Genomic DNA, 114,664 nt, shown 5'->3' with positions numbered 1-114,664 from the left:
GCTCAAGTTGTCTCTCTCAGTCCACTTTGCTGAAGGAGTGAAGGAAGGTCAGAATATTGGTTTGGACAGGGAAGAAGCAGAAGCACAGATGGCATCAGCTGAACAAATCCAGTCAGTTGGAATATTAATATGTCTATACTGAAACTAAAGAATTTAAGAAATTTCTTTTGTAATGTTGGGTCAATGTTAAAAGCTTATGAAAGACAAGTGAACACAAGCCACTGAATTGTACTCTAACTTTACATTAACATATATAAAAAATCCACACAGCACACACACATGCCCCATGTAAAACATTGCTTTGAGTTTTAATGTTTATTTCCCCAAGATAGCCTAGCCTGCACTCTACTTGGATAAATTTTACAAGCTAGTTTTCTGCTGCTTCTAGTTTTAAACTTTAACCATGTTTCTGATGACAAGGAATGCTGCAAAAATACTCTAGTTCAACAAAGAGTTATGATCACAAAATAATTTTTATCCATTCTACAGTGTTTCAGAATTACCAGTTGATTTTTAAACACAAAGTAGATATAGATGCTAATGGTGGCTAATCTGGTATGTTTCTTATAGCAAACTGTTGTTCATGCAACACTTGTGCTCAAAGGGGAAGGCACAGGATTTCCTACAATGAGCCACCTTATAAAGAGTTCTTTTTGTACAAATTAATTTATGTCACATTTAATTTAGTGTGCATAACCTCAAAACTGAGGTATTATTCCAATTTATAAAAACCACTTGCATAACTTTTATGCAAGTTTTAAAAATACAAAGTTTTCTCCCTAAAGTGGCTCAAAATAGATTGTTCATGGCTGCCTACATCTAAGATAAAAAGATTCTAAAACAATTGAACAGATTAGGCATATTATTAAAGGTGTTCAAACCATTACTTGATTTGTACATCTACTCAAACCTCTTCATCGGTCTTTATTCAGCAGTACATATGCACCAAATTCCATTTTAGAAGTTTCCATATCATTTTCATAGAAAACAAAGTTTGAAAACAAGTAACATTTAAACACAGCACGGTATTCTACCACAACTGAAACTTTTTTCTTCTTCTTCTTTACAGGACTCAACAAAATCTAAAAGTGAACTAGGCTGCAGATTCGCCTCATGCAAAGATCTTTATGCTATCTCTGAAAATGAAAAGGACGGCTTCTAAAAGCACGTTTTACTGCTTTATACTGTTATGGCAACTTGTGGACTGCAACACAGTCTATTTTGAGGGAAATTTATGATTTTTTTTTTTCATGCAAAAATCTACACAAATTAGTTTTGATGATATGGAAAGCTTTTCATAGCATCAAACATTCATCTGGTGCAAATGCACAGGGAAACCTTCCTGAAAGTTTTCTGACTTGAGAAGCAACTAAAAAGCCATACTAGGTAAAGTAAATAAAAACTAAAAACAAAACAAAAAACTCCCACAAAAAAAAAAAACAAAAAAAAAAAAACCTAAAAAAGAAAAAAAAAAAAAAAAAAAAGGAGGGGTGGGAAGAGGGGGGACGGGAAGGAGGAAACACAGGCTGCAGAGTACACACCGTCTGCTGCTGAGCTGGTCTCTGTTGGCAGGTCCAGTGTACGGCAACACGCACGATCTCACTGATGATTCTACTAGTTTGTTATCAGCCCCCTGAAGGCAAATCAAGCTTGCATGCGTTCACATACGCACCACAACCATACTCTCGTTCACAGTCACTCCAGGACTAGGAGTCTGCTTCATGAATGAAGAGCCCTAGATTTGAAAGATGAACCTGGCTCTCCATCACTGAGCCAGACATTCATTCAACATTGTCCACTCACACACTGCTTCATAGCAAGGCCTGGGCTCGTTTTCCTTTGACTTTTATGGGCATCCTATCTCTTTTATGCTTACAAGGCTTGAAGATGACAGTACTGCACTTTCCCCTCAATTGATACAAAGTCAATGTTCCTTCTCAGGCACTGAAGATCTGTGACCTGTAGCCCTTTTTACTTTGAACAACCTAAATAAGCATCCATGTAGAGTTTTCATTACATTTTGCCACTCATTCTCACTCGCACCCACTCGCCATCTTGACCTCATTTGGGCATTTTCTGTGATTCCAAATGAAATCTTCACATTTTCTTTCCCGATTTAATGCAGCAGCAGATCCCATGAGCCAAGCTTGATGGATCAAACCTTTTTATATATATGTATATATATATATATCCCAGTGCTGCATTGTACCTAACTTCCACAGCATCTTTCTAAAACTGGAACCCTTCTGTTGGTACATTGGCAGATGAATTGAAACCAAATGTTCCACCTTGTATTGCCTCTGGAACAAGGCTAGGATCTTCATCAATCTAAGGGGGAGGGAAAAAAAGAAGGTGATGGTTAGTTTTAAATTATAAAACAGTATTGTAGTTAACACTTCTATTTAAAAAGTATCAGAGATTATATGGGTGGCCAACACTGTCCTACCATCCCTTGAGAACCCTGAAACACTTCATAAAGGGGTTTTTTCCTTAAGGGATGCCAAAAGGGAAGAAACTGAAGAGAATATGCAAAATGGGTCTCTTCTGAAAGAATGAAAGAGATTGGAGATGGTACTATGACTCAAATTCAGAGTATACTCATCCTAATGCTACCACTTTTGGAGAGTAAGTGTATTCTTCAGTTAATATTTTAATAGCAACTGGAGACAACTTTTGAGCTTAAAGTAGTAAGATAATAGCCGTATTAAAATGGATAACTGATGTTCTTTCTATATGCTTTATATCTAACGGTTGAAATACCACAAAATTATGTGCCTATGGGGTAGTTCATTAAGGCTTTGTGTATACCTAACTATCAATTAGGACTTCTAAAAATATCCAACTTTAATACATGATAAAAGCTACTTTTAAAAAAAGCATGCTTTTTAACAAGTATTATATTCTAAATAGGACTTAGCTTGATAATCTGTAGGTATAAATAGTCTAGTTCTTTTTTAGTATTGTCATGGTCAAGTTAATCTACAAACCATATATGCTTAACAAAATATTTAATAATACTCCATTTTCTTTTTTAAAAATTTGAGAAAATCAATCCAGAAATCCACTGCTGGCTATATCTGATCACTATAATTTTAGATTTAACATTCCCAAAGAGATAATACTAAAAATAATTCTTTAATTTCAACTACCATATACTGACAATCTGAAAACATTCTTCTATAATATATATTATACAGTAACTTATGTTTCTTGGTAATTTTTTTCACTGTATTTGTTTATGGTCACAAACTAAAATTAACGGTGGCAAAATATTCAAATACAGATTAACTGATTATTGTCATAATGGATTTATTATAGGATATACTAACTTCACTATTTTGTTTATAAACACATTAGGCTATTAGCAATATAAAATATGGTAACTATAGAGAGACATCAAGGGAAAATAAAGCCTAATTTATTCACTGTCAAGAAAATTCTCATCTTTTTTTGCCATTTGAGCTAATACTACTTTTTAATAACCCAAAGGACTTTAAAATACTGAAATATTATGTATCTATTTCAATTCCATTCCTCTAAAATACAAACATATATGTCCTAGCTTAAATTTCATTCAGACTTATACTTATTAAGTAAAACTAAGAAAATGATAAGATTATTAAATACATCATCTGAAGAGAAGAACTGATCAATGATCTCATAGGCCAATTTGTAGATGTCTTCATTTTCATGATTTTGAAGCTGTTCAATTTTCTCCAGTCCTGTAAGAAATTTTATGAAGTGAAATAACAATAATATTAAAACAACAACAACAACAACAACACAGTGGCAAAAAGGTTACAATAATCTTGGGAACACATAATTGAATTTTGGGGTATCTATTCTAAAGGTGAATCTTAAAAACAGTAAGGTTTTATTCACAACATAAACATAGCATATTTATCTTAAAAAATTATCTGAGGGACTTCCCTGGTAGTTAAAACTCCACACGTGCAATGCAAGCAGCACCGATTCAATTCCTGGTCAGGGAACTAAAATTCTATATGCCACGTGGCACACTACAGTCAAAAAATAAAAAAATTTAAAAAAGCCCAAACACCTGAGTGTTTAACTACATATAAATTAAGCAACAGGACATCTGTCTATTCTGAAGAAAATGACGTATCATACGTCAGTGTCTGTAAGGAGTAACAGTATGTGAAACTGCCCTGTTAAAGCTGGGGATCCCTGGCGGCGCAGTGGCTAGGATTTTGGGCTTTCACTGTCATGTGGCTCGGTTTCAATCCTGGTTGAAACCGAGGATCCCATGAGCCATGCGGCATGGCTAAAGAAAAGAACCCAAAATACCCCAAAACAAACAGTAAAAACCCAAATGGGCAAGAAAAGTAAAAAAAGTTAAAAGAAAGTTCTTTCTATTTTGTAGCATTTGCCAAATTTTTCTAGTGAGAATGTAAGAAAAAACTTTTAAGTACTCATGATTAACAAATATGAATGTTAAGATAGCTATTAAGTATAATGAAAAATGATCATGATCAACAACTGTATTTCAGGGGAAAGAGGATTTTCCCCTGTAAATACTAACAAATGTATTAAATCATAAGCAAAATATGTAAACAATCTATTGATATAAAAATTGAATACTGTTTTGCTCTGTAGTGGTTTAGTCACTAAGTCATGTCTGATTCTTGCAACCCCATGGACTGTAGCCCACCAGGCTCCTCTGTCCATGGGATTCTCCAGGCAGGAATACTGGAGTGGATTGCCATTCCATTCTCCAGGAGATCTTCCTGACCCAGGGATCGAACCCTTGTCTCCCGGAGGTGGTCTCCTGCATTGCAGGCAGACTCTTCACCAACTGAGACACCAGGGAAGCCTAATAGGAGTAATAATTAATTTTAAAATCTCTGAATTAAAGTGAAATTGCCCCTTCATGAGTATTTGTCCTCTATTTCTTAAGTGGAGGAAATTGTTTTGGGCATATTTCTCACTTTACACACTCTCCTTATGGGGCCTTTCCATGAAAAGGTTTAACTAACTATTTACATATAGGTTGAAGACTTGTACTCATCTATGGCTTCATTTTTCTGAGCTTCAGATGCTTAAAACTTTAAACCTGCTTGATAATTCCATGAGGACATTTTATAAGTACCTAAAGTTCAAGCTGTTCAAACACAATGTTATCTGCCATTCTTCATTTACACTGTTTATTCTACTGTATTCTTACTGGTGATAATCAACAACAGTTTGAAATCTGAGAGAAAGACTAACTATTAAAGTTCCCCTTTCCCTCAATACTCTATAACAAAATCTCAAAAACCTCAAAGCCTATCCTATCCATTTCTTGAATCTTGTCATTTCCCCTTGTCTCTATTATCACTGCCTTCATTTATTGTGGTGTGATCGCTATATACTTTCCTAGGTGGTTTCCCGCCAGGCTCTACCAGGGTTCCATTCCCCTCATATCCATGCTCGATTTAAACATACCAATTCCCTTGGTAAAATCTTCCAATGACTTGTCGTACCCTATGGCAGAGGATCCTTTGGGAAATTTGTAAGCTAGGTTTTACTTCCAGTGAAACAGGCAATGCTCAAGATCTATATTTTTATATTAATATTTTAAAAAGATTTTAATTAAAAACAAACACTTCTATTAATTTTCAAGTCTCCAAATTCTATTAAATAAGTTGAAGATACTGGTTCTCCTATTCTTAGCTACCTCTCCTTTCACTTCTATCAGCAACAGCTTTACTTTTATGCTCGCCTAGGTTGGTAACATTTTGTTCCACACCCACATCAGAAACTCCCATGTTCTGTGTAGATGTTCATCTTAAGAGCTGAAGCTACGGCATGCTGTGTACTGTCCTGGAGGCTCTGGTACACCGCCAGATTTGAGACCCACTGCCTTAAAGTATCTGCTGTGCTGCAAAGCTTCTAAGACTAGGGGCCTGATCAACGGCTAACCCATAGTCTCATCGTTTGGTGGTTTCTACCTCATACTTTGTGATTTAGCAACACTGAACTACTTTTAATTTGCTGAATGCTATTTCTCACCTCAGACTTTGCTCATGGTGTTATCTCTGCCTGGAACACCTTTCATCCCTTTTCACTTTATTAATCCTTATTCATCTCTCAAAATCCAGCTCAGGTCACTTCCTACTTCTTCCAGGACAGATTAGGTATTTCACTTTGGTGCACATTTCTATTAGGGTAATCAGCACAGTAGATCAGTTCATGTTTATCTCCGTGATCAGACTACACGCCTTGAGGGCAAGGACTGTCTTGTTTGCCACTGTCTTCCCAGTACCTTTAGCACAGTGCCTGTTAAATGTGGCAGCAATTCAGTTACCTAACCATATGCAGGAAGCTGAGCAGGACTGTACATATAGAATATAGTATTTACTTGATTCTATTACTTGATTAAGACAGAAAAATATAGAAGTGTTGCATTTGAAAATAAAAGTAGTTACAAAAAGAACATTAAAATGTGGAATAACAGCATATAATAAACTTACCTCCACATTCTTCTATAAGATTGGCTATGGTTTCTGCCTCATCTTCAGCCATTTTTAATATATTACTTAGTCCATCGAGTACTACCTGCACAACTTGTGCATCTTTTACAGTCAGCAAGTTGCAAAAAGGTGGGATAACATTTTGTTGGATTAGGTAGGCCACCTGAAGAGGAAAAACAACATGATATAATAAATGTTCATTGAATTTCACTTGTGCACCCTGTTCTCTCACTGGAATAATTTTGACTTTATAATCTTGAATTTGGAAACATGACCTTATTTCTCACAAGTTAAGTCAGCCTACATTAAACTAAACTTCTTTTCTTTTTAATGCAGTATGTTTATTTTTCATGAACTTAGAGAAAAGAAAAACTAAAGTGAAAATGAAGGAATCACTCAATTTCATATGACACATTTCTTTGCCATAAGGAGTACTTCCCCTTCAGAGATCCTTTCTCCTTTAATATTAAATTATGAAGTCAGTTAAGAGGTCAGATAATTTTTTTTTTTTTTTAACTATAATTGTTCAATGTGACAGCATCCTCTCTTGGCTTTAACATTTAGCACTTTCATATACCTGGCCACCTCTCAATCTGCTATTCTATGGTTCCATAAAATTTGCAAATTTTCTATCTTCTTTATTTTTTATCTTTTTATCTATCTTTTTATGTCTATCTTTTTATCTTTTATTTAGTTATTGCCATGCAATATATTTATATTCTGCTCTATATTCATATTTGAGTGGATTCAGTCTATGGCTTATCTGTGAAAATTATGTGCTCCAAATTTGCCCCTTTTTACTTGTCTGTGAAACATATCTGGGACTGGGACTTTCCTGGTAGTCTAGAGGTTAAGACTCCGTGCTGTCAATGCAGGAGGCAAGGGTGTACAGTCTCTGGTCCAGGAACTGGGATCCCACATGCTGCGCAGTGTGGCCAGAAGATAAAAAATAAATAAAACTCATTTTCTTTTGTCAGTTGGCACAATGTTAAGCTCTGTTACCTGCACAACTCTGAGAGTGACTGTTTCTTTAAATTTTATGCCCGAGGCCTCTCACATTGTTCACCCTAGTTTCTAGTCCCAGCTTTTAAGTTGAATTTAGTTCCTTGCTTGGCTTACTGTCAGATAATTTTTGTTGTTGTTCATTTGTTAGGAGAATGTGTGAGGCAGTTTCATTCTGCTCTATTAACCTAAAAAGTCTTGTTTTTTCCTTAACATTAAAAAATCAAAAACAACCCTGACGATATAAGTGCTTCATCTTACCCTATATTAGAAAAATTCTTATAGGCCAAGAAGCTGGAAAGAGAACACTTCACATCTACAAAATATAACTAAAGGAAGTCAAGGTGACACTTTTATATACCACAGGATGTCTATTATCTTGCTATTATCTTAAATTATGATTTACTGAAATACAAATCTTAGAATTATTAGTACTGTTACTTAGCAGTTTTGAGAAATATATAAGAGCTGAACTTACTTGATCTTTTCTTCCACTAATTGTTAAGTTACTTATGGCCCACGCAGCTTCTTTCTGAGTGCCAAAATCTCCCTATAAAAGCAAAGTAAAGGATATAAACTGTAATATAAGATAAACTGGAAAAGGTGTTTCCTGAAATGATTTTTCAACTGCATACTCCCCCTGGTTTTCTTCTAGTCTTTATGAATTCATATAATAAAGATAAGGCTTTGAACCCAATTTAACCTAACCAAATGGAGATTCTATTTTGTGAACTTTCCCAACAACAAGCTAACTTGATATCGCTGTTCATAATATCAAATGAAGTCAATGATAAAATACAATAAAATCAGTTAATAAAAAATAAGGAAGTTACAATTTTACTTTAGTCAAAGTAATGTCAAAGTAAAAAAAAGTATCTTTTAAACACATAGTTTTAAAAATAAAAATACCCATCATTAATGAGACTGTGAGAAAGACTACTCTTATAAAGGTTACTTTCATACAAATTAAAAAATAAATTTAAAAATCATTTAAAAAGTCATATATTTGATTTAATAATCTCACCTTTTGAGAGTTAACCAAGAAAATTTAAAAACTGCAATGGATTAATACTAAACACTGTAAATCAATCATACTTCAAAAAAAAAAAAAAGCTGCAGTAGGATATCTACTTTTACTTATCAGATTGAGAAAATCCAAGTATCTGTCAGTAAGACTGGTAGAAGTGTAAAACAGTACACAACCTTTCTAGCAATAAATGAGCATTATATAGCAAATTTATACCTATGTCTATTTGTGGATCCAGTGACCCTAAATATAACCTGGCATGTGGAAAAAACTTTACATAGACATTTGCTTATATTTAAGGAAGAAACAATAGAAGAATAACCTACAAATTAAGGGAAAGAATAGGGAAGAACAGACAGAAACAAAGTTAGACCTTTGTGTATTACCCTGAAAACAAGGTACTTATTTTCACTTGGAAACTCTAAATGCTCCACATAACCAAAAACAAAATAAACAAGGGAATTTCCCGGTAGTCCAATGGTTAGGCCTCTACACTCTCACTGCTGAGGGTCTGACTGGGGAACTGAGAAACCATAAGCCTCTTGGCATGGGCAAAAATAAGGAAAAATAAAACCCCCAAACTGAAGCAATTCCCCCAAATAAAAAACACACAGAAACAAAAAACTGTATATGAAGCTGGTGGCTTAACTTCACATATAGAAATTATTTCAAGTGACATTATTTTTAAGTACATCATTGATAGAATATATCCTAAAGACAAAAAAATCCTCAAGGAAATCCTAAAAGTGGAGTAGTTATGTTGTTTGCATCAATGTGGTCTTGTTATTTTGACAGATTTTATATTACATACCTCAATATATATCAAGTAATATGTCTACAGAAAGATTTCCAGCATAGATGAGATAAAAATACAAAATCAAAGAAGTGAAAATAAAATAGTTATCTTACTCAGTGAAATCTGATAGCTTTCTTTCATTTATGATTTGTTTTTATGAATTTTCATGTTTACAAAAATTACAATAAGTATATCTTTAATTTTCTTAAAAAAAGAAAAAATTACCTATTTTATTCATTCAAGCCTCGATACCATGACAATCTTGTAGCAATGATCATTCTTAGTATCTGAACTATGACCTTTAAATACCACTTGCTACAAAAAGGAACCAAGACACCCTGAAAATAGTTAATTCTAGGTCTAGGTCAGAAAATATACCAAAAAAATTGTAAAGTAATTAGCCTCCAACTAATAAAAATAAATGAAAAAAGAAAAAAAAAAAAGAGAAAATATACCAAAAAAAAAAAGAAAAAAAAGCCCAGGAATCATGTCCTATTCAAAAGGTAGGAAGCTCTCAAAAAATACTCGGGTGATGTTAAAAAGACAGGCACGAAACTTAAAAGAGATTCTCATTGGTCAGGGACAACCTGAGTGTCAGAAAGAATAACTACAAAGGACTGAAACTTATAATAAAAACAGATAAATGTAAATCCATAATTTCCTAATGACACTGAAAACTTTGCACTAGTCTCCTTTTGAGGTTGTTACGGAACAATGTCATTCTAAAAACTGAGTGATAATAAGCAGGAATCAAACATTTATCTTGCTTTTCCTATATGAAATGTATTTAAGAGTAAACAGCTGATAAGGAAATGGTCTTTAATCTTCTTTACTGAAGAATCAGCCTAATACATAAAGAATGACAGAATTACAAACTCATCATTTTGCAGTTTCTAGTAAAATAAGGGATCTAGGTAATGTTCATCTTGATTGCTTAAAAACCACTATGTGAAAGAATGGTGAATAACATTAAAATAATGGGTGGAATGGTCTGGTAACACCTGAGCTCACTTATCAATCTATATTATCACTAAATGTAGCAGAAACAGAATGTATCTCCCCATGTGAATCATTAGAGCATTAAATATTTTTCCCTCAACACTGAACCCAATCTAGCAGTTTGTAAGAAACATGGAGGAAAAGAGGATAGAGATAACTTCTCTTTAACGAACAGATCATTGGTCAGGAAAAAACCCATTTGCTGTGATTGTGACATATTATTTTTTGATTGTGACATTTTAAACTGTGTCTTTCCCAAACGTTAATGTAAGCATGTGATGACATGGCATATGACTAAATAGCACAATTACTTGCTGTTTGATCTTGGGCAGTTAATTTTTAATAAATTCCAAGATAATGGTAATTTTGATAAAAGAATGATAAGAAAAAGGGCCAGTGGTTTCTAAAAAGAAAAGTTTCATGTATATAAAAATTGCTTGAAAGTTTTATTAATACTACTTTACTACACTACTTATGCCACTGTATCGATTCTAATTAAACAGAAAAATATATATTCACATAATTAGTTATATTAAGTTCTTTTCCTCTTACACAGATACTAACAAGATGACTTTCTTACCTTATCCAAAAGGTGTATTATCATTGGTACAAGATTGGCATCAATTACTGCCTGAACTTGCTGCTGATTTCCTGCAGTGATGTTAGAGAGGAACCACACTGCTTCCTGTAGGAAAAAACTCCTTTAATATTTCTTACTAAAAAATAAAATCTGCAGCTGAACTAGGAAAAAGCATTCACTACCATGACTAAATGATTTTTACTATGGAATGAGTCCCATAATAAAAAATTTTAGAATCTGTATTTCCCTGGACAAACTGCTAATGAAATAAACTAACTCTCTAAAAACTTCTTGAAAACGTTCTAAGCACTAAGACTATAAAGAAGCTTGGCTGAACAAATTCTAAGGAATTGATGAACTGTAACAACCCAGCGGAGGTGATGGAACTCCAGTTGAGCTATTTCAAATCCTAAAAGATGATGCTGTGAAAGTGCTGCACTCAACATGCCAGCAAATTTGGAAAACTCAGCAGCGGCCACAGGACTGGAAAAAGTCAGTTTTCATTCCAATCCCAAAGAGAGGCAATGCCGCCAAAGAATGCTCAAACTACTGCACAATTGCAGTCATCTCATACTCTAGTAATGTAATGCTCAAAATTCTCCAGGCCAGGCTTCATCAGTACGTGAACCGTGAACTTCCAGATGTTCAAGTTGGTTTTAGAAAAGGCAGAGGAACCAGAGATCAAATTGCCAACATCCGTTGGATCACGGAAAAAGCAAGAGAGTTCCAGAAAAACCACCCACTTCTGCTTTATTGACTATGCGAAAGCCTTTGACTGTGTGGGTCAAAACAAACTGGAAAATCCATCAAGAGATGGGAATACCAGGCCACCTGACCTGCCTCCTGAGAAATCTGTATGCAGGTCAAGAAGCAACTAGACGTGGAACAACTGACTGATTTCAAATTGGGAGAGGAGTACAACAAGGCTGTATATTGTCACCCTGCTTATTTAACTTATATGCAGAGTACATCATGAGAAACGCTGGGCTGGAAGAAGCACAAACTGGAATCAAGATTGCCGGGAGAAATATCAATAACCTCAGATATGCAGATGATACCACCCTTATGGCAGAAAGTGAAGAAGAACCAAAGAGTCTCTTGATGAAAGTAAAAGAGGAGAGTGAAAAAGTTGTCTTAAAACTCAACATTTAGAAAACTGGTCCCTTCACTTCATGGCAAACAGCTGGGGAAACAGTGACAGACTTCTTTTTTGGGGCTCTAAAAGCACTACAGATGGTGAATGCAGCCATGAAATTAAAGGACACTTGCTCCTTGGAAGAAAAGTTATGACCAACCTAGACAGTATATTAAAAAGCAGAGACACTACTTTGCCGACAAAGGTCTGTCTAGTCAAAGCTATGGTTTTTCCAGTGGTCATGTACAGATGTGAGAGTTGGACTATAAAGAAAGCTGAGTGCTGAAGAATTGATGCTTTTGAACTGGTGTTGGAGAAGACTCTTGAGAGTCCATTGGATTGCAAAGAGATCCAACCAGCCCATCCTAAAGGAAATCAGTCCTGAATATTCACTGGAAGGACTGATGCTGAAGCTGGAACTTCAATACTTTGGCCACCTGATGCGAAGAACTGACTCACTGGAAAAGACCCCGATGCTAGGAAAGATTGAAGGTGGGAGAAAAAGGGGGTGACAAATGATGAGATGGCTGGATGGCATCACCAACTCAATGGACGAGTTTGAGTAGACTCTAGGAGTTGATGATGGACAGGGAGGCCTGGCATGCTGCAGTTAATGGGGTCGCAAAGAGTCAGACATGAAGGAGCAACTGAACTGAATACAAACACAAATCTTGTTTATTCCCTTTTCTATTCTGATCAAGAGTCCTAGCCAAAACAGATGAGTATCTCAATTATTCATGATGATGGAAACACACAAAAATGAAACAATGGATTGTTTTTGTATACTTATTTGTAATATTCATTCACTGCACCATCTCTCGCAAAGATAAAACAGAATCAGATGTTCAACCGCTTTACTGGTCTACCTCAATGACCTTTTTATGCTACCCTTTATACCACAATGGTGCTACTGCTACCAAGGTGATTAGAAGTCGCTTTTCCCTACAGAAAATAAAAGTCACTTGAAAACACAGAATGAAATGAGACAAAATATCTGCCTAGTGTCCTATGTAGGATATTAGTATAATTTACGAACTTAATAAATTTATTAAACATATGAATTTACTAAAGGAAACATTTACTCTCTTTTAAAAAACAAGTAAACAAGTTTTACTCCTAATGTGCAGAAGGCTCTTTTGGATCAGATCACAGGATCACGTTCAATGAACCTGTCAGAGATTTCAGGGTGTCAGGCTACTTAGGTGAGCTGCTCCCGGGCTATAATCATCGGCAGTGTTGTAATCAACAACCCATGTGCTTCTACAACAGCCTCAGATGCACTCCAGTATCAGCATCACCAGTCAGCGCCCCCTCTTCATAGCCTCCACAAGCACACACACACACACGCACATGCACACACACACTATCAGACAGTTAAAAAATATTAAACTTAAGATTACTTAACTTAGATATTAAAATTCTTGAATCATACATTTAACACCCAATTATCTCTATTTCATCATTTCCAGGAGAGCCAAGTTTGCACTGTTTGCAACTGGTTTATTGTAAAAATGGAAAATCATGTACCAGTACATATCCTAAAGAGTAAAATATCTTACTTTCTCTTAATGTCTAAATGACAACTTATATTAACAATAAATATTAAAGATACTCAACCCCCTAATTTCATAAATGAAAATGGTTTCTTCACATGCTATTAAACAGTATTTAAAAATACTTACTTTATTAATTTTCTCTTTGGGATGTGTCAGAAGTGCAGGGAAGTGTGAAAGAGCATCACAGTTTAAAACTACTTGTGTTTGCTCATCAGTTCCAGTAACAATATTGCCTACAGCTCGAAGTGCTGCTGTCTGAAACATAAAAATATTTAATGAGATGTTGTTCTATAGGAATCACTCCTTATACACAAAGGTGTATTAGGCAGGCTATGAGAAATATCTTCATTCATTCATGGCAACCTGTATTTTTGAACAAGTTGTGTCAGACACTGATTTAGAAACAGAGGAGTGAATAGGACAGATACAACCTCAGTTCTTGGGGAGCCTCCATTACTGTAAGAGGAAATGGTCAATAAACAAGTAAGTATGAAGGATAACTTTAGATAACAATTATGACTATAAAGAAAATAAGATAACACAAAAGTTTTTGTGTGAACACATGTTTTCAGTTTTCTTGGGTATACACCTGGGTGTGGAATTTCTGGGTCATATAATATATCTAACTCTTAACTTTTCCAGGTACTGTCAAATTATATTCCAAAGAGGCATACCATGAGGATCATACTTTCTTTACTTTCTTGTCAACACGTTACTGTCTTTTTGATTATAGCCATCCTTGTATGTATAAAGTGGTACTTCACTGTGGCTTTGATTTACACTGCCTTAGTGACTAATGATGCTGAACATCTTACGTGCTTACTGACCATCTGTATATCTTCTTTGGAAAACATCAATTTTTAAAAACCATTTAGAATTGGGTTGCCATTTTTTGTTGGGTTTTAAGAGTTCTTTATGTATTCTGGACACAAATCCTATTTCATATATGATTTGTGAATATCCCCTTCCATTGTGTGGGTTGTCTTTTCACTTTCTTGATGGTCTCTTTAGAAGTTTCAAATTTTGGAAGTCCAATTTTTTTTTTGGCCATTTTTTCTTTGGCTTCTTGCAGTGTCAAATCTAAGAAACTACTAATGCAAGGTTATGAAGATTTATGCCTTCTAAGAGGTTTATACTTCCAGATGTTTCATAATAGCTGTTTGACTCATTTTTGAGTTTATTTTTAAAAAATATGGTGTGAAATAGGGATCCAACTCCATTCCTTTATATACAGATATCCAGTAGCCTCAGCACCACTTGCTGAAAAGACTGTTCTTGCTCATTGAATTTTCTTGGCACCCTTGCTGAAAATCAATTGATCACAAATATATGAGTTTCTTTCTGGACTCTTGATTCTATTTCATTGATCTGTATGTCTATCCTTATAATAGAATCACAAAATTTTGTTTTCTCTAGCTTTGTAGTCAGGTTTTGAAGTGAGAAGTCCTCAAACTTGATTCCTTTTTCAAGACTGTTTCGGCTATTTCTGAGTCCACTGTATTTTCAATATGGATTTTAACAGGAACTGCATTTCATCTGTAGATAATTTTGGGAACCACTGCCATCCTAATACTGAATCTTCCAATCCACAAACATAGGTATCTTTCTACTTATTTAGGTCTTATTTAATTTCTTTCAAAAATGTTTTATAGTGAGCCAGTTTCTTCAACAAATAAATTGAATAAGCGAAAGAAATAAGGAAGAGTAACAGAAACATAAGGACATAACTACTAAATGTAATGTGCTGACCTTGTTTGAAGACCTACTGATTTTGTCAAGTTGTGAAAAAAAATGAGGCAAAAAGCAAAATTCAGATATTGATTGGATTTTAATGATTATTTCTAAAGTGCTCTGGGTACTGTGAATGTTAAAAAAAAATAGGCTTACTTCTTACAGATGCAAGCTGGATGAAATTATACAATATCTGGGATTTGTGTCAAAGTAATCTGGAGGCAAAGTAGAAATATACAGGAAACCTACATAGTTCATTATTCTTTCTACATTCCAAAGTTATGGCATGAAAAATTTTAAAAGTTTAAAAAAAATCTATATTAGTTATCAGGTAAGGTACAGAACATTAAATTTCTTTGAGAGCTGGCTAAAGTAAGTCTCAGCCCTCTTTTCTCAAAGTCCAGTATTAAAAGTGAAGATGCATTCAGAAAAAACAAAAACAAAATGCAAGCCAAAAACCTATACCAAGACTTAAGTACCACACTTAAGAAATGCAAACTTCATGCTAAGAATTTAGTAGGAATATTTAAAATAGACTACAAATACCCCTAAATGACAAAGTATTCTATTAATCAATTATTTCTGAATTTAGCTAAGTGTTCCTTCTTTTCTTTCAAGTGCTTTCAATTTTAGAGATGGGTTTTCATTTTGACAGCATAGTAATAATCTAAAGAGCTTTTTAAAGCCCAGATTTCTAGGAAATATAGCAGATTTACTGAAATAAATTCTAAAAGCTGGGCAAGGGAAGCCAATTTTTTTCTTTAAACTTCACACACCTAATTTTATCATATAGCCAAGGTTGATAAAGTGAATCTGGTTAACAGTTTCCTTATGCTATTATTGTAGTTTACAGGTTCTTTGTCATTCAATGATTAAAGCACGCTATTTACCTAAGAAGGACAGGGAGAACTTGCTGCACCTCCCTTTACCACCATAGTTTGACAGTTATTGCTTATAACTGTGTGAAATTTTCACCTGCTCTTTATTTGCTCTTTCTAGATGTAGGTTCTCTGGGATACTTCTACAGAAGGATTTTAAAATAATACAATAAAACAAAAATCAAAGAAAACGATTTTAAATAACTGGAAGAATACAAGTCAGGAAGTCCCTAAGCAGTACATTTCAGTACAAAGTTTTTATCACAGTGCCAGTGATGCTGAGCAACTAAACTTGCCAGGTGCAGTGAAGAAGAGTAAGAAAGGACAGCTGTAGAGGAAAAAAAGAGTAGGAGAGTGAAAGAAGAAGAATAGGGAAAGTAGGAAAAATAAAACCATCAATACTTGTTTCAGATGCTACCTAAGTTGCTTTAAGAAGTGCCCTGCTCTATGTTAGAGATCAATAATTTACAAAGAAGTCAACTTGGCTTTTTTTTCTGACGGAAAAGGAATATTCTTGTAGTAATCATACCTCATTTTCTCCTTCTTTAAAATGGGGATATAACTCACTCTTTTCCATCACAGATATGTTTTATTAGACTAAAAAATACTTTAAACTATTGATATTATCCATATTTGAATGTCATGTTTAAAGCAGACAGTAGCATGTTTTTATTAATAAAAAACTCACCTGCACTTTAACTTCCTGGTGACTGAGAAGAGGAACCAAATGAGGGACTATTCCAGAGTCTATTACCATCTGTATCTGTTCGTTGCCAGCATCAGTAAGGTAAGAGAGGGCCCAGACCGTATCTACCAATATCTAATGAATAAAAAAAATTCAAATAATCCTTGAATACTTTCTCATTTCAAAAATTGTTAACCGTATGGACTAACTTGTGATTGTTCTACCATCTTCTTTCTTCTGTTTGCTCTCACTTAAAATCACTGGAATGTTAGTCTTCTCTGTGATACTAAGCATAATCAACTATGAATGTCTGTATCAAGTATGTTCATGTTCCAGTCATATTTAGGATATTGAGGTTACCTATGATCCCAATCACAGATTGATAGCCACTCCTCAATCTCAAAGATGCAAACATACAAATATTTTATATAGCACATAACATATGAGAAAAGGACATTCTCTTTCCCAAATGCTCAGATTGAGGGATAATAGGCCCAAGGATATTGTGATAAATGCATTTAGTTGGAAAGAGTGTATGTATCCAACATTATATGTATATGCATCCACAATAAAAACATCTGGGGTAGGTGAATATACTCAAGGTGTTCTCACATCAGTACCATGTTGGCTGGTCTAAAGCCAACAGTCCAGTATTAGGATTATAGTACTTTCATCTTTTCCAACCAGTTTGTTTTGCTCTGTAAAACTAGAGGCAACTACCCAAACAGCAGAAGTCTCCCAGAGCTACAGATAAAGACATTAAAAGCAACCACAGGTCAATCTGTGAGATCTATAATCAAAAGACATGTTCTAGTCTAAAAAAACAAAACAATGAACCAACCAACCAAACTACAATTTACATCAGCTGCCAAAACCACTTTTTCAAAAAAGCTCATGTAATTAACTTACTATGATTATATTTCAAAGTACAACAGGCCATTGTGTTTCATCTTTGTATGTTAAGTCCTAATTAGAAGTTATGGCAAAACAAAGTATGACAGACAACTGTTAAGTTGCTAAATAATGCAATTATTGACAAAGACACAGCAATAAATAATTATGCCTGAAACTTTACTTTCAAAGCCTTTCTAGAATATGAACTCTATGTCAAAAGACAAGCCAAACAAGTTTGAAATCTTTAAGTTCTAAATCAATGGTATATTTATAACATCCAAGAAGCCCCTAGAAGAAAACAGCACTTTGTCATTTTTCCTTTCAGAAATTCAATAAAGCACTATGGATATTTTTTAATGTAAAAAGAAGACATTGAATGAAAAAATTCACACATATAATGAAGTATCAAAACATGTGAGACAACTAAATTTCAACTTACAAAAGTAACTTCATATGCACTTTTTGTGTCAGCAAAGTTAAGTCTAGGGATAAGTTTACTAATTACAACTCTAGTGTAATTTCAATATTTCATTTATGGTTTGTGGAAACAGTTTCGTTATTTTAGTTATTTTTACTTCTTTGATGGCCTGATTTATAAGTGTTAACCTAAGAAGATTTTATTTTTAGTAAACACTATTATTTAGCGAACAATATTACTAATGCTAGTAAAAAAACAATGCAAACTGGCTTGGGAAATTCAAGATAACATCAAGAGCAAGAAAAATGGAGTTACAATCTCAAATGGATTGGAGTAAACAAGTGGAAAGAACACAATACAGCTCTGAATAAGGTCAACCAAGATGTCTGGTTTTCCAGTAGACTTACACACATAATATAATTCTAACTTAATGTAGTATAATTTGAAGTTTAAGTTGTTCCATATCTTTAGAGAGATCATGGCAAAAGGGTATTTCTACCTAAGAAACTGAAGAAATGAAGCAGTGTGTCACACACTGATCACACCAAACTGCTTTTGAAGAACTGCACAAGCTTCTGACGGATGCTATGCGTTGTGTCCATGTGATTTCCTTTCACCCATAACATTTCTAGCTCCTCTAACACAGGAAGGCTAGACTGACTTTATAAGCAGTTAGAGCTGTTTCCCACTCATTCATTCTTCCTGAGTTGCTTTTTCCTTTGCTCTCTGTGTTAGAAAGAATGAGTAGGATATATTTATTATGTTTATTTTTAATTTTTTTTTTTTATTATGTTTAAAATCTGGTTTACACCTATTTTTTCCCCCTGTTGTTTGGATACTCAAGAATTATCTTTATACCAAGTGAGACCATTAGCAAAGTCACTATAAATGAATTAATAGAGTAATAATGAAATTAAAGAGCAACTGATGTTTATGGTTCGGTGTGAGAATGGTGTATGAATGCAAACGCACGCATAAAGGCACACACGCTTTTTTTTTACCTTTCAAAAAATAACACCACTAGGTGTATGTGTTCTCTCACTGGCCAGCTGTCAAAATGAGCTTTCATAAAACAATTATGAACAGTCAAATATATAATCTTGGTGAGAGCTTACTAACTGGCAACTTTAACAACTTCCAATGTCAGTTTTTGCAACACAAATACATAATATATGCACATACATTACTGCCCAGACCAAATTAACAGGCTTGATTTCACTTGAAATTTACATTTTGTGATATGGGTAAACACAGAGTAAATACAAAAATACCAAACTATGTGTAACAGCTCTTGAACTAGGGTGAAGCCTTAAATATACATACACATAAAAATATATGATGAGAAGCATTTACTCACATTTACGTCAGTGTGATGAATTAAAACACAAAGAGCTGGAAGAATCTAAAGAGGGAGAAATACATAGATTTTTAAATATACATAGATAAAAATATACACATAATAATATCTATTTTAGTTTAAAAAAAACAAAACAAAAAACACTTGTTACCTCCTGAATGGTTTCCATTGGGGGTGGCGGGTCTTTGTGGCGACATAAGTTGACCATAACCCAAGTAACATTTCTTAAGAATGTTATAGGAATAGATGGACTTATGAAGGAAAGTAAAGGTTTCACAACTCCAAGACTTATGACATAATCTCTACACTGTGGCCCATCACCTGTAGGAAGGAAGATTGATTAATACAATAAGTAATTCAGAAAACATAAAGCACTGGGTTCAATATGCTGCTTATTGTACTTGAACCATATACACTATTTTGATATATGCAACAGTTTAAGACAATAATAACCTAGCTCACATTTTAGGTCTTTGAGTCAAGAGATGTAACGTAAGGTACTGAGACTTCCTTTGTACATTATTCATGTATTCAGGTTTATATGCTGCTCATCTATAAAATGTTTTTTTTGCCATCTAAATGCCAGAAGCCTAAATGAGGTTTTCAAGTACTTTGTGAATAGAGAATTGTAACTTTTTGTCTTCTCTCTCAATGGTACTCTAAGTTTAAGAAAACTTCATATTATAAAAAGAAATACATGGGAATACCATTACAGAGAAAAATATCTAGAATTCATACTGATGACCTGATGTCAAAGCAGAGAGAGTATTAACTATAAATTACTCTAGAGACTTATAAACTATGTCTACAGTATTTGAAGATAAAATGTTTGTTCTTTTTGTATCCATTTATTCTACAGTGTCACTGGAATTAAAACCAAAGATGTGGTATTTTATATAAATATATATATATTTATATATATGTTATATCTAAAATTTGATATAAAGTAAGGGACTCTGGATATACAAATGACAGCATTCCTAACAGCAATATACTGGACACCAAGAACAGTTTATAGGGAACTCTGTCCGTTTGAAAACTCACAACTCTGGGGCACTGACCATACTCCACCTTCCATCTTGGCCCCCAAAAGGGGAATAAAGAGCTTTATCAGAGCAAGGCTGATTACTTCCATGCAAAAAAAATCTGTGGCAAAAATAACTTTTAATATAATGGTACACAATACAGTTCAGACCCCAGATTTTTTCCATTCTCCAGGTTTTTGAATTTTTGAGTTTGGGTAAACTTAAGGTTGTAGTTAAAAAACAAATTCCTGAAATATTGCAGCTGTCTTTAATTATTCTTCTTGCAATTACTTATCAGAGAAAACCAAAAAGGTACGGTAATCACGGTGGTCAACATTTAACAAGACTGTCTACATGATAGTCTATATATAGACACCTGTATGATGATGACCTCTGATAATAGTGGACAACATTACCATATTTTACTGTACTAAAATCTGTAAGAGATATAAAAAATTTCAACTTAAGATTCCTCTCAGAACTGCTATTGTAGAGAAAAAGTTTGGTTTAAGTTTTACTACCTCCTTTTTCCTTAATATTTCCTAGGACAGTTAAGAGAGTTGAGGAATAAAACGGACCTGACCGTAATAAAGGAGGATGAGGAAAATACCTAAATCATACACATATTTTGTAAATATTCAAATAACTAAGAGCTGACTATATACAAAGAGATATAATGGCATAAGCAACAAAATGTTCCTTCTGTTTACTATGCGTTTACACTTAAACACCTATTAATTTCTGTAAAATAGTTCATAAAAACTAGAACTGAAACGGCAAGCTGCTTCTCTTTTTCAACTCCTAGTAGGCATTTTGTATTACACAGAACATGATCGCAACAATTGCTGGACTAGTATTGAGTGCTAGACAAACCTATGATATTTCCCAGTGCCCACACTGCTTGCTCACAGACATTCTGATGGGGTGAATGGAGAAGCCTCAGGAAAAGTGGCACAGCATCTGAAGGAAGAAAACACATGCTATCATTTAAGTCTGAAGATATTGTTATATATCAGTTAGATTTTTTTAAAAATGGGAAAAAAAAAAGTTGAAAATACTGTAAACTGAAAACTGAACTTGTTTCTTTGCTGAAATTTCAAAAGAAACAAACCTATCAAAAAAATAAAATATATTCTCATTAAATGATTTTCATTAGATTAACAGTAGTACAAAATTTCTGAGTAGCAGACAAAACTGTCACCATCAAAATGACAGCTTCAACATACAGACAAACATCAAATTAAGTTGATAAAACTTTATTCACAATTAAACTGGATTTAAATTAAAAAAATTAATTTCTTATAGAGTAAGTATTATCTTCATATTTGAAAAAACCCTCCAATAGTTAAAATAACTTTTTTTTTTCAACACAGAAATGTAAAATGGTATCACAGGGGTCTTTAACCAGGCCATGTGAGACATTTTGAATCAGAAAATGCTTGTTGCTTAACAACAAGGAAATACAGAGAGACATTTAACAAAATAATACTGCACTGAATAAATGATTCTTTCATTTCTTTTCCTTCTGATATTGCTTTGAAAAATGCTATTTAAGTACACAGAGATCAATCAGGTATACTTATGTGCGTGTGTGTCATTCAGTTGAGTTTGACTCTGTGTGACCCTATGGACTGTAGCCCGCCAGGCTCCTCTGTCCATAGAATTCTCCAGGTATGAATACTGGAGTGGGTTGCCACTTCCTTTTCCAAGGGATCTTCCCAACTCAGGGATCGAACCTGCGTCTCTTGCATTGGCAGGTGGATTCTTTACCACTGAGCCACCTGGGAAGCCCTTAAACAAGAATACTGCTTATATATTTGAAGTGGATTTTCAAAGTACCTTCTTAAACTTATGAATTTCTTCGTTTAGTGTATGCTAAGTCACTTCAGTCATGTCCGACTATCTGCAACCCTATGGACTAGAGCCCATTAGGCTCCTCTGTCCATTGGTTCTCCAGGCAAGAATACTGGAGTGGGCTGTCATTCCCTTCTCCAGGGGATCTTCCCGACCCAGGGATCAAACCCGCGTCTCTACTGTCTCCTGCACTGGTAGGTGGGTTCTTTACCACTAGCACCACCTGGGAAGCAGAATCAAATAATACTCATGGAAATAACTCAAGTTACAATAACATAACGCAGTGATTATTTCCTACTTACATTTGTTGGAACATAAACAACCAATCCTATAATAACAATGAAAAAAAATTCAAGCCATTGTCTCAAATGGCTACTTTATAAAACAGAAAATGTCACTCACTGGGATAAGATGGTCCCAAAGTAACATACTTAAGTTGGCTTATTTCAACTGCCTTATGTGTTACTGAATTCAAAATAATTATTTTATAATTTAATAGCTCTATTCTTTCAGAAAAAGCACTGTTTTAAATAACCTGTTTTTGGAAAATTACAATTTTGTTTCTTAATAACCAACTTACTAGACTGAACTACTGCTTGAGTTTGTTCAGAGGTTCCAGATGCAATGTTTGTCAAAGCCCACGCCGCTTCAAACTGTAAAGAAGGACTACACGAAAACCAAATTGTTTTAGACAGCAGGAATTTCTACATTGGCCCAACATATCTACCAACCATTCCTCCCTTCCGGAATTTTGAAAGTATTAAATATTTTGATGCAAATGATCTATACACCCAGTATTTTTTAACTTCCAATGACTATTTAAAATATATCTTTGATATAAAATGGATTTTTTATTAAGAACTCTCTATTAAGATACCTGCACATTACTAACTAAACAGTTTTCTCAAGTAATTATCTGGATAAACTAGATCTTACTAATTTTCAAAGCTTAAAGGCTAACTAAATGTATCACTCGCAAATTCCCTTTTGATCTTTACCGTCTCTTGGTGTAAACATATCTTACATTGTTTTTCATGCTGGCTTTTAACTCCATCTTATAGCCCTTCTCTGTTTTCGTTGAAGATCAAACTAACTACTAAGAAAATGTTGTCTTCTGCAAAGGACACACCCTAAATTATTTCTTAAAATAATGTACTTACTTGTCATCTCTTTCAAGACAATGGACTAAAATAGGCAATATTCCAGATTTTATTAAGTCATCAATTGGTGGATTACGATCACTGGACAAAAGCTTCCTGTAAGAGATATACATATACCCCTTATGAAACTTAATGAAACATAATTAAATTCAAATTCACGTCTGATTACAATAAACTGAATATTTGGCACAAACACTCTTCCTGAAAGTTTCTTTTTAAATTTATATAATGCAATTTTCTCTTACAAAAAGATTAATTTATAAATTCACAGAAATTATTAATAATAGACATGAACCATTAGACATGGTTCTAACAACCATAAAGACATGAACACTTTACCACTTCTTTTAAGTTAGGACTAAAATGTGCAGGATGCTGGTACAAGTTTATAGCTGATACCAGTCTCCAATTCTTTATCCTACTCTATACACTAAATTAAAGACCATAAAAGCTCAACAATATTCTCAACAACTAAAGGAAATGTTATTCCCCTATATAAACCAAGTGATACCTGCTAATTTACTATCCTATCAATGTAAACTCCTTGACTGAGCTTTGTAACATTCCACAAACTGACTCCCATTTTATTTATCTAACTAATCCTCTGTAATTTAAGGGTCAGCTATCTCTCCCAGCATTTCAATCTAATTTGCAGGCCCTTCAAATCCTATTTCCCACCCTTGGAATGCTCTTTTTTGTGTCTATTCAAACTCTGTTTATACAACCTGTGTGTGTACGCTTAGTTGCTCAGTTGTGCCTGACTCTGCAACCCCATGGACTGTAGGCCACCAGGTTCCTCTGTCCGTGGGGAGTTCTCCAGGTAAGAATACTGGAGTGGGCTGCCATGCCCTCCTTCAGAGGATCTTTCCAGCCCAGGTCTCCTGCACTGCAGGCAGATTCTTGACTGTCTGACCTACTTTCTCTAAATTCCAAGAATATTTACATGGCATACAGCTACACTTACTGTTGAGCATCACTATTTTTTACATAGTTTGCCTTCCTAATTACTTTCTAAACTTCTTACAGAGCAACAATTATTCCACATGCTTCCTCATAGTATTTTTCATAATATATGGCACAATTCTTTACACAAAGGAGGAAATAAGCCAGTCTTTAACCCAGTCTTTGTTAATCAAGCTTTCAAATTTGATAAAAGAAAACTTCTTTTTTACTACTTCACTGAGGACATTCTTAAAGAGAAATGATGGTTTTTCTCCAATTGCAAAATGGTACATACCACATATACAATCGTTAGTTTGGTGACACTGTCTTGGTTTGTGTAAGGTGCAGTAATTTACCCAGCAATTTTGCAGTTAAAAAAAAAAAGGCAAATAAAAGTCTTATTCTTTTTTAGAATTATTGTGAAAATAACAGTCCCTAAAGTTATCTCAGAATCTCCTAGGGATCCACACACTGTATTTTCAGATACCCTGCCTTAGGACTTTCATTATCTTGCAGAACTCATGATGAGAAGAGCTGCTCCAGTATTATAATTAATACTGACAATGGTGAGCATAATGTATTCATTTCTTAACCATTCTTCCTATTAACATTAATTTGTTATTTGAGATATGAAAATTTCTGTGACTTTCTTCCTATATTATATTAACAAAGACCTTTCTAATAAGTTCTTTAACCTGTATAGGGCAACACTGTAATCTTATAATTTCCTTATCTGTTCTAAGCCATTTACACTGAATATACAAAAGTAGCAAAGTCTAATAAACATAAAAGGGACTCAAAGCACTGGATAAGATATTACATGAAGGTGTGAAGTCTTTTTCTACTTTAAAACTCTATAACGAGTTAATGTCTTGCTTAAGTGGCTCTTTCCTACTGATAATTAGAACATAGGGTATTATTCTTACATATATAAAAAAACAAAGAAACCACTATATTGTACTATGATACAACCATGTCTTCCCCAAGCTATTTATTAATACAAATGTCTCAGTGGTTAAGTTTCTCTGGCTTTTCCTTTGAAATACGAGTGCACAGGTTTTACAACAGAAATGTGTGAAATGATAAGTAGGAGTTTCTGTAGCCCTAAATCTTAACATCTTGCAGCCTGTACACTGCTGTAGTAAGCTTTAATTCAACTTATCGTTTGATCAATATGAAAACTGTGAGATGAATCAGCTACCCAAGCACAATCTGAAGAATCTCACTTTTAATAAAATTAAACCTATTATTCAGTAAAGAATGAAAAGTTTTACAATGTTTTTCTATTAGTCTATAGCAATAACATGTCAAATCAACTTTCTTCCAGTGTTTGCACATATTAAATGTACACTAAAGCTTCCAGGTATTAGTGAATTAGAAAATTGCTAATTTTAATTAGAGAATAATCTTACAGAATAATTTTTAAAATAAATTCTTTAGGTCTATGACTATTTTTTATTGTTTGTCATCAAAGTTAATATAATAGGACTACTATATAGTAAAAACCCAAAAGAGAACTCCTGTCTAAGTTACAAACGTTAAATATGTCCTTAACTTACCTAGCAGCTTGAACTGCACTTAATTGAATTCCTTGGTTATCACTTGAAGCATTCTATAAAAAACCAAACAATTTGTGATGCAGATACACAATAATTAGTAGACAAGTTTAAGAAATATGAATGAGGGTGGGGGAGGGGAAATCAACTTACTTGAACTATAGCTTCTAGAGAGGTATTTTGCTAGGAAAAAGTTAGAGAAAATCAAGTTAAAAATTCACCTTGTAATTCTGTATTTATGTAAAATCTTTCACAAAATTTTTAAATTACCAAAATAACAATAACTTACCACTCTATAATCGCCATCTATGTCAGAGTCTTCACAGACATCTTCATGTGGTACATTCCTCCTCTTTAAGAGATGTTCATCTCTTTTATTCTTAAAAAAAAAAACAGAAATTCAGTTAAATTTTAAAAAGCTAAGTAGTTTCACATAAAAATTAGACAATCCTGTGCCTACAAAAAAATACAAATTGACTTTTAAAAGTAAAATGCAAATGCAGACAATTAAACCAAGTTGTGAATTAAACACATAAGCAACACCTATTTGAGCCCCATCCAAACAGTACATTTTTAATGAACTGTGAACAATGTAAAAACAAACTAAAAATAAAAAAACTGATTAAAAAAGATAAGAGTATAGTTTAAGCCAGAACCAAACATATATATTTATTTAAAAGTATTGAACCATTTTATACATCATCTGGGAGCTTCTCTTTACCTAAAAGCAAAGTCAAAGCAAAAGTTGGGCAGTTCAAAAATCAGATGAAAATTAACAATGTCTTACAAAAATTAAGGGGCACTTGAATTTCACCAAAATGTTCAGGACAAATTTTCAAATACATTTTCAACTAACCTACTTTAATACTTGAGAAGTTGATAAAATTTTTAAATGCCAAGTTCCTTTTATGGAGTAATTATTGTAAATAGCAGAACTATTAAGTATAACTATGACATACACTTTTTATAAACCATTTAAAATTACAGAAGAAAAAACCATCAGATACTGTGTTTACCTCTATTTTAGATAGTCGACAAAATGAAAAAAAAAAAAAAAAAACAACAACAAAATGCACCTTATCAATTTCAACAGTTGTCAAACTTAGTCAATACCTCCATTTTCAAAGAAAAAAGAAACGCTCATTTAAGCACTTGACATTCATGTGCATTTGCTAATTTCTCTCTATATGGTTGCTGTAATTATACCTGAAAGTACACAATGTTAATCAGACTCACCTTTCTTAATTCAACTACAACTTCATTTCGTTGTCTTCTCATAGTCTACAAGAAATTAAACAAAATTGTTTAAAAAAAAAATCACCTCAAATTCCATCACCCAGAGAAAACTGCTATTAACATTTCGATGTACACCCCCTAATCTTTTCTTCTAGTCATATATATATATAAAGTCATATTCTACTCCTAATAAAGATTATAAAATGATTTCCTATCTTCATTTCATATTCACATTCTTAAATACTGAAAATCTCTTTGAAATTATTACTGGAACTATAATATTGAATATATCATAAAAATTTAAAACCAGAACACAGGAATTATTAAAAACACAAAGGTACGAAGAATAATCCATAATGTCACCCCCTGTAAGAATTCCCTATTTAAAAAGTAATATATGAATTGGCCTCCAACTAATAAAATAAAAAAAAAAAAAAAAAAAAAGTAATATATGTACAAGGTAATCTCACTCCCATATGAACCCCCTACTTAACAAGGAATATATGTACAAGGTTAGTAAACTGAAGTGCATTAAAAAAGGGGGGTGCGGGAGGGGGAGAAAACCTTCCTGACGATTCACAGCCTCTTTCTTTAAAGATAAACACAGATAGGTTTACTATGACTCTGATACACTTATTCTATTCTTTACCTTATTTTTATTTATTTTATTTAAAGATCTGGAAGATCTTTCATGATGGTATATGCAAATCTATCTTATTCTTCCTAAGGAGCACAAAATTATTCTACCACATACTGTAACCATTCTGTTTTTTAACCTGTTTTTCTCACTTTAAAGTTACCTAATACATGGATACATGTTCACGGTAAAACATTCAGAAACGATACCAGCTCACATTATGTATAGAACCACCTCATTCTTTCTAATAACTGCACATGCCAAGACATATTAAGTGGAGAGAGCAATTCATGAATACTTAGAATGTCTAATAAATACATCAAACATATCTGAAACCGAAACTTTTACAAACATATGTTCTACCCCATCTCACATGGTTCATATGAGGGTGAGATTATGAGTTTGTTTACCCTTAGTATTTTTGTATTTTTATAAGCCTTACGTTAGTCTTAAAAATTTGCAATATATCCAATATCCCAGGTCTATTAATAATTTCAAAGAGATTTTCAGCAAATGGCAACTCCATCCTTCCAGTTGCACAGATCAAATTATATCTTAAAGCCACCCCTAATTCTTCCTTTTCTCTCATATTATGTACTCAATTTGTTAGGAAATCATATTGGTTCAATCATCAAAACTTATCTGAAATACAACTACATATGATGATTTCCTCTGCCACTCTCTGATCCAACTCACCATTATCTCTCCTCTAGATAACTGCAAAAGCCTCCTAATTTGCATCCCTCTTTCTCTTCTTGCTCTCCATCTTTCTTCCAGTCCGTTATTATCACAGCAACCAGAGTAATCCTCACAGGGAGTCTTACTTTTTCTGTGCCACAGACTTCTTCGGCAGCCTGGGGCAAGCAACGGCCACCTTTTCGAACTGCTGCTGTTGCTCAGTTGCTAAGTCACGTCTGACTCTTTACGGCCCCATGAACTGCGCCAGGCTTTCTTGTCCTTCATTATCTCCTGGAGTTTGCTCAGATTCACGGCCACTGAATTGGTGATGCAATTCAACAAACTCATTCTCTGTTGCCCCCTTCTCCTCCTGCCCTCAATATTTCCCAGCATCAGGGGCTTTTCTTCTGAGTTGGATCTTGGCATCAGGTGGCCAAAGTACAAGAGTTTCAGCATCAGTACTTCCAATGGATATTCAGGACCGATTTCTTTTAGGATTGACTAGTCTGATCTCCTTGGCAGTCCAAGAGACTTTCAAGAGTCTTCTTCAGCACCACAATTAAAAAGCATCAATTCTTCAGTGCTCAGCCTTCTTTATGGTCTCTCACATCCATACACGACTACTGGAAAAACCACAGCTTTGACTATACAGACCTTCGCTGGCAAAGTGATGTCTTTGGTTTTTAACACACTGTCTAGGTTTATCATAGCTTTTCTTCCAAGAAGCATGTGTCTTTTAATTTCATGGCTGTAGTCACCAGTAATTTTGGAGCCCAAGAAAATAAAATCAGTCACTATTTTCATCGCTTCTTCATCTATTTGCCATGAAATGATGGGACCAGATGCCATGATCTTAGCTTTTTGAAATGTTGAGTTTTAAGCCAGTTATTTCACTCTCCTTTCACCCTTATCAAGAGGCTCTTTAGTTCCTCTTTGCTTCCTGCCATAAGGGTGGTGTCACCTGCCTATCTGAGGTTGTTGATATTTCTCCTGGCAATCTTGATACCAACTTGTGCTTCATCCAGCCCAGCATTTCACATGATGCACTCTGCATAGAAGTTAAATAAGCAGGGTGACAATATACTGCCTTGACGTACTCCTTCTCCAATTATGAACCAGTCTATTGTTCCATGTCCGGATCTAACTGTTGCTTCCTGACCTGCATACAGGTTTCGCAGGAGGCAGGTCAGGTGGTATGGTATTCCCATCTCACAGTTTGCTGTGATCCACACACTCAAAGGCTTTTGTGGAGTCAATGAAACAGAAGTAGATGTCTTTCTGAAATTCTCTTGCTTTTTCTATGACCCAACAGATGTTGGCAATTTGATCTCTAGTTCCTCTGCCTTTTCTAAACCCAGCTTGTTCATCTGGAAGGTCTTGATTCATGTACTGCTGAAGCCTAGCTTGAAAGATTTTGAGCATTATCTTGCTGACAAGTAAACTGAGTGCAATCATACAGTGTTGCCCTTCTCTGGGACTGGAATGAAAACTGGATGACATACCGAGCGCAGTATGTCATCAAATCATCCTTGAGGGTGTTAAAGTAGCTCAGCTGGAATTCCATCACCTCCACTAGCTTTGTTTGTAGTGATGCTTCCTAAGGCTCACTTGACCTCACACTCCAGGATGCCTGGCTCCAGATGAGTGACCACACCATTGTGGTTATCTGGGCCACTAAGACCTTTTTTTGTGTAGTTCTTCTGCGTATTCTTGCCACCTCTTCTTAATCTCTTCTTCTGTTAAGTCCTTGCCATTTCTGTCCTTTATTGTGCTCATCTTTGCATGAAAATGTTCCCTTGGTAACTCCAATTTTCTTGAAGAGATCTCTAGTCTTTCCTTTTCTATTGTTTTCCTCTATTTCTTTGCATTGTTCACTTAAGGCTTTCTTATCCCTCCCTGCTATTCTCTGGAACTCAGATAGTGGTTTTAAATACAGAAATGAAATATGACTATTACAAAAAAGCCAATTAAACTAATTGTTCCCAAAATATATAAAACATGAAACAACAAACTGTGATATACATGCTTCATTATCATATGAAATGGAACCTAGCAGTTCCATAATAATTACTATACTTTCAAAGTAATGCTGACCATGAATGGTATTTCAGGATATTGTGCAACAAAACTCTGATTTTTATAGGTGGGAACAAAAATCACAGGTAACTTTAATAAATATAGAGGTTTACTGGCTACATTCTGAAAGTTAGTGAAAAAAAGGATGCAATTATTTTTTTTTCTAAGTCTCCAGGTTCTTTTGAATGCTACCCATAGACTTTATGGGAAGAAACCCTTTTTAAAACCCTTTCAGTAAAGATACCCTTTCTAAAAAGTAAATCAGATCATTTTACTCCCCTCTTCAAAACCACCCAACGGCTTTCCACTTTGGAGTAAAGTGGCTTCAGTCTTGCCACCTCATTCCCTCCCTGGTTACCATCTCCTAACTATCCAGCAGCTATACATCGATATATCTGGGTACTGGGCTTCTCTGTCTTATTTTTCTCCATAGCACTTACAATATTTTAATATACTATGTAAAACTTTATTTGCTTATTGTCCCCTCCCTCCACTAGAATATAAGTTCTATATATAAGGAATAACATGAGAAATAAATATTATTCCTTCTCAAAATGTACTGATCTTAAATGTGTGGAGATCTTTACCTCAATTTTTGACCAAATCAATTTATCCCATCTTTGTTTAAGTGATCATTTGAGCTTTGGTAAAGCTATGGAATTTAAAAATATGACAACTGAAAATACTAACAAGTATTAGTATTGTATAGTATGCTGCAAATGAGTAAAAACAATTAGCCAAATATTATAATTAAGAGTTTCAATATTCACCATAGTTCAATCATTAGAGCCTTCAGAGGTTAGAAGAAGAAATCTTTCTTTCTTTTTGCAAATAAGGAAACTGAGGCTTAGAAAAGTTAAATAACTAGGCCAAGGCTATGGCTAGAAGTGTGACACCCAGTATTACAATTTAGAGCGTGTGTGCATGCTTAGTCACTCAATTGTGTCTGACTCTTTTTGACCCATGGGCTTTAGCTTGCCAGGCTCCTCTGTCTATGTGATTCTCCAGGCAAAAATACTGGAGTGGGTAGTCATTTCCTTCTCCAGGGGATCTTCCTGACCCAGGATAGAACCCATGTTTCCTGCGCTGCAGGCAGTAAAGGATCCTTTACTGTCTGAGCAACCAGGGAGACCCAGAATTCAGAGTTTCATACATAGTCAGTTAACCACTAAGCGATACTGTCTCCCACAAGTCAAATGGAGTTCAAGCCAGTTTTTAAAGCCAATGGTTCATTCTAAAGCAGAAGCACCACTATCAAGACAATGGGCTTTTCCCTGTATCACAATACTAAAACAATAAACAACTCAAGTAGACAGTAACAAAAACCAATGTCCTATGTCTCACACACAGAAAATAAAACCTGCATAATGTACTAAGGCTAGTCCAGTAAAAGGCAGACTTCTGAGGGACAGAGATTATTTCTAGTCTGGTTTCTCACCCCATTTAAAGAAGTGGGATTAAGGTATAATCAATGGGCTGTAACTTCTTTTTAATAAAGCAACTACTAATAAATCCTAAACAACTGCTATATATACACAAAATTTCCCCTCATTTTAATCTATCTTATTTATTAAATTTAGAGTTACTGATAATTTGAACCACTACTAAAGGATTTATCAAACTAATTTAGTACTATAGTTATGACATAAGCTTTGGGTTATTACTAGCCATAGAAACATACAAAATAAGAGAAGTCACCATCTTTTTTATAATGAAGCAAAAAAGATTTTTTTATTTAAGAGAAAGATTGAGGTAAAGAGACGACTGAATGAAATAGTAGAAAGACATCCTATGTGCCAGCTTGGTAGCATTTACTCTTTTTTTTTTTTTTTTTTTTTTAACTGCAAAAAACAAATGTCTTAAAAGTAGTATTAGATATTTAGACTTTTTCAAATCATAACCCCATCTCAAATCAAGGATTTTTTTCCCTGAGGTTTCATGAAAGGGATACATAAGGTTTCTTTTTCTAAATTTTAACTTATTCTAAAGAGCAGTTTTTTACACACTACACACAAACATAATAGTTATGGAGTCACATGATATACACTGATGCAGTAAGCTGTCAATCAGAATTCCAAAAGGCTGCCAAACTGGCCAAAGGCTTATTTATAGGCCAAAGACTATCTAAAGGACAAAGGCTGTAGAGGGTGCCTGCCTCCACTCCTCCTCCCCCAACAAAGAGTAGGGTTCAGGCTGGTCTGATCACCCAGAATTTCTGTATTTCTTTGCTTGTAATACAGCTTCAAAGTTCTAAATTCAGGCAAAAGGGGACAAGAAATTGCCAAAAAATTCAAACAAGTGAATCTTAAAGAACACAGAACTTCCATTTAGAAGGAATGTGGTTATTAAAATTAACAAATAATTACTGTATGTCCATCAGTGAGCTAGGCTCTAGGGATTAAATACTTTCTCTGCTCTAATGGGGTGTAGGGTATAATACTTTCTTCCTAATTTGTGGCTATTTAATTTCTAAGTCACCTTTATCAATGTACAGTTTTCTTTAAAAACTAGTAATCTAAGATAACGGTAATATAACAACATACTGTATGAAACTTAAATGTTTAAAGAAAATTCTAAAGTTAGTCATTCAAGAGATAAGGAATATAATACTTTGACTTTATGTCATCTAGCCTGTCATTTTTACCCTAGGAATATTGACAGGTAATAGCACAAAAAAGAAAAAGAATAAAAAAACTTATCAGCATAAGATATTTTGTGAAGAGATGAAATATATTTTAAAATGGGATTGTGGTAGTCAGCACAACTCTGAAAACTTGCTAAAAATAATTAAATTGTACACCTAAAATGGATGAGGTTTATGCAAAGTAAGCTATATCGCAATAGTTTTTAAAAAAAAGTTAAACACATACACATCCCTCCAACATGGATTCTACTGTTTTACCACTTTAAGCCTGCCAAAAAGCATACACTCAACCATCCAAATATTTATTAATCACCTATATGCCAAGCACTAGATGGACTGGACACAGAATATCCATGGCCTTATGAAGCTAGTACTCTTATGACAGAGAAATATAATTTAATAGTAATAAGGCCTAACATTTAGCAAACACTGGGTGCCAAACACCATTCCAAACAGGTTACTTGACTTTATTTATTTAAATATATGCAATGTGTTATAACATGCAAACTGATCTTAGCAGCAGGGAGACTATGTAATAACGATGAAATATAAGCTCAATCTTTAAGACTGAATGGAAATTTGACTAGAGACAAGCATTCCAGGTAGAAAATACAGCATATACAAAAACAGAGATGCATAAAAATGTCATGTGCAGGATCTGTTGAAGAACATGAGAAGCCAGGAACAGAAAGGTAGGCAAGAAATCAAATCAGTCATGACATGAAAAGCTGACCTACAAAACATTTCAAGGAAAAGTGAGTTACTTTTCAACTCAAAGTGAGGGGTTTTCAACCTCAATAACCACCACATCCTAAACATACTCGGTAAGGACAACAGCTCTTTAACCCAATAAATGCAGTAAATTGAATGTGAAAGATAAAAATAACTATAAAAAAATCTGTCTTCCATTCTTTACCTATTTCTCCTCCTCTCACCTCCACCTGTTGATCTCTGCAGCAGCAGCAATTATGGTCCTTATTTATTTGCCAGCAAATAAATTTCAACTTCACAATAAAAAGTTAAATGCTTAACACTAAATGCTTGCTCTAACGGTGGACTTACTTCTCAGTGATAAATAATAGCAGCAGTATGAGAGAAAAGTTCTAATTAGCACTACTAGTGATAGGCAAAAGTCTTCACAAGCAGAATCAAGTTCTAATCTCTGCCAAGTATAAAGATGAATGCAGATTCAGTACAAGAGAAGTTTATAAGTAAATGCACAGTAGGAGGCCAGATGAAACCTTGGCAAGCTTTACGAGCAGTTTTAAGAAACAATTCTAACCTACAGATACTAAGCTTTAAAATGATCCACATCTAAATTATAAGCATTGTAATTTATTAGTACATCAATGTAAATTTTTTAAAAAATTCACAAAAATGTAAGAAACCATTAACAGTTGCTAACTCTAAGGAAAGACATTAGAGTTTCATTATTTACTCAATATTCAAATAAGGAAATAGATTAAATTCAAAAGTTATATTTGGAAAAGTTAGAAAATCAAGGTAAGAAGAATACAAAAAAATTGAATTTCTATATTCACCTATCTTGTACAAGTGAATCAAATTCACTTGATCAAATTGCCAAAGTCTATTGGATCATTGAAAAAGCAAGAGAGTTCCAGAAAAACATCTACTTCTGCTTTATTGACTATGCCAAAGCCTCTGACTGTGTGGATCACAACAAACTGTGGAAAATTCTTCAAGAGATAGGAATAGCAGACCACCTGACCTGCCTCCTGAGAAATCTATATGCAGGTCAGGAAGCAACAGTTAGAACTGGACATGGAACAACAGACTGGTTCCAAATCGGGAAAGGAGTATACTATCATTATGCTTATTTAATTAATATGCAGAGTACATCATGAGAAATGCTGGATTGGATGAAGTACAAGCTGGAATCAAGATTGCTGGGAGAAATATCAATAACCTCAGATACACAGATGACACCACCCTTATGGCAGAAAGCAAAGAAGAACTAAAAAGCCTCTTGATGAAAGTGAAAGAAGAGAGTGAAAAAGTTGGATTAAAACTCAACATTCAGGAAACTAAGATCATGGCATCTGGTCCCATCACTTCATGACAAATAGATGGGGAAACAATGGAAACAGTGAGAGACTTCATTTTGGGGGGCTCCAAAATCACTGCAAGTGGTGACTGCAGCCATGAAATTAAAAGACGCTTGCTCCTTGGAAGAAAGCTATGACCAACCTAGACAGCATATTATAAAACAAAGACATACAAACAATAAATGCTGGAAAGGGTGTGGAGAAAAAGGGAACCCTCTTACACTGTTGGTGGGAATGCAAGCTAGTACAGCCGCTATGGAGAACAGTGTGGAGATTTCTTAAAAAACTGGAAATAGAACTGCCATATGACCCAGCAATACCACTCCTGGGCATACACACCGAGGAAACCAGATCTGAAAGAGACACGTGTACCCCAATGTTCATCGCAGCACTGTTTATAATAGCCAGGACATGGAAGCAACCTAGATGCCCATCAGCAGACGAATGGATAAGGAAGCTGTGGTACATATACATCATGGAATATTACTCAGCCATTAAAAAGAATTCATTTGAATCAGTTCTAATGAGATGGATGAAACTGGAGCCCATTATACAGAGTGAAGTAAGCCAGAGAGATAAAGACCAATACAGTATACTAACACATATATATGGAATTTAGAAAGATGGTAATGATAACCCTATATGCAAAACAGAAAAAGAGACACAGATGTAAAGAACAGACTTTTGGACTCTGTGGGAGAAGGTGAGGGTGGGATGTTTCGAGAGAACAGCATTGAAACATGTATATTATCTATGGTGAAACAGATCACCAGCCCAGATTGGGTGCATGAGACAAGTGCTCGGGCCTGGTGCACTGGGAGGACCCAGAGGGATCGAATAGACAGGGAGGTGGGAGGGGGGATCGGGATGGGGAATACATGTAAATCCATGGCTGATTCATGTCAATGTATGACAAAAACCACTACAATATTGTAAAGTAATTAGCCTCCAACTAATAGGAATAAATGAAAAAATAAAAAAATAAAAAACAAAGACATTACTATGTCAACAAAGGTCCGTTTAGTCAAGGCTATGGTTCTTCCAGTGGTCATGTATGGATGTGAGAGTTGGACTATAAAGAAAGCTGACACCAAAAAATTGATGCTTTTGAACTGTGGTGTTGGAGAAGACTCTTGACCCAGTCCCTCCTAACAGAAATCAGTTCTGAATATACATTGGAAGGACTGATGCTGAAGCTGAAACTCCAATACTTTGGCCACCTGATGTGAAGAACTGACTCACTGGAAAAGACCCTGATGCTGGGAAGATTGAAGGTGGGAGGAGAAGGGGACAACAGAGGATGAGATGGTTGGATGGCATCACTGACTCAATGGACAAGAGTTTGAGTGAGTTCAAGGAGTTGTTGATGGAAAGCGAAGCCTGGCATGCTGCAGTCCATGGGGTCACAAAAGAGTCAGACATGAATGAGTAACTGAACTGAACTGATCTTGTACAAGGGGCTTCCCTGGTGACTCAGATGGTAAAGAATCCGATTGCAATGAAGGAGACCTGGGTTCAATCCATGCGTTGGGAAGATTCCCTGGAGGATGGCATGGCAACTCCCTCCAATATTCCTGCCTGGAGAATCCCATGGACAGAGGAGACTGGTGGGTTACAGTCCACGGGGTCACAAAGAGTTGGACACAACTGAGCAACTAAGCACAACATCTTGTACAAGAGCTGTATGCACACACACACAGCAGAGGAGAAAACATACGAACACATACATGTCTTCTCCCAAGATGGGTTACTGTAATATGACTAAACTACTTTATTAGCATATGGCTGCTAGTCCCATGTTTGGTAGGGAAAGAAAAAAGGTTAAGAAATGACAAGTTTGGTGAGACACACAAAAACAACCCTCTCAAAAGATGGATAATACTGCAAGGCAAACTTTCAGAATCACACAGAAAGTGATGAAGGACAATGCAGAGAGAAACCTGTTATTATACCAAACAAATACATATTCAAATTTTACACGAGCGAAAGGGAAAGTACTCCCTTCTCTTTTATAATGAGACTGATCAAATCCTGGCAAGAATGATCATTTCTCTTCAAAGGTTTTGAGTACTTTATAGAAGAAATACAATTTCAGGAAGTGACTGACAGGCTGAAGAAAACTTAACATATGGCAAAGACATTGGAAAAAATTATGATGAACAGGAATCTAAACAAGATTCAACCAAGTTAAGGAAGTCAACAGAGCCCAAGCTTAACACACTGCTGAGTTAAATCTGCTCTCTCTGCTTATTTGTTGCATTCTCAGATGAGAAAACCAATTAGTTTTTTCCACTTACAAAACAGCATCTGATTAAAATAAAATATGAGCTATAAGAGATTAAGGAATATTTTTCTTGTATGTATAGCATATGAACATAATCAAAGTCATGGTTTTGTTACAGAAAAATCTACACAAAAGCATTACAGGATTTTGCAACTGGAAAAAATAGAAATCAACTAACTGTCTCATTTTATACAACGACTTGTCCAAGAACAGTGAGGCTCAGATAATCCTGGTCTCAGACCAACGTTCTTTATACTAGATCATACTACTTTTTCATTCTAGGTCTGCTTCTGTGGCATCTCTCTTCAAATAAGCTACTTTTCCTTCTTTTTCCTCAGTATTTTCAAAATAGTAATTTTTCTTTGTGAACTGAAGTTCAAAGATTCTCACACTGCCAACAGAAAAACTTCACTGAAAGGCAAATCACTGAATTACTCCATTAAAACATCATTTGAGAAACATTAACTCTAATTATGTTCACATACTAAACAGATGTGTACATCTACACAGAAAGCCAGTCATTCACTCAACAAATGTTTACTGATCACTATGTACCACACACTGTTTTCAGCGTTAAGGACACAGCAGGGAACAAAAGGACACAAATCCCATCTTCATGGAAACTAGTGTGGGGAAAGACAATAAATAAAACTATATAGTATGTTAGATAGTGAAAAATATTACAGAGAAAAAATATAAAGTCAAGAAGGGGGATATTTTTAAGTAAAGACCTTAAGATGAGTGAGCAAGCCATGTGGGTAATTTGGCAGAAAGTATTCAAGGCAGAGGAATAAGCAAGTAAAAAACGACCAGACATGAGAGGAAAGAAAAGTAAAGAGTCCAGCTGGCTGATATACAATGAATTAAGGAGCAGGAAATGGTGGCCACTGTAAAGATTTTGGCATTTACTTGGTGAGGCAGAAAGTCACTGATGGATTTTGAGCAAAGGGGAATAGAATCATTCCAGCTACTGCGTTGGGAATGCACCATAGCTGCAGAATTCCAGTAAAAGATGACAGTTTGGAGCAGAGCAGTGGAGAGCATGAGATGTGGGTTCTGATGACTGAACCTACAATATTTGCTAATTAATGGGATGGATAAGACTGGGAAGAGAGGAAGCAATAAGAGCTGGAAGGTTTCTGGTCCAAGTAAGTCAAAGATGGAACTACCATTTACTGAGGTGGGGTAGATTGAATGATGAGCAGGTTTAGAGGGTAATATCACTTTTGAAAATGCTAAGCTGAATATGCTTATGATGAATCAAAATGAGACATCAAGCAGTCAGTTGAGCCGAGGATTCAAGGAAGAAGTTAGGACTAAAAACATCAACTTAAAAAGCTGACTGTGTATAAACTGTATTTAAAACTAGGTGATCTGATAATTTTCTATGGAATGAACACAACTGCAGGCACTCTAAGGGATAGAAGACTAAGACTCAGTGAGACAGACGGCAATAGGAATCTGTGCAAACCTGGAATCAAGTAAAAAAAATGATTTTTTCAAGGACACATACACAATTAACTATGTCAAATGCTGGTTTTAGGGAAAGTAAGATGATGACTGAGAACCATCAGATTACTGTATATTTACTTTGTAATATTGCTCAACATCATAGAAGCAATACCTGCACCCCCCAAATCTACTATGAATTCTGGTCTGTTCCTGTTAAGCATTTATTGCCATTTCTGGGAACGTAAAAAGGTAAAAAACACTACCCAAGAATCAAAGCTTTAATCCACATCTCCTTTACTGTGCTATAGTACTGTATGTAAGTTACAGAACTTTTAAAGGGGAGCTCTGGTATCTACAAAACAGAGATTTCTTCAAATGAAAATAAACCTCATTCTCCAGCCCGTCCTTGTTCTCTCAAGTCACTCTGCAGGCATTCTCATTTCTGAGTAGGTCATAGTATTTCAAGAAAAGACTAAATTTGTGTAAATAAAGGTTCCTCCTCTATCAATGCAGCCAATGAAGTAGACTACATTTTAACATATATTCCCAAATTAGTCACTTCTATAAGAATGAAGTTATTAAAAAGTCAAATATACAAAAAAGAAAATTGTAAAACACTCATGTATCAATAAATGTCACTATTTTGCTCTATTTGCTTCGTTTTTTTAAAGAAACAAAAACTTCAGAGTGTTACAGATATTGCTAAAATCTCACTCCAACCTCAACCCTCTACTCTAACCTTCCCTTTTGCCTTGCCAGAAACAACCATTTTTTCTGAATTCTCATGGGTGTTTTGACTGTGTATCAACACATCTGTTAAAGTTTTATATACTTAACATTTTAATATGGATAACATCATGCCATACATACATTTTTAAAATATATTTTTGATGTGAATCTTTTAAACAATCTTTATTGAATGTTGCAATATTGCTTCTGTTTTATGTTTCGGTTTCTTGGTCTTCAGGCATGTGGGATCTTAGCTCCCAGACCAGGGATCAAACCCACACCCCCTGCACTGGAAGGCAAACTCCTAAACACTGAACTGTCAGGAAGTTCCTATATATACTTTTTGGAAAAATAAACATTAGAGCAGTTTCAGGTCCACAGAAAAAGAGAAAGTTCAGAGCTCTCACGCATTCCGAGCTCGTCTTCCACTGTTAACACCCTGAACCAGGCAGCTTTGTTACAAATGATGCCTCTAAGACACATCACTACCACCCAAAACTTAGAGTTGACATTCGGGCACATTCTACAAGTTTTGGCAAATGTAAAATAACATGTATCCACTCAGGTGGGGCTAGTGCCAAGAACCCGCTTGCCTATGCAGAAGAGAGACCCAGGTTTGATCCCTGGGTCGGGAAGATCCCCTGGAGAAGAAAATGCCAACTCACTCCAGTATTCTTACCTGGAGAATCCCACGGACACAGGGGCACAGTCAGAAATGTTTGTGACTGAGCATGCATGCATCATTATTACAGTACCATACAGATTAATTTCACTGTCCTAAAAATCCTCTCTACTCTGCCTATGATCTCTGGAAACACTCATCTTTTACTATCTCTACAGTTTTGCCTTTTCCAGAATGTAACATAGTTGGAATGATACAACAGGTGACCCTTTTAGACTGGCATCTTTCATTTAATAGTATATATTTAAGCTTCCTCCATGTTTTTTCATAGCTTGGTAGAACATTTTTTCTTAATGCTGAATAATATTCCACTGTCTGGATGTATCATAGTTACTTACCTTCATTTGTATAAATACCAGTGTGATTAATGAATTGTATGGCAAGAGTTATGTTCAGTTCTGTAAGACACCCTGCCAAACTGTCTTTCAATGTGACTGTACCAATTTGTATTCCCACCAGAAATAAATGAGAGTTCCCCCTGCTCAACATCCTAACATTTGTTGTCAAGTGTTTTTTCTTTTCTTCTTTTAAACTTACAATATACATGACATAAAATTTACTATCATACCCACTTTTCAATTAAAACTCCATATCTGGGTTGGGAAGTGCCCCTGGAGAACGGAAAGGCTACCCACTCCACTATTCTGGCCGGGAGAATTCCATGAACTGTACAACCCAAGGGGTCGCAGAGTCAAACATGACTGAGCTACTTTCATTTTCTTCTTTCCATACCTACTAAACAGCAATTCCCTATTTCCCCCTTTCCCCAGCAACCATTGTTACTTTCTGTTTCTATGAATTTTGCTATTACTCAGTTCAGTTCACTTCAGTCACTCAGCCGAGTCAGACTCTTTGTGACCCCATGAATTACAGCACGCCAGGACTCCCTGTCCATCACCAACTCCCGGAGTTTCCCCCAAACTCATGTCCATTGAGTTGGTGATGCCATCCAACCATCTCATCCTCTGTCGTCCTCTTCTCTTCTGTCTTCAATTTTTCCCATCATCAGGATCTTTTCAAATGAGTCAGTTCTTTACATCAGGTGGCCAAATTACTGGAGTTTCAGCTTCAACATCAGTCCTTCCAATGAATATCCAGGACTGATTTCCTTTAGGATGGAATGGTTGGATCTCCTTGCAGTCCAAGGGACTCTCAAGAGTCTCCTCCAACACCACAGTTCAAAAATATCAATTCTTCGGTGTTCAGCTATCTTTATACTCCAACTCTCACATCCATACATGACTACTGGAAAAACCATAGCTTTCACTAGACAGACCTTTTTGTTTTTGCAAAGTAGTGTCTCTGCTTTTTAATATGCTGTCTGGGTTGTCATGACTTTTCTTCCAAGGATCAAGTGTCTTTTAATTTCATGGCTGCAGTCACCATCTGAAGTGATTTTGGAGCCCCCAAAAATAAAATCTGGGAACTGTTTACAATGTTTCCCCATCTATCTGAAATGAAGTGATGGGACCAGATGCCATGATGTCAGTTTTCTGAATGCTGAGTTTTAAGCCACCTTTTTCATTCCCCTCTTTCCCTTTCATCAAGAGGCTCTTTAGTTCTTCTTTGCTTTCTGCCATAAGGGTGATATCATCTGCATATCTGAGGTTATTGGTATTTCTCCTGGCAATCTTGATTCCAGCTTCTGCTTCCTCCAGCCCAGCGTTTCTCATGATGTACTCTGCATATAAGTTAAACAAGCAGGGTGACAATATACAGCCTTGACTTACTCCTTTCACAATTTGGAACCAGTCTGTTGTTGCATGTCTAGTTCTAACTATTGCTTCCTGACCTGCATACAGGTTTCTCAAGAGGCAGGTCAGGTGGTCTGGTATTCCCATCTCTTAAAGAATTTTCCACAGTTTGTGGTGATGCACACAGTCAAAGGCTTTGGCACAGTCAATAAAGCAGAAGTAGATGTTTTTCTGGAACATGCTTGCTTTTCTGATGATCCAACGGATGCTGACAATTTGATCTCTGGTTCCTCTGCCTTTTCTAAAAGCAGCTTGAACATCTGGAAGTGCATAGTTCATGTATTGTTGAAGCCTGGTTTGCAGAATTTTGAGCATTACTTTACTAGTGTGTGAGATGAGTGCAATTATGAGATAGTTTGAACATTCTTTGGCATTGCCTTTCTTTGGGACTGGAATGAAAACAGACATTTTCCAGTTCTGTGGCCAGTGCTGACTTTTCCAAATTTGCTGGCATATAGAGTGCAACACTTTCACAGCATCATCTTTTAGGATATGAAATAGCTCAACTTGAATTCTATCACCTCCACTAGCTTCGTTTGTAGTGATGCTTCCTAAGGCCCACTTGACTTTGCATTCCAGGATGTCTGGCTCTAAGAGAATGATCACACCATCATGATTATCTGGGTCGTGAAGATCTTTTTTGTATTTTTGCCACCTCTTCCTAATATCTTTTGCTTCTGTTAGGTCCATACCATTTCTGTCCTTTATTGAGCCCATCTTTGCATGAAATGTTCCCTTGGTATCTCTCATTTTCTTGAAGAGATCTCTTAGTCTTTCCTTTTCTATTGTTTTCCTCTATTTCTTTGCACTGATCACTGAGGAAGGCTTCTTATCTCTCCTTGGTATTCTTTGGAACTCTGCATTCAAATGGGTGTATCTTTCCTTTTCTCCTTTGCTTTTCACTTCTCTTCTTTTCACAGCTATATGTAAGGCCTCCTCAGATAGCCATTTTGCCTTTTTTGCATTTCTTTTTCTTGGGGATGGTCTTGATCCCTGTGTCCTGTACAATGTCACGAACCTCCGTCCATAGTTCACCAGGCACTCTATCAGATCTAGTCCCTTCAATCTAGTCCCTTGAATCTATTTGTCACTTCCACTGTGTAATTGTGAGGGATTTGATTTAGGTCATGCCTGAATCGTCTAGTGGTTTTCCCTACTTTCTTCAATTTAAGTCTGAATTTGGCAATAAAGAGTTCATGATCTGAGCCAGTCAGCTCCCGGTCTTGTTTTTGCTGACTATATAGAGCTTCTCCACCTTTTACCTAATATAAGTGGAATTATATTAATATTTGCTCTTTGTGACTGAGCATAATGGCCTCAAGTTTTATCCACATTGTAACATGTGCCAGAATTTTCTTTCTTCTTAGGTCAGACTATTTCATTGTAGGCGTATACCACAGTTTATTTGTCCATTCACCCTCTGAAGAACACTTGGTTTGCTTCTATATTTTGATTACTATAAATAATGCTGCTACAGATATTTTAAGTGTACAGATATAGATATTAAGTGTTCAGATATCTCTTTCAAGTCTTTTTCAATTCTTTTGGGTATATTCCCAACCCAGAGGTGGAATTGCGAGGTCATATGGTCATCCTATTTTTAATTTTTTGAGGAAGCAGCATATCATTTTCCACAGTGGCTGAACCATTTTGCATTCTCACCAACAGTGTACCAGAGTACCAATTTCTCCACATCTTCATCAACGCTCGTTATTTTGTTTTTTAAGCAGTCATTTTAATGGACGTGAGATGGTCAACCCACTGTGATTTTGATCTGCACTTCCTCAACAACTAGTAATGCTGAGAATCTTCTCATGTGCTTGTTGTTCAGTTGCTAAGTCATGTCTGACTCTTTTTGTGACTCCACAGACTGCAGTCCACCAGACTTCTCTGTCCATGGGATCTCCCAGGCAAGAATACTGGAGTGGGTTGCCATTTTCTTCTCCAGAGGATCTTTGACCCAGGGAACAAACTCGAGTCTCCTGCATCGGCAGGCAGATTCTTTACTGCCATCTGTATCTATTTTCCTTGGAGAAATGTTTATTCAAATCCTTTGCCCATTTAAAAATAGCTTTTTTTTTTTGTTATTATTGAGTTGTAAGAATTCTTTATATATTCAAGATGTTAACCACATACTAGATATGCAAATATTTTCTCCCATTCTGCCAGCTGCCTTTTCACTATGTTGACCAGGTCCTTTAATGTACAGAAATCTTCAAGTTTTATGTAGTCCAATTTATCTATTTTCTCTTTTGTTACCTCTGCCTTTGGTGTCATATCCAAGAAATTATTGCTAAATCCATGTCACGAAGCCTTTGTCCTATGTTTTTTTCTAACAGTTTATGGTTTTGTCTTATATTTATGTCCTTGGTACATTTTGAGTTACTTTTTGTATATGGTGTTAGGCGACTGTCCCACTTCATTCTTTTGCTTGTGGATATCAGATTTTCTCAACACCATTTGTTGGAAAGACTGTCTTTTGAATGTCCACTGAATGATCTTGATACCCTCACCAAAAATCATGTGCCCATATGTGCAAGGGTTATTTTTGGGATCCCTATTCTATTCCACTAGTCTGTATGCCTGAGTTTGTGCAAGTACCACAGTTTTCATTACTGTAACACTGTATAATACTAAGTTTTAAAACCAAGAAGTATGACATCTCCAACTTTATCTCCTTTTTTTTCCAAGATTATTTTTGGGTATTTAGGCCCATTAGATTCCATATAAAAAATTAAGATGGCTTTTTCTACAAATAACACCATTGAGATTTTGCTAGAGATTGCATTAAATCTGTAGATCACTTTGGGTAGTACTGACATTTAACAATAGTAAGTCTTTTAATCCATGAATACAGTTATGTCTCTATTTGTGTCCTCTTTAATTTCTTTTAGCAACATTTTACAGTTTTCCATGTAAAAGTTTTGGTTCTCATTGGTTAGTTTTATTCCTAAGCAATATATTCCTTTCGATGCTATTGTAAATGGGTATGCCTCTCAATTTCCTTTCCAGGTTGCTCCTTCTTAGTGTTTTGTTAATTCTATACCCACAAGACTTCGTTCCAGTGGTTCTCACCCAGGGTGATTTTGTCACTCGTGGGACATTTGGCTATTTTTGGAGACAATTTTGAGTTTTACAAGTTGCAGGTAGAAGGGAACAGATGGATATGTTATTGGCATCAAATGGACAAAGGTAAGGGATACTGCTAAATATTCTACAATGGGAAGTTTCCCACAACAAAGAATTATCTGGCTGAAGATGCCAACTGTGCCAAGGCTGAAAAACTTTGCTATATTCCAACTACAAACTCAAGTTAAGGCCAAATATACTTGAAAAATGTACACAAGAAAAAGAAGACATTCCAGAAGATAATAGCAGCAAGTTTATAGAGGATTATTTTATTTTTCCTATTCCAATTTCTATGATTACCATGCCATTACCATTCCAAGAGAAAAAAATTAACTTGATTTGAAAAAAAAATTTTTTTCATTTAGTCACTAATTTTAACCTTCAGAGTCCACGGCTTTTTGTTTTTAAAGTTTCACTTGATTCTCAGAAATACTGTTTAAGTGCCAATTATATGCCAGGCTCTGTGATGAGAATTCAGAAGAGAGTGGTGTACAAAATAGACAAGGTACATATTCTCAGGGAGCTTACAGTCTGATGGGAGAAATGAACACTGAGTCAATACACTAACAAATTATGCTAAATATTCTTAAGGAAAACAACAGAGGGATTTAACTTTCAACCAGCTTGTTCAGGGATGGCCTCTTTAGGTAAACGATATTGAAGACTGAAAAGATGAAAAATAACCAAGCAGGTGAAGGAAAGGGGATGAAGGTAAAGGGAGTGAGGAGGGCGTTCTGACAACAGCACGTGTAAAAGGCCTGAAGGGAGGACTGTTACTGTGTTAGAGAAATCACAAGAAGTGAATGAGAACAGCAGGAGAGATAGTAAACTGGGAGAGGTGGAAGGAGACAGGCACCCAGTGTGGTGAGGCCTTTAGGTCTCAGTAAGGAGTCTGTAAGCCAAGTGTGGTGGGATGCAACTGAAGTAGGGGAGTGTGACTGGATTTATCTATTTTTAAAGAATCACTCTGGTTATATTATGAATTAGAAAAGAGCAATAGCAAAAATAAGGCAACCACTGTGAATATGAGATAATGACGAGCTAATAATGATTTGCCAAAGACTTTAACAGTGAGTAGAAAGTTAACAGAAGAGTAAGAATGAAGTGATATTAACTAGTGCCAAACTTAAAAACAAGATCTAAAAGAAACTTCTTTCCAGGGATGTTGCTGCAAAATCAGTAAAGGATGTTACTTATGTGACACCCACGTTCCCCGACCCCACACATGACAGGTGGGGAGGTGGAGGGGAAAAGCCAATTCATAAGCAGGCAAGCAGTAAAAACAACCTGCCTCAGTTTGGACACAGCTTATTAGTGTAAGCAGATTCTCTGAGCAATTCAACACAAAAGTTACATAAAGACTAAGAGAGTCGGAATCTAGGAAAAATACAATTTAGTAGCTGAATCAGTGGCTGGCAGAGCAGCAGAGCAAAGATCCAGGAATTCCTACCAACACACTCCTACCTGAAATAATCTTGGATAATGTGAAAACTGTTTCCTTAATTTTCCTAATGCCTCATGCTTATTTGACATAGCCTGAATAGGGTGTTCCTTGCTTTTTTTCTTTTTTATTTGGCTGTGCCTTTCGGCTTGTGTAATCATAATTCCCCAACCAAGGACTGAACCCGGACCCTCAGCAGCAAAAGCATCAAGTCCTAACCATCAGATTGCCAGGGAATTCCCTATTCCTTGCACTCTTAAAAGCTTAATCAAAGTTAAGTTTCCACTAAAGTGAGACTTTAATTTTACAGAATATGTTGTTCCGTTGCCTAGTCGTGTCCAACTCTTTGCCACCGCATGGACTGCAGAATGCCAGGCCCCCCTGTCCCTCACCATCTCCTGGAGTTTGCCCAAATACATGTTCACTGAATCGGTGATGTCATCCAGTTATTTCATCCTCTGTCACACTCTGCTCCTTCTGCCTTCAATCTTTCCCAGAATCAATTTTACATTAATTTCCCTCAATTTTAGAGAAATTGAGGCTAAAAAAAAAAATTATGAGAAAGCTTTCCTAATGGCATATAGCTAATGAGATGCAATCCTAGGTCTTTTCATTCTAAAAGTCAACCTTTTCCACAAGTCTCATGGGAAGAGTTACTGGAAGGCAAACATTTAGGATGTTCTTTCTCTTCAAATTTGAGGTATATTATTTATTATAAATTTGAGTTTAGGAAAGAAAAATAAGGAATCTACAACACTAGCTCACTGTGGCTAAATATCCCCACAGGGTCAGTTCAGAGCATGGCTCTGAGAAATCGTGACCTGCTAGAATGCAAAAACCATGAGAAGAGGAATTTAGCCTGTGTTACTCATTGCTCAAGCCTCACTTACAACAGAACCTCAGACAAAGAAACTAAATAAATATTTGCTCAACAAATGAATTCAATTCAGGGAAGAGTAGATGAAGAAGTAAGTGAAAAAGAGCTGCCAACAGTTCATCTGTGACCCTTAGGTAGTAGAAAGTTGCTGTAATTCCTACTTATTTCTCTTAATTAAGCTACAACTTTATTGAGATATAAACCACATATGACACAATTTACTATTCAAAATGTTAAAATTCAGTGGTTTTTAGTATATTCACAAAGTTCCACATCAATCACCACCATCTAATTCCAGATCATATTCTTCACCACAAAAAGCCCCATGCCTATTAGCAGCCATTCCCCATTTGCCTCTTATCCCAGGCCTTGGCAACTACTAATCAACTTGGTCTCTTTGGATTTCCCTATCCTGGACATTTCATATAATTGGAATTACAGAATATGTGATGCTTTCTAATTGGCTTCTTTCGGATACCATCATGTTTTCAAGGTTCATCCATGTAGTAATGTGCAGCAGTAGTTCAAATCTTTTTATGGTAGAATAATATTCCACTGTATGCATATACCACATTTTGTTTATCAATTCATCAGTTGATGGACATTTGGGTTGTTTCCATGTTTTGCCTATTTTAGATAATGCTACTACAAACATTCTTGGTCAAGTTTTCGTGCAGACACTTGTTTTCAATTCTCTTGGGTTTACACCTAGGAGTGGAACTGCTGGGTCACATGTTAACTGCTTAACTTTTAGAGGAAGTGCCAAATTGCATTCCAAAGTAGCTGAACCATTTTACATTCTCATTAGCTGTGTATGAGGGTTCTACTTTCTCTACATCATCACCAACGCTTGTTTATCTTTTTACTTACAGCTATACTAGTAGGTATGAAGTGGTATCTCATTATGGTTTTCAGCTTAATGATTAATGATGTTGATCATACACTGCATGTTTATTGGTCCTAAATAAGCTTTTTCATAATTTGAAGATAATACTGTTACTATTTTAAAGCTGGTCAACAAAAGGGAATTGAGAAAAATTATTCAAGATAACAAGAGAAAACAATGTGAACACTGATATAAGATGTTTAAGAAAATAGTTGATCAACAAATGAAGTCAAAATTATAGTGTATACTCTTTTTTGGTCTGGCTTATTTCATTCAGTATGATAGTTTTTAGATTCATGTTTTGCCTGTATCAATCATTTGTTTTTATTGATGAGCTAACCCATTGTATGTATATACCACACTAATCTGCTGATGAGCATTTAGATGTTTCCAATTTGAGGCTACAACAAATAGATTCTACAAACATCTATGTTAAAAAAAAAGATGAACTCAAATCTGTAGCTATACCTGTGAACATCTCTATATAAAAGTTAAAGGTAAAATAAGAAACCATTCTACACCTATACTGGATGGCAGTGCTTTATAATCTTGTCTTCAATAGGCTTTTTCTTCCTTTTTTCTTAAAACAGATAGGTCTCTCATTCTTCAGGGAAACCTGTGGTTTAACTGGGGCTTCCCTGGTGGCTCAGCAGTAAAAGAATGTGTCTGCAGTGCAGGAGATGCGGGTCTGCGGGTTTGATCCCTGAGTAGGGAAGATCCCCTGGAGAAGGAAATGGCAACTCACTCCAGTATTCTTGCCAAGAAATCCTACGGACAGAGGAGCCTGGCGGGCTACAGTCCATGGGGCTGCGGAGAGTCAGACACGACTTTAGTGACTAAACCACCACACCAACACCTTTCCCAGTCAATCCCCCCACCCCCCCAACACACACCCCTGGCCTGTGGCACATGACTTTGTACTGGCCAATCACAAAGCCATATTCCTCTGCCCACAGTCACTAAATTCAGGTACAAGCATGAACTAAACCACTACACCAACACCTTTCCCAGTCAATCCCCCCACCCCTCCAACACACACCCCTGGCCTGTGGCACATGACTTTGTACTGGCCAATCACAAAGCCATATTCCTCTGCCCACAGTCACTAAATTCAGGTACAAGCATGCAGTCAAATCTTGATCAGAGTCCTCCCCAGACTTTCATTAGAGCTCTTATAAAGTGAGCTACGGTTCTGAACTTACTGGTTTTGAAGGGCCAGATTCCCTCATTGTGCTTAAAGTAATTCAAGCTGGGCTCTGAATATTTAAAAAATCAGCCTTTTCAGTCTAAAGCTATCAGACCTAACTTTTAATATCGACATTATGGAAAAAGAGTTTATGGTATTTAAAGTCACTATTCTAAAAAAAGCCAGAAAATAAAGGGTCTCATAATTACTAGAGAACCTAGAGTAATGTAACAATTATTCAAAAATCTCGAAACTTTATTTTGCTTTTATCCCCCCCGGATCTGAAAAGCTCAAAGTGGCTAAAGAGGAACAGGAAAATAGGCAGGATGGGTGGCAAGAAGTGTAGGGTTATTTAATACAACCAGGTATACAAAACTACTGTAAGTAAATTTATGTAACATTTACTTTAAGGAACTACAAAGACATGCTGTATAAACTAAAACAAGGTGGTTCCCTGGTGGACCAGTGGTTAAGACTCTGAGCTTTCACTACAGGGTGCTCGAGTTCATTCCCTGGTGGGGGGACTAAGATTCCGCATGTGTGCAGCCATAAAAACACGAATCAAGTATTAAGAGTAGTTACCAGGCAACTAAAGCTTTCATTTAAAGAACTGGAAACTGAAGCAGAACATAATTTGCTTTCTAATATTAAAAATGTCTATCACCAAATTATGAAACACCACATTATCTTAGGATTCTGACTTTTATTAATTAAAAAGTTTCAGGTTTGCCAAGACACACCATTATTGAAAATGTTAATTTACATTAATTGAATGTAAATTGAGGGTAAAAGTGATAGTTAATCAAATTTTATCCTAATAATAAATAAACAGTAACAGAAAAGTTTAGCATTTTATTATTTTTTTAAGTTTAGCATTTTATAATCAAGCTAATCTTATAGTACCAGCAAATGTCTATGGCCTTAAGCCATTTTTCATTATGTGTACCAAATTGTGTGAATTTGAGCTATTTTCTGGTTCAATTTAGTTTTGTGGGCCATCAGTTAACAAAATCGACATAAGGTATTTACAAACCTACTTACAACACAGGATTAGAGAAATGAAGTCAGAAATTAGTAATTTTGTGACAATTTGGTTAAGCATGCAGGAGAAAGTAGGCTTTCACTTGAGTGCTAATGAAGGGAAAAAGAAGCCTTCTCCAATTCATGTGATGTGATTTGAATTATGGTGCACAGCGGCAGAAAGGAACTGCAAACAAAATGTTACTCTGACAGGGAACAAGTTGGGGGAGGGGGGTCATTTGGATGTAATGGATGATGAAGCAAGTTGGCAGAAATAGAGCCACCATTCACTCTGCCTGCAATATTAAGTGCTTAAATAGCTTAAAGATATTAAGTTAACTTCCGTAACTATTGAACAGAGGAAGAAGTAGAAGGGAAGTCGCTCAGTCGTGTCCGACTCTGCAACCCAGTGGACTACAGCCCAGCAGCCTCCTCCGTCCTAGGGATTCTCCAGGCAAGAATACTGGAGTGGGTTGCCATTTCCTTCTCATTGAACAGAGGAACTAGGATTCAAATCCAGGTGTGACTCCACGGTCCATGTTATTTAACTGTGATACTATAAAGTCTTTTAAGAGCCTTTTATCAATTAAAAGCGACAATCACCTATAACAGAACCTACAATAATACACAAAGACAATGATTCTCCGAGTGTGGTCAACAAGCCCCTGTGGGGACAGTGAGACCTTTTCAGAGGGTCCACAGGGCAAAACTGTTTTCTTAAATCACCACTAATACTTGTTTTTATTCAGTTAACATTTGAACTGTACTGCACTGCAGTGGGTAAAGCTGCTAGTGCTTTAGCATTTAAGGCAATGTCACTAAGCAGTATTAGCAGTCACTGTATTTCAGTTAAAAAGAAAAAAGGCTGCTCACTTGAGAATGTCCTTGATAAAACAGAAAAAAAAAATGTTACTTTTATGAAAAAATAAAAAAGCCTTTCCTTTCTAAAATTTTGTGATAAAATGGGGAACACACAAACCATTTCTACAGAATACTCCTGCAGCAGGATGACGGTCTCAGGAAAAAGTATTTGTGGGACCGTTTTGAGTTGCTAATTGAACTAGCCACTTTTTTCATGGAACATCATTTTTACTTGAAAGAACAACTGACAGACAAATTATGGCTATTCAGTATCTGGCAGATGTTTTCACAAAAATGAGCAAAGTGAGCTTACGGCTTCAAGAAAAACAACTTTCAGTATTCGTTGCTAATGATAAGTCTGAACTTTAAAGTGAAGATAAGAACTCTGGAAAACTATCTACCGCTGTGAGCTTGACAGACTTCCAATATTTAAGATTTTTCTGATGAACTTACGTGGTGATGCTAACCGTGAATTTTTACTGTATAATCAAGTGTGTCCGCATCTGGAAGATCTACATGACTCAGTGAACTAATATTTCCCAAATGACCAACACATGATGTTACAAAATCAGTAATGTCCAAGTGTAAGTCAGACCAGTGGATTTTAACGTAAGAGTAAGAGGTTTACTAACTGGTTTCAGATTCCATACTGCAACTAACTTTTTAAAGAAACTATTATTTCTGGAGCTTGGGCTTATATGATATGATATGGTATATCAAAGTAATTTTTATAATTATCTAAAAAGATTATTAAGTGTTCTTCCCTTTTTCAACTGCCTATTGTGTCAAACTGGCAATTCTTCATATACTTCAACCAAAAAAGTATACCACAAAGATTGAGAATTCAGCTATCCTTTCTAAAGCCAAATATTAAAGAGACTCAAGGAAAGTGTTAAACATGGCCATTCTTCTCACCAATTTTGGAGGGTTTTGAAAAATCAGTTCTCTTTGGCTGGAAATTTATGTTTATATAAAACTGCTCTATTATTACAATTTTATGAATTAATATTGTAAAAAATTTTTACTTGTTTAACTTCTAAAATGGTAAAAGTTGATATTGATAGATACCTGCAAATAAGGCTTCTTGAGGGTCCTTATTTTTAACTGCATACACAGGTCCTGAAACCCAATGCTCTGAAAATTTCTGAACTAAGGCCATTACAACGACATATATTTTGTTTTTATTTAGTATACAATAAAAAATACAAAGATTGTTTTCATTTGATCTGTAGAAGGGGGGAGTCTTCTTCATTACCTGTCTTACTAAACTTAGATGAAAAGGACAATAATAAATGGATTGTGCTCTGTAGTTTAAAGTCTACAAATGAAACACAATTTCCAAAAGTATCTCTGGTAAAAACAACAACAACAAAATACCCTTACTAAATGCCTATTATACCCCATGGACTATACTAGGTGCTTCCACATTTACCCTTTAATCAACTTTGAGATCTGTATTAAGGCTGAGAGAAGCTAAAGGGAGGTGCTAAACATAATACAAATAGTACAGATCTCACTTTGAAACACATGAGTTAAAGTCATTCCCTTGAATGTTATGCTATTATGTCATGTAACTCTAGAATTTTTTCTTTACATGATGAATAGTAATTCCTACTTCTATGATTGAGAGAAATGAGAATACAAGTAAAAGTATATATAAAGGAGATGCTGAAGAAGTTAGTTCCCTTTAATCAAACTTCTTCTCTGTTCCAAAACTAAACCTGTGAATACCACAATCATCATTCAAGGTTAGATTTGACAAGCTCTCATTTCATTATTATAGGCCTCAAGTAGATGAATGCTGTTTCAGCAACATTAAAAAATACCTTAAGGACACACAACCACTATCAGATACAAGAGATCAATGTTTAAAACTTACCTATGCATTTTTTTCTAAAGTATTTTCATTCTTTTAAAGCTAAATTACTCCTACAACTCTTCCCAATCTTGTTATATTAACATCTGACATACTAGGCTCTATGAAAAACAAAGATCTTGATATCTATAAGAAAATTATCAATGAAGCAATTCTGAAATTGGTTGCCTTATAAACTAGGAAAGCTGGCAGAAAGCACAAAAACAATTATTTAATTCCCAACTATATTTCTATCAGATATTTATATTGTCACATGCCTGGACTATTATATGAAAAATTAGACAGTGGTTATTTTAAGTATAGTAAATATGTTCCAAGATTTGTGATGAGAGAGGTCAGTCTCTAAAAGTTAACAAGACTTAATAGCTTAACAATGCCTTTCACTCTGTACAGTTTAACAAATCACCAAGGCCATTTCTAAACAACAAAACAGTTGATCAATTTATTAAACTCTTGCCAACCAAGTAACTATTTTTTCCTGAAGTTCAAGCTGACTTCATATTTTACGTTGGGTGGACAATTACAAGTTTCCAATTATATACTGTTTTAATATTCTTTTATTTTTAGGGTAAGCATTTTTCTCAAAGCAGTTTTTCTAAAATCTAATTATTTACCTAACAAAAACTTATGCCCTATTGAAACCTGGATAATCTCAGAACTTCTATAAAAAGTATGCAGGTTTATTAGAAAGTCTAACAGGAGAATTTCCCCTCTACCTCTCTACGTTTAAAACATAAGTTAGATGAACTCAGTCTGCTTTATTCTGACTCATTTTTTAATTTGAAATTTGGTCACTACCCATTTCCTGTGTTAAACTGTGCATACCCTCTCTATGGTTACTATCTCAAACTAATGATGATCCTCCATCACACTGCATAGAAGAAGCTACACCTTCAATACCATCTGACGGTCCCTATAAGTTATTTTAAACGAGTACTGACATACACCTTCTTTAATGCTGTTACCTCTTCAAGAAGTTAGCATGACCACATTTTGGAGGAGCCAGACAGTAGAATAAATGACAGGAATGAATATCAGATTGAAGGTCATATAATCAGTTTCAATTCTAACAGAAATTCTGACTTTAGAAGGGTCACTAATTCCTTGTTCCCAAACTGTCTTTCAATGGGCAATTCATATCTCAACATTAAATATGTTCCCATTAATTTTAAGTTCAACGTAAGATATATGCACATGGAGGAAAAAACAAGAAGCCAATTGCAAATAAGGAAGTAAGACAATCAATTCCACTAAATCCTATTAAATCCCCTTCTTCCCCCTAAAAAAGAAAAGCTGAAGGTGATAAAACACTCACAGAATTGCCAGGCACCTTTCTAACATTAAACCTATTAATCTTCACAACAGGAAGTAGATGTCAAATACCTCTAATTTTACAGATGAAAGAACCTTAAGATTAACTGACTCCCCCAAAGTCACACACAAAGTTAGATATTAAACTAAACTCCAGGATTTCATACCCATAATTTGGAACCAAACAATGTTAGATCTAACCAAAAATGCTAGTTACCTCACTCTACCTGCTATCCTCTATATCACTGCCGCCCAGTAAGGTAGTCACAGCTGCACCTGAAATGGAGCTAGTTCAAACTGAGATGTTCTGTTAAGTGTAAAAGGCCAGATTTTGAAGACTTGTATGAAAAGAACATGAAATATTTAATTAACCACATTTGAGGGGGAAGAAACGGGCATAATTAGTATTTTGAGGGACACAGGCATGTATGTAATTAATAAATACACACACTAGGGCTTCTAGGGCTTCCCTGGTGGCTCAGACAGTAAAGAAACCACCTGCAACGAAGGAGACCTGAGTTCCATCCCTGGGTTGGGAAGATCCCCTGGAGGAGGGCATGGCAACCCACTCTAGTATTCTTGCCTGGAGAATCCCATGGACAGAAGAGCCTTGCAGGCTACAGTCCATAGGGTCACAAAGAGTTGGACTGTTGCGACTAAGCACATACACACATAGGCCTTCTAATATTCTCCAAGGATACTAAAAGATGTTTTTATTTCACTGCAGGCACATGTGACAGAATAAATTACAAGCGAGGAGAAAGGATGACTTTCTCTTAAAATCATATTCCATTTCCTTAGGTGGAAACATGAAGATACTTATATTCCTAATGCATGCAGAGTTATCAAAGTCACCAAAGGATGCCCATAAGGCAAAATGAACTTCTCAAAACATTTTACTTAATATGTATTTACACCTATTTTTAAAAAACCACATAGCAAGTATGGTTCTAAGATAGAATCAGCCCTTAACCTTATTTTGACTAAAATAATAAGAGATACACAGTGAGGGGAGAACATCAATTTAAAAAATAAGGATCACCTAAAAATAGCTTGGCAATTCCACAGAAAGTTACCTTACGTATAAAACCAAAGAGAAATGAAAACACATAAAGTTACCATACGTGTAAAACCAAAGAGAAATGAAAACGCAGGTCTACACAAAAATGTGTAGCTGACTATTCAGAGCAGCATTATGCATAATCATTAAAAAGTGGAAACAATGCAAATATCCATCAAATGATGAATGAATGAACAAAAAGCAGTATATGCACACACTGGAATACTCAGCTATAAAAAGGAATAAAACACTAATACATTATTTTTACAGTATGTATAAACCTTGAAAACATTATGCTACGTAAAAGAAGCCAGTAACAAAAGATCACATACTGTATAACTCCATTTATATGAAATATTTAGAATAGGTAAATCTAAAAAGACAGAATGACTGCTAGTGAGTCTGGGTTTCTTTTGGAGGGTGATGACGACTGAGCGACTGAACTGAACTGAAAATGTTCTAAGATTGACTGTGCTGATGGCTGTACAGCTATGTGAAAACACCAAAAATCACTTCAAATGGGTGAACTGTATAGTATGTGAATTACATCTCAAAGAAATTGCTTAAAAAATTAAAAAAGCAGACAGAAAAGTAGAAGGGAAAGAGATTAGAAGGACTGTCAAAGCATTTAATTGCTATTTCTCTAGATTTTTCTAATTTTGCCATATTTAAGCTTTTAGGTTTTGTAATTTGTGATTTTCCCCCTCATTTTAAATATTCATAAGTCAAAATTTTTTCATCACATCATTACACTACTAGATAAACTTAATGAAAATCATAAATTCTACATTTAAATGTAAATTTCAATAGCATGCGAATCATCTCAATAAAGTTGTTAAAATTCTTTCATTAAAAAAAAAAGGTATTATAAAAATTATGCCTGATGTTAACCTTAAAAGAATCACAGAACTAACAAGATAGTATTTAAGTCCTTCAAACTAGGAAACCCACTGAGACAGCACTAACTGCCTTGGAGAGTAAATGGCTTTGTGGAAAGCCCCCCAAAATAGTCACCATCTCAATCAGGCAAAAGCTCAAAGTTCAGAAACAGATGACGGCAATTTGAAGATCTCAGTATAAAAAAGTACAAAAAAATAAAAAATACTACTAGACCACCTTCTTTTAAAAGCTAAACTCTTGATTCAGATGCAGAATGGAAATATTTAAAAATTAAAAAAAAAAAAAGCAAACAAAAGAACCCCTCTATTCACCTAGACTCCTAAAACTGAAGGAAAAAAGTCTTTTATCAAACATCTGTAGTAGGTGTTTAACTCACACACCTTATGTATCTTAAGAACCTCAAAAGCAGCTGTTATCTAAGATAATGAAGGATTTTTTTTTCCCACCCTTTTAGAATAATAAAATGTGATGGTGCCATTCCGCAGCCCACCCCATCCCCCATTACCACCACCATCGGCAGGTGGAGGGAAAGGACTGCAGGAAGGCAGCTAGTAACCCTTTGGACTTTACAGGTCAGAATGCAGCTGGAGATCTCTCAGGAAGGGGTAAAAAGATTTGCGAACAAATTGACAGAAGGGTTATCTTTTGCAGGAAGAGCGCACACCGTGAGCCACATCTTGCTCATCCACATCAGCTATATCCACAGTAAAACACAGGCCGCTGGAAGGCACTGTTAGCATCACCAGGAAGGCCTCTCACGCCGGGGGTGGTTTTTTATCAACGGAGAAGTTGACTCCTGTAGTTTGGATATTGGGGGGAGGCAGGGGTAAAGCGGGAGTCGGGAAGACCAGAGAAAGTGCCTTTAAGTGGAGACGACTCGGGCCTCGCTGAGGAAGTTTCGAGCCCCACTCGGTCGCCACACGCTAGTCCCTCCTCCCTCCCCACCCTCGGCCCCAGACGTCGTTGCGGGAGCCAGAGCCGGAATCTCCGCCGCCGCTCCTGGGCTGGGGGCGCAGGCGGGCCGGGGCGGCGCGGCACACGCACGCCTCCTCCACACTCGCCGCGCCCGGCCTCCCTGCCGCGAGGCCCAGCCCCTCGCAACCGCGCCGGGCCGGCTCCGCGGGGCAGGCCTAGGCCGCGCCGGCCGTACCCCGGCACCTCGCTCCCCGCGGAGGCGGACCAGGCCCGACACAAACTTCCCGGCGCGTTAGCACACGCGTCACGGACGGGCCGGCCCCCAGCGCCATTCCCCCGCGGCCCGGCGGCGGCGGCTCCCGCCCCTACTCCCCACACTCTGAGTCCCGGCGGAGATCGACCCGAGGCCCACGGCCCTCACCCCTCCGGCGCCCCCGAGTTTACCTCCAAGTCGCGGCCTTTGTTCTTGAAATTCTTGAGCCGTTGGTTGTCCAGTTTCTCGTTGTCCGCCATGGCCGGGCCGGTGACTCCTTCCCCCGCCCGGGCCCCGCGGGATCCGCCCCAACCACCACGCCGCACCGACACTCCCAGGAACCGGGCCGCTGCCTGAGCTGCTGTGCCCGCCGCGCCGCCGCTTCCTTCCTCCTCGCACCTGCCTCCGCCGCGGTCTTCTCCGCCTCTCCCCGCCCGTCCCCCCCCCGCCCTAACCCCAGCGCGACCGCAGCTCCAGCGAAGACAACTGCGGAGCCGGGCGGCGGCAACGGCGGCGGAATGTGCTGCCGGCTGCGAGGGGGAGGCAGCCTCGATCTGAGGGCCCCGGCGCCGCGGCCACGCCCATCGCCGCCAGTCCCGCTCGCCGATTGGCCAACCAGACTCCGGTGCGCGCGACCAATCAGAAAGAACGATGGAGAGCGGGGGCGGAAGAGAGAACGGAAAGGGGAAGCGGGAGACTCTGGGAGGAAGGGGCCGCGGGATGGGCCCGGAGAGGAGGGGGTGTGGCGAGGAAGAGCAGGGAGGGACCACGTGCCCCCGGAGCAGAAGGGGAGGACGCGAAAGAGAAGTAGGAGGCTTAAAGGAAGGCGGGAAGGGGAAGGGGGAAGGAGACGCCCGGGAACGAGTTGGTTTGCTCTGGTTGTAGGGCCCGCCCCAGACGTCTGGAGTCCCGGGGCCGAAGCTCAGTAAAAGTACGTTCTTTTCTTCTTCGGTGCTTCTTCTCTCCTAGGGCATTCTTTGCGCGCTCCTGGTGCTTTACAGGAGATCTGCGCCTCGGTTCCATTCCGGATCGGGACAACCCCCTATTCTCAACTGAGCTTCCTACCCTGGCAGGGGTCTCTGCTGTCTGGGGGCCTGGCCTTGGGGCCTGGACTGGAAAGAGTGACAAGCGTTCCGGAGTCGCAGCGAAAAGCGGGAGGGTCAGTGGCTGGAAAAGGAAAAGGACGCTTTAGAGGAATCTGATTCATCCCCTCTGACCAAGTCCCGCAACAGGTGGGAACTTGGGAAGCGCTGATTTATCCTGTGGTTATTCTTGTGTTGTTGGTTAGTTGCTAAGACCTAGCGGACTCTTTTAGGGGCTTTCCCTGGTGGCTCAGTGGTAAAGATATACGACTCTTGGCGACCCCATGGACTGTAGCCCGCCAGGCTCCTCTGTCCATGGGATTTCCCAGGCAAGAATGCTGTAGTGGGTTGCCTTTTCCGTCTTCAGGTGCTCTTTCCAATCCAGGGATCGAACCGGTGGCTCCTGCTTGGCAGGCGGATTCTTTACCACTGAGCCACCAGGGAAGTCCCCCATTCTCCTAGATACTTCGTCTTGCAAAGTTAAAGGAACTTCTCGGCCACACAGTACCAACTTCTGAAAGGCGGGAACCGTGGCACCTGACATAGGAAATGTGATATTCTGACTCTGTTGAGAAGGGAAAAGAGTTCCAAAGATACACATCTCTAACAGAAATGTTATTACCAGAGATAGAAATATGACAATCTACGAAAGAATGTACTAAAAGTGCTTCAGAAAACGGAAGACGGAAATGGTTTAAAATATATATTTTAAAACGTTTAAAATGAGAATAATGCCTTTAAAGTCTTTAAATTTTGTATGCTTTCAGCTACCTAGGCAAACAGAAGCTGTACTTGGAAACAATTCACACTGTACGTTAACTTCAATGTAAATTCAGTGCCGATTTTAAGTTTAAAATGATGTTCATTTTAAATTTTATTCCTCATAGAACCATTTAATTGAAGGAACATTGCACACGGTAGCACTGATGTCTTCTGAGTTTAGAATAAGAAAATTCAGTTCAGAATACCCTACTCCTAAAAGAAGGGTGTGATCACAGTATCCACTAAGAGAGATGCAATACAAACAGGAAATAACCACAACTTGTAATTTTGGTCTTTCCTATTTGTTTTTTTCTCTATGTTTCCAGCACCTCATGCTTGGCACCCTTAGTATGCACTCAATGACAAGCCAGGACCTACAGCTAAACTGCTGTGAGTGTGTGTTTCATTAAGTTAAGAAACAAGCTAACACTTCTTGATTAAAAATGTTGATTGAGTTGTTACAGTTTCTAATCTACACTGGGTTCCTTCTAAGAATTCTTAATTTGGTATCATGCTCATTCTAGGGTTAAAGTTAAGGGAGTAGATTCAGACATAGGCTTCAGAGCAAACACCCTACATGTTTAGGAGTTGGAACATACTTTTCTAAAATGAACAATTATCCTTAATTATAAGGATAGGTAGTCTGTCGGCCGAAATTATTCATTTGAAATTATCCCTACCCATTGCCTCTCACTTTACATATTTTGTATATGTACCTCCAGTTCTTTCCAGATGTGTGCGTGTGTTCTAAGACATTTCAGTAGTGTCTGACTCTTTGCAACCCTATGGACTGTAGCCTGTCAGGCTCCTCTGTCTATGGGATCCCCCAGGCAAGAAGACTGAAGCGGGTTGCCTGTGCCTTCCCAACACAGGGATCAAACCCTTGTCTCTATGTCTCCTGCATTGGCGAGTGAGTTCTTTACCATTAGCACAACCTGGGAAGCCCTCTTTCCAGATAGAAGATATATAATATATAAAAGGGGTACATTATTTTCCCTGGAGTTAGTAATAGATCTAAATACAGATTGGCAATCTAATTGGCTAGATATGGTAGCTCTAAGCATAGTTAGGAGGTTTCAGAAATTTAACTTGCCAAACTAAGGAAATAGTAAAATGCAGCCATTAATATCATTTCAACATAGATTAACAAGTGTTTTTGTGTATATATATAAATTATAACCAAATACTATAAGACTTCTACACGAGGCCTATTTTTTTTTTTAATTACGAAAGTGTGATAACACATTTATAGGACTTGGAAAATACAGAACAAGGTTGCACATAGTTCTACTATATATTACAATTTTTTAATGTAGATAAATTAGGATTTTTAGTTGGAGTTTCAGTATCAAACTCTCAAAAATTAACAAATAGAAAAGTAGAAAGATATAGTAGACTTGAAAAGCACTATGAATCAATTACACATAATTAAGATTTATACAATTTTCACACTACAGCAGGATACAAATTCTATTCAAGTTCCTATAGACTATAAACCAGGAGACCCTGGAACATATCCAAAGACATAAAGTGCAAAAATTTCATGGTCTAAAGGTATTGAAATCATACAGAGTCTATTCTCTTATCACTGTAGAATTATGTTAGAAATCAATATCAAAAGATATTTGAAAATAAACCACATTTACCAAGAGAGATCTTTGACCTAGCCATTGAAGGCCCATGAGACCTATTTTTAAATAGGATATTCAATATCAGGTACTTAATATCCTGACATTATTACTTTGGTATAAGAAAAGTCTAAAATATTGTGGAGATACTAACTTTCAATGTGTCGTGAAATTCTCTTCTTAGAGTCACTTTCTGAATAAAGAAATTTATTTCTTTATTTTCTTTACTATTTCTCTGTTCTGCAGCAGAGATTTGTGAAGAGGATTTGTGAAGCTTTATATGGTATTTTAGTTGATCAAATGTAATTTCAAAAATAATTATAATTTATCATTATTTCATTTAAGCAGTTTGGAGTATTCTCATGATACATACATTAAATTGAAGAATGTAGAATCCCTCTTTAATCTAGAGTATGGATCTTATAGTTTGTCTTACCATTTGGGGAATTATGTGCAATTTCTTGAGCAAAACTCTAGGCAGTATTTGCTGAAAGTAGAAGCAGCTTTGTATGTTGCGAAATCTTAATTAAAATGTAGTTTATATATTTTTATAGTTGGAGTGGTTCTTTTTTAAGAAAAAAGCACTGAACCTTTGTTAACACAATTTTATTTTCTTAGGAAAACAGAACTCATCAGGTATTAAGGGACTATTTATTCCTCTTTATTGCCAGGCTTTTTCAGACTTGAGTTTTTCAGACTTTGCTTCTTATTTTGACTCAGGGCTCTGAATGGTAAGAGATTAAAAGGCTAGCTGTTGATAATAATCTGATTGAGAGAGATGAGCCATAAGCTTTTCTTAAGTTAGATTTTTGTTTGTTGTAAAGCTTAGTTTTTACTAATTATTAATAATTGGAGAAATGCTCATAATTCATGTGTACAGATTATTGATTATTGGTAAATATCTATTTGTATTGCCATGAGGGAAACATCCATAGACTTTCTAAAACTTTTTTCACTTGCTTTTTATTTTGACCTAAATATTGGGAAAATGAAAGGATACATACTCTTCATTTTTAACTTTTAAAAAATAAATAAAACAGAAGGAGCCACTTAAACCAAACAGTCAAGGATACCGATTATATGACTTAGAGCAGTTCTTCTCAGAGTTCCCCAGATCTAGATGTTAGTAAGTGTTCCTTAAACACACACACACACACACACTTTTGCTGGCCTAACACTTTTAGGAACTTAGTGGGTTGGGGGGAGTAGGAACTTCAGGACATTAGTGTTAAGCAGAACATTATCTGGAAACTTGAAATAAGTGAACCTAGAAGGGTCACTATCCCTCTTCAGTTTAAAAATTTTGTGTTAATAACACAGTTTGTAAGTATAGTGATTTACAAATGATTGATACTTCAAAAGTTTGCTTGAAGATTAGTTCTTTGAAATATGTGCATAAGAGCATGGTCATGACTAGGGAGTAGGAGTTCAAGTTAGCCCACAAGGGCTTATTTAATCTATAAAGTACTTATATGAATGTCATGGAACCCAGTGACAATATGTGGCAATAGTTTTATGGGGAAGATATTTGGATTTATAACTTCGGTTGGGAGGAGCACATTTCTTTTTATTTTTTTAATTTTTTTTATTAGTTGGAGGCTAATTACTTCACAACATTTCAGTGGGTTTTGTCATACATTGACATGAATCAGCCATAGAGTTACACGTATTCCCCATCCCAATCCCCCCTCCCACTTCCCTCTCCACCCGATTCCTCTGGGTCCTCCCAGTGCACCAGGCCCGAGCACTCGTCTCATGCATCCCACCTGGACTGGTGATCTGTTTCACCATAGATAATATACATGCTGTTCTTTCGAAACATCCCACCCTCACCTTCTCCCACAGAGTTCAAAAGTCTGTTCTGTACTTCTGTGTCTCTTTTTCTGTTTTGCATATAGGGTTATCCTTACCATCTTTCTAAATTCCATATATATGTGTTAGTATGCTGTAATGTTCTTTATCTTTCTGGCTTACTTCATTCTGTATAATGGGCTCCAGTTTCATCTGTCTCATTAGAACTGATTCAAATGAATTCTTTTTAATGGCTGAGTAATAGTCCATGGTGTATATGTACCACAGCTTCCTTATCCATTCGTCTGCTGATGGGCATCTAGGTTGCTTCCATGTCCTGACTATTATAAACAGTGCTGCGATGAACATTGGGGTGCACGTGTCTGTTTCAGATCTGGTTTGGGAGGAGCACATTTCTTGTCTTTACCTCTATGCACCAGAAGCTGTGTTAGGTGAGAAAGTTATAGTGTTGTTTACATGTACAATGTAAACATGTATTAGAGATTCTGCAGATCCTTATCTTACCCAATGTTAGGGGAGCCTCACCTCACTCTCACTAGTCAGGCTCCTATGGCTTCCATTAGCCCCAACTAATGGAAAGGAATATTCAGATTCTAGGGGCTGAGAAATAAGGAACTGGGCCCAACCTTTTACCCCAACTCCTATCTTTTTTTTTGGGGGGGGGGGAAGCTTTTAATTTTTTAAAATAATTATAGGTGCACACGAATTGCCAAAAAAAAGTACAAGGAGGCTGTATATATTCTTTACTCAGCTCCGTCTCCTCCCCATGGTAGCATCTTGAGTAACTACAGTACACTAGCCAAATGAGAAAATTAATGTTGATATATTTCATAGAGCTTATTCAGAGGGGAGGGGAATCATTAGGATGTAAAAACTATAGAAAGGATCGGGGATACCTATATACTGAAGCCTTATAATCCTATGCTTGAAGAGAATTTTACAATGACACAATAATTGTTACCGGGAATTCCCTGTTGATTGGTGGCTAGCACTCTGAGCTTTCACTGCCAAGGGCCTGGGTTGGAAAATATTGATAAGATCCCACAAACTTTGCATTGAGACCAAAAATAAAAAATAAAATAATAATTGCTACCAAATATTTAATACCTATCATATTCTAGGTCTAGTATTCTATGTGATGTATATTATTATTATCATTGTTATTTGCATTTTTACTATTATAAGCATAACAATTATGGAGCAATTATGGGGCAGGCAGTCTTCTAAGCAATTGATAATATTGACTCATTGAATCCTCATAACAACCCTATGAAGAAAGTATCTCATTACTCACTTTACAGATGAGAAATCTGAAGCACAGGTTTAGTAATTTGCCCAAGATTACATTAAGTAGAAGAGTTAGTATTTGAACTGAGTCTGACACTGGAGCCAACACTCCCGAGTGCCATGTGGATACATAGACTTCAGTGTTCATAGTAACCTTTCGAGGTAGATATTATTGTTTCTGTTTTCTATATATGGAACCTGAGGTTCAGAAAGGCTAAGCAATTTGCTCAAGATCTTATACAACTAACAATTATTGGAGCCCCAGTTTGATTCCAGGTCTAACTAGTTGCAAACTCACTATTTCTAGTTGTCCATTGGTATCTTGGGCTTCCCTGCTGGCTCAGATGGCAGAGTCTGCCTGCAATGCAGGAGACCTGGGTTCTAACCCTGGATTGGGAAGATCCCCTAAAGGAGGGGATGGCAACTCACTCCAGTGTTCTTGCCTGGAGAATCCCCATGGACAGAGGAGCCTGGTGGGCTACAGCCCACAGGGTGGCAAAGAGTCGGACTCAACTCAGTGACTAAGCACAGCACAGCATTCTGATTGGTGTAAGGTGAAAGCTCATTATAGTTTGGGCTTCCCTGGTAGCTCAGACAGTGAAGAGTCTGCTCGAATGTGGGAGACCCAGGTTCGATCCCTGGGCTGGGAATATCCTCTGGAGAAGGAAATGGCAAGCCATTCCAGTATTCCACCCAAATCCCATGGATGGAGGAGCCTGGCAGGCTACAGTCCATGGGGTCGCAGAGTCGGACATGACTAACAACTTTTCACTCACTATTTCTAGTTGGCCCTTGTTATGGACTGAACGTTTGTGTTTCATATCTTGAAACCTTATCCCCAATGTGACAGTGTTTGGAGGTAGGGCCTTTGGAGGTAGTTAAGTGATGAGGGTAGAACCCTCATGAATGGGATTAGTTCTCCTCTAAAAGAGGCCCCACGGAGATCTCTCATCCCTTCCATCAAGTGAGAAGGTTACAATGAGAAGACTGTGGTCTATGAGGGAGCAGTTTCTCACTAGACCCTGAATTGACCATCACCTTGACCTTGGACTTCCAGAACCATGAGAAATAACTTTCTGTTGTTTATAAATAAGTCACCCAGTCTATGACTTTTCAAAATTTTATTTACTTTTTAATTGAAGGATAATTGCTTTACAGAACTTTGTTGTTTTCTGTATGACGTTTTGTTATGGCATCCTGAATACACAAAAATTGATTTTTGCCTCCCTGTTTTGTTTTTGTTTTAGTCTGTTTCGACTCTGGATTGAACCGGGGCCCTTGGCAGTGAAACCACAGCGTCCTAACCAGTGGACCACCAGGGAATTCCCACCTTGCTAATTTTAAACACAAATCCCTGCCAGACCTCAATGATATTGTGATTTAAGAAATGTATATTTGGTCTTCCTCCACAGTTCCTAGCACAAAAACCTTTGCAGTTTCCTAATGATAAGGATCTTGGGGATATCTTTCCTTCTCGGCTTCTGAAATAGCTCCTGAATGAAATCCATGTCCTTTCAGCCACCTCTGAGTTCATGTAAATATGACTTTTGGAAAGTCCCTAAGGATAGGGACCTCAGAGGAGGAGAGAGGGGCTGGAGGTTAAATCAAGAGCTAAGGAAGCCTCCATAAAAAAGCCCCAAACCAACTTGTTCAAAGAGCTTCCATGTCAGTGATTCTATGGAGGTGCTGAGAGGGGGCGAGCCTAGAGAGGGCATGGAAGCTCTGCACCCTTCTTCACACCAAGCCCTGTGCATCTCTGCCACCTGGCTGTTCTGAGTTATTAATATATACTTTTATAATAAACTGGTAATCCAGCAAGTAAACTGTTTTCCTGAGCTTGGGGAGCTGCTCCAGCAAATTAATCAAGTCCCAGGAGAGGGTTATTTGAGCCCCCAGTTTAGTGCTTGTGGATCAGAAGCATAGGTGAACAACTTGAACTTGTGACTCATCAGGGGTGGGGCTCAGGCCCCTAAGATTTTAACCTGTTGGGTCTGACGGTATCTCTGGGTAGTGTCAGAACTAAGTTTAAATGTAGGACACCCAGCTGGTGTGGTAGCATTGTTTGGTGGGGCAAGAAAAACACAAACAATCACACACTAAGCGATCAGAAGTGAGAGAAGTGCTGTGAGTCGACAGAAAATAGAAGAGGTTTTTTTTTCCCCTAAACAAGCTCTAAAGAGGTCTAAGTCTGAAACCCAAGGCAGCGGTTGTCAGACCTTAGAGTGTTTTAGAACCAATTTGCAAGACTTAAAACCTCAGTTGGTGGACTCCATCTGCAGTTTGTGATTCAGTAGTTCTGGAAGAACAAGTGCTCACTTGATGCTGATGGTACTGGGTCTCGGAACATACTTTGAGAACTATTAGATCTGGCCTGCCATCCCATTTAAGGTGGTTTCAGACTAAGGGAAGGATAGAATTAAAGTAAGGATGATCAGACATCACAGTAATAGATGATGATATATCAGCAAATTTTCAAAGTACTGCAAGTATAAAATAATGGTTCTGTGACTCTTACTTGGAAAAGGTACCGCATAATTAACCTTTCAAGGATAGAATATACATGCCAGTAATATTCAATTCCATTTCCTTTCTGAATAAATTGATGCAGTATTTTCCTGGGTTTCCTTGCTGCCTCTAGTTTTCCCTGCTGCCTCTAGTTTTCCCCTTGAGTTTTCTCAGGTTCCATCTTCTTGATGACATTCTTCTAAAACAGGGATCCCCAAACTCCAGGACCTAATGCCTGATGACCTAAGGTGGAGCTGATGTGATAATAAAAGTGCACAATAAATGTAATGAGCTTGAATCATCCCGAAACCATCCCCCACTCCTTGCTCCCCAGCCCATGGAAAAATTATCTTCCATGAATCTGGTCTCTGGTACTAAAAAGGTTGGACATTGCTGCTCTGAAAGATTAGCTCCATTGCTCCTGTAAAATCTATTCTGAGTTCCTTGTAGTTAGCTTAAATCTCATGTTCTCTGCTACTGCCTTCCCTAGCTCCTTGAAGTCTCAGGCCCGTCCTAGTTCTTGAGTCAATTCACCAAGAGGCAGAATGTGTCTCCATTAACTGTTCTTCCTCAGCTCCCGAATTCTAGCCTGTTTGCCAGGTTTTCCTCTGTTGCTGCCTCCTCAGGGCCGCGCCTGCACAGGTCCAGTCAGGAGTGGGGTCTCCTGGAACTGTCTCTGATACCAACAAACAAAACAGAAATGCAGAGTTCCCTTTGTTTTTAGTCACCTTGTTCAGGGGATTCCTTCACAATCAAAACGAAGAGAAACCTGTTCATTCTTAACCCTTTCTCATTTCTGTTAATGGTGCTATTCTCCTTAGTTTCTTGAACTAAAGACATTGTGTTATTGATTCCTCGTCCTTTTCTGCTGTATTCCATGTCCAACCAAGGGTAAACTGTATTGCGTAAACAGGACATCTTCATGGTGTCGCTCTCCCTCCCCTGGTGACCATTTTCTGCCCTGTTGGTGACTTGAGAACTGTTTCACAGTCATGATGTCTCAGAGTTTGAAAAGAGCTCACATGTTAACTAGTTCAGCCACCTATTTTGTGCTTGAATTCTCATGTCAACTTTGTCATCAAGTGCAACACATCTGTTAATGGGGAATTCAATATCTCTTGAATCATAGCCTATTCAGTCTTCAGAGGATATCATTAGAAAGTTGTTCATGTCAAACTCGTGTGTATGGAATATCATTTAAAAGAAAAAGTCATTGTAATATTTTAGAATGAAGCAGTTAAATATCTAGAGACAAGACAAAGGGCAGATGCGTTAAGTAGAGCTCTTTTTAAAAAAAATTGTGAAAATGATAGATTCCCACCTTTTTAGTAATGTCTAACACCTGGATTATGGGTCCTATTTTGAAATTGGAGAATAGTTGTGCTAGTCAGACTGGTGAAAATTCTCATGGTTATGAGTGATTTTAATAACTTTAATGAAGACAGAACTGATGCCCTAAAACAGGTGACTGCCTTGGATAATCACATATAAGTAGAACTCTGATGTATTTATTAGTTGTTTTTCCCCCTTACTAAGTATAAATTAGATGTGACATATGGTACCATACATACACATATAATGCTAGGAAATGTCTTAAAAAATAGTTCAAGATTGAACACCTTCAAACAGACATAGAAATTAGTGTTGAAATACACAACACCTCAAAAGCATTTATCAGATTTGTATTTCTGGTTCTGTCACTATGTTATACAAAACCCTGAAGTCTGTTGGACTTCTCAGATAGTTTCAACAGACTTCCCAGATGCCTACAGAGTCAAAGGTCCGTAGCTCCTGTTGTGCCATTTAGACTTAGTTACCTTATGATGGACTTCAAAAACAAACAAACAAACAAATCTTTTAGTGTTTTCCTCACTACTTCCCCACTCGGTTGAACCCTTGAGATCCTTAAGCTTATCCCAATATTCATTAGGAACTATAAAAACCTGCTGTCTTTATAACTAATAAGAATCAGAGCCTGGTTAGTGTTAGACCATCTTATTTAGAGCTTGTTAGATGTTAGAATGTCTTATCCTCTTGCCTTTTGGCTACATCCCTAGGATCTGCCTAATCAAATCTTGATGTTCTACATGGCAGAACATAAGCTACCATGCTGATCCCAAATTAGACTTCCCAGGTTTTTAGTTCTACTTATAAATAGAAGTATCAGAGGAACATTTAACTTGTAGACAGATGAAGTCAACTAAATAGCAGTACTATTATTTGCTTAATTCAAGGATATCATAGAACCATTAGAGCAGTGGGAAAATATTTATGGATACCCAGATGGCCTGGAAGAGCTATTTAATTTCTAGAGATAAAAAATTCACGTTTATATTTCGCGTTCCTTTTTTAAAATTTCACTTGCCACATGACAAGAGGGAAAAAATTACTCATCATTTAATATGGAAGTTATTAAAGTGTCATTAAAATGGAAGCTCTTTAGAAGTAATTCAGATCTGCCACAGACTAATCTTTTGAAAGCTGCACATCTGTCTCCTCATCGAGTCTCTGGCAGTCCTCTTGGAGGCACTCTTGTGGCATGCACAGTGATCTAAAGGGTACACTGACAAATTGCTAATCTTGGCACCCTTAATGTGCTAGCTCCTTTTAGGAATAATTTAAATACACTCTGGATTGCCCTTCTCACAAAATATTGCCCTTATGATAATACCCAAATTAACAAAGAGGTGTGTGGAGCAGACAGACAGCATGTATATTTCCACCCACCCTTCCTTATACTACAGCTCAGGGTAGTGTTTGCCTTAGCATATACATCCTGGTGTAATACATACTAGAGTATAGTATATACCTAAGTCTATAGTATAGTGCCAGGGCCAACTTCGTGGACATGTGACCTGCACTCAAAAGGGCCCCACACTGGACTTATTGTGCTGCTGTCCCTATCTTGAAATTCTTAATTTTTTATCAAGGGGCTCCCCATTTTCATTTTGCACTGGGTTTGCAAATTATGTAATCTGCCATGGACAGTGCAAGTATATTCTTCTAACTTTCTATACCCCAAATTCTTTCTAGCATATGTTTCTTCAATCTTTAAAAATAAATGCCTATATAATATCTGTTTTTTTAAATATAAATAAGTAATGCAGATATACATAGGGTCATACTATATATACTCCTCTGCAGCCTATTTGTTAATTACTACATTAGAGATGTTGCTCCCTGTTAGTTATCTCATACTTTGTGATAGCTGAAGAATGGTTTCTTGTATGGATAAACATTATTTATCCTATCTCCTCCTGATGGGTGCATCATGTCTCCTATTCTTTGCTATGATAGAATATACATCTGTGCTCACTTACCCTACTATTTCCTTAGGGTACACTTCTAGAAATAAAATTTCTGAGTCAAAGGATATGAACATTTAAAATGTAATACTATCTGATTGCTCCTTAAAAAGATTATATCAGACTATTCCAATCTAAATCCCACCAACAGATTACAAGCGCTATCGCTGCCCCACTTGCTAACTGATCATAACAGCTTCATCTCTGCCAATCTGATAGTACTTGCTATTTCTAATGACCTTAGCCTGTGTTATTAGCTCTCTAGGGTAACACTGACTCAACTAATATGGAATGGCAGTTTACTGACTCAAGCACCAGTGTGCCTATCAAAGTGAGTACTTCTGGGGGTGGTTTTTATGCTGGAATTCCTAATCAAGATATCTAAGGCACTCTCAGCTCCCAGCTTTTCTATTAAAACAAGGCTTTTGCTTTCCATGTGCAATATTCATGGATGCTGTAAATGTTCAAAGAGCTCCTACCAACATTAATCTTACTATCTTTCTGTTCTTAACCCCTAACCTTTAAAAATCTTTTATTTTGAAACAGTTTCAGGTTTTTGACAAAGTTGCAACAGAACAGTACAAAAAATTCCCATATAGTCTTCACCCAGAGTCCCCAAATGTTAACATTTTATCACATTTGCTTTCACATCCTCTCTTTTATCTGAACTGTTTTGAGATTTAGATGCAGGCATGAAGCCCCTTTACCCCAAAAGTTTTGTGTTCATTCCCTTATATAATCACAATGTGCTTATCTAAATCAGGAAAATTGATGCAATATTGGTTTCTATAGACATTATTTAAATTTGACCAATTTCCAACACTTTATAGAAAAAGAGGAAAACTTAAAAAAATTTTTTTTTCTTTTCTGGTCCAGGATTCAAACCAGGAGCACACATCACATTTAGTTCTCGTGAGTTCCTCTACACACATACTTTTTGGGGTCATATTTTTCTAGATAAATCCTAGGTTAATGTAGAAAAATACTTTTTGGCAACTTGAATTCCAAAAACCTGGTTGTATTTTTTGTATTTATGTTTTAAAGCAAAGTTGCTTAAAAGGGGAAAACATACAATCAAACAGGTTAAAGAAGTGGCACACTTCGTCTGTAGATAATACAAGTTATCAGCAGTAAATCACATGTACAAAATGAAAACTTCAAAAGCCTTTTAGGAATGCTCTGGACTTTCAAGAACAGTTTCTCCAGGGCTGTTCTAAAAAGACTGGCACTTTTGCTGAAGTACCAGGTGTTGAGAAGTCCTGTTTGATTATATACAAGTAAAGTTATTTCCAAGTTCCTAGAGAGCCTGCTTCTGCTGCTGCTAAGTCGCTTCAGTCATGTTCGACTCTGTATGACCCCATAGACGGCAGCCCACCAGGCTCCCCCGTCCCTGGGATTCTCCAGGCAAGAACACTGGAGTGGGTTGCCATTTCCTTCTCCAATGCTTGAAAGTGAAAAGTGAAAGTGAAGTCGCTCAGTCGTGTCCAACTCTTCGTGACCCGATGGACTGCAGCCTACCAGGCTCCTCCGCCCTTGGGATTTTCCAGGCAAGAGCACTGGAGTGGGGTGCCATTGTCTTCTCCGTCCTAGAGAGCCTAGGGAGGAATGAAACCAAACAAATGTAATATGAAATGACTCAACACCAAAGTAAGGGCATTTGCATTCTTAGTAGGACGACACTGTGAGGAGCTTTCCTTTCTCTTGAATCTTCTGTTAATAACCAAATGGTGGGAGGTGTGTTGAGTGGGTAAGTTAAACTATGGCTAGTCTATGAATGGGCTTTCCAGGTGGCACTAGTGGTAAAGAACCGCCTGCCAATGCAGGAGACGTGAGATGCAGGTTGGGCCCCTGGGTCGGGAAGATCCCCTGGAGGAGGGCATAGCAATCCACTCCAGTATTTTTGCCTGGAGAATCTCATGGACAGAGGAGCCTGGCAGGCTACAGTCGTTGGGGTCACACAGAGTCAGGGTATGACTGAAGTGATTTAGCACAGTACGGCGCACAGCTCATGAACAGACTCCCTGAAGCACTGGGGACTTTGGATAGTTGTGATTGGATAACCTGAGAGCTTCTACAACTTAAAGATGAATTCATAAGGAATGAGCAGATGGATATTTCCCTTATTAAGCAAACATTTGAAACATCACCATTTGAAAAGTGATCACTGAGTGTCAATGTGTTAACCACCTTGAATGAAAACTCATCAGGCTATTACTTTTTCATCTTACAAATGGAGAAATGGAGGCATAGAAAGATCCAGCAATTTTTGTCCAAGGTCACGGAACTGGTAGGTGCCTGGGAAACTGAGGATCTTAAGGTAAAGCCAACACGCTGAACTGGTGGTGTAAGTCCGTGAATTCTCAAGACTGACCCATCAGTTTCACCTCAAGTCTGGGGGCTTCACACTGAAGATAAATGACTGGAAGCATAATTAAAATCCAACAGGACAAGGATGGTCAAGCAAGATGTCTAAATATCAGACATGACACCATAAAACTATTAGAGAACATAGGCAAAATATTCTCTGATATAAATTGTAGCATTATTTTCTTAGGTCAGTCTCCAAAGGCAAAAGAAATAAAAGCAAAAATAAGTCAAACCTAATCAAACTTAAAAGCTTTTGCACAACAAAGGAAACCATCAATAAAACACCCATTGAATGGGAGAAAATATTTGCAAATGATGCAACCAGCAAAAGGTTGATATCCAAAATATACAAACATCTCATAAAAATCAATATATTAAAAAAAAAAAATCAACAAATGGGCAGAAGACCTAAATAGACATTTCTCCAAAGAAGACATACAGATGGCTAACAGGCACATAAAAAGATGTTCCACATTGCTAACTATTAGAGAAATGCAAACCAAAACCACAATGAGATGTCACCTCACACTGATCAGAACAGTCATCATCAAAAAGGGAACCAACCCTCCTTCACTGTTAGTGAGAATGTAAATTGGTGCAGTCACTCTGGAAAACAGTATGGAGGTTCCTTGAAAAACTAAAAATAGAGCTACAATATAACCCTACAAATCCCCTCCTGGGTATACATTCCCAGAAAAAAAAAAAGAAAACTCTGATTTGAAAAGATACATGCACTCCAGTGATCATAGCAGCACTATTTACAATAGCCAAGATATGGAAAAAACCCACGCGCCCATTGACAGATCATGGGCTTAAGAAGATGTGGTATATGTATGTGACTATAATGGAATATTACTCAGCCATAAAATGAATGAAATTTTGCTATTTGCAGAAATGTAGATGGACCTAGAGACTATTACACTTAGTGAAGTAAGTCACACAAATGCAAATTTTCTTTGGTATCACTTATATGTGGAATCTAGAAAGTAATACAAGTGAATCTATATGCAAAACAGAAGTACACTCTCAGGCATAGAAAACAAACGTATGGTTACCAAAGGGGAAAGTGGGCGGAGGGATAAATTGGGAATATGACAGTAACAAAGTACTATATATAAAATAGGTAAGCAATAAGGATTTACTGTATACTAGAGGGCATTATATTTAATATTCATAATAAGCTATAATGGAAAATAATCCTGAAAAACATATATATAACTAAATCACTTTAGTGCATACCTGAAACTAACAGAGTATTGTGAATTAACCATACTTCAATTTTTAGAAAAAGGAAAGAAAGAAAATGGAGGCCTAAACTAATGTGGGAAAGGGGAAATACCAGGAAACAAGTGAAAGCAAGCTGCTCTATTTTGAACAAAGCTATAAAAGTTTTCTGAACAAAACTTTCTTCTTAAAATTCAGTAAAGCTGAATTCATATAAAAATGAGCAAGGAGAACATATCAAGATCTGATGTGATACAAAATTGTTATAAGGAAAAAGAATAAGGAGTAAAATAACAAGAATACATTCTTTACCACTAGGGCCACCTGGGAAGCCCTACCAATTAAATGGAGGGCTGACTATATGCAGATTTTCAACTCCGTGGAAGGCTGGCATCCCTTGCCCCAGTGTTATTCAAGGGCCAACTGCACTTTTCAAAGTGACTTTAAAATAATTTAAAATAATAAATTTAGTGAAGATGATTATTTTAAAATAAAATATGAAAATTTCACTTTGTAATTCAGTAGCGAATTATCATTTAAATCTCAGGCCCTATAGTTTTAATCCAAAGTCTGCTGTGCCTTACTACATGGGAGTTTTGTGAGACGAGAATAAAATTTTTTTGAAAGTCAAAACCATAAAAGGGAATTTAATAAGTGGCAGCAAATGTCATAATATATTATGGAGACATTATATTTATGTAGATACTCACCCAAAACTTATTAGAATAATCTTTTGTGATGTCACATTGCATTCTTATGAATTTGGAATTTTGCCATCATAAATGTGTGAGACATGTATTTAAGAAAAGGGTGCTGTTAGCAGAATAATTGAAGGGTAAACTTAGAACACTTATTCTCAGAGTGAGAGAGCGTGTGTAATTTTAAAAAGTGTATTGAATATGACTACTATTGTTTTCCTAATACAACCTTAGAGAATTAGGTTTGATAAAATCTGTTCAGTTGTGGATGAATTATTCAGCTGTGAGAAGGTACTGTAATGGAATGGGATAAAGCCTGAGATGTATTGACATAGACCCTGATTTTCGTGCTTGTGCATCAAAGTGTTCATTAGAGTTGGATAGGCACTGACTGGATATATTCAAATCACTGTGGTATATTTTCCAAACTATAGTACACAGGTCAAGCCTGTCCCTCCCTGACTGAAAATCACAAATATGAAATATTAAGGCTAACTGGAGAGATATTTTAACTATGTGCAGAGGCTGTATATTTTAGTGTAGATCATCCTAGAAAACTTTCCTATCCCTAATTTTTTTTTCACGAAAACATTAGGCTAATGAATGTTGACAAGTCTTAAAGAGAAAAGGATGACTTTGTCAGCAAAATATTTTTCTCCATAACTGGTTTCATATTTTTGAACTAATCTAGAACTGGAGGAGAAAAAGAATTTTTTTAAACCAGATTTTGATGAACATAGAAGTCCTAGGTTCTGGATTGGACTTCTCCAGAACAATTTGGATCTGGCTTTCAGGCCCCAAGTGGGCCTACCTCATCGAGAAAGGAAGGGCGGGTGATCTAGATCTCTTTGCCCAGTGTTCTTTAATAAGTTAATTTATTAGTACAACTGAGCCGTAGATGAGCACAGATAAGATTAGTTGATTTATCTGGGGCTCATTTCCGGGGCAAATTTGGACCCTTGACCCCAGGTGACTTCGACTTGCTTTGTTTCCTAGGACCTTAACCTCACTGCCTTATACAGCCAGCGAGTCCTTTCTTATCCATCCAGTGACTGAATTCTTTCATGACTTGTACGGAGTCTCTGCCTTTTTTTTTTTTTTTTTAAAAGCATTTCCACTGCTTACAGCACACTGATTGGAGCTTGAGGTTAAGAAATAAAAGGCAATTTAACCATTCATCTCAGCTCGTTTTATTTCCTGTGAATAGCTTTAACAAAAAGTTATTTGAGGTTGGATCAAAACATTTGATTAAAAAGAGATCTGAATTTTGAAGAGTCCAGTTTGTTTTTGGTATCATGATCCTGGGAATACAGAGAATTAACTCATTTCTATTGGCTATGCAGAGGTTCAGCTTTATTTTTACATAATATAATAGAGGGTTTTATAGTAAGAATATCAGTAAATTCTCAGGACCTTGGGGAAAGCACTGACTATCTCCAAGAAAGAGATTTAAAAAAACAAACAAACAACAACAACCAAAAAACCCCCCAAAAACCCACTTACGTAGGTTTTTTAAAAATGTAGTTAACTTAAAAAAATTGTGGCTTGTGGTTACCGTGAGATAATACATGCATGTGGCAAAAGTACATAAAGAAAATAAAACGTTAGGAAGTTATCCAATAAAAACCAAATCTTTGTCCCGGATTACTTCCCAATCTTCATTTCCCTTTGAAAAATACAACAGTTTCTGAAGCTAAACTTGATAAGCAGGCACTGAATTAATCCTTTTGAAACTCAGTCTTAGTCTTTAAGGACCAAAAAAAACAACATGTTGGCCTATAGCCTCAGCCCTATTGGAAAGAACCACCCAGCACTGGTTTCCTAAGAGTCATCCCTGGTGTTATTTACATGTAAACTGGCTGTTATCCAAGGTTCATAAATGATTGCACAATAAAAATTAGAGTGCCCTGTTGTGGATCACTGAATAGGTACCATGTCGGTTACAATTTAACCATGCTAAAGAAACTAAACTATGGAAACAAACGGTAACAAGTAAAATATTCATCAGAGATTTGAAACAATTTCCTTTTAATTTATATTTTTATGAAATCCTCTTCCTCCCTCAATATCAGAGAATTTGAATGACTGTTTAATTTTGATAGGTTTCCAAAGAGATAGATATATTACAAGGTAACTCTATTTTCTGTTTTTATAAACCTAATTGTCATGTGTCACTTTGTTTTGTATTCACTACTTGATTTTTTCTCACATGAAAAATTGTCTTTTTGTGGTCAGTACCTGTTTGTCTTTAATATCTGAATATTATATATCTAAAATAATGGTGAATATAGTCTCTGTTTACAGTTCATTGCATTAAGCTGCTATCCTAGAGAAACAGAGGATAGATATTTCCCATAAACTAGTTTTTTATGCTCTAGATTACTTTTGTGGTTGTATTTTGACAACTCAGAACTCAGTATTTCATTACTGTGATGTGAGTTACTTTCTTCCAATGCATTTATCTTAATATTTATATTGAATTCATTTATCATATTTATGCATTTTTTATTCCAAACAATAAACATTCATTTCTTCACCTAGCAAACATTCTTTGAACATCCACTATGCCTCGAAGTTGGGTAAGACACAGTGCTGTTTCCAGTAACCTCACACTGTTTGACTTGAGAGGCCAACCAATGTGGGAAAGCAAAACACACTTGAACAAATCAATTTTATGATATATTAACAGAAAATTTGGTGATGGACAGGGAAGCCTGGCGTACTGCAGTCCATGGGGTCGCAAAGAATCAGACACGACTGAGCAACTGAACTGAACCAGACTAAACATAGAAAATATATTCACAATATGGACACCACTTGGCAGTGAAACATTATAAGAATATTAGTAGAGTAAACTTTACTCTTGCTTAGAGAAATCGTTACCTGCTATCCTCAGGTCAATGGATGAGAGCTCAGAAATGTTCTTCTGTCCTACTCAGAAGAGAAACGTCTGGTCATTGATGATTCTAACTTGTGTTTTTGCAAATGCTAAAAGAGTTGTTTGGTCCTAGTTTCAAGGGTTTTACTTTCTGGGAACTACTATATGCACAAGGGTATGATTTGTCAACTGGGGGTGCTTGGTCTGCTTAGAACTAACTTGCTGGGGTTCACTATGAGATATTACCAACCTAAGATACAGTCATTAGCATTTCCATTCAGAAATAAGTTGTTCAAAGTTTATTCAGTAACATTCTTGCCTGCTTTTGCAGCACATAAACACTAGGACCTCTACCTTCTAACTCTGAAGGCATATTTCATTTTGAAAAGAAAAATCCTCTGAGTCAATTCTCACCCAATCACTACAATCTTTCATTATTGTTATTATTATTACCATTGTCAAGAGAAGGGAACATCTCACATCTTTTAACTGAAGGCTTTTCAATTTCTCTCCTTATCTATGCCTATCTGGGTGTTCTTCTTAATAGTAAATGGTAAATTTGTCCACCCAATTGCTCATGCCTGAAATCTGACTGTCATGCTTGAAAATTCCATCTCCCTGTGATCACTTATTCACATCCAATAAGTGATATTTCTACCTTCAAAATATGTATTGAGTTTGTCCACTATTCTCCACCTGCATTGTCATTGCCATGGTCCAAGCCCCTGTTGTGTCTTCTTGGACAACCATAAAAATGTCCAACTGGCCACTCTGTTCTCACTTACCTCTTCTCCAATCCAATCCTCAGCAGCTATGAGAGTGACAGTTTTAAAAAATATTTACTTATTTGGCTGTTCCAAGTCTTAGTTGCAGAAAGCAAGATCTTTTAGCTATGGCATGTGAACTCTTAGTTGCAGCATGTGGGATCTAGACCCCGAACAGGGATCAAACCTGGGGCTGCTGCACTGGGAGCTCAGAGTCTTAGTCACTGGACCACCAGGGAAGTCCCACGAGTGACAGATTAAAGGGGATTTGTCTTAGTCCACTGTTGCTGAACATCTCCAAGCCAGGTTTCAACAGGACATGAACCATGGAATTCTGGATGTTCAAGCTGGATTTAGAAAAGGAAGAGGAACCAGAGATCAAATTGCCAATCTCCTTTAGATCATCAAAAAAAGCAAGAGAGTTCCAGAAAAACATCTACTTCTGCTTTATTGACTACACCAAAGCCTTTGTGCGGATCACAACAAACTGTGGAAAATTCTTCTTTTTTTTTGACATTTCTAACTTTTATTAAATGATATAGAACACAGTGAAATAATATTAAACACATTTATACTTGAATAAACATAGGAGGTTCAGATCTCATTATAGTCAGCTATTTTTTTTCAGTTCAGTTCAGTTCAGTCGTTCAGTTGTGTCCAACTCTTTGCGACCCCATGAAGTGCAGCATGCCAGGCCTCCCTGTCCATCACCAACTCCCAGAGTCCACCCAAACCCATGTTCATTGTGTCGGTGATGTCATCCAACCATCTCATCCTCTGTCGTCTCCTTCTCCTCCTGCCCTCAATCTTTCCCAGCATCAGGGTCTTTTCAAATGAGTCAGGTCTTTGCATCAGGTGGCCAAAGTACTGGAGTTTCAGCTTCAACATCAGTCTTTCCAATGAACACCCAGGACTGATCTCCTTTAGGATGGACTGCTTGGATCTCCTTGAAGTCCAGGAAAATTCTTCAAGAGATGGGAATACCAGATCATCTGACCTGCCTCCTGAGAAACCTGTATGCAGGCCAAGAAGCAACAGTTAGAACTGAACATGGAACAACAGACTGGTTCCAAATTGGGAAAGGAGTACCTCAAGGCTGTATATTGTCACTGTGCTTATTTAACTTATATGCAGAGTACATCATGAGAAATGCTGGACTGGATGAAGCACAAGCTGGAATCAAGACTGCTGGGAGAAATATCAATACCTCAGATTTGCAGATAACACCACCCTTTTGGCAGAAAGCGAAGAAGAACTAAAGAGCCTCTTGAAAGTGAAAGAGAAGAGTGAAAAAGTTGGCTTAAAGCTCAACATTCAGAAAACTAATATCATGGCATCTGGTCCCATCACTTCATGGCGACAAATAGATGTGGAAACAAAGGAAACATTGACAGACTTAATTATTTTGGTCTCCAAAATCACGGCAGATGGTGATTGCAGCCATGAAATTAAAAGACACTTGCTCCTTGGAAGAAAAGCTATGACCAACCTAGACAGCTTATTAAAAAGCAGATACATTACTTTGCCAACAAAAGTCCATCTAGTCAAAGCTGTGGTTTTTCCAGTAGTCATTTATGGATGTGAGAGTTGGACTATAAAGAAAGCTGAGCACCGAAGAATTGATGCTTTTGAACTATGGTGTTGGAGAAGACTCTTAAGAGTCCCTTGGACTGCAAGGAGATTGAACCAGTCAATCCTAAAGGAAATCAGTCCTGAATATTCTTTGGAAGGACTGATGCTGAAGCTGAAACTCCAATATTTAGGCCACCTGATGCAAAGACCTGACTCATTTGAAAAGACCCTGATGCTGGGAAACATTGAAGGTGGGAGAAGGGGACAACAGAAGATGAGATGGTTGGATGGCATCACTGACTCTATGGACATGAGTTTGAGTAAACTCCAGGAGTTGGTGATGGACAGGGAAGCCTGGCATGCTGCAGTCCCTGGGGTTGCAAAGGATTGGACACGACTGAGCGACTGAACTGAACTGATTATTGTTGTTGTTTAGTCGCTAAGTTGTGTCCAGTTCTTTTTAGTGACCCCATGAACTGTAGCCCACCAGACTCCTCTGTCCTTTGGATTTTCTAAGCAAGAATACTGGAGTGGGTTGCCATTTTCCCCTCTAAGAGATCTTCCCAACCCAGGGATTGAACCCATGTCTCTTACATCTCCTTCATTGTCAGGTGGATTCTTTACCACTGAACCACCTGGGAAGCCCCACATACATACTAGTACTCAAAAAATTAAATACAAGGATGAATGAATGAATGAATACATGACAAAATATTTACAATGTATTTTTTCCTGATTATGTACACTATGGGCTTCCCTGACGACTCACAGGTAAGGAATCTGCCTGCCAATGCAGGAAATGAGGGTTCAATCCCTGGATTGGAAAGATCCCCTGGAGAAGGAAATGGCAATTCAGTATTCTTGCCTGGGAAATTCCTCAGACAGAGGAGCCTGATGGGCTACAGTCCTGGGGTCACAAAAGAGTCAGACATGACTTAGTGACTAAATAGTAACAACAAAAAAATAATGTACATTAGAGAAAATTTGGAGAGTACAGGGAAAAATAAGTGATTCAATCTCACCACAGGAATATCTGTATTTCTACTATACAGATTTTGGAAAATATCCTTCCAGTTAGCTGATGTCAATAAATGACTTAGAAAAGCACCGATATGTGTCATTTGGTATAAAGTGGCCATAAGGAGTCTCAGGCCAAACTACCAGGAGGGAACAAAGCCCCACCCATCAACAGAAAATTGGATTACTGATTTACTAAGCAGGGTCCCACCCATCAGAACAAGACCTAGATTTCCCCACAGACATTCCCTCCCATCAGGAAACTTCTACAAGCCTCTTATCCTTATCTGCCCGAGGACAGACAGAATGAACCCACAATCACAGAAAACTAACCAAACTGATCACTTGGATCACACCCTTGTCACACATGGAGCACAGCCTTGTCTAACCCAATGAAACTATGAGCCATGCCGTGTAGGTCATGGTGGAGAGTTCTGACAAAACGTGGTCCACTGGAGAAGGGAATGGCAAACCACTTCAGAATTCTTGCCTTGAGAACCCCATGAACAGTATGAAAAGGCAAAAAGATAGGACACTGAAAGATGAACTCCTCAAGTACGTAGGTGCCCAATATGCTACTGGAGAAGAGTGGAGAAATAACTCCAAAAAGAATGAAGTGGCTGAGTCAAAGCGAAAACAACACCCAGTTGTGGATGTGACTGGTGATGGAAGTAGAGTCCGAAGCTGTAAAGAACAATACTGCTTAGGAACCTGGAATGTTAGGTCCGTGAATCAAGGTAAATTCAGTTCAGCTCACTTCAATGGCTCAGTCGTGTCCAACTCTTTGTGACCCCATGGACTGCAGCATACAGATCTCCCTGTCCATCATCAACTCCCGGAGTTTCTTCAAACTCACTTCCATTGAGTCGGTGATGCCATCCAACCATCTCAACATCTGTCGTCCCCTTCTCCTCCCACCTTCAATCTTTCCCAGCATCAGGGTCTTTTCAAATGAGTCAGTTCCTTGCATCAAGTGTTGGAGTTTGCAAAGTATTGGAGTTTCAGCTTTAGCAGCAGACCTTTCAATGAATATTCAGGACTGATGTCTTTAGGATGGACTGGTTGGATCTCCTTTCTATCCAAGGGACTCTCAAGAGTTTTCTCCAACACCACAGTTCAAAAGCATCAATTCTTTGGTGCTCACCTTTCTTTATAGTCCAACTCTCATATCCATAAATGACTACTGGAAAAACCACAGCTTTGACTAGATGGACCTCTGTTGGCAAAGTGATGTCTCTGCTTTTTAATATGCTGTTTAGGTTGGTCATAGCCTTTCTTCCAAGGAGCAAGTGTCTTTTAATTTCATGGCCGAAGTCACCATCTGCAGTGATTTTGGAGCCCCCCAAAATAAAGTCTGTCACTGTTTCCACTGTTTCCCCATCTGTTTGCCGTGAAGTGATGGGACCAGATGCCATGATGATAGTTTTCTGAATGTTGAGCTTTAAGCCAACTTTTTCACTATCCTCTTTCACTTTCAAGAGGCTCCTTAGTTCTTCTTTACTTTCTGCCATAAGGATGGTGTCATCTGCATATCTGAGGTTTTTGATATTTCTCCCAGCAATCTTGATTCCAGCTTGTGCTTCATCCAGTCCAGCATTTCTCATGATGTACTCTGCATATAAGTTAAATAAGCAGATTCACAGTATACAACCTTGACATACTTCCCTGATTTGGAACCAGTTTATTGCTTCATGTCCAGTTCTAACTGTTGCTTCTTGACCTGCATACAGATTTCTCAGGAGGCAGGTAAGGTAGTCTGGTATTTCCATCTCTTTAAGAATTTTCCACAGTTTGTTGTGATCCACACAGTCAAAGGCTTTGGCGTAGTCAATAAAGCAGATGTTTTTCTGGAACTCTCTTGCTTTTTTGATGATCTAAAGGATGTTGGCAATTTGATCTCTGGTTCCTCTGCCTTTTCTAAATCCAACTTGAACAACTCAAAGTTCTCAGTTCATGTGCCATTGAAGCCTAGCTTGGAGAATTTTGAACATTACTTTCCTAGAGTGTAAGATGAGCGTAATTGTGGGATAGTTTGAACATTCTTTGGCATTGCCTTTCTTTGGGATTGGAATGAAAATTTACAAAATAAAAAGGGGCTTCCCAGGTGGCGCTAGTGGTAAAGAAACCGCCTGCAGAAGGTGAAGACGCAGGTTCGATCTCTGGGTTAGGAAGATCCCCTGGAGAAGAGCATGGCCACCCACTCCAGTGTTGTATTTGTGCCTGGGGAATCCCACGGACAGAAGAGCCCGGCAGGCAGCAGTCCATGGGGTTGCAAAGAGTCAGACATGACTGAAGAGACTTGGCTTGCATAGCGACTTCCCTGGCGGTCCAGTGGTTAGGACACTGCACTTCCACTGTAGGAGGCACAGGTTTGATCCCTGGTTGGGGAACTGAGATCCTGCATGCCAGGCTACATGACCAAAATATTAAAAAAAAAAAAAAAAAAAAAAAAAGTTCATAGTGGCAGGGAAGGAGATTACGTGTAGGTCTAACATCAACTTCCTCCAGCAGGGCTGATTGGGCTACTTCACCTTCTGAGTACCTAACATACCTGCAGCAGTGATCAGTAACTGAGCCCTGATCCGGCCCCAACCCTGGAGTGTTAACCAGCCATCTAGCAGCAGATTGGTTACATAGGCTTCTTCCATCATGGAGGGGGCAGCAACATTTCCTCTCTGTGAATATGTATTTACTATAGATATAGGTTTACTTTCCCTGAATGCCAGATCTTTATCTGTACCATTATCTCTAGTCCTACTAAGTACCTAGTTGATTGTTGTGGTATCCATTTAATCATTGCTTCTAACCAGGGAATTTGTTTATTGATGAATGAAGTAAAGCATTGAACTAATACTGTTGCGATTCACTGATCTTATCATGTAGCCCATCATCTAGAAGTGGATGGATTTTTAGGAAGATAGATAGTCCTTTGGGAAATTCAGTAAAGGTACAGGCTGGGAAATAATACTTTGTGAGGGTAATGCTATCAGTCAGGATGTAGTAAATGCATATCTTCCATGACCACAATACATGGGTCCAGAAACCATGGATGTAAAGTGGGCTGTGCTGTCAACAACTTGTACAAAAGCCAAGGTTGTTTCCTTAGCCTTCCGGATATCCTATAAACTAACCAGTATCCTGTAATAAATCCTTTTCTGCTTCAACTAGTATGCGTGTATTCTGTTGTCTAAAATGAATACTCCAGTGAATATGTTTCTACACTAGTCAATGCAAGAGCAATAGAATCCCCCAATTTCAGAAAGGGGGGGTGAATGTTTGTGATTCAGACACAATAACCCCCTTACCTCCCATTCAGTCCTCAATCACTGAAATCTCACATCTACTTCTCCTGCTGCTGCCTTTGTTAAATCACCAAGACTTCCCTGATGTCATCTCTTGGCAACATTTGACCCTGTTGTCCACCTAAAAGTTCTAGAAGAATCTCCCTTCCTTTAACTGCTGCGTGTGCCATATGGTGTCCTTTCTTTTTCTCTGTTCCTCCTCAGTATTTTCTGAGGGGCTTTCTTTCTCTGCTGCTGATCATTTTAGATGAGTATTCCTCAGTGTTCTCTACCAAATCTGCTCCTCTTCTTATGCTACATGGTATTCAGGGGTGATTTTAGATTTTCTCTACTCCCACAGCTTCAATGAATTCTGTACAATGCTGACTTCCAAATTTATTTCTTCAGGACAGTTACCTCTCCTCAGGACCAGCTGCATTCTGAATATCTCTACCTCGGTGGCTCAAAAGCACCTTGAACATAAGATATATAAAACAGAACTCAGTAGTTCCTCCTCTCACCTCTTCAAAGTCCGTCAAGCTAGCCAACTACTTATTATATTTCCTACCCTGGTCACCAACACCAGCGTCAACAGGAGCGCTCAAGCCAGAAACTGGGTGTTGGCCTTCCCTCTTCACTCCCCGGTGCTTACCCAATGATTCCTCAAGTCCTACACAATCTACTTCTCAAACATCCATCACCTCTACTGCCTTAGTTGTCTTTTTTTTTTTTTTTTTTCCTGTCTTTTGTATTTGTAAGAGAGCTTGGGAATAGGCTATTTTATTTGTGTATTTATTTTGGGGGCCACTCCCCACAGTGTGTTAGATCTTGGTTCCCCAACTAGGGATTGAACCCATGTCCCCTGCCTTGGAAGTATGGAGTCTTAACCACTGGACCACTAGGGAAGTCCCCCTTAGTTTTAGATTCCATCATCTCCAGCCTAGTTTATTGCCTCCTAACCAGTCTTTTCCTCCTTCTAAACCACTCTTCACATTAAAGATAGACTGATACATTCAGAACACGTGCAAAGTCATGTCTTTCCCCTGTCCATAGAATAAATAACATCCTAACCCCCTGCTCAGGGCTTGTCAGGTCTCCCACGGGTTGGCTTCTTCAGCATGGTTTGCTTCCTTTCCAGTACAGTTTGTGTTCAGTCTTGCTCAACTTTCCTCAGGTCCTAGAATATGCCACACTCTCTGTGGCCTGAGGGACAGCACTGTATTCCTACTCTAAAGGCCCTGAATTCAACTTAGATATTATTTTCTTTAGCAAGTCTGTCCCTTCTGGGTTGTGGCCCCTGCTTTGTTCTCTATGAGCAGGGAGATACCTTCTACTTCTCCATAATACATTTGTGGCAAGTCATTGTAACTCCCGATTTACTTTTCTGTTTTTCCCCCATAGACCTCACTCAGTGGAAACGAGCTATGTCTCTTTCGTTCACTGTTGGTGGTCCCATCACCTAGCAGTTTTGGGCGGTTAAATATTTGTGAAATGAGTGAACAGTTGACACAATAAGGGAGTAAATGACAGGGGACTAATAAATAATTATTTGTTCATCAATTACTGGCTAATGAACATAACTGTCAAAGATTTAGCTAAAATGAAACAGAGTTGTGTAAATCTAAATAACCAAGCCTTTCTTCCTACATCAAGGATATCAGCACTGTGCTTCTCTACAGCAACTTTAAAAATGTTTTATTGAAATACAACTTAAAATGTACAGATCTTAAATCTAAAGTTTGACTGGCTTTTGCATATTCTACACCAGGGTAACCACTACTCAGATTAATATGTAGAACATTTCCAGTAGCACAGAAGGTTCCCTCATTGCCAAAGACCATCCTCTCAAAGGTAACCGCTTCTGACTTCTTACCACCGCAGGTGAGTTTGCCAGATTTTGAACTCCACACAGTGAAGCGGCTTTCTTTTCTCAATATCACATTGATGAGTTTTGTTCTTTACACTTCTGTACTCATCTTACTGTATGACTACATGGTACTTTATCCATTCTACTGTTGAAAGACATTTGGGCTTATTTCAAGTTTGGACTGTTATTAATAAAGCTATTATGAATATTCTTCTATATGTCTGTTGATCGACATAAGCACTTATTATGTTGGGTGTATAGCGAGGAGAGGATTTGCTGTATCACAGGATATGTAGCAAGTTCAGCTTAAGTGAGTATATTATCAAATACTTTACTGAAGTCATACCAATTTATTATACTCAATAAACGTATGAGAGTTTCAGTTGTCCCACCACATCCTTGATATTACTTTATTTGATTTTTTTATTTTTATTTTTTGGCTGTGCTGGGTCTTTACCACTGCACATGGGCTTTCTGTAGTTGCAGGGCTTTCTCTAGAGTGAGCAGGGGCTGCTCTTTGTTGTGGTGCAAGGGCTTCTCTTTGCAGTGGTTTCTCTTGTTGAAGGCTCTAGGAGCGAGAGCTTCAGTAGTTGCAGCTCATGGGCTTAGTAGTTGCGGCTCCTGCACTCTAGAGCGTTAGCTCAGTAGCTGTGGCCCATGGGCTTAGTTGCTCCAAGGCACGTGCAATCTTTCTGGACCAAGGATCAAACCTGTGTCCCTTGCACTGCAAGATGGATTCTTTTCTTAAAAAAAAAAAGAATTTATTTATTTGGCTGTTCTGGATCTTAGTTGCAGCATGTGAACTCTTGGTTGTGGCATGTGGGATCTAGTTCCCTGAACAGGGATTGAACCCAGGCCCCCTGAATTGGGAGCACAGTCTTAGCTACTGGACTACCAGGGAAGCCTGATATTACTTTATATTTATATTATCTTTTACCAAATTATAAAAATTTATACAACTAAGATGAAAACTGAACTTACTGTGATAGTATAAAAGCATTCAAAATAGGCTTCTTGAGGCTGTTTTTTAGGTGTAAGATAATAAGAATGGTTAATATTACTGTGTGTACATTGCTTGCCAGGCATATTATAGGCACCTTATGTAGGCATATTATAGGCACCTTAATGATCACTACGACTCTATGAAGTAGATACTGTTATCCTCTTTTTAGGGATGAAGAATTTGTGGCACAGAGAGACATCATTAAATGATAGACTGTTAAAGAACTAGATGGCAGTACCCCGAATGCGTTAGTTAATACAACCCCACTGTACTGACAAAAGGCCACCTCATAAAGTAGGCTGCATCTTATGAAAAAGAGGTCACCTAATATGTTAGAGGAAGACTCTAGATTGGAATCCAGATCTCCTAACTTCTCATCTAGCATTGATAACAGAATCAGCAGTGCACAAATCAGGTAAAATTAACGGTAATCAAATAAACACATTTTAAAAAATTACTTCATTCCCTTCAGAATTTAATAATTATGACTTTGATTTGTGGAATAGTTTCACCAAATTCTAAAATGATGCTTAAAGTTCAAGCAAGGTCACATAAGGATTCATATTTTACGGGGGCCAAGTCAATTCAGCCGCTCGGTCGTGTCTGACTCTTTGTGACCCCACGGACTGCAGCACGCCAGGCTTCCCTGTCCATCACCAACTCTCAGAGCTTGCTCAAACTCACGTGCATTGAATCAGTGATGCTATCCAACCATCTCGTCCTCTGTCATCCCCTTCTCCTCCTTCCTTCAATCTTTTCCAGCATCAGAGTCTTTTCCAATGAGTCAGTTCTTCACATCAGGTGGCCAAAGTATTGGAGCTTCAGCTTCAGCATCAGTCCTTCTAATACGGGGGCCAAAAGTTTACATAATTAAGGTGGGGATGGGGCTTATCAAGAGAAAGAATATAAAAGTATCTTTTGCAACCGTTACAAGAACCTGTGAACAAAATGCTGGGGGCCTGGTGGTAGCCACCCTCCCCTTATGAAGATTTCCTCCAATAGTCCCTATCTCATGGTATTCATGCCCTTGTATAATTCTTCTCCAACACTGTACTGAGATTGGTCTGCGAGGCCAGCTGAATATAGGAGAAGTGATGTCACTTTGGAGGCTAGGTTATAAAAGACAGTATGCCTTCGACCTCTCTCTTTCTTGGATCACTCACTCACTCTGGGTAACCCAGCTGCCATGTGGTGAGAACCTCAGGTAGCCCCGCGGAGAAGCCCGCATGGTGAGAAACTGAGGCCTCCAACCCACAGCCATGGGAGTCATCTTGGAAGGGGTCCTCCAGCTCTGGTCAAGCCTTTAAATCACTGCAACCTTGGCTACCACCTCATGAGGCACTCTGAGCCAGAAAAGCCCAGAAAAGCTGCTCTCCGATCCCAGACTCAGAAAGTGTGTGGAATAATAAGGTTTTTTTTTAAGCTGGTAAGTTTTGAAGTAGTTTGCTGTACAGAAATTGGTAACGAGGACTTCCCTGGTGGCCCAGTGGTAAAGACTCCACCGGCCAGCGTAGGGGACGTGGATTCGATCCCCGATGAGGGAAGAGCCCACATGCCGTGGAGCATTAGGCCCTGTGTCACAATCACTGAGCCCGTGCTCTGGAGCCCGGGAGCCGCAGCAACTGAGCCCATGAACCACAACGACTGGAGCCCCAGAGCCTGCGCTCCACAGCGAGAAGCCTGCGCACTCAGACTACAGAGGAGCCCCTGCTCTCTGCAACTAGAGAAACCCTGAGCAGCAATGAAGACCCAGCACAGCCCAAAATAAATAAGAAAAATTGTTTAAAAAAGAAAAGAAAGTGGTAACTAATGCAGGCCCCTCACAGGGCCTTGGAAGAGGCCCATGTACGTGAGAAGCCTAGAAGTCTGAATTTCATAAGCTTTATAATAAATTGGCGTCTGCCAGTGTTAATGGCTGTCTATTAAAGCGCTGCAGCAGAGACAGCTGGTTTCCCTGCATAATTTGTTCTTTCTTCCATAGAGGCTGTAACTAGGCCATGCCTCTCCAGCCAGGAGTGTCCAGCCTCCTTTGCAGCTAAGTGTATCATGTGGCAAAGCTCTTGTTAGTGGAATGCAGCAGAAGTACTGGGCTCCTTTCTGGGCCGTGCACTCAAGAGAGTGGGTGTTAACACTCCTTTCCTCCTTCTCCTGGGGCAAGGATGGTGACAAGTGGAGGGAACCTGGCAGCCACATGAAGATGGCAGAGCTCTGCCGGCTGAGTCCTTGAAAGAATTCACTACCCCTCCAGGCTGGAATACACCCCCTGAACAACTTTGTTAGAAATAAACTTCCATTATATTAAGTGACTATTTTTTAAGGTTTGTGTATTAAAAGACGTGAACCTGCCCTAATTACTTAGTTATGTTCTTCAAAACTCAGATACCTAGTTTTCCCTCCAGGGGCTAGTCTTGTTATTTATTTCTGTATCCTCTTGGTAATTTATTAACTTTTACTCTGTAAAATTTCAAACATGAAAGTAGAGGAAATCATATAATGAAGCCCTATGTTCAAGTCGCTCAGTCGTGTCTGACTCTTTGTAGCCCCATGGACTGTAGTTCACCAGGCTCCCCTGTCCAAGGAACTTTCCAGGCAAGAATACTGCAGAAGGTTGCCATTTCCTACTCCAGGGGATCTTCCTGACCCAGGGATTGAACCTGCATCTCTTGTGTCTCCTGCATTAACAGCTGAATTCTTTACCACTAGCACCACTTTAGCTCCCTAAAGAAGCCCTATACCTGTCACTAAACTGTGTTTATCAGGCCATTCCTATTTCATGTGTGTGGGGGGGGGGGCCCTTTTCTATATATTTATGGCCATTTCCATCTCATTGGCATCCTCTCTCCCCTTTGCTCTCTCCTCAATTATTTTAAAGAAAATCTCAGAATCTCAATCAAAATATCATTTCACTGGAGACACTTTAAATGCCGTGGAAGAAATCTCCTTTGCCTTTCCTGGAAGCCAGTGTTTTCTGTGAAACTGCGGCTATGCAAAAAGCCAGCTCCCCACTGCTTGACAGCATATGATGAGGACATCGTGAACTGTGAGGTTAAGCTCACCCGCCAGTGTGACAGGCACAACCCGTTCACACAGTGTACCAGAATCTACCTTCACCCCATTCAAGCTAGAAGTTTTGAGCCAATAAAAGGAACTGGCAGGGTTAGGCAGGTTGAGAGTATGGAGTGAGAACTAAAGCCAGGTGACTTGGATCCTAAACGTCTAAACCGTGATCAGCTACTCACTAGCTGTATGCTCTTCAACTATTTACTTAATTATTCAGATCCTCTCATTTTCTCATTTATAAGATGGAAACAATATCTATTCTACCACTGGACTGATATAATAAAATCAGCTAAGATTTTCTAAACTATAAACTTTATATGATGATCCATTTATAACATGAAAGTAAAGATAAGCTAAATTTTTAATTCTGACTTAATATTCTCTTGCAGAGTAGAATTTATAGCACTTAAGCTACAAGAAATCCCATCAACAGAGGAGCCTGGTGGGCTACAGTCCATGGGATCACAAAGAGTCAGACACAACTGAACGACTAACACACGCACACAAGCTACAAGAATCAATTAAAATCAGTGTTATTGGTGGGAGTAAGCACTTTTTCTTAGTAGTTTATTGAATATGAATCAGCACTACCATCCCATGAAAGGGAAAATGACGTTGCAGTTTGTCCACTTCTAAATATCTTGCATCTGAGAAAATTGGACAGCACCATGGTGAGCTCCTGCAGGGAAAACAATAACTACAATCTAAGCTGAATTTTTCCCTCAGTCTCTTGCCTTCTCCCCTCCCTCACCAATATCCAGATTTTGACCCAGACAGTTCTGGATATTCTGGGATATGGGGATTTCCGGATCCTAGTGACATCCCCCAGACACCAAAATGTCTCTTTCTGCATTATTAAGCTCAGTTCCAACCAAGTCACTGTGTCGGGCAAGGTTGGTGCTGCCGGGGAAAGAGGTGAAGCAGTTGCTTTGCTCAGGCACCTGTGGGCTCCCTGGAACTGGTGATGCCTGCTCACAGCCTCTGACCTCTCACTCCGGCTTCCTTAGCCTTCTAATCTCTGACCTTGCCTCTTGCTCTCCTGTATGTCTGCTTTCCTCTTCGTTTACAATATTCCAGTAACATCATCACAGAACTATTTTTAAAGAGGAAGTGTACAATAATTCATGTGAAAAATAAGTAATATCTTTTCTCCTCTCCCGCTGAATCTGTATGCAATGTTTTTCCCTTCTGGTTTCTGATTTTAAATTACAAGTATCTGGTAAGCTAGAACATCCCTGGTGGTTCAGATGGCAAAGAATCTGCCTGCAATGCAGGAGACCCAGGCTCGATCCCTGGATTGGGAAGAATCCCCTGGAGAAGGGAATGGCTACTCACTCCAGTATCCTTGCCTGGAGAATTCCATGGACGGGGGAGTCTGGTGGGCTACAGTCCATGGCGTCGCAAAGAGTTGAACATGACTGACTGACCAACACACACACACACACACACACAACTGGTAAATTAGAATATTTTTGTTTTTTTAAAGCTTAAATTTAGTTTTATCTTTTATAACTTTTTATTTTGTATTAGGGTGTAGCCGTTAACAACATTGTGATAGTTTCAAGTGGACAGAGAAAGGACTTGGCCATAGGTATACATGTATGCATTCTCCCCTAAATTCCCCTCCCATCCAGGCTGCCACATAACATTGAGCAGAGTACCACCTGCTATACAGTAAGTTCTTGCTGGTTATCCATTTTAAATATAGCAGTGTGCACATAGAATAGTTTTAGATTTACAAGAAAGTTGCAAAGATAGTACAGAGTTCCTGTCTGCCCCTCACCCAGTTCCTCCTATTGTTAGCATCTTACATTAGCAAGCTACCTTGGCACAACTGAAAAACCAACATTGATGTACTACTATGAACTAAACTCCAGACTTTATTTGAAGTTTACTAGTTTTTCCTCAAATGGCCTTTTTCTATTCTAGGATCCCATCCAGGACAACACTTTACATTTAGTCATCATGTTTCCTTAGCCTCCTCTGATCTGTGACAATTATTTAGGTTTTCCTTACTTTTAATACCTTGGCAATTTTGAGGAGTACAGGTCGGTTGCTTCATATATCTCTCTCAATTTGATTTTGTTTTCTGTGTTTATACTGGGGTTACAGGTTTTGGAGGAGATGACCACAGAAATGAAGTACCATTCTCATCACATGATATCAGGGATAGATACTATCAATAGAACTTATCACTAGTTGTGGTAACCTTGCTTACTTAATTTAGGCAGTGTTTGCCAGGTTTCTTCACTGGAAAGTAACTTTCCCCCTTTCTCCATACTCTATAGACGCAAATGACTAACTCAGCCCACATTCACGGTAGGAACACAGATTAAGCTCAACCTCCTTGAAGGGAAGTATCCCCAACAATTACTTGGATTTCTAATAAAAGAAAGACTTGTCTTCTCTCTCTTTTTTTCTCTTTTCAGTCATTTATTTTTATCAGTATGGACTCCTGGACATTTATTTATACTTTGATACAATGCTACATCATTTTTGCTCTCAAATTCTCCCAGCTTTGTTTTGGGAGCTCCTTCAAGTTGGCTCCCATATCTCCTTGACATGCTTCATCCTTTTGTTTTTTTGAGCACAATAGCATGCTCATCTTGTATTTTCCCTGTCCCAGCTTTAGAAGCAGCCATTTCCCAAAGGAGCCTTGGTTCTTTTTATTAGAGAATGTATTAGAATTCAAAATCTGGGCACACTGGGCATGCTTGTTGCTACTGGGGAAAAACTTTAAAAATGTATTTAAATTTTTTTTTTTTTGGTTGTGCTGGGTCTTAGTTGCCACGTATGGCATCTATCCCAACTAGGGATTGAACCCAGGCCCCCTGCATTGGATGACCAGGGTCTTAACCACTGGACCACCAAGGAAGTCCCTAGAAACATATATATTTTAAAATGGTGGTTTAGTATGAGGCATTTGCCTGTGCTTTATAAACTTAATTATGAAAAAACTAATAGGCAAAAATCTAACCTTACAAAAAGTGAATGTGACAGTAGATTGTATTTATATGAATTACAGAAAGGTTCTCATCCCATTAAAATAATCTTAAGCAGAACAATCCCCCTAAATTCATTTAAAATATAATTCAATCTAACTAAATTTGATTTGAGCATAACTTTTTGGCAACACACATCTCAGTTCAGTTTTCCTAGAAAACAACCCAAGGCAGAGGTAAACCTTATCTACATGTAAAGGGTTTATTGGTGGTGTGGTCTCAGGGCAGCAAGAGTGAGGGTAAAAGAGAAATGAGGCATGAAAAGAAACCCCTCTGAAACACAGAACAGTCCATGGAGGGAGGAGAAAGAATTTGTCTGTTGGACTTCTTGCTGAAACCCAGCCCTCATCCTCAGGGGAAGCTGAGAAGTTGATGATGTTAGAAGATGGAGTGGTAGTAGCTGCAAGTAGCAGAAGAGACAGGTGTAAGTGGAAGCCATGTAAATTTGCTGAGGTGCATGACTAGGTCTGGTTACACAGACATGGAGCAAAGCAAGATATATGCCCAGGGACTTCCCTGGTGGTCCAATGGCTAAGACTCCAAGCTCCCAATGCAGGAGGCCCAGGTTTAATCCCTGGTCAGTGAACCAGGGGGGCTTCCGCAGGGGCTCAGTGGTAAAAAACCCGCCTGCAATGCAGGAGCCACAGAAGACTCGGGTTTGATCCCTGGGTTGGGAAGACCCCCTGGAGGAGGAAATGGCAAACCACTCCAGTGTTCTTGCCTAGAGAATCTCATGGACAGATAAACCTGGTGGACTATAGTCCATGGGGTCGCAAAAGATTCAGATACCATTTAGAATCCAACAACAAAATACCATCCTTAATGCCCAGCTGAGTAATACGCTCTCTACCCCCACAATTCTGTCATTTCAAGAATGTGATATAAATGAAATCACACAGCATATGACCTTTAGAAATTTTCTTTTTTTCTTAGATATACTTGGGTTTAAGCCCTGGCTCCACCAGAGATCTCTGTAATCGGGACAGTTACCGAACTTCTGGGAGCTTCTAGAAGAAATGAAATAGACACAGAGTTTGTTGCATTTGGTTTTATCTTATCTCAAAAATATTATAATCATGGAGTGGTATTAAAGACTTATTTGCATAATTTACAATTAATAGATTTTATTTTTTAGAGCAGTTTTAAATTTACAGAAAAATTGAGTGCAGAGTGCAGAAGGATCCTATATGCACTTCCTCTCTTCTGTCCCGTTTCCCTTAAAATTAACATTCTGCATTAGTGGTTAACCTTTGAACTTCTGCTGTCTTAGAAATGAAGAGTGGGGCAGTACTGTTGTGGTAAGGGAGAGTCTTTTGACTCTCGATAAACAGCAGTGTTTTCCTATGAATAGAAACAAAAGAGAAGTCTTGGAATATGGAGACAGATAACATGAGACTCCAAATTCTATTATACAAACAGGGGCAGGGTCTTTCAAAATTTTCTATTCTTGCTGATTTTAAAACTCTTGACTCATCTTCAAAGAGAAAAAGAATAGAGGTCATTACAAATATCACAGCCAGCTCTGTGACTTTATACTTGTGAGGACTAGTTTCAAAGTAAGTTCTCGATTCAATTCTTTGAACTAAATTGAAAACAAAAACTGCATCTGAGAGGAAGGACCAGCATCTGAAGAAAGATGATTGAAGATCTTCTCGTGGTGACTGTCACGGGAAGATGTCATAGGTCACTCAGTGGCCACGGGAAGAAGACATTTCTGTCTCTGCCAGTGAGACACTTCTGTTTCTGGGACACATCGGTAACGCCCCCGAGAGGTGTTTTGGCAGTCTGTCAAATTTTCATAGGGGTCCAAGGAAATCCCCTTCAGTGTGGACTCAGTCTGGAAGTTAATTCTTTCTAAAAGGAACTGAGCTGGTTACGAATCTCACGGGAAACCTCAGGACAGGCAGAGCACAGAGATGCTGGCCGGAGGGAGAGGCAAAGCTGTGAGTGTGGCAAAGGGGCTGAACAAAGCTGGCGGCAGGCTCAAGGAAAGCTAAGCGTCCACAGCCGCGGTCCAGGGAGCTGTTCCCGTAAACCTGAACTTTGAGCAACTGCAGATACAGATTTTGAGAACTCTGTTAAAGGACTTGTCTAGTGGCTGTTGTTCCTGGGCAAACTGGTATGCGACAAAAACAGAGTCCATTATTCAGAGGAGGACTGGTACCGCCTGGACCATGTAAGAAGTGAAATCCAGCTGAGAACAGAAACATTTCCTGAGAGTTGCCTAAGGATGCCCACCACTTCTTTAGTGAAGGCAGGATACCAGAACACCACTGCGCCCTGTCTGTCCTACAGTATTAGGTGTGGGTATAATGAATGAAAGGCATGCATTTTCTCTGGCTGTGATTCACTCAGTTTCAGTTAGTCTTTTTATTGTTTTTGTTAAGCCCCAGTAAAGAATCCCTCCAGTATTGCTATAGACAGCCATCGGGGCTGAGTGGACGCAGACAACAGTTGCGGTCAGCTGCCTGAATGAGGCGACCAGGTGGAGAGTTGCCCCGGCAGCCTGGTGCCTGGGCGTTCTGTTTGGCGTGTTGCCTGTTTACAATGGCACTGGGCAGGAATTCATGTTCATATGGTGATGAAGTTTAGGTTTTGTCTGTTCCATTCCAAAAGACAAGTAATTTTCAAGCTTTTGTTCTCTAATATTACCATGCATCCGATTCCCTTGAGTGTGATGAAAACTTTGCTGGGCCCCACCCTCAGAGATTCGGATTCAGGAGGTGGGGTGGAACCCAAGAATTTGCATGGTAAGCTTCCATTCTGTGGAGCAGCCGGATAAATGTCTCATTCCTCATGATGCTGGACTTAAAACTGGAGAGGTTATTGCCAGATGACAGGAATGGCAAGGTGCTTGTTGCAGCTGACCCTGCTTCCTTTCCTGCACCAAAGTCTCTGGGATCACTCTTCTGTGTTTCCTCTATCCTTTACCGACACCCACCTCCAAATCAGGTTATCTAAAATGGGGAATTCACTCCCCTCTGTTATTAATTCCTCTCTTCTCTTTCCTCTAGCTCCTGCTGCTAATATATGTATAAGAATAGTGAATAAGGGACTTCCCAGGTAATCCAGTGACTAGGACTGTGTCAATGCAGAGGGTCCAGGTTCGATCCCAGGTCAGGGAACTAGACCCCACATGCCACAACTAAAGATTCCATGTGCTACAACTGGGACTCGGGGCTGCCAAATAAATAAAATAAATAAAAAATAAAAATAATGAACAATATACAGCAGCATGTAACTGAGCCATTGTATTTCAGGAGTTCAAGGAAAGACCCATGGTGGAATTGAAGCATCAGCTCCACCTGGACAGAAGGCTGGCGTCTGGCTAGGCAGATGGGAGACAGCGTACATTTCACACACAGGCAGCATCTTGGGCAAAGACCCAGAGGCAGGACAAGTGGAGAGACAAGCCTGAGAGGGGTGTGTCCTGGAGACAACTAAAAGCAAAGATTGAATAGGTAGGGTGGGGCTAGAGATCCTGGCAGAGTTCAGCGTAGATATTGTGAGACATGGGAAGACAGTGAAGGCTTTAGAGTGATTAAAGTCCAGCTTAGTTGGGCGATGGAGTGTGCAGGATAGCTTGACAGTGGAGGCCATCTAGCAGGTTGTTCTGGAAATTTCAGATCTCTGCAAGCCAGCAGCAGGTTCTCTCTTAGAACCTGAAAGTGCAGTGTTAGTTGCGGCTGTCTCTTTGTGACCCCATGGACTGTAGCCTGCTAGGCTTCTCTGTCCATGGAATTCTCCAGGCAATAATACTGGAGTGGGTAGCCATTCCCTTCTCCAGGAAATCTTCCCCACCCAGGGATCAAACCCAGGTCTCCTGCATTACAGGGAAGCCCAGGTTCTTAGAACCAGACATGCGTCCAATTCACGATCGAAGTCAACCCTGGATGTGACCTCAGTGGGTTACGGCAAGCTGACCCACATAGTGCTTTGCTTACTTTCTCATATTTAAACTTCCTAAAAACCACTTTCAGTTACTTTCAATACTTTGCATGTAAATGTTCAAACTGATTTAAAATAAAGCCTTACCTTTTTTTATTAAAAATTTTTAAGCCTTAACTTTTTAAGCTTAAAAATCTACTCTTTCCATTTCATAATACTGGCTATTGTTTCTAAACCAGCCTTTGATTTCTTTGTACTCCCTCACTTTCTCAGTCCTCCAAGGTTTTCTTTCCTACCTCAGTAACCTTTTCTCCTCCCCTTTGATAATCCAAATCTAAATTATCTCAATATTCTTTTTCCTGGCTTAGTTTAGAGGCATCTTTCGCTTCCTGATCAGATTCACTAAAATATACAGTGGCAGATGGTTCTCCCCCTAATGTTGCTTCCACTTAATGATTCCAGATATATGATTCACAGATTATCTCAGAAAAAAAAAAAAAAGAATATTTTCCTCATTTGGATAAGGGAATATGAGCACTGTTCTCTATGTTATATGTGTAATCACATTTCTCTAGGTCATACTAATCAAACAGCCACGTGTACTTCAGTCTTCATCAGCAAGATATGGAGATTCCAGGGCTCAGAACCTTCACAGAACAGTGGGGTGTCTGCTACAGAGACTGTCTTGCTGCTCCCCGCAGCCTCATCTGCCTTCCAGAGTCAGCCCTGTGGCCCCCGCGGCCCTGACACCCCCCTCCCTCCCAACACAGGCATATTCTGGGTTGCTCCCCGATTCCATTCTCAACTATTGTCATGCCACCCGGCTCTCCCAGCTTGCCCTCTTCCTGGGCCCCCAAGCAGATATGCTTTGTGTTCTGTACTCCTCAGGGGCTCTGTTCTTTATCACTGCCCCTTCCCAGAAACAAAGCCTGAGGCCAGAGCTGCCCTGCAATCTCAGAGACACCCCACTGTGCCGCCTCGTGGCGGTCCTCGCCTTGATCTCCTCCAGTGCCCCGGGATCAAGAGTGTGCGTGCCTCAACTCTGTCTCAGAGAACACGCAGAATCATGAATTACGTGGCAAGATTTATACAGCCGATTTCTTAACGTTTGTGCAGTTTTTTAAATCATGGTTTCCACAACTATAAAATTTTGTCTTTGTTAATTTGGAAATCATGGTGAGGAGACCCCACCCCTCTTGTTTCTTACCCACTCTCCCCGAAGGCTTTATATGTAGCCTCCATGTATTCAGGCATGGAGTTTCTGAGGCCCTCATTCAAAAATCAGCTGAAGCTCTCAGCACCCCAAGTACCGTCAAAATATCGAAATTTCCAAAGTTCACAAACTAGGTCCCATTCAAATGTAATTTTTGAGCATCTACTCTGTGCCAGGCACTATTAGTGCTTGGCTGATTATCAGTGAACAAGGTAGACAAAATCTCTGCTCCCAGAGAATGGGTGTATAAACAAACAATTTCAGACAGCGATACATGCTATGAAGAAAATAATACATGGTAATATGATAGATAGTGATGGGGATGGTGAGGGATGCCTCTCTAAAGAGGTGAAATTGATGTGTGATCTCCATGACAAGGAAGAGCCAGCCATGAGAAGCCCCAGGCAAAGAATGCTGCTAGCAGGAGGAGGGTTTGGGGTAAAGATGGCAGTGGGAGGGCCAGTGAGCCCAGAATGGAATGTAACTGAGAGATGGGGAGTCATGGGATATGAGATAAGAGAGGGAGGTAAGGATGATGTCAAATAGGGCCTTGTGGGACTAGGTGAGGAGACTGAATTTTATTTGAGTACTAAAGGAAGCTATTGCATGGTTCAGCTAGTGGGAGATAAGGATGTACTTAACTTTTTTGTCTTTTCTCATTAGCGTTTTTGAAAACTGAGATATGATGTATATAACGTGTTACTCTTTTAAAAGTGTACAATCCATTGGTTTTGAGCAGTTCATAATGGATACAACCATTACCACTAATTCCAGAGTATTCCCACCCCTCCCCCTCCAAAAAGAAGCCCTGTACCTGCTGGCAGTTATTCTCCTTGCCCCTTTCTCCAGTCCTTGACAAAAAAACTGTCTAGTTTCAGTATCTATGGATTTGTGTCTAATATAAACTGAATGACATAGCCAACTGTGTTTAGCTTCTTTTACTTGGCATTATGTTTTTAAGGTCATCCATGTTGTAGTATGTAATAGTATTTGATTCCTCTTTATGGCAAAATGATATTCCATTGTATGTATATATTATGTTTTGCTTATGCATGCATCTGTTAATGGATATTTGAACTGTTTCACTTTTTATCTTTTATGAATAATATTGCTATGAACAGTTGTATACAAGTTTTTATATGACTATATGTTTTCATTCCTCTTGAGTATATACCTGTATGAATATATACTTTATTTCTCTTCCATATAATTGCTAGGTTATATGATAACTCTTTGGGTTTCCCAGGTGGTAAAGAACCCGCTTGCTAATTTGCTAATGCGGGAGATGTAACAGATGGGGGTTGAATCCCTGGGTTGGAAGATCTCCTGTAGAAGGGAATGGTGACCTACTCTAGTATTCTTGCCTGGAAAATTCCATGGACAGAGGAGCCTGTTGGGCTACAATCTATGAGGTTTCAGAGTTGGACATGACTGAGAACTAACACACACACACACACAGTAACTCTTTAAATTTTGAAGAAGTGCCAAATTACTGTATTTTCCAAAGTGACTCTACCACTTTCACAAATCAGCAATTTATAAGGATTCCAATTTCTCTACATCTTTGTCAACACTTGTTATTTTCTATGTTTATCATTATAACCATTCTAGTGAATGTGAAGTATTTTAAGGTGTTTTTTTTTTCCATTCCCCTAATAACAAAGGATGTTAAGAGTCATTTCATGTGCTCATTGTCTATTTGTATATCTGCTTTGGAAAAATGTCTATCCAAGTCCTTTGCCCATTTGAGAACTGGGTTATTGTAGTCAATTTACAAGGCTGTGTTAATTTCCACTGTGCAGCAAAGATTCAGTTATACATACACACAGATTCTTTTTCATATCTTGTCCATTATGGTTTATCCCAGGATATTGAATATAGTTCCCTGTGCTATATAGCAGGACCTTGTTGTTTACTCATTCTGTATATAATAGTTTGCATTTGCTAAATCCCAAACTCCCTATCCACCCCTCCCACCCTCTGCCACTGGCAACCACAAGTCCATTCTCTATGTCTGTGAGTCTATTACTATTTAGAAAATGAGTTCATTTGTGTCCTATTTTAGATTCCACATATAAGTGATATCATGTATTATTTGTCTCCTCCTGACTTACTTCACTCAGTATGACAGTCTCTAGGTCTATCCGTGTTGCTGCAAATGACATGATTTTATTATTTTTTATGGCTGAGTAGTATTCCATTGCATATATGTACCACATCGTCTTTATTCATTCATCTGTCAACGGACAGTTAGGTTGCTCCCATGTCTTGGCTATTGTAAATAGTGCTGTTATGAACACTGAGGTGCATGTGTCTTTTTGAATTATAGTTTTCTCTGGAATATGCCCAGACGTGGGACTGCAGGATCATATGGCAACTCTGTTTGTTGAGGAATCTCTATATTGTTTTCCATTGTGGCTGCACCAATTTACATTCCCACCAAGAATGTAAGACTCTTTCTTTTCCTCCGTACTCTCTCCAACATTTATTATTTGTACACTTTTAATGATGACCATTGCTGGATGGCATCACCGACTCGATGGACGTGGGTTTGAGTAAACTCTGGGAGTTGGTGATGGACAGGGAGGTCTGGCGTGCTGCAATTCATGGAGTTGCAAAGAGTCAGATCAGACACAACTGAGCGACTGAACTGAACTGAACTGAATGATGACCATTCTGTCCAGTGTGAGGTGGTATCTCATTGTAGTTTTGATTTACATTTCTCTAATAATTAGCAATGTTGAGCACCTTTTCATGTCCCTGTTGGCCATCTGTATGTCTTCTTTGGAGAAATGTCTATTTAGGTCTTCCGCCCATTTTTTGATTGCTTTTTTTTTTCATTACTGAGTTGTATGATCTGTTTGCATATTTTATCAATTAAACCCTTGTTGACTGCATCATTTGCAAATATTTTTCCCCAGTCCTTAGGTTGTCTTTTCATCTTGCTTATAGTTTCCTTTGTTGTACAAACGCTTATACGTTTGATTAGGTCCCATTTGTTTGTTTTTTCTTTTATTAGAAAGTTAGTCTTTCTTAATGATCTGCCTGACAAAAGACCAGGCATTCTTCCTCAATAACCATTCCAGTATCATTTTATTCTAGTAGTCTGGAAGTTCTTTATGTCCAGTAGAAATCTCTCCTATTTTAAACCCACTTTTTCTCATTCGATCTTCTGTACTATAGACTTATTGGAAAAGACCCTGATGCTGGGAAAGATTGAAGGTGGGAGGAGAAGGGGACTGCAGAGGATGAGATGGTTGGATAGCATCACTGATTCAATAGACATGAACTTGGGCAAATTCTGGAAGACAGTGAGGGAGAGGGAGGCCTGGAATGCTGCAGTCCATGAGCTTGCAAAGAGTTGGACACGACTTAGCAACTGAACAACCACAACACTATAGACAAAACAAAACAAAGCCAATTCTTTCAAAACCCCTTTAGCCTTTAAGAAATGGTAAAGGATCATTTATCAAGGCATTTGAACACCGGTAACATCCAAACAACAGAACAGTGATGATGATTTCCTTTGCCAGTGTTGGCCCAGTGGCCCAGGTCACTCAATGCAGACAGGACAATGCTGATTATAACAGGCAGATAGAAAATAACCTTGTCAGTAGCTATTTCAGGTGAAAGAAGAGCACACATTTTATGAAATAAAGGTCAGTTACTACTAAGCAAAAAAAAAAACAAAACAAAACTACTGTTGTAGAGGCTGAAACAGACGTTTGGAAATGAAAAGGACTGCAAAAGCAAGCAGACATTGATGAATCTGTCCCAATGAGTGTTGTTCATGTCTCTTTTAGTTTTGCCCAAAGCAATTTCAATAAATCCTGTTAGCAATTTTCTCACACTTCTCTCTACAGATCATGAGAATTTCACAATAACTAAATGTGATTTGCTTTTTTATTATTTCATACTGCTTTTGGAAGGACTATTTTAATAAAATTAACATGCATCACAAATTCTATTTTTTTATAATGTGAGAATTGAAATGCATAACCTATTTGTCATTTTTAAGATCATTAAATATTTAGATGTTTTCACAATGTGCTACATTTCTGTTGTTATTACTTTCAGGTAAACCCAGATAGCTTTACTTGATAAAAAATGACAACGAATCCTTAATCCATGCTTTGCTTGATTTACTTGTATTAGATTAAAATGTTTTATAATCATACAATACTTTCAAACTTATATATTTATTTTGATCATTGAATATATCCCATTTTTGATACCACTGTGTATTAATCAGGTTTTGGTTAGGCTAGGCTATCTATGTCATAACAGCAAATTAACTCTCAAATCTCAGTGGCCTCACCTAACAATTTTATTTCTTGCTCATGTTAACTGTGCTCTCTGGGTCAGTGGTGGGCTCTCTTCCACACAGTCTTTTAAGCACCTGGACTGATGGAGAATCCAATATCTTATTGTTGCATCATTAGAACATGAGATTCCACGGCGGCTGCAGCAGAAGAGAGAGCTGCAGATTCTCACACCATTTCTTAGATGCTCTGCCTAGAAATGCCATTCATGACTTTTATTTGCTGAAAAGCTCTTTTATTTGATCTCCATGTATTGTTTTGTTTTTGTTTTTGGTCGTTCTGTGTAGCATGTGGGATATTGGTTCCCTGACCAGGGATCAAACCTGTGCCCCCTGCACAGGGAATAGGAGTCTTAACCAGTGGACCGCCAGGGAAGTCTGATCATAATGTTCTTTTGAAGTTCAGAATAATATTGTCTTCAATTATGTCACCCCTCCTTATTCTTTTCTTGTGAACTCTATTTTTGTTAACCTCCTCTAACTGTTAGCATTCTTAAGTGTAGACAAAGAATTGAGTCTAGGTTATTAATGAGAAGGGATTTATGAAGGGAGATTAGAAAGCCCAGATAATCATCAGAAAGGCTGAAGGAACAGGTTTGAGGCCAAGTACCAGCAGCCCCAGAACCCGGCAGTCTTTTTTGCAATGGGGAAGACACTGTTCCCACTGCTGACCCCAGAGCCATGACACTGAAGCCAACTGTGCCAGCAGAATGGATGTCTGGGCCCTGTCTGCTCTACAGGTGTTTTCTAACCAGCACACAGAGAGGCAGAAATTAAGGTTTAGGACCTCACCTTAGAGTCAGAGGCTAGGGAGATTACAAAACGTTTAATTTCAGAATTTACTCTGGGATAATAGAATTCTGGGATAAAACAATGTGGGGAACTGTTAATATAAGATGTAGGGTGGTTTTTCAGCAGATTTGAAGCTGCATGTATAGCAGATATTTACTATACTTTCTTTTACAGAACTCATTTTCTTTGCCCTTATAAATTTGTTTTCTGTTACAGAAATAATACAATGAGATATAAGAAAGAAGGACAGAGACATCCTGATACCACCTTAACACAGACACTTATTATTTTGGCATATTTCCTTTTTGCTCCTTTTCTATGCAGAATTATCTTCTATAAAATTATCTGACAATGAATACTGATTTCCTAGTGAAATATTAGAACACAAACATTTCCCCCCATGTTGTCACATTATCTTCAAGATCATGGATTCTAGTGGCTGTGCAATACTGCAAAGGTTGGAATGGCTTTTCTATGTAACTTTACCATGTAAATATAATACTGTGATGTAAGTCAATAGGTATAACTTCTAGAACTGATTACAACTGTATGCTTATTTGTTCATTTATTCTGTGGCTGTATCAACATCTTGATGGTTTCCTTATTTTACAGTTTTCATCAAGATGCACGACCTCAGAGAGACACAAAGACTCAAAGCAGATAAGGAAGGAAATGTGAAATTTTTAGGCAATTGGTTAAGTACATAAAACATAATCTTCACTCTTTATTTATTTATTTCTGGCAGTACTGCAAGGCATGCGGGATCTTAGTCCTCTGACCAGGGGAACCTGTGCTCCATGCACTGGAAGTATGGAATCTTAACCACTGGACCGCCAGGGAATTCCCAATCTTCATTCTTTAGAAAAAAGGGACTTTTAGTATCATCCATGCTAGTAGTGATACCGAAAGCTTGACCTCTGTATAGCAGCGCCAAATCAAATATTGGAGACAGAGTTTTGGGTGAAGTACAAAAGAGTAACTTTATTGCTTTGCCAGGCAAAGGGGGAAATATAGAGGGCTCCTGTGTCCCTCAAAGCTCTGTGTCCCAAGCCAGGAGGATTTGATGAGGAGTTTTATAGTAACAGTTCAATGGTGGGGTTGCTGATAAAATTAAGATGAGTGTGCAGGGCCAGCACTCTAATCTCATCTCAGTTGGTGGTCTCCTAATTTTGATGAGATTTTCTGAACCTCTGATGAGGTTCCTTTAATCTTGTCTCAGGTGGTTTCTTGGCTGCTCCTCCCTTGATTAACAACTGTTCAAATCTGACCTTTGGAATTGAAGGAAGATCATGAAGGCTAGAGTCCATTCCCTACAAACAAGGAATGGGGGACAGAAAGGCTTTCATGCCCAGGAGCCCCTCAGGGTCCTGCTTGGTTTCAGTAGCCAGGTAATTTTAAAAAATTCCAGACAACTGTTCCATTATTCATTTGCTTATGTCATCATAAATTTGATGTCATTTCTGACCATTATATACAGCAAAATCCAATTTTGTTGAACTATCCCTCCCCTTCAAAAGAGAAAAAGTCACACACACTAATAACCTTAAGAAAGATCCATTAATTTTTTTTTTTAAGATCCATTAATTTTTGTATTGAGCACTCACTATTCCAAATAACTCTGCTAGCCCCAGTGTGAACACGAAGATGTATCACATATAGTGCCTGCCAAGGAGATATTTAAAATCTCTGATCGGGAACTTTAGTTTAAAAAGCAGCAGTGTGTTATATTGTCTTTTAAGTTTTACTTAAAGGCACTAAGAAAAAATTTTTTCTATTTCTTTAATTTCGTGTCTATTTTTTGTCTATTTCTTTAATTTAATGTTTATATGACATGCTGGATTTTCACTAAACTTATTTGATAATAATTTTATGATGTGTGCAAGTCAAATCATTATGCTGTATACCTCAATATAACTAGAAAAAAAAAAAAACCCAAGTGTTTATTTTGCCAGTAGTTCTAGGTTTGGGAATATAAAGAATAATAAAATACTCCCTGAAAAGATTACAGAAAGTGGAGTAGTTTAGGAAGTAAAGAGACAAAAGAAAAAAAAATCACTAAATATTATTTTATAATTAAGCACAGTGTGCCTCTTGGTATATAAAATCAAAACTAACTAAAACTGAGTTTTGTTTAAGACAAAGAAAGATAAGGGAAAATAAGTTTATGGGCTATGGGAGCATAGAAAAGACATAAATGAGAGATTCTGTGTCACTCCTTAGGAAACTGTACATATTTAGTACTAATAGGGCAAAATATTTATCTATCTATGCTGCATGTGTATATATGTATGTGTATATATATAATAGATAATATAATCAAATTTCTGTTGACTTAAAAAAGATGCACAACATGAGGGTTGCGAGTCAAGTTGTATTTGGGGCAAAATGAGGACTGCGGCCTGGGAGACAGCACCTCAGAGAGCTCTGAGAAACTGCTCCAAAAAGGTACTGGGGGAAGGTCCATATATGTGATTTTGGTGAAGGGGGAGTTCACATTCACCCAAGCACTAATCTTACAAAAGGTTTTCTGCTAGTCACGAGGAACTGATGTCACCATGAAGGGATTTACTGGTTTTCTAGATATGAGGAGATGCAAGGATTGGGATCATGAAATCAGTTTCTAAAAATATCTAACTATCTAAAGACCTGTTCCCCCAGTTTTCTTGGAGCACAGAGTGCCTCATTCTCCACCCTAACTCCCTTCAGGGCATGTTGAAGGTCAATAGCTACAGCAACCCAGGATTCAATCTCCTCAGAGGCAGATGGCAAATGCCCTCGGCAAGCTCCAATTTGTAGCTGACATTTCTAATTAAAATATATAATACAATATCATTTATCTTAAGAAGATGTAAGGTATTTGTTTGAGACTTTCCAATAGTTTTTGAGAGCTGACTGTGGGGAGTGGAATAGGGAGTGAAATAATGTATACTTATATTTTATTTTACATACACTATAACTTTAAAATTGTAAAAAAAAAAAGGAATTAATAATCATAAACATGCATTCTTTAATTACAAAATGCTAGAGGCTATGGCAAATAGTTTAAGAATGGTGAGTGGTATGTTTATGATTATATCTATTATGGTAGACGTGTAGACTGTATGCATTTGTCAGAAGTCATCAATTTATATACTTAAGATTGGGGAATGATATATAAAGCACATCTCAATAAGCATAAAAAATAACTAAAAAAATAAAGGCACTAGAAGAATTGGGTTTATAGTCAAGGGATATGAGTTTTATTCATAATTCTAGCACTGTGTTATTTTTGACAAGTTTTTCAAACTCTCTGGACCTCAGTTTCCTCATTGGTAAAGAGAAGTTGTCAGACTGGGTGAGAGTTCAAATGTCTCATCCCTAACATCCTGAAAATACAGGATATATCCTACAGGCTGTCAGTGGTTTTCTATCAAAAAAGAATAATAAACATATATATGTGTGTATTTATTATACGTGTATATATTTACATGTTCTTGTTCAGTTGCTAAGTTATGTCTGAATCTTTGCAACCCCATGGACCGCAGCACTCTAGGCCTCCTTGTCTCTCACCATCTCCCAGAGTTCACCCAAGTTTATGTCTATTGAATCGGTGATGCTATCCAACAAAAGACTTTTGAGAATCCCTTGGACGGCAAGGAGATCAGACCAGTCAATCTTAAGGGAAATCAATCCTGAAAACTCACTGGAAGGACTGATGCTGAAGCTGAAACTCCAGTATCTTTGGTCAGCTGATATGAACAGCTGACTCTTTGGAAATGTTCCTGATGCTGGGAAAGATTGAAGGCAGAAGGAGAAGAGGGCAGCAGAGGACAAGATGGCTGGATGGCATCACTGAAACAATGGACATGGGCTTGGGCAATCTTCAGGAGATGGTGAGGGACAGGAAGGCCAGGCATGCTGAAGCCCATGGGGTCAAAGAGAGTCAGACATGACTGGGCGACTGAACAAAAACAACTCTGCACATAAGTTAAATAAACAAGGTGACAGTATACAGTCTTGACACACCCCTTTCCCAATTTTGAACCAGTGAGCTGTTCTGTGTAAGGTTCTAATTGTTGCTTCTTGACCTGCATATAGGTTTCTCAGGAGACAGATAAGATGGTTTGCTATTCCCACCTCTTTAAGAATTTTCCACAGTTTGTTGTGATCCACAGAGTCAAAGCCTTTTGTATAGTTAATTAAACAGAAGTAGATGTTTTTCTGGAATTCACATACAAATAACATTTGCTTTGAAAAACTTATAAAATGGGTATCCTGTATAAAATTCATTAAGTACTAGTAGATCCTTAAAATTGATCATGAAAAGAATAATTATCCCTTAAGAGTTTTCTATAGCACTTGGAGTTATGAAAATCTTGACCTGCTTCCATCCTGTAAAAGTGCTAATGAACCTCTGGACAAGACGATCTCAGACAGGATCATTCAGGTGCATGTTTAAGTATAGGATTCAAAACGAAAATCGTTACTGTTTACAAGTACATAATGAACAGGCAGGCTCTGAATATGTAAGGTACTTTTCGAATGTAATCTCATCTAACCCTCACAGCAGCCCTAAGAAGGAGGTATTATTACAGTATTTGTTTTACAGACAAGGAAACTGAGACTCAGGACGTTATGTAGTTTGTCCAAAGCTAGCAAGCAGCAGAGCCAGTTTTCCAACCCAGGTCTGCCGACTCCAAAGTCCATGCTTCTTCCATTCCAACCTATCTTGTAGACCTTTTTCACTGATTTAACTAATATTGATATTCCTATTAGGATAATGATCCTAACTTAACTAATTTCTCACATCCCAATGTAGTCAAAACCAGCAAAATCTCTTAAGAGAATGAAGGTGAATTTCCAGAAAAGTTTAAAAATACAGTCTTACTTAAAATATAGTCTTTTAAAAAATATATTTTTACATAAATATATATGCATATGCACTGGCATTAGTAGAAAGTATCATTATTGGGATATAAATAACTTCTTTTCCATTTTGTCTTTTCCAAGAATTCTCTAAAAATGGCTGAAGAAGAACTTCCTCCGCTGTGTCCCTGGCTGCTCAAGAACATTTGAGTCAAAGTTTCTTTCTGAGTCTCCATCACTCTTGCGTGTGAGCATGTGTGCTAAGTCACTTCAGTCGTGTCCGACTTTTTGCGACCCCATGGACTGTAGCCCCCCAGGATCCTCTGTCCATGGGCTTTTCCAGGCAAGAATATTGGAGTGGATTGCCATGCCCTCCTCCAGAGGATCTTCCTGACCCAGAGATCAGACTATCATTTCAGAGGAACCCCAAAGTAGTTTTGTTTATCCCTTAAATTTTTTTTGAAGGATACTTCATTCATAATCATTTTTACTTAGCACGCAACCTGTATATCAGGATGGCAAAGCCTTTTACAATTACTAATACATTCTTCCAGCAGCTTCTGGGGAAACCAACATTTTACAGAAAAGCAAAATGAGATGTAGATATCTACATTTACTTGGCCAGAGTGACGCAGTGACTTTCTGTGCTTAGAGCCAAGGGAAACCCAGCTCCTTGAATGATAACATTTTACAGTTACACTGAAACTATAATCACAGAAAGCCCACTTTTTTAAATGATTCAGTGATAGAGATGCCTTAAAAAAAATCTAGAGCTCCCAATTTACTTCTCGGAACTGATTCTCCTTTTATCTTTCAGGTATCCTCCTGTGCATTAATTGATAAATGTTTTTAGCTCTTCATTTTTGCACTGATTTCAAAATGAAAAACACAATGCTATTTTATGTCCAACAGACTTCCTTGCCATCATTTGGCTTGCTCTTTTACATTTTTGTATTAGCATAAAGCTTGATGCTAAATAAGAGAAGTTGCAGATCTCCCCATAAACAGAAGCCCTCCTACATTTGATTTCTAGCCATATCCACCTGAACATTGGTCCCTGTTATTAAATCAATATTTTTTTGATTCATTATACTGTTCATTCTTGGCAAGAGGAACTTCCATCTTTTAACCTTTCTCATGACTAAGCTGAATGTGTCTTTGGTTTGAATGAAAAATATACCATTAAGAGAAGGTAGTAAATCTTTGTTATATGGCTAATAAATAAGACCATGGTATTTTATATTTGATTTCATAATACTTTGAATTTGTAGTTAATAAGCAGACTCTCCAGCATCATATTATACATGAAATGCCAACTTCATCTAAAATTTTATGTTAGGTCATATGATAACTTGACAATTATTTTGATAGCTACAAAGGAAATAAAACACCAGCAGAATATATTTAAGAAGCTGTGTCATCATGTACACTTAGAATCAGAAAAATAAAACTCCAATAATGGAAGCACTACTATATTTTATTAAGTAAAATCTGAACAATAATCTTTAGATAGATTATTAATAATTTTATAGATATCTTTATATATATATAGATAGATATATTTATTTTTCTGAAGTATAATTTAGAAATTATAATAGAGAGAAGTCAATTGAAGACTGAAAAAATGAACACAATGACTGAACAAATGAACACAATTTCATTACTTGACAAAGATTGGCAGATCCTTTTGCAGTTGATTTTTCTCTGAACCAACCTTTAAGGATGTTTTCTTAAAATTAACTATGGTTATATTTTAACTAGTTTTATCTGATGTTTTGAATTAAATTACCTCTTTAAAATATTTATGTAAAGTGAGGTTTCTTGAGAAATCCAGAATAAGTGGAAATAAACTTATGCAGCTGAGAAACTTAACATATGTATCTAATATATATATAAACTCAAACATTTCTATTGGATGAATACAGTGTGATGTACTTTAGTCTTTATAGAGTTAATTGAGAAAATTTGAATTAGTAAAGATGTTTATGCCATCAGATTAATTAATTGACTCATCTCTTGGCAGCAGAAGTGAGACTGTCCACTGAAGTAGTCACTGGCCTGGAGACCCAGATGACTGGGTACAAATCCTGGCTCTCTTGATGATGAGTCACTGATGTCTCTGTATCAGATCCTTACTCATAAAATATTATTAATGGTATTTTTAGACTTAGGTGGATGGTGAAAAGTATTTTATCAAGTGCTCATAAATGCTTTGAAGGTTAGAAGTCCGGAATGTTATTAGATCACAATATACAGAGTAGAAAGATATTAAAAATGGCTCACTCATTACTGTCATGTTTGAATGGATTTCTCAGGATTAAGAAACTTACTTAGCTAAATATAGAGCCCAGTTGCTGGTGTTTAGCGGTAAATGCTATGTTAGACTCACTGAGCAATGACAGGCTGTCAGTCTCTAATGAGTGTGGATATAGAATTACATACTCTAGTAGCTGACTTTACTTATTTTAGTGTTGTTCAAACTGGTCCTCTAGGGATTTCATAATTTTACCTTCAAATTTGTTATTTTAATATTGCTTTTGGTCCCATCCAATCCTTAAGGGCATATCTACTTGAACTCAATCATTCTATTACATATGGGTCTAGCTATGACTCTCTTGTTGAGTTGCTACATCATGTCTGACTCTTTTGTGACCTATGGACTGTAGCCTGCCAGCTCCTCTGCTCATGGGATTTCCCAGGCAAGAACAGTGGAGTGGGTTGCCATTTCCTTCTACAGAGGATCTTCCCAACCCAGGGGTCAAACCCCCATCTCTTGCGCCTCCTGTGTTAGCAAGTGGATTCTTTACCACTGAGCCACCAGGGAAGCCCCTAACTCTCTTGTTACCAGTGCTCTGATTATCGTGTCACTGCTGGGAGCTCCAGATTTTGAGCTGACCCGGATTTTACTATCTTCTCAACAGGTGACAATCCTGGGAATGACTTTTCCTCTCTAAGCTACTTGTTACAAAAATACCTTAATTAATAGCCCTTTGAGAATTTCCAAAGTAAAATGAACCAATAAACAAATATAAAGTCTCAAAATCCTGAATATTAGCAGGCACATAAAATTACATGATTGTTAAAGTCTCTTCCAGGTCCAAAACGCTGTAATTCTAAAACTTAAGGAAAAAACAGTGGGGTGATATATACCCACCCAGTGGGTGATATACAGGACTGACCTGCTGCTTTGCTATTGCTTCACTGTTGCACCAGATGTGGGTGGAAGGGAGATCTGGGGCACTGAGAAGCCAACAGCAAGGCTGCCCACAAAGGCAGACCACAGGAGGGGCTGGGCAGGAAGCAGTTTTACTTCCTGGTAGGAGAAAGCCACAGGGCCTAGGCTGGGCCAAGGCGGTGAGGTACCTTGGGTGACAAGTCTAAGGAGGCCTCCGCTCTCACGGGCAGTGTAAGTAAGGGTGCATTTGGTACTCCAGGAGTCCAGCCCTGGGAAAAAGGCTTAACAAGATCTGTGCCAGGGAACAAAGAAAGGGCCACAAACCTGGGAATCTGGAAGCCAGAGTTGGAGAAGCCAGTCAAATCCATTGACAGCTAAACTGTGAAGTCCTTTGTTTTCTGTTGTCTTCCCTCTCTGGCTCAGGGCAATAAATTCCAACAGTTTCACAGCCCTAACTTCCTGCTCTCCCAGGAACACCAACTTAGAGGAAGGGACAGTTAATTCTGGGGAATCAATACAGGGACAACAGGGAAGAAATAAGATGTGGGGGAAAAAAAAAAAAAAAGATGATCGGAATAAAATACCTCCACAAAGTGACCTGGGGCTCCTCCTGAGCCTACACTCCCTCTGCTGGGCTGGGCTTGGGGCCTTGACAGAGGCCTCCCTGCTAGACGGCTTTAAAGCCCTGGTTGCGCTTTGAGGGACTCTTTCACCTTTTGGTAATTACTGCTCCCCTTTGCACAGAGTCTGGAGTAGTCAGGGCTATGTTTTCATTTCACAAAACTGAACGTAAAAAGTGATCACTGAACCTGCTATTTCAAGCTTCTATTCTGCCTGATAGTGGAAATATAGCTCAGAAGATTGTAGATAAGTTGACTTCTGAGTTTTTTTCAGCATGTCTGGTAAATGCCATGAATTCAGAACTCCAACCCCCATCTCCCCAGAGCGGCATCTAAGTTCTAGGTGCCACACAAGGTGAAGCAGCCGGTTCACCAATGCCCCTTTAGGCTGACATTCACTGCTCATGTCCATGCTCCTGTGATCCCCAGTCAGCAGTCCTGCTATAGCAGCTCCTTATCTTTTTTAAAAATTTCAATTTATCTATGCTCTCTTGTATGTTTATTTTTAATTTATTTTCATTTACCTATTTGGCTGCAGTAAGTCTTAGTTGTGACATGCGGGATCTTTAGTTGCGGCATATGAACTCTTGAGGCATGTAGGATCTAGTTCCCTCACCAGGGATCGAACCCAGGCCCCCTGCCTTGGGAGTGAGGAGTCTTAGCCCCTGGACCACTGGGGAAGTCCCAGAAGCTCCTTATCTTGACTGAGGTGATTCTTCCTGAGTCATGTCTTCACTTCTCTTAGGGACTGGGAAACTTGGATGTCCTCCGGTGCCATCCTGGAGACTTGTGGGGCCATCTTAGACACATCTGGTTGCTACTTCTACTCATTCCTGTTTACCTTGGTCTCACCTGAGAAGTGAACACAGGTCCCTCTGCTCTCAGATCCCCAAAACTTTCTGAGGATTCTAACAGTCATCCTGACTCCTCCCCACCCGACTGCCTCTGGGCCTCAGTCTTATCTTGAGTTACTCTCCCTTACTCTCTTATATTTGACTCTCTCTCCTCCTTGGAGATTATGTAACACTACAGTATCTACGAGTCATGTGTGGCTACTGAACTCTTACAATGTGGCTGCTCCAAAATGAGATGGACGCAAAGCAAAAATGCACACTAATTTTAAAGACTTATTTGAGGAGAATATTCTAAAATATCTCATTACTATTTTTTCCCCATTTATTTTTATTAGTTGGAGGCTAATTACTTTACAATATTGTAGTGGTTTTTGCCATACATTTCATTACTATTTTTAATATAGCTTACATGCATGTTGAAATGATAATATTTTGGATATGTTGAATTAAATATAAAATAGTATTACAATTCATTTCATTTTTATTTCTTTTTACTTTAAAAAATGTAGCTACAAGAAAATTTATATTGCACTGTATTTCTTTTGGACAGAGCTCATCTAACAAATTTAAGGAAGTGTTGTGGACTGAATTGTGACTCTCCCCACTGCGCAAACTCATATTTGTAGCCCTAACCCCCAATGTAACTGTGTATTTGAAGATAAGACCTTTAAGGGGGTAATTAGTGTTTAATGAGGTCATAAGGGTGGGGCCTACTGGATTAGAGCCATATAAAAAGGGAAGAGAAACAGGAAGGCACAGACAGAAGAAAGACCATGTGCAGACCCAGTGAGAAGGCATCAGTTTACAGGCCAGGAAGAAAGGCCTCAGCAGAAACTAACACTGCTGACACCTTGATCTTGGACTTTCAGCTTCCAGAACTGTGGGAATACCAGTTTCTGTCTTTAATATTCTGTTATCTGGTACCTAGTCCATGGTATTCTGTTATGGCTGCCCTTGCAGACTAATAGAGGAAGGACAACTCATTCTGACATCATGTCTTCTTTTAAAACCAAATGTCAATGGCACTGGTTTTAGCTTTTGAGCCTTAAAAACCCTTCCTCTAAATCAACTGTCTGTGCCAGAAATTTTAAAAATCTGGTTTGAAACTCAAGAGTTGAGTGAAGATGGAGGCTTTGGTTCTCTGTTATGACCTTGCTTCCCCAAGGTCTTAGAAGGAGTTACCCTCTGCTGCCTGAAGTTGAGGGAGAGATCATAGAACAAATAGGAAGTATGGGGGGAAAATGGTTACTATCATAAGATTAGTCTGCTACAACAGTTACTTTCTCTCTTTCCCATTTTATCAAATTTCAGGAGGATCTGACTTTATTTATTTGGTCATCCATTAATTTGTTCCTTATTTGTTGCCTACAGATTGATATGTATATTTTAGTGTGGATAGCTTTCAGAGAACATTTTCACTAAAAATTTCAGGTCCTTAATAATGAAAGATACTATAAGCTGTTAAAGAAATTGAAAGTATCACAGTAAGTGCATGGTAATGGTAGAGAGAGATGGGTAAAGGTACTAAAATCCGGTTGTTGATGTCATTAGAGCTCAGAGAGTTTGGTTAGCTATGAAGGAGATCTTGTTGTCCACCCTTAGCACAGATCTTAGTTTGCTAGAAGTCCTATAATTCCTGATGTAATGAACAGGGCACACACAGGGTCGGTCTTGGCTTCCAACCATGGCAGCAGTCACTTGGAGACAGTGGAAGGCCAGAAAGCCAACTCTTGTGCTGGGATGGGCAAGGGGAGCCTCTCCCATCTTTTGTACTTTTCTGATTCACTAAGCATAGCTAGGTCTTCCTGCTCATCTCACTGC

General features: G+C 37.9%; 1 protein-coding gene, 1 long non-coding RNA gene and 1 other non-coding gene across 3 annotated transcripts; 1 reads left to right on the top strand and 2 right to left on the bottom strand.

The window, feature by feature from the left end:
* Window positions 1-282: 282 nt before the first annotated feature.
* On the bottom strand, window positions 283-58,465 carry KPNA4 (karyopherin subunit alpha 4). Its single transcript, XM_065942633.1, has 17 exons — window positions 58,213-58,465; window positions 27,305-27,349; window positions 26,358-26,447; window positions 26,222-26,251; window positions 26,072-26,124; window positions 23,571-23,666; window positions 22,991-23,076; window positions 21,430-21,516; window positions 19,683-19,852; window positions 19,532-19,576; window positions 16,866-16,997; window positions 13,695-13,823; window positions 10,878-10,982; window positions 7,954-8,025; window positions 6,474-6,636; window positions 3,628-3,722; window positions 283-2,328 (listed from the first exon to the last, which is right to left on the bottom strand). The coding sequence occupies exons 1-17, from the start codon at window positions 58,279-58,281 to the stop codon at window positions 2,230-2,232; spliced, it is 1,566 nt and encodes a 521-aa protein (XP_065798705.1). The 5' UTR covers window positions 58,282-58,465; the 3' UTR covers window positions 283-2,229.
* On the bottom strand, window positions 13,149-13,480 carry LOC136173909 (small Cajal body-specific RNA 7). Its single transcript, XR_010664372.1, has one exon. It is a non-coding gene; the product is annotated as a small Cajal body-specific RNA 7 (non-coding RNA).
* A 436-nt stretch (window positions 58,466-58,901) lies between the features above and the next one.
* On the top strand, window positions 58,902-66,534 carry LOC136173290 (uncharacterized). The gene is made up of 3 exons (XR_010664206.1): window positions 58,902-59,253; window positions 60,192-60,255; window positions 65,840-66,534. It is a non-coding gene; the product is annotated as an uncharacterized lncRNA (long non-coding RNA).
* The last annotated feature ends 48,130 nt before the right edge of the window (window positions 66,535-114,664 follow it).

Source organism: Muntiacus reevesi, chromosome 8, assembly GCF_963930625.1.
Source record: "Muntiacus reevesi chromosome 8, mMunRee1.1, whole genome shotgun sequence".
Taxonomy (NCBI): Eukaryota; Metazoa; Chordata; class Mammalia; order Artiodactyla; family Cervidae; genus Muntiacus; species Muntiacus reevesi.
This window is presented reverse-complemented; position numbering and strand designations above follow the sequence as displayed.

What these genes read in the sequence shown, in the direction of transcription:
- KPNA4 (XM_065942633.1), bottom strand. Translation starts at nt 58,281, where the DNA reads ATGGCGGACAACGAGAAACTGGACAACCAACGGCTCAAGAATTTCAAG. An exon ending in TTCATCACACTGACGTAAAT is followed by an intron (nt 16,998 to 19,531) that starts GTGAGTAAATGC and finishes TTTATTCATTAG; the next exon opens with ATATTGGTAGATACGGTCTG. An exon ending in ACCAGGAAGTTAAAGTGCAG is followed by an intron (nt 13,824 to 16,865) that starts GTGAGTTTTTTA and finishes TTTATGTTTCAG; the next exon opens with ACAGCAGCACTTCGAGCTGT.